Consider the following 131993-nt stretch of genomic DNA (forward strand, 5'->3'; position numbering starts at 1 on the left):
TGCGTATAGCATAATCGCGGCCAGTTGCCGATTGACAGCCAATCAAACAGCTCACTTCTTGTAATGTCGATTTTTGCAAAGTGATCTATTGATTATTTATTGTGATTTATTTACAAGTGTCGTCTCGTCTCGTATTGTGATCTGGACCCGGGTTCCTGGAAGCAAGGAGGATTTGGACATGATGGTAGGCCTATGTTATTGTGCACTTAGCCATTTTAATTGTTCAACTTGCTACCCGATGCCAGACAAACCAAAAGTTCTCGATGTAATTGATACAGTCCACAAACCAGAGTGCTGTTTGAGCCAGCCTCTGTCGAATATACATTATCAGATTAGCTCATTCATTCCAGATTACCAGTTTACCAGAGATTGATAATGGTGTAACAAACGAAACCGGTATCTTGATTTTTTATTAATTTGTGGTTTGACAATATCTTTTCTTTCCATTTAATATAAATTACAAAATATGTTTATGTTTATGTAATATTCTAGGTTATGATAGTTGAAAATGATACTAATTCTTATTTGATTGATTGACCAAAGCATACATACTAGAAGGACTTATTTGAAGAGTGAGGGAAATGAAGAGAAAGAGAGTATGAGAGTCAGCTTCTCTTCATCAGACAAACCCATGAGTTTGTGAGCGGGCAAACGATGGAAGATAGCAAACGATAGGGATTCAGAGAGCTTGTACAAGAGAGCAAGAGAGTATTGTAGGGTGTATACAATCTCGGCAGTAACGGTCAAAGGAATTTCAGAATTTCAAGGGGCTTCAAAAAGTGCTATACAAACTTGTTAGTTTTCGTAAAGATTGAGCAGCAACTACAGCGTGCTTGCTTATACGGAAACCCTTTCCACTCATCAGCATGATCCTCCCCATGAAACGCACAGGACACCACTCAATCAAGTGATCTAACAAATAATTATTAATCCTGAATCGTCCTTTCCAGTTTTCAAGTAGATTTCAACAAAGGCGAATTAACATTTCAATATATACAGAACTCTTATACTGACAGATTACAATTTCTATGAGAGTTACAAGGTTCTGTTGAAATTCAACACAACAATAGGATATTACTCCATCATTTACAATGTATAATCTTATATTGTTAGTTACAAGATTGTTATTCTTAGTCTATCATTCATTAATTTCATAATATGGAAAACTGATATTATTTCATATGATCTTGTTGAAGAAATAATTATATATTATAGAAAATAATTACATGAGTGTGGCATATGAAGTAGGAAATTAAATACAAAGACCTCGATCAACATGTCACAGATAGGGCAAGAAATATTTTTCAAAATCAATTAGTTTGATGCAAGAAATACATTGTTTCTACATGGGAGATGGGAGTAGTAGTTTTAATTAAACACTGACTAAAATTCATCGCATACTGATTCCCGATCATGACTCTTTAGTAAGAGTCTTCAGATAATAATAATGGAATCATTGGCATTATATGGCATCATTTCATTTCCGTGAAACTTCTATGTCAATTGGGATAGTAATGAGGGTGAAATATAGATATGTGTAATTTTCATCTACATTATTCAATCTTTTATCTTTTTTTATTGACGTCCATTTACTTTGAATACCTTTATAATCGATTCTATCGATTTCTTTGAACCTTGAAGATTACTGAATAATTTTGTTTAGGCCTTTTTGAAATTCGGGAGATGAGTTATTAATGGAAAAACAAGTGGCAGCCGTATATGGCTGCCATAAGAAGGGGCTGCCACTTGTCAACGAAGATGTACATATATATGTTGTACAATATATGGCCTCATGGTGAAGAAAAACTATTGGAATTTCTACAGCAGCTAAATGAAATACACCCTAAAATCCAATTCACACTAGAAATAGAAAAAGAGTCATCTTTACCCTTTTTAGACGTTCTATTGATGAGACAAACCGATGGAAGTTTGAACTATTCAGTATACAGAAAGCCCACCCACACTAACAGGTACTTACATTTCCAATCACATCACCACCCGGCTCAATCCTCCTCAGTTATAAACAGCTTAATCTTCAGATCTCTTCATCTCACCAATGAAAAAAGGCGAGAAGAAGAAATAAAGACAGTGACTAGCATTCTCAAATCCAATGGCTACCCAACTACAATCATTCAAAAATCAATAGTAAATAATCTGTCTCCACTTAAAAAAGGGAATCAACAAGAAAAAGAAGAATATTTTGAAAAAACAGTACTCCTCCCATACATCAAGGGCACCACAGACAGAATTGGAAGAGTATTAAAAACCCACAAAATCAAACCATTATTCAAACCCCATCTACTCATTTCCTAAATCTTAAAAAAACCCATCAACAGACTGGAGCTAGAAAACCAAGGAGTCTACAGTATCCCCTGCCTGAACTGTGACAAGCAATATGTAGGCCAAAAAAATAGGAGAATCTCTGCTAGAATAGATGAACATAAATTAAGTATAAAAAATCAACAATCAACCTCAGCCCTATATAACCATGTGAAAAATACTGGTCATACAATAAATTTCGTGAATTCCAAACAAATAGCCAGCATTCGAGATTTTCAAGTCAGGATTGTGAGAGAGGCGTTGGAAATCGAAAAGCAAGGCTCTCTAAATAAAAGAGACGACAGCCTCAACGTGTCTCCCTTATGGAAGTTAATTTTGAATACCAAACGCCCAGTACCTGGTACAATGAAACCCGCTACAGAACCATTGTCACCAAAACAAGACAACATTCCTGGAATTTCACTCACCCAACAGCGCCAGAACAAGCAAGTGGTGGGAGGGGGTAGGAGGTATGCTCTTCGACCCAGAAAGAATACCTAGGACTCAGTGTGGATTTCGACGCCACCCTCAGAAGATGTCGTCTGCGATGGCGACGAAACGTCAGACTCAAGTAAGTCAAAACAAACGGATGTACCCGGTTAATTCTTTTACATATAATATATATATATATATATATATATATATATATATATATATTGTTGTTGTTTGGTACATCTTTGACAAAGGAGGCCCAGCCCCCGAAAATTCTCATTTAAATGTAAGTTTTTAAGTGTTTTTAATCTATCTGTGTCATGTGTATCCTGTTTATATATATATTTTTTTTTTTGGTTCTGAACCTAAACTTTACTTCGTTCTTCCGGCTTGTTCCTGTCTCTTGTGCACTAACTTTTTGAAGTCCCAAATGTTTCTTCAAAACTTCAAGTATTTTTATGAAGTATGGTCACTGTTAGCATTGATTTCAACAAATCAATCTGCTCTATACATCTTGCCATTCAACAATTCAAAATTGATTCATTAGTATATATATTATATACATTATATATATATATATATATATTATATATATATATATATATATATATACATAAAAAAGTAAATTCGTATGGCTTTTGTTGGTGGAGAGTCCCTTGCGGGAAGGTCCCACCACCTGAATATATAATTTGAGCCATCAATGAGCTTTATGACTGTCATACTTCAGCTGGGACCGATAATTTACCGTGCCCATCCAATAACACAGGCATATATATATACATAGAAAATATACTTCCTGTTTGATATACAAGGGTGCGCAGCTCCCGAAAATTTTTGTTTAAATGTAAGTTTTCAAGTGTTTTTAATCTATCTGTGTCATGTGTATCCTGTTTATATATATATATATATATTATATATATATATATATATATAATATGGTTATATGGGTATATATTTATGTTCAATGGATCTCGAAAATGACTCTAACGATTTTTATGAAATTTGGAACATAGAAAGTTTATTTATTATTTTTTTTCTTGATTTTAATAGCACCTAGTTAAAGACTAATAAGCTATTTTATTTTGACATAAATTGATAAGAATATTGTTTGGGAAGGTAAAATCCATTGGTTAAGCCTTCTATATTGGTCAAGTATTGAATAAAGATTATTTTTAGCATAAAAGGATACAGTATTCTGCCTTTGCACTCCCAATTGAACACTTTAGCACTAAACTAGTTCGTGTGGCTTTCTGCATTGTAGTCTTCTTACTCCATGCACGTTGAGCAGCGGGATTGCTTCCATGTTCACATGTTGATTAAGTCTTTTCTCATGTTTTTCTGCAAATCTTTGGATTTCACTGATGACTTTCGCCACTCCCAGGTCGCGGTGGAGATCAGAGTTCCTGATGTACCAAGGAGCGTCCACACAACTTCTGAGTACTTTATTCTGGAAGCGCTGGATGATGTCGATATTGGATGGTCGGGTGCAGCCCCAGAGTTGAATTCCGTAGGTCCACACTGGCTTGAGAATCTGCTTGTAGAGAAGCAATTTGTTATAATTTGACAACTTTAATGTCCTCCCAAGTAGCCAGTACATTTTCTTGAATTTAAGGACAAGTTGTTCTCTTTTCTCCTTCACATGCTCCTTCCATCTAAGCTTGGCATCTAGCGTCATGCCTAGATACTTTGCAGTGTTGGAGTAGGGTACAATATCCCCATTGAGTGTTAAGGGGATATATTGAACTCTTCTGTTTGTAAAGTTGACTTGAACTGATTTTTCTTCATTCAATTTTATAAGTCAGTGTTTTGTCCAAACATTGATTCTGTTGACTGCCACCTGCAATTTCTCTGTAGAAACTTCAACAGTTTCACCAACTGATAAAACTGCTGTGTCATCAGCAAATGTTGCTACTGTTACGTTTTTGGGTTGAGGTATATCAGATGTGTATAGGAGGTACAAAAGGGAACCCAGCACACTTCCTTGAGGAGCTCCAGCCCTGATTTCTCTGAAAGATGAAAAAGCATCATCTTGTTTTATCCTGAAATAACGGTCTTGAAGATATGATTTCAGTATTAGACTGTATTCTGTTGGTAAGAACTGGTTCATTCTGTATCACACAACCTTGAATGCCATACTCTGTCGAAAGCCTGTGCTACATCGAGGAAAATTGCAGAGCTAACTTTCTTTTCCTCCATTGTATTTTCAATAATATTTGTAATTTTGTGCACCTGATCTATTGAACTATGTTTATCTCGAAATCCGAATTGATGGGTTGGTATTAATTCATTTTCGTCCAGATAAGGCTTTAATCTTTTCAGTAGAAGTTTCTCAAATAATTTTGATATTACTGGCAGTAGTGAAATTGGCCTATACGAGGTTACATCATGTGGTGGCTTTCCAGGTTTTGGTATCATGATGACATCGGCTACCTACCAGAAACTTGGCACATATTTCAATTGGAATGAAGCGTTAAAGAGATGGCCTAGCTTCACAATTGCTTTTCTTGGGAGCTCCTGTAGAATCTCTCCAGTTATTAAGTCGAAACCTGGCGTTTTCTTTCTGCTCAAATTTTTAATCTCATATTCTACCTCCCTTGGCAATGTTGGAGTGATAACTCCTGCTCCAAGATGTGAGGATTCTCATCTATAATTGTTTCCTCATGAGGTGAGAAAACCTTTTCCAGATGATCAGCAAACAAATCGGCTTTCTCTTTATTGCTCCTTTCCCAGCAATCTTGATTCTTCCTTATCGGTGTAACTTGTTCAAGAGGTCTCTTCAGTTTCCTGGTTGATCTCCATAATGAAAAATTTTTAGTAGACTCATTGGTTAACTCTTCTAAGTATTTTTTGATATCATGTTGTTTTACATCCTGTATCATCTTTCACAGTTCATTAGTAATTCTATTAAGTTCTGTTTCAATTTTTGGATTTCTTGTTGATTGCCATGATCTTCTTGTTCTTCCTCTTTTTTTCTATCAACTCTCTTACCGCTACAGGATAGCAATTACCTTTGAAAATCCTGCTTTGAAGTAGTGGTGTATTTTCCCAGGCACATTGTTGGATATTGATTACAAACTCCTGGACTTCACTTTCTAGTTAATCTATAGTTTGCAGAGATGTGTTCAATTTTACTTTAGATTCTATCATATTTTTAAAAGTTTCTAAATCTGTGTACCTGTTGATGAGTCTAGGTGGCATTTCTTTTTTAACAGCTGCAATGTGCATTGTCAAAACTATTGGCGAATGGTCAGAGTTGAGATCAAATTTTTCTTCAACTTCAACACAGTTTGGTGAAATATTTTTTGTGATGAAAAAATCTATCAGGTCTGGTCTTTCTCCCTTATTTTGGGGTATTTTCAGAAATCAAGATAAATAACCTACCAAATTTCCTACACGAATACAGTGTAAGTTGTATTATAATAGCTAGAGTACTTACATACTGTATAGTACAGTACCTGTTCGTTTTTACCGTATAATTATATGATAATAGAAAGCTTTATTAAAAACAGCCATAACTTCCTTGTTTTCGGATATTTCCGAAAACGGGACTTATGCTTTAAAGAATTTGGGGTCGCTGAATCCAAATTCGAAATCAGAAATCTTCTATCTATATTTTTAAGGAAGTTAGACTTTGAGAAAAAAGTGATGAGTCATACTTTGACCAAACGTTGGCATAGTTGTTAGATCTTGCCTCTGCTTGCCTCGAGGGGAAAAGACGTGACAAAATGAGGTTCCTGGATAGGAGTCACCATGTGGAAGACACGATTTGACTCAATGTACTTCGACAAAAAAACATGAACACTGTTCAGTGTTCAAGTTGCACGTCTCCTATCGTGTGAAAGAGGCCTTAGGCTACTTTCACACGATAGGAGACGTGCAACTTGAACACTGAACAGTGTTCATGTTTTTTTGTCAAGCTATCAAGCTTTTCATAAATTTATTTGTCTCCTCATGGCAGAAGGTTTGGCCCAACGTTTTCACTTAAACATTTCTATGATTAAATTGTGATAGAGAACATTATCGTATTGATCTTCTAAATCCAGTTACATGTACATCGATTTTCGTAAAATTGATTTTTTTACCGTTCCTATGAATTCTAAGAATTCTATGAATTGTTTATACAGGTTCATCACAGGCCAGGTTGGTCTGAGCTATTCATGACTTTTTCTCAGTATGCATTATCAACTCAGCAGTTCTAATACACAGACATCACTACTTGGAATGCCATGACATTTACTATTCTTTCAATTCCTATTATTACCATAGATCGATTCAGATCAGCACATTGTTTATACTGTATGTTCATAATAGATTTTTCTGATTGTAAAAAGAAATAGTCAATAATTGCTGGGAATTTAAAGTGATATTCAACGATTTGAACCTGATAAATTGGATTGTTGAATGACAATTGAAATTCAGTGAATTTTACTGTACAACATTCCTTTTCCTCCTATTTTATTGGGTGATGAGTGGAGATGATTTATGATTTCATATTTGGATTCATCTTTTCATAGTTCAATTTTTTTTTGGAAAACTAGAACTTTGAAAAATTGAAAATGTTTATGTTTAAACTTCTCAGGTGTTCAAAAACTTCTTAAAACCTTTTCCTGTCCCTTTGTGAGGCAGGAGTATTATTATCTTAGTACGTACTATATAATCATATGATAATGGAAAGCTATATTAAAAACAGCTATAACTCCCTTGTTTTCGGGTATTTTTGAAAATGGGACTTACGCTTTAGAGAATTTGGGGTCACTGAATCCAAATCCGAAATCAGAAATCTTCCATCTATATTTTTAAGGAAGTTAGACTTTGAGAAAAAGTGATGAGTCATACTTTGAGCAAACGTCGGCCTAGTTGTTAGATCTGTCTGCTTATTCGTAAGATCCCCATGTGAAAGTACAGGAGAGCTGCAAAATATGAAATATGATCTTCTGTAATATGATATTCCAGGAGCGAGGTCTCTGCCGTGTGAAACTGGCCTTAGGCCTCTTTCACACGATAGGAGACGTGCAACTTGAACACTGAACAGTGTTCTCGTTTTTTTGTCGAAGTACATTGAGTCAAATCGTGTCTTCCACATGGTGACTCCTATCCAGGAACCTCATTTTGTCACGTCTTTTCCCCTCGAGGCAAGCAGAGGCAAGATCTAACAACTATGCCAACGTTTGGTCAAAGTATGACTCATCACTTTTTTCTCAAAGTCTAACTTCCTTAAAAATATAGATAGAAGATTTCTGATTTCGAATTTGGATTCAGCGACCCCAAATTCTTTAAAGCGTAAGTCCCGTTTTCGAAAATATCCGAAAACATGGAAGTTATGGCTGTTTTTAATAAAGCTTTCTATTATCATATAATTATACGGTAAAAACGAACAGGTACTGTACTATACAGTACGTAAGTACTCTAGCTATTATAATACAACTTACACTGTATTCGTGTAGGAAATTTGGTAGGTTATTTATCTTGATTTCTGAAAATACCCCAAAATAAGGGAGTAAGATAACTTTGAAAAACCAAAGTTTTCCTGCCGATTGAAGAAACATTAAAAATTAGTCTAAGACATATTATGTCTTAGAATAAAAACGTGTAACAAATATCAGATCACTATTCAAGCTATCAAGCTTTTCATAAATTTCATAAGTTTGTGTCGACGGTATATGACATAAAAGGCAAATGCTCGCGCTTGGTCCATAGTTCTACGACTGAGGAATGAGGATTTAGGTCAGCAACTAAAATCGACAAGCCATGATTGTCAATCTTACTCATGATACAAAGCTTTGTACTATGATACATGGTTTTCATTCCGTATCATTCTTTAATAAAAATAAAACAAGATTCTGGTTTCAAAAGCATCAAAGTCGCCAGGCTGGTCTGAGCTATTCATGACTTTTTTTCAGTATGCATTATCAACTCAGCAGTTCTAATACACAGACATCACTACTTGGAATGCCATGACATTTTCTATTCTCTCAATTCCTATTATTACCATAGATCGATTCAGATCAGCACAATGTTTATACTGTATGTTCATAATAGATTTTTCTGATTGTAAAAAGAAATAGTCAATAATTGCTGGGAATTTAAAGTGATATTCAAAGATTTGAACCTGATAAATTGGATTGTTGAATGACAATTGAAATTCAGTGAATTTTACTGTACAACATTCCTTTTCCTCCTATTTTATTGGGTGATGAGTGGAGATGATTTATGATTTCATATTTGGATTCATCTTTTCATAGTTCAATTTTTTTTTGGAAAACTAGAATTTTTAAAAATTAAAAATGTTTATGTATAAACTTCTCAGGTGTTCAAAAACTTCTTAAAACCTTTGCCTGTCCCTTTGTGAGGCAGGAGTATTATTATCTTAGTATGTACTATATAATCATATGATAATGGAAAGCTATATTAAAAACAGCTATAACTCCCTTGTTTTCGGGTATTTTTGAAAATGGGACTTACGCTTTAAAGAATTTGAGGTCGCTGAATCCAAATCCGAAATCAGAAATCTTCTATCTATATTTTTAAGGAAGTTAGACTTTGAGAAAAAGTGATGAGTCATAGGTTTGAGCAAACGTCGGCATAGTTGTTGGATCTGTCGGCTTATTCGTAAGATCCCCATGTGAAAGTACAGGAGAGCTGCAAAATATGAAATATGATCTTCCGTAATATGATATTCCAGGAGCGAGGTCTCTGCCGTGTGAAACTGGCCTTACGGTAGTTTTCAGTTCTCACAATACAATTACTGATTCAGCACTTACCGAAGCAGCAATATCCGAACTCGGCTACAGTCATAGTTGCTGACAACGCGCGCGCGCACGCACACACACACACACACTCACAATTCGGCAATGCCATTTTCACTGACACAACAGTTCGATGGTATACTTTTAGAATAATTACATGAATTTCACAAAACACGTCTACTCGCTTCGGCTTCTGAAAGCTGACTGATAGAAGGTTTATGATATGAAAATTCGATTGCACTAGGTCTCATTCCTGGGAAAACTCGCTGAAGGACTAGGATAACTCATCCTTGGCTGAAACAGCTGAGACTTTCGTCGTCTGTGGATATTGAAAAGCGAGCAAGTGATTCTGTGGAAAATCAAAATATCGCATCCCCGAAATTCATAAACTGACGTATGGCTGGCTTGTAAAATATAAACACGATCATTTTAGAGAATTGTGTTCTGTTTATCAATAAATTAAAATAACGAGCGAGGCTCGGTGCCCCGATATTGTTGTTTTTAAACCAGCTAAAATCATGTGTCAGCGCATAGAGGACTGTCTGTGTGCACCAATAAAAAGCCTCAGCTGATGTTGTGAATGAATGAATGGAAAAACTGTAGTAATTGCATGCAATGAATATCTTCAGCTGACTAAAAAGATAAATCACAACAAATTTCTGTCTTATGTACTTTCAATTTTATTTGTTATATCCTGAAAAAAGGACGAAAGAGCCAGTAAATTTGGTTGTCCAACGAACTTGATGTGTAAAGAGGATCGAAGAATATGTGTTCACAATTTAAAGCTGATTGATCAATACTTTCTAAAGTTATTGCATTACATACAAACAAACCCACAGACGTACAACGACTTTCAAAACAAAAGTAAGATCTCGCTAACGCTTGTTCAAAAACAGAATTACTTCTAAAACAGAATTTCAAGAGAAAATGAATGAGGAAAACCGCACATTGTTATCTCAAACAGTTTCAATGTTATTTAGATTCAAAGATACTAATAAATCGTACAAGAATGGAATACACGAGTGGCCTACATTAAAAATCTGACAGATCAGAAGTTTTGGATTAAATTTAACAAAATGGGAATCATATTCAGGTCGATAACTTGTTCAGAATCTGATATATCAACAATCTACGAAACCCTTGCGGAGTGAAATTTTGTAGGGGTACCTAGTCTACATTAGTGGTAACAAGAGGGATAGAAGAGGTGAGGACTTTTGCCAAAAAACCTGTATAAATTTATAGTTATCGACGAGAGAAAAATAGGCCTTATCCGAATTTGTCCTCCCGAAAAACCATCATTGATAGACAATAACATAAACATTTAGATAGGCTAGTCTAGTAATTAAATCTTGAAAGAAATGAGAAAAAACTTGATTTCATCGTTTCAAGTAGATTCAATAATAGACCTACTTTTGAGAATTCCTGAAAGTAAATCTTTCTTTTAAAACCAGATCAGAATGCATCAGGCGGCCTAGAATGCCCACATCGTAACAGTATATTATCATCAAGGTAAAAACAATTATTGGGATTTGACGACCGGCTGGATAATACACAAGGTCAAATCTGGTTCAACTTTTTGCTAAGGCCGACTGTATAACAAGTTATTCGGTATCTGAGCAGTTCTCTCAGCACTCAACACTGGCCAAGTGTTCCACAATCCGTTATTCCAACTTTAAAAGTTTAGCAAAAATGTGGCTTCGAAGGATTCTCAAGTTTGTATTGTGTGGCTGAATACTTTTTTCACTGTCCCTTTAAAAGGTAAGAAGATTTGTTAAGCTTACTATCATACACATTAGTATGATACTATCATTGATCAGTGATGAAAATTAAATAATAGATAATATAATTGAATAAGATGGCCGCCAAAATTTTCAGAGTTTTGCTATATCGATTGTATTTCAATAACCGTTGAAGATATTTAACCATTTTTGAGACGAAAATATTTCCAAAATCCTCCTCTACAATTTTTGTTCTACAAAATATTCCTCTAAATCACGCATATTTTTTTAGTTATAACCTTCAAAAGCCCAAAAAACTGTTTTTCTAAATTTGTTCAAATTTCATTCCATTATAACTTTTTTTTTGTGCAAGAGATACAGAGAAATTTTAAATCTATGGAATTTAGAGCTTTTTTCAACTTTAGAACGATATTTCTTCATGCGCTGTACGTCAAAAAATAAGTTCTCCAGCGCCCTCCAAAGAAAACCCTGCATGATTTCTGGTGCGTTTTTCCATAAGCATGAGGTAACAAGCTAGAACTATAAAATCGATTTTTTCATGACTATTCTAAGATAGAGATTTACTAATGGTCTCAATCTCTTCGTTACAACAAGACAAATAAGAATATTGATGATGGAAACAATGAAAATATTCACTCCATGATGATGGAAACAATGAAAATATTCGACATAATTGAAAAATACAAGATGGCGGTCATTATTGACAGACATTTTTTATATCGCTTGTTATTCAGTTATTGTGAGAGATATCGGATTGGTTTTACCACCAAAGTGTTTAGAATTGACCAAACAATGATGTTCGAGAGAATTATATCATTTTGACCACTCTTTTCATTATTTAGTCAACTTCAAAAACTTAAAACATGTATTTTTCGGGGACAATATTTCACTTTTCACTCTGTATATGTATTCGCAGTGGACAAACACTAGTATTATTTGCACAGTGTTGTAAAATATTTCCAAAGCTTCAAAATTGCATCTGGTTGTAGGCTGTAAGTCCATATTTTACTGCTGGAGCGACATCGGAAAAAGAGTAAAAATCTGGTGTGGCGCACTCACACAACTTTCCTTGCCGTTAAGAAAATTGATTACCTGACGCTAGTGTTCACGCACATCTCAAGTCTACTTATAAACAAAGATCTAAGCCAGCTGGTTACAGGACAATAACGCTGGAGACATACGAGGTCTGCTATCTCTTTATAGTGAATGATTTAATAGAATCAACAGTTTCCAACAGTTTGCAATCGAATAATCACATTTTCTCGAATTTCAAGCTTATTTTCGATTTTAGGTGAAAATGTTACAAAACATTAATTGTAGAGATTTTCATGCTAAATCTTTTACACTTGGAATAAATTGTATCTGAAGCCTGATAATTGGAGATCCAAAATCGAACTTTAAAAAGATGGGGTGGAGCACCTGAAATTTTTACAGATATGGGACTTGTGGCAGTTGATAGAGCTTATCGATGACAATTTAAGGTATGAATTTGATCAAAATCGTTGGAGCCGTTTTCGAGAAAATCGTGAAAAACCCTGTTTTGACAACATTTTCTCCATTTTAGCCGCCATCTTGAATTGCATTTGATCGAAATTGTTCGTGTCGGATCCTTATAGTGTAAGGACCTTAACCCATTTGACCCCAAATAAATTTTTTCCTAAAATTCCTTGATATTTCTATGAATTCTAACTCATTTTGATGCATATAATAAGACAATATCAATAAAAAATGAAAAATAATCCTCCATATTATTTTAAATAATTGATGTTCCCAATTGGGTATAGTGGGTGCAAGTGGGTAGGGGGTTTTGGAAAAATGAAACCTCATAATAAAATCCAAGAATTGAGTTTATTAAAATAATAAGATTAGCAATACATCAGAAAAATTATGAAAATTGATCATACTTATTTCTGAAATTGAAAAAGAATGATAATTCAACATTATATTGTGGTAAAATATTGTTTTAGTCTCACATTTTATCATGGAATGCATCAAAACAATGAGTGTGTATATGGCTATATTAGGTACACTTTTTGCACTTCATTCGGGCATTTTTTTGCAAAATGCACATCTGGTTTGTTTTTAGCCTCTTATTATTGAACAATTACATGACAAGTCCCATCAAATCGAACATTTTCTGTCACTCGTGACTCAACAGGTGCAACAAGTTGTTGTTGTCTTCCAACGCGCAATCGCTGTGCATATTTTTGAAAGTAGCTCAAACTTATTGTGCGGGTGAAGTTGAGGAGATCAAGCTGCTCTGGTTTGGTTTTTACATTCCAACGATACAGCTGCCAAGCATTGTTCTCTGGAATATTTAGTAGAAATGATAGAAGCTGCCAATACCATTTCTTACCTCGTATATTCACTCTCATTTTTGCAATTTTTTCGTCTATTCTGTCAACTCCTCCCATGTAATTATTATAAAGAACCACTGATACTGGTTGATTCACAAATATGTGCTTTTTCAGTGCTTGACTAAAGCGCTTCACTTTAGACATCGGTGAAATACCCCCCTTTGTTGACCCCATGGTCACAACATTGTTATCCATATACCGAACAAGAGTTACACCCGAATTGGTATCTGTTATCATCTCACACGATCCTCTCTCTTTTTTTGCAAATCTGTGATTAGACAAATTATTGTTGTCACAAACATGTAAAAACTTCATTATTTGTGTGAATCGATTATGTGACATAGCATCAGAAATAGGCTTATTATTGGTATCAGGCTATTCTTCCCAATACATACGTAACCTTGGCACTTGACTGTATCCACTAGTTAGTAATATAGCAAGGAAAACACGCATCTCAATTTTGAATTAGGCTGGCCACTTTGGAGGGCATATAAGTTGGTAAAATCACAAATCAAATCAAGAACTTCAACATCATAAAAAAGTTCAAAATATTGTACAGGATCATTGCTCTCAAAATCCTGGAGCCATTCTGGAAGTTCAAACTCTATTTCAGGCACCAATTTTACATCTTTAGCTATCCAATCTCGCACTTCAAGTTTTTTCTTTTTCAAAGAGTCATTAGAGTGAATTATTTTACTTGCCTGGCACTTTCTGTTTGATTTATGACTAATAATTTCGTTACTCTGAGTCTGAGAATTAGTATTACCACTGATTTCAACTGAAGAATCGGCCTGGTCCGGGATGGTTGCTGAGCTGGTGTTACTCACATTTTCACTAGTAGTCACAGCTATCACATCTTTTATTATTTCTCCATTCACGAGATGTTTTACAGTCGCTTCTGCTTCAGAAAGAAGAATGTTACGAGGGAGGTAGTCCGAATTATCATCATCTTCTTCACCACTATCTTCATCAGATTGATCCCCAGTAGGTAGAATAGTTATGAAGCCGTCCAAGTAGTCATCATCTTCCATCAAAATACTCGCAATTTCATCCAAAGTCAATCTAGAACAAAGAAAAGTCAAGTTTAAAACCCCTACCCATTCGTGCCTGCTGCTTCCAAATGGGAACAATCATTTTGTGAATATAATAACTTTTTTGTATTGAAGATACATAACTTATTGAACATTGATGAGAAAGGACAGTTTTTCTAGATGTGATATAATGACTTTCATAATAATATTTAATAAATTTACATAAGATAGCACTCACCTTTCTTGTGAAGCCATGGTGCTGTAAACATAACCTCCGGAAATCAATAATTGTAGTGCGAAAAGCTGATTTATGAAGTGAAAATTGTTTGCTATTACGTCAGGATGACCGACCTAACTCTTATTGACCAAAAGTAGAAACACATTATTCCCCCTCCATTTCCTACAGGTGATTAAAAATTACCTGTTTTGGAATAGTGTATTTCAATGATCTTTTTCCGTACAAATTATTATAGGCTATCTAGGAATTGAATATACACTGAATGCTCTAAGATTATATTGAGGTATAGGTGCAAATTGTCGGTAAGAATAATTATTTCTGTACATTAATACTAACTTATATAGATAGGATTTTTTTGGAGTGAGTGTGTGAAAAAATCGTTGAATTGTGAAATTTAATCGGTTAGATACGGACATTATACATTTGAGGGTTCTGAATTGGATACGCTCTACCCTGTCTAATAGGTAGTTTGCAGCACATCCCCAAGCCTCGATGCCATACCTAATTAAGGATTCTGATAATGATTTATAAATTAGATAAAGACAATCTGGTGGTATATTTCTATGTAAAAAGAAGATTTGAGCACTGATTGCACGTAACTTTTTCGAAATATGATCCATATGTAATTCCCATTTTAGTTTATCATCCAAGATTACACCAAGGTAACCAAGGTAACGGGTGTTATTTGTAACTTTCAAAGGGGTACATGTGCAGGGATCACCATTATTCAAATAAAGACACTTACAATCATGATTTTTTATAACTGGGGGATTAAGAACTTTAGTATGGGGTGTTTTGAAGTGTAGGACCACTGTCTTAGATTTATTAATAATCAAGTTCCTATCATGTGACCATCGAAGAATATTATTATAGTCATCTTGAATCAATTTTTCGGCCTATTTGTGTATTGGTTTGACTAAGGCTTTCTTTAATGGCTCTGGAAAAATGCCTTTTCTTATACTAAAATTAATCAGATTGGAAGTTGAATTACATATTTTTTCTTTTATCGTCTGCACATCGAGAACCCTTATATTATCAATACCAGGAGATTTGTTCAAGTTATTGATTATTTTCAAAACATCATCTGAGTTTGCTTTTTTAATATAAAGACTTTGATTTGTAGGAGTATGTATATTTTGCATTAGAATATGGGGGCATTTGTGTACAATATTGTTTACGTTCCTCCTGAATGATTCCGCTAATTCATCACAGATATTTTCCTTACATATAGTTTACATAGTTTAAATACACACAAATACAAAATAAATAAAGAGTACAAAAGAATGTGTAGCTCGCAAGACTTTCGTCTGTTCGCGAGCATGAGTAAGAGAATATAAAGGTTGAGAAACGTAGAAAAGAAAAAATATTTATAAAATAGAATATAATAAATGACTAAGAATAGCCTAATGGTAAAATAAATTTGAAATACAGAGTGAAATGAAGAACAGTTTTTTTTTACAATATAAGAGGGAAAACCTGAGAAAGAGAAGAAGCACAGTGAATGCACAAGTCAACTGGTGATGAGAAGAGGTGAGTGGAGAAACGTAAATTTAGAATTTGTTATAAGCTACTGCCTTTGATTACTGAAAACGTCAGGTGATGTTTTGATCCATGATAAGATTTCTTTTCTCTTATAGCAATTTTGATTGTCTGATATGAAGTCTTGTGGTATAATATTTACTAGTTTGTCACATCTATACGGAAATTGCATTCTACATACTGTTAGATTAGTTTCAGGTAAGTCAGATCTCCTGTAAGTTTGGCGCGTGTTATATGGAGTAATTCGGGTATTGAAAAGATTTTTGTTTTTTAATAAATATGAAATTAAATTTTTCAAGTAGAGCTGTTTGATTGTAAGTATGTTAGATTCCTGGAAGAGAATTCTAGTAGGATACAGCCTTGGTTTGCTTAGTGCCACTTTTATTATATGTTTTTGAACATTGAAGATCTTGTTTATATGACATTCAGCAGTACCCCCCCATACCCTAATTCCATATTGCAACACAGATTGTGCGTAAGCAAAGTAGGCCATTCTAGTAATTTGTTGCATTTTCAACTGGCTCATTTTGTAAAATTTATTTGTTAGATACTTGACCTTGTGACATAGAGATTGGATCTGGGAATCCCATCTCAGATGACGGTCAACAATTATTCCCAGGTATTTAACGGTTTTAGAGTCCTCTAGTTTAGGACAGTCACTATCATTCAAACCTATTTTATTACATTTGATATTATGAATTTTCAAGTTTATTCGGTTTACAGGTTGAGTAGCAGCATTTGGTGTGAAGGTCATGAATGAAGATTTTTTATGATTCAGAGTCAGGGTATGATAGTCAAGCCAGTTCTTGACCCTGGAAATACCCTTCTCAGCTGATATTTTAGTACTCTCCCAGTTATCACCCGAAAAAACTAAAGTGGTGTCGTCGGCAAATGAGATTGTTTGACCATTTTGCAAGTCGAGATTCAGGAGGTCATTAATGTATAGTATGAATAAAATTGGTGAGAGTACAGTCCCCTGCGGTAAGCCGTAATCTAAAAGATTTTCAGTACTGGATTCATTTTCAATTGATAATATTTGAGAGCGACCTTCAAGGTAGCTTGTGAAAAGTTTCAGGGGCAAACCTCGAATTCCAATTCTATTGAGCTTTTCCAACAGTTTGGTGTGTGGGACAGTATCGAATGCTTTTTTCAAGTCAATAAAAATTGCAATAGATTTTTTATTATTACTAAAATTTTCAGTTAAATTTTTTACTAATAACGAAATAGCGTCTTCTGTGTTTTTTCCTTCTTGAAATCCAAACTGGTTAGGGTGAATCACCTTTCTCACAACCATGTATTGTACTAGCCGCTTTTTAATAAGCTTTTCCATGATCTTTGAAAATCCACTTAGCAAGCTTATTGGGCGGTAGTTATTGGGATCGTCAACATCTCCCGATTTATGTAAAGGTATGACTTTAGCCACCTTGAACTCCTCCGGAAAGAAACCTTCTTCAAAGCATTTATTAATTATAATTTTTAAAGGTTTAGCAATATAGTGGGCAATGATTTTTAGACAGCTATTATTTATGTTATTAATTCCTGGTGCTGAGCTGGATTTGAGGTCTTTAATTGTTTTGATAATTTATTCCTCATTTGTCGGGAAAAGGAAAAAGGAATTTGGGAAACCTATTCGTGAAAAACGGGAATTTTGACCAGTTGGAGGAGGGATGTTTTTATTTTCTTTATTCAGTTCTTCTGCGAGTACTCTCCCGATAGACAAAAAATGTTTATTTAAAATTTCAGGATCAATATCAGTCTTTGAATTTTTCTTTTCTACATCAAGTATTTCATTTATGGTATTCCATGTCTTCCTGGAGTTACCTCTACTTTGCTCCAATTTATTTCTGTAATACCTAATCTTGGTTTCTTTCAGTAATTTGTTTAGGACGTTTCTATAGCATTGTTTCATTTCGTTATTATGTGGTTGCTTCTGTAGTTTTTTGTGCATTTTATTTCTGGTTTGAATAGCTCTTATTAGTCCGGTGGTGATCCAGTTCTTTAGTGGTTTATTTCTGTGTACGTGATGTCTTTATTTTGATAGTTGCATTTTCAATATGGGTTGAAAGTTTTTGTTCAAAAGAGTGTACTAGTGTATGGATGTTATTATTATTTATTACCTCCTTCCAATCTTAATTTTCAAGATTTGAAATTAATTTATTGAAAACAATTTTTTCAGTAATAGTGTTTGCTAAATTAGGCCTATCAGAACCACCGTCTGCGGTTTTAATATGGATACTGGTGCTGTAATGGTCAGTTATATCGGTCTTGAAAATAGCACCTATCAAATCTTCAGCTTTGAAGGAACTATTTTTGAAAAAGATATGATCAATGCACGATTCCGATTGATTTTGGACTCGAGTAGGTTTATTTATATAGGAGACGAAACCGTTTGAAGACAATATGTTGAAATAATCAATAGAAATAGCGGTAGTCTGTTTTAGATTGATATTGATATCACCAATTAGAATTATATTTTTATGTGCGAGCAGTCTTTCCAAAGTACTTTCCAAAGCATTCAAAAAAAGATTTGCTGATAGAGAGGGTGATCTGTATATTGCAATTAAATTGATCTCATTTTTAGTGATAGGATTTTTAATATTGAGTATCAATGAGTCTGATTCCATAATTTCAATGTTTAATTTGTTAAAAGACAGTTCATTACTGATGAAAACACAGATACCATTCTTTCTATTTCTCTTACCTGGCTGATTTATTGACGAGTAACCATTCAAAACATAGTTGAAAGGCTCGTCTTCGCTCATCCACGTCTCAGACAATACTATAATATTAAATTTTAAGGAACAGTTTTCAATTGTGTAGGCGAATTCATCGAAATTCTTGTTTAGGCTTCGTATGTTCATGTGAAGAACACTCATTGAACTCCTCTCCACATCATTAACAAAATTAATTGGTAGGGGTGGAAGAATATTATCTAACTCAATTGTATCGTAGCATTCCTGTGCAGCTTCATTGTCAAAATTATCAATTATAACCATGAAAGGTTATTAAAAATTTAATTCAAGATTAAAAAGGAAAGAGAAAAAATAGACAAGAGAAAGTAGAAAAGATATAAGCTACTAATTTCTTTGAAAAACTATGTGATAAAAGAAAAATTAACGTTAAATGAAAATTTGTTAGTTTTTAATTTTAAAAGTTACTTAAATTAGGTATAGAGAAGAAGTGGTATAGGCACATTCAAGCCATGCCTCAAACGAAATTTTATCAGGTAAACTTGATCATCTTTCTGTACGGCATTTCTATATTTTGTTTACCTCGAAAAAGAAAGGATAATCCAGTCGACTGAGATAGTAGGCTACTATCGATGAACGAAAATAAAAACAAGAATAAAAATAAAAACAAAGTGCTTAATGTAAGAGAGAGATACCGCCGTGAGCGAGAGGAGAAACTGCATCACTTCTGCTCTATTGCAAACTGTTACTACGATAAGAACAGAAGTAGATGAAGGAATCTTGCTGTATTTTTGAAAGAGAACTGTAACTAGAGAAGTTGGTGATCAGGGTCGACAATGCTACCCGGACTAGGCACTCTAATGATAAGATTGCTTGGAAAGTTTTACCGAGGAACAAAATCATGAAAAGAACAAGAATCAAACATTGAATTGACAAGTAAGCCGTTGCAGCCTAGAATGCAATTTATCAATTTTTATATTTTATTTACTTATTTATATTCTTTTTTTACTAGTTAACACAGTCCCTCCGTTCACCCCAAGGCAATAATCCCCTCCAAAAATAACTAAGACCTATGAACATCTCATAAAAAATACATATGTACATTAATAAAGTGAAATAAAAATCGAATATAAAATAAAAGTCATCTCAGCGTTCTCACTTCATTCACATAATTCACACATTTGGAATAAGCACAATTGAGAATTCTCCCCATTACATCCCCCTCCGTTATAAGGCACAATACGAAGATACAAATCACTTGTTACAGAAAAGCAAGGATGGATAGGGGAAAAGAAAAGAAATACGCTTTTCTCGTTCATTGCAATACATTTGAATCATTAAATAGAAATCGCATGATATTGAGATGTGGGAAAAAAATAATATTCAAATTAAGTTAAAAATATAACTGGAAATAATTAAACGAAAGTAATGGGAAAAGAAACAAAAGCTTAAATATGTAAGTTGTAGAATTAAAAAAAATAATCAGCCAACCGAATCAATCCTTGGGGAACAAGAGAACTATTTTGAAAAAATCAATTTGGATGATACAGCTTTATAGCTATATAAATATTGATATTCATCTATCGTTCATTTGATATTTGAATTTATAGTTATCATAATCAATTATTATTAGAATTATTCTTATTTGGGAAAAAATCTACATTATCAAATAAAAATAGGTACCATCAGTCAGTCAAGTTGGACTCTTCCTTCGAAAAATTAAGGAGTCAAGTACAGGTGGCCATAAGAGCGTTTAGATCATTATGATGAAATCTCTTTTTTTATTTTTTATTAATTTATTCACTCTATTTCTGAACGCACAGTATTGTATTTTGAAAGTTAAATTATTTCTATTATTTTTCCAACGTCTAAACAATCTATCCCTCTCTTTAAGCTGATTATATAAGTCGATTGTCATCCATTCATTCTTAAGAATAGGGTCATCATTTGAACGTTTATCTTGATATTTACTAGTTGTAGCTAATTGATAAGCTTTAGCAAAGTTTGATGTAATAAAATCATATATTAGATTTGGAGAGTGTAATAGGTCTGTTATATTCCAATCTACATGATCTAGTAGCACAGACAATAGCAATCTATCTGTATATTTACCCAGAATTCTATCAGAATTATCTGTATCATTGCAGAGTGGAACTATTAGATGAAGATTACATGCGATAATGTAGTGGTCTGAAATTTTTACGTTGGTGTCCACATCAACATCATCATAAGTCCTGACAAAAATATGGTCGATGCATGATTTAGTTATTATGTTTAACCTAGGCTCTTCACGAGTAACAATGGAGATACCTCTAATACAACCAAATGAATTTAGCATAGATTCATATAAATTAATATTATGATCATTCTTTTTAAAAAGATCTAGGTTTGTATCTCCCGCTATAACAAGGTTAGACCCATTATCAAATTCCAGAATCAAGTTCTCCAGATCTGAAATAAAATCAATCTTTCTAACACAATGAGGTCTATATAAAGCTATTATATTAAATTTATATCCGCTTATGGAAAGGTTAAGGCTTAAATATTCGAAATTTGTTATAACAGTTTGAGGGTTGAAAATATTGTAAGAGATTTCTTTTTTTAAAAAAATAGCCAATCCATGTTCATTATTTTTAGAATTGAATTTAAAGATAGATTTATAGCCTCGTATTCTAAAAGTACTGCTTATAGAACTGTCAATGTTTATCTCAGAGAGAATTATGATATCTATTGGTGCATTTTTTATATTGAGCGAAAAAGTATCAAAATTTTGTCGCATGGATCGTATATTAAGGTGAATGATTCTAATTGTTTGGTTTATAGTGAAATTCGTTAGGTTTTGATTGATAACGCGATTATCGTTGAGCCAGCTATCTATAGAGAGATAGGATTCACAGGGTTAAATTTTCTGTGAAATCACATCATCATTATCAAAATTCATTGGAAGAGTTTGTTGCAGAGAGAATAATATTTAGAATTATTTACTATATGAATTAAATTAATTTATCCAAGTCCTCGGAGGTTCTAATATTAATTATATGAGTGTTTTCTGCTTTTCGTGCTAGGATCCTACCATTGTTGGTCCACACAAACTTATAGTTCATTGTTTTGGCTCTACTTTTCGCTAGCGACAATAGTTTTTTATTGTATGAGGTCAAGTTCTCATTGAAGTACACTTTCTTATCACTTTGGCCACCAAGCGATTTATCAGTTAGTCTTGCTGCCTTTCCTTTCTTCAACCAGGTTTTTCTAACGTCTCTGGAAACGAACTGCACGATTAATGCTGGCGGACGATTTTTTTCACGCACTGGTAGAGGGTGAGCGGCACTTATGTCATAATCGTCCTTTAATTTTATTTCAATTTTATCTGCAATTTTCTTCAGCAGCTCCCTAGGCTCCTTTTTCGAGGAATCTTCCAACCCATGAATTTCCAAGTTCCAACCTCTACCATATTGATCGAGATCGTTTAATTGTAGCCTCAAATCTTCGATTACACAGTCCTTGGAACGTGATTGTTTTTTAACTTCATGAATCTCTTTGGAGAGTTTGTTATTTTCTTCCCTAATTGATTTAATTTCTTCAAGAAGGCTATCATATTTTTCGGAAATAAACTCCTGACTTCCTTGTATTGTGGTACAAACAGATTCAATGTTGGTTATTTTATCATTCAGCAAAGTTAGAATTGATTTAATTTCGGAAAGTTCAGTATTAGAGTTTATTGTATTACCTGCAGATCCCTGTCCAGATTTTGCACTCTTACACACATGCATACAACGCCATTTCTTCTTTTCGTCGGAAGACATTCTATTGTAGGCCGCTTCCTTCAAACTGCATCCAAAGTGGTAGCTATTCTTGCAACCATCACATGTCACAAATCCTGATGCTGGTAGATTGCTATCACAATAATTACACCAAGCCATTATACTTGAACTATTATATAATTATTTGAAATAAAATGATAACTCAACGTACTGAAAGTAGCGGAGTTGAAAAACACTTGTTATCTGAGAGATTATACCGTCCGTCCGCCTCGAGCGACTGATTGCGACGCATACAGACCAATACCGTACCCAAAAACCACTTTTTTGGACTCAGGGGACCTTGAAACGTATAGAAATTTAGAAATTGGGGTACCTTAATTTTTTTCGGAAAGCAATACTTTCCTTACCTATGGTAATAGGACAAGGAAAGTAAAAACTACTGTTTGCAGCGGAAAACAAGCTTTTTCCACCTAATGTCAATCCCAACAATTGGAAAACCGTGTAACTCATGACTCCTTGAAGGTACAGACTTGGGAATGGTATCAATCTCTTTATAATGATTGATGAGCAAAGGAAGACAGAGCATAGAAAACATTATTTCAAACAACAACTAACCACCTAATGACTTACTAAACACTAACTAATTAATAATACGCACAAAAAAAACTAACAAAACCTACTCTAGGAAATGATACGCCATAGTGGAGTAGGTCAATTTCCACACAGAAAAATCTAAACAAGTAGATGACACATAAGATTTTTTGTAACTAACTATTGTATGTAATATTGTAATTTATCTAATATTTTGTGTTATTGATGTTGTAGTTTTAGTTTTTTTTGGGAAATAAACATTTTATCATTTATTTATTCATTTATTCATATAATGATGTGTAGAAATGATGGCAATCTCAAAAATATTTGTCATCATGAAGAAAACAAGATGGCGGCAAAAATATGCCGATTTTCAAGAAATCGTCTGTAATTCTAATAATGTCGAGGATTGAATGAAAAAGACTAAGAAATTGTCAAAAAACCACAGATTTATTGATACTTAGAAAGACCGGTTTCGGTTATTACACCATTGTCAATCTCTGATTAACTAAAACTAAATACAAGAGCAGCAGAATTCATACTAGTAGGCGAGTACTGCTATTGGTCAAGGGCATGAACGCCTGCCATTGGCCCAGCTAGACAGTTTCCTCCCACTCAACGGTGTGACAAAATGGCGGCTTAAGCAACAGAATCGCCATGATAACAAAATTTACTTTCAGTACAGAATAAGAACCAAGAAAACAAGTGTTAATAAAACAAATATGTGAATGGAAAAACTATTGACTAATGTATGCTTACAATTTTATGATAAAACTAAATTTGTAGTGTTGTATTGGTTGAAATTAATCTGGTCATTTAAACTATACTGGGAATTCTCCTTAATTACTCTTGTTATTTCTATTGCCTCTAGAATATTCAAAGATCTGCCTTTGTTATTAACATGCAGAAACTCAACATTCTTCTTAACTGTGAACTTGTGATTATCACAGTCACTGTGAACTTCTCAAAGATCAACATCCGACACTAAATAATAGGTCTATCATTCAACATCAACACAAGTTTGCTGATAGGGTAGCCAATTTCTCACAAGTCCAATTTTCATCTACAGAGAGAGTTACTAGGACGAGGTAACAAATACAGTAGTCATACCTAGCTATTTGGATAACCAACAACTTGAACGACTAGCATGCAGCATTGATAGTAATTGGGAAGCCTCAAAGAACAAAATACTAACTAACAGATGTGCTGACATAATTCTTCAAGAGAAGACAAGGGAACTTCGACCAGAGATCACAAAAACGGCAGACATCATGAAGAATTTAAAGAAGATGAAAACCAATGACCTGATTATTTTGAAAGCTGACAAAGGATGCACTACAGTAATAATGGATAAGGATGAATATCTAAGTAAGGTAAACCATTTCATTGAAGATAACAATTTTATTGAGATTAACTCCAATCCCACCACCAAAATCAATAGCTTCATTAGAAATAAGTTGACTACCACCACCAAATTTTTTAATAAGAAAGAAACTAAGTATCTAACAGTTATGAATCCATATCCACCTAGACTTTTCGGTCAACCTAAATTACACAAAACTAATGTTCCTATAAGACCAGTGGTATCTTTTGTTAATTCCACCTGCTCTAAATTAGCTCACAAACTGAATAGCACCTTTCGGTCATTAATGGGTTTTCAACCAAAATTTAGTATTAAAAATTCATTGGAGTTGGTCAACAATATAAAGCATATTCCTATTCTATCATCTCATAAACTTGTGTCATTTGATGTTACTAATTTATTCACTAACATTCCGGTGGGAGAAAGTCTTGAAAGAGCTGAGGAAATAATGAAAGCCTCTATCAATGAACATACACTCAGAGAAGAACTGATAGGATTGATGAAGTTATGCACTCAGCATAATTATTTCAAATTTAACAATAGATTTTTTGAACAATGAGAGGGGTTGGCAATGGGGTCACCCCTCTCACCACTCCTTGCTGAATTATTCATGGATAAGTTAGAAAATAGAATTATTGAAAATAGTCATTTCAAAGATAAAATTGTTCACTGGTTTCGATATGTAGATGATATTATTTGCTTATGGAAAGGAAGTAACAGACAACTAGACAATTTTCTCTCCTATCTGAATGGATTACATCAGAGTATAAAATTCACTGTAGAGGTAGAACAGGATTGTGTATTGAATTTTCTAGATTTAAGAATAGATCATAGTACTGGTTTTCACAAGTTTTCTATTTTAAGAACACCAACCCATACTGATGTTATCATTCCTCTTCATTCTTGTCATCCTATTTCTCACGAACTTGCTGCTTTCAATAGCATGGTCTATAGAGCACTAACAATACCTATGAGCTATCATGATTTTGATATTGATATCACTGAAATTAAACACATAGCTGTTACAAATGGGTATGAAGAAAGTATGGTGGACAGATTAATGAGTAAAATTAATAGACAAATTTCAATCAATTCTAGCTTTGTAGGCTCAAACTGTGAGGAGAAGACTTGGATAACAATCCCATATTTAGGCCTTGTATCTGATAAGATAGGTAGGGAATTGAAGAGGAATGGATTTCATATTGCTTTCAAGACCAAACCTATTTCAAATAGTCTATTTAGCTGGAGTAAAGACAAAATTGATATTTGGGATAAAAGTGGAGTGTACAAACTTAAATGTGGTGATTGTAATGCTTGTTATGTGAGCCAAACTGGTAGAAGTTTCAAAAGTAGAATTAAAGAACATCAGAGATTGGAATAAACAAAATGGGGAATCTAACTTTGCAGAACATTAGATAACAAGTAATCACAAGTTCACAGTTAAGGAGAATGTTGAGTTTCTGCATGTTAATAATATAGGCAGATCTTTGAATATTCTAGAGGCTTTAGAAATAACAAGAGTAATCAAGGAAAATCCCAGTATAGTTTAAATGACCAGATTCATTTCAACCAATACAACACTACAAATTTAGTTTTATCATAAAATTGTAAGCATACATTAGTCAATAGTTTTTCCATTTACATATTTGTTTTATTAACACTTGTTTTCTTGGTTCTTATTCTGTACTGAAAGTAAATTTTGTTATCATGGCGATTCTGTTGCTTAAGCCGCCATTTTGTCACACCGTTGAGTGGGAGGAGACTGTTTAGCTGGGCCAATGGCAGGCGTTCATGCCCTTGACCAATAGCAGTACTCGCCTACTAGTATAAATTCTGCTGCTCTTGTATTTAGTTTTAGTTTATCAGAGATTGACAAAGGTATAATAACCGAAACCGATCTTTCTAAGTATCAATAAATCTGTGGTCTTTTGACAATTTCTTAGTCTTTTTCATTCAATATGAATAATTACCATAATATCTCAGGTACTCAACTACACAAAAAGTGAATGTCGAGGATACCGCATCAATTCAGCCATTTGGGAGCTCCAGAATAATCATACTACAAAATCCGAAAATTTATCCAATTCCACCAACTTTTACTATGGTGAATATAACTTCAAACTCTTGAAATAAGATTTTTGGCCGCCATCTTGGATTTTTCTATGACTAACTTTTTTGAGATTGCCATCATGGATAATCTATTTCCACACACCTTTACGAAGAGATTGATACCATTTTCAGGTCTGTACCTTCAAGGGGTCATGAGTTACATGGTTTTCCAATTTTTCAGGTTTGGCATATGATGAAAAAGTGTGTTTTCCACTACAAACAGTAGTTTTTCTCTTTTTCTAATGACGCACCAGCAGTGAATGGTGGAGTTACAGCCTACAACCATATGTCATTTTGAAGCTTTGGAAATATTCTATGGATTATCATGGATAATCTCTGTATATGTATTCGCAGTGGACAAACACTAGTATTATTTGCAGTGTTGTGTCTCTTTCTTCACATTATTATAAAGAGATTGATACCATTACCAAGTCTGTACCTTCAAGGAGTCATGAGTTAAACGGTTTTCAATTGTTGGGATTGACATTTCGTGGAAAAAGCTTGTTTTCCGCTGCAAACAGTACTTTTTACTCTTTTTCCGATGTCACTCCAGCAGTAAAATATGGACTTACAGCCTACAACCAGATGTCATTTTGAAGCTCTGGAAATATTCTACAACACTGTGCAAATAATACTCGTTTTTGTCCACTGCGAATACATATACAGGGTGAAAAGTGGAATATTGTCACCGAAAAATGTATGTTTCAAGTTTTTGAAGTTGAATAAATAATGGAAAGAGTGGTCAAAATGATATAATTCTCTCGAACATCATCGTTTGGTCAATTCTAAACACTTTGGTGGTAAAACCAATCTGATATCTCTCACAATAACTGAATAACAAGCGATATAAAAAATGTCTGTCAATAATGACCGCCATCTTGTATTTTTCAATGATGTCAAATATTTTCATTGTTTCCATCATCAATATTCTTATTTGCCTTGTTGTAACGAAGAGATGAAGACCATTAGCAAGTCTCTATCTTAGAATAGTCATGAAAAATAGATTTTTTAGTTCTAGCTTGTTCATTACCTCATGCTTATGGAAAAACGCACCAGAAATCATGCAGGGTTTTCTTTGGAGGGCGCTGAAGAACTCATTTTTTGACGTACAGCGCATGAAGATATATATTGAAGTTGATGATACATACTCAAGTTGTAAAAACGCTCTGAATTTCATAGATTTAAAATTTCTCTGTATCTCTTGCACAAAAAAAAGTAATAATGGAATGAAATTTGAACAAATTTAGAAAAAGTTTTTTTGGGCTTTTGAAGGTTATAACTAAAAAAATATGCGTTTTAGAGGAAAATTTTATAGAACAAAAATTGAAGAGGAAGATTTTGAAAATATTTTCGTCTAAAGAACGGTTTTCAACGGTTATTGAAATACAAGCCATATAGTAAAACTCTGAAAATTTTGGCGGCCATCTTGTTTCCGAGGTGTTTGCCTGTGATTTCGATTTATCATCATCACGATCCTTATTTTTCTAGACCTAACGAAGAAATTGATACATCTTCCACGGCTGTTACTCAAAAATGACCACGTTGTGCTTTATTCATGACATTTGCACCCGGACTATAAGAATTTTGTTGTTATCAAGTGAAATTAATAGCAAAGATACTCAGATATTCGCTTATCTCTGCTAATAGTATCATCATAGACTATACACTATTTGAAATAGACTTAAAATTATATTATTTGTGGAGCTGAAATCATAATTTTGAAATTTGTCCACAATTTATTGAAATGAATTCAGTTAATTCCACCGTTGTGCACGGTTACCATCCAAGAGTAAAATTGCAGCGTTACTGATGATAAGAGATTTGTTCCATGTAACTTCATTTTCTTCTATAAACATGAAATATATTTTCTTTTTATTTACCATAGGCTATATGCAATAAAAAAGTGGAAATATGCATCATGCAGAGAAATTATATTATAAGATTTTTTCATGGAAACTGATTTTTTTATCACAATACCTAATATAACTAAGAAAATACTCGTATAATTGAAAGATTCTGCATACTAATTAAGCAACATTTTATAAAAAAAACCAGAACAGTTTTTTAATACAGATAGTTCAATTAATACTAGTAAAGAAATTAGTGGAAAGAATTGATATAGCCTAAAGTGTATACGAACTTGATAGTTTTTTTCAATTTCAATACCGGAATTTATGATGAAATGCAAGAATCAGCTCGTTAGATGATCGTTCCTGTTATTAAACGTAGCTCATAATAAGAGTAATTAAGTATATTTCAAAATATCAAAACATTTTAATTATATTTTTTTCCATTGGTATTCGACAGTCTGCTTGACTGGTTCTAAAAATTGGATAATTCGAAAAGCTAACTACTGATACTCACTAAAAGGAATGAATTAATTATATACTCAGGCGAGGTGGTACTTTCGTCACGGACTTCCCTCCAATAGAAGCCATAAGGATATTTTCATCATCATAGTGCATTGAAATAATAATTTACGAACTGCATCAAATATGAAAGGCTAACTGAGAGCCAACAAAAAACGTTGACCTAAACTGCATTTGCTGTATTCAGTTTTTCAAGGGAAACAACTTTTAGTGTTCAATTTTTGTATCAGTATTTGAAATTTAGCGACTGGAGCAACCAATAAAAATAATATATTCAAGACCAAGTTTCCTGATGACATTCAAGTTTATTTCTGACCACGTTTGAAATAATTCGTAGAAATAATTATTATTAATTCAAACTTCATTCTAATGGTAGATAACATACTTATGGTCTGGATTTTTTAATGACAAGCTACTGTAGATCTACTCAATTTATTCTGAGAATCCGGTTGACATTTGAGTTTATTTTTGAGCCAATTCCTTAAAATAATAAACAGAAAAAACTTATAAATTATTCGGGTTCAAATCCGAGCCCGGGCAAGATATTTTTCTCGGGCCACTCCCATGTTTCGGATGGACACGATAAACCCTTGGTCCCGGCTGCCTGGAAAGCAGTTGTTAGGTCATGTCAGAGGTCCTGAAATTGATCAGTTGCGACCTGAAAACTCTGAAACCAGATCTGAGCCAGCCAGGTTACTCGATAATATTATAAATTATTCATTCCTCACACCCGTCACTCATGCTCTGCTTTTCATGTTGACAAAATAAATGCTACTGTGCACTATTTATTTTTTGTACGGTAATCTTTGTTACAAGCAGTATGAAAATTATAGAAATGAAGATTGATGATTATGAATATTAGGTACATTTATAGCCCTAATCTCATGTTGTATGTGTTTTGTTTCAGGACTAAATACAAAGGAATAATCAAGATCTCAGTTTGATGAGTTACAAGCATAGAATGATAAAGCAATTTGAATTAAAAATATAACATAAATTATAGCATTAGTTAAACCAAAAATGTAGTTGAAGTCGTTTAATTTATCTGCACCCACTTATTCCTTTATACATATTTTGGGTTTGTTCTGAGATGATATAAGTTAGATATATCTTAGGATTCATAAGGAGTACCTAGAATGAATAAAAATTTAACATAATTTCATAACATAAATTTAAATTCAGGACCATGGTCCTGTTATCCAGATTTTAATTGAATTCATGATACGGAAATTCAGCTGCAATAAGAATATATAGTTGTAAAAATGTAAAAAATATACCGAAATATTTTACACGACTCTTCTTTCTCTTATACAGATTTAAGGATGTATAGTATAATGTTGAATATGCATATTATAAGGATGGGTTGATAAACTTAAAACGCATGAAATTCTATTAATGTATTTATTACAAAACCAGTGAATACAGTTCTTCATCTTTTCGTATACAAAAGTATCATCATAAAAATTATAATGAACACCTTTTCTTAATAATACAGTAATAATAATAGTATTTGTACTCAATATTTTTAAAAGCTGCTTTATCATAATCAAATATTTACATGGTTATTAAGTATAAAAATATAAAATGTATTATGATTTCAAAGTATTGACTATTTAAATTTTTTTTAATATAATTCGAGATCTTTTTTACATATGGTAAGTTAATTCTTAAAGCACTTGTTTGGTTATTTGAGCAAGTAGTGTGACGTTTCAACGAATATTAACTTATACTCAAGTATCTGATCATACTAGGGTAGATTGAAAACTTTCCGACCTAACAATGAAGATAACAACCTTACAGTTTAGATAACAACTAATAATATGAGTTTTGGCATGATACTTGGATACATTACCACCCATTCAGAACTAAAAAATTCAATCAACTGTGAAGAGGAGTCGCCTTGAAATAATCAAGAACATTCTCCCTGGAGAGTGTTTCCGTGGCACCCTGTTTTGGGAAAATTTTAATCAATTGCCTTCAAAAATCAACTCATGATTACACTATGCATTATTACTCATCAGTTTAAAGGTAGCAATCATTAAGAACGGTTGTATTTGCAGAAAAAGGTATCATAAACGCATCGCTCTGCCACACACTATCTCACACAGCGGTACCATATAATAAATAATTTCGAGACCATCTACAATCAGTATTCCATCAAAAAAGGGTACCACGAAAACAGTTTCCAGGGAAAATGTTTTCGATTCTCAAAGACGGCTCCTCCTCAACAGTTGACAGATTTTTTAGTTCTGGATGAGTAGTAATGTACGGTATCCCATTCTTTCATTATCATGTATTATTCTCATATTATTTTATTATTAATATATTATTATTATTTTTATATTATGCACATGTATTTCGGACATGTGCCGAAACTTATATTTTTAGCTCCTTAAGTGCGATTACAGAGTTAATCTAATTGAAAAGCTATTTGTGAGCAGACGCAGCACTCAACATTCGACCTAGACTTTCCTACTAAAGCGATTCTAAACTTAAAAATCACCAATAAAAATGGCTGAAATTTTAGTGAGTAGCCATTGAAATATAACAAAAAATTCTCCAGGTCTTATTGATGATATTTTTCCTCTCCGTGGTTAGGCCAGAAAATGTTCAATCTACCCTCGTACTTCTCACTCATATAATCACATACAATACTATATTATTCTAATGATTTTAGTCTCTTGAAAAATTTAAACAGTAACCGGGTAGATAATTTGGCTAAGGATAGGAATAGTGAATATAATAAAGAACCATTAGCCAAAACAATCATAATCAAGTTCCTGGATGAAAGATCCTTTGGAAATAATATTACTATGAGAAAGGTGTGGAAAATGAGGAAATCTCATAGCAGATTATCTACTCACAAAATACTCAAGTTTATGAAAATGTGCTAACATTTTCCAGTAAAAGTAATTTATATGTTGAAGTAACAACATAGTAATATTCTTCCCTTGGCCTACCTCACTAATTGATATCCTATTTGAAAAACAAATTGATATTGGAGCTGCTGCAGCTCCAAAGACAGAAAATTTTTGGATAAAATCATAAAATAAGAATAGAGATATTCTTCTCTATGATAAACTGCATGTTGTGGACTTGTGGACCTGAAGGAGAGCATTTATAATGCATTTTCATAAACTCTATTTTGTGAGTAGTTTAGTATGTTAGTTATTGTCACAAGCCCTTTTTATTATGATTAATTATTCTATTAGAAATTGGACCATTAACGTAGAAGGACTTTTTATACACATAAGATTGAATAATAACTAAATTCCATGAATATTAATACAATAGGTATAATAGCACCTCAAAAAAATAATAAAAAATACAAAAATCATCGTGACACACTTCCAGGAAAGAAATCATTATTCCAATATTAATAGAAAATATATAGTAATTTGTACTAAATACTCATCTGATAAGAAATTAATAATTTGGTATCTTACATAAAAAAAAATACTATACTTCTAGAATATGATTATTAAATCAATATACTTTACCAATATTCTAAAATAATATACTGAAAATTGTACCTTAACAATTTTTCCGTATGAAACCGTGATATGAGCTTACAAATGATTGAGCATGATCCCAATGTTATAATGTTGTGTTTTAATGAATGATAAAAGATTATTTGTAACTTATCGCTTTAAATAATATGGTGTATCTAAACTTCATAATGAATAAGTAATTGAATAATAAAATGAATAAAGATGAATATTATATTAAGAATTATTACAATCAACAGTCTAAATAAATGATTCTAATGAAATATTCGTACCTAAAGACTATTCAATGAATATGAATAAATAAATACAAGGCGTTTGAAATCGTTATGTCCGAATTTATATGTTGTTTTAATACGTTTTTGTCTGTACCTATATGAATTTATAATGTTGGTTTGTATCTACATGGGATATGGGAGCAAGAGAAGATGCCTGAAGAGTGGACAAGTGGTGTGATATGCCCCATACTAAAAAAAGGTGATAACATGAATTGCAATAATTACAGAGGTATTACGCTACTCTGCACGTCATACAAACTTTTTTCTGCCCTGGTGTTGAGGCGACTAGGGGTGTATGCTGAAGAAATAATTGGCGATCATCAGTGCGGCTTCAGGCAAGGGAGAGGTACAACAGATCAGATATTTAAAATGAAGCAGATTATGGAGAAGTGTTTTGAGTTTAACACAGATCTGCATATGCTGTTTGTGGACTTTCGCCAAGCTTTTGATAGTGTTAAGAGAGGCAGCATGATGAGAATCCTTCTTGAGTTTGGAATCCCTAGAAAGTTGATCAATCTCATAAACTTGACAATGGATGGCACAACGGCTCAAGTTAAAATCGGTACCAAGATGAGTCGGACGTTTAATGTTACAACCGGTGTTAGGCAAGGAGACGCACTTTCAGCTACACTCTTCAATCTGGTGTTGGAAACAGTAATTCGGAAGCTGGGACTGAGAGGCACAATAGTAAATAGAATGTGTCAGGTTCTGACCTATGCGGACGATGTTGTGTTAGTTGCAAGAAATAAAGAGAATCTAAAAGAACTTTTCTGTACAGTGAGGGATGAGGCTGGAAGTGTGGGTCTGGAAATAAACATTGAAAAAACAAAGTACATGAGAATGTCAGCAAATGAGCAGAGGAGACATGTAAATAACTTGAAAATATCAGATGGTTGTGAAATAGAAGGCGTTAGTGAGTTCAAATACCTTGGGGTAATGCTATCTGGTGATAATAGAACGAGTAATGAAATATATGACAGGATCGTGATGCGCAACCGTGCATATTATGAAAACCAAAAAATTTTCAAGAGCAGACTCATTTCGAAAAAAAAAAGAAAAAATGTACAGGACGTTAATAAAGCCGGTTGTGACATACGGATCGGAGACATGGACAATTTTGAGCAAGGATGAGAGAGCACTGAGCTCATTTGAAAGAAAAATGTTCAGAAGGATTCGGGGACCAAAATGGGATGATGGAAATTGGAGAGCCAGGTATAATAGTGAGATTGATGGAGCCATTGGGCAAGAAAACATTGTACGGTCCATAAAGGCAAAACGTATAGAATGTCTGGGTCATGTGGCAAGGATGGGTGAAGAGAGAGTCCCATTGAAGATAAGATTGAAGATAAGATGATGAATGAGATAATGATGGGGACAAGGAGAAGAGGAAGACCAAGGAGGAGATGGCTGAATGACGTCCTGGGCGATCTTCGGGTGCTAGGAGTGGCAGACTGGCGACGAAGAGCCCAGGAGAGAGAAGTTTGGAGGCATTATGTAGAGGAGGCCAAAGTCCACCCAGGACTGTAGAGCCACATGAAGTAAAGTAAGTTGTATCTACAAATATCAATTTAGTCAATTCAGCTGAACTCGGATTAGGCCCTGAACACATGACGACGTTAAACGCAGCGTTTAACGCTCGGTTGTCAAACGCGCATTTGACACAAACATAGGAACAATGGGATCGTACACATGCAACGCGCACGTTTTGAATAAACGTCGGAAAAACGCGGCGCTTGTAGTTTCCAAATCAAGCGCCGCGTTTGTAGCGTGCTTCGTATTACTATATTGGTCATTGGAACATATATACATGCACTCAGCCGAACGCGCGCTTTTGTAGTGAATTGATCTGAGCCCTGATAAGTGATCTTAAGAATCTAATGATTCCTTAACATTACTTTTTCAACATTACCTGTTTTAAAACATTACTTTGTCAATAAGGCTGATTTTTTCGAAAAGATTTAGTAAAAAATATTGTCATTTTTATATTTGAATGACGGTAATATGAATTGTAATAAATAATATTGTAATACAATACCTAATTCTACAACGAGTTTTTCTACTGGTGAAGTTGCATCCCTCACAACATATTCATAAGATAATATGTCATGAGTGACTAAAGATAATAGTTCATCAAATGCACTTATACTCATACGGAAGTAGTTGAAAAATTTTTGGGTATTCCCTTAATTTTGGATATAGCGTCACAAATGAACCCACCATTGTCTTTGTCTTCTTCGCCTAGCCTTGTATCTACGGTATCTAGGATGCCTGCTGTAAGTCAACGCGCGGTTAACGCACTCATGTGTACGGTATCACAATTTGCCAACGCGCGTTCAACGCGGCGTCTAACGCCTTCATGTCCTGACCTCGCATTACGGTTACTGCAACCCATACATCTATATTAATAGTACCTCCTATTACTACCTCCTATAGACTAGGTATGTAAGAGGTCCTGCTGCAACCAATAAAAAGCGGATTTTTGTTTTTAAGAAGAAATCTAATTTAATGATCTAGAAATAAATGATGTAATGGATTATGATCCATAGAAAATGAGAAAATAATAAGGTCATGAAAATTTATTAATTAAGTAAATAAAGTAAGTAAGTAAGTAAAGTAAACATATTCAAGGAATACCGGTATCATCAAGAATGAAAAGTTTAGTAATTTCAGAATTACCAATCAACCAATTTTATAATAAAGGGTTGGTAAAAATTATGGATACTGCTTTCATTTTTCATTTACAAGAATAATTTGACAGTGGGTTTCATAGGGGATCCTTCTCGAATTGAAAAAACATATTTTCTGTCGCTTCAAAACTTTGATCCTCCATCTTCAAACCACCATTTTGAATTAAACTTAATTTTTTAAATGAGAATGTGGCCATATGATACATGATTTCGATACAGAATTTCAAAAGAAAATGAATGGCGAAATCCGCACACCGATTTCTCTAACCGTTTCAAAGATATACAAATTAGAATATACTAATAGAGCACACAAAAAAGGAGTACATAACTTGATTAAAAATCTGACAGATCAAACTTTTCTGTTAAATTCTTATAAAAAGTTAAATCTGATACTTTAGATTTTCAATGTAGGTAATCATTTATTTCATTTTTGTATGGTTTATTAGTATCTCTGAATGTGAATAACTTTTAAATGGTTTGAAATACCGATATGTGGTTTTCGCCATTCATTTTTTCTTGAAATTCTGTATCGAATTAATGTATTATAATTATGACCATGACTACCTTCCTATTAAACAAATAGATTTGGATTCAAAATGGAGGACCAAATTTTTGAAACTAAAATAAGATTCCCAATGGTACCGTACCTACAGTCAAAATATCATTGAAAAAGAAATATTAAAATGTTACCATAATTTTCTGTAAGTTATATAAAGAGTTGTGGAAATGATGGAAACACTAAATATTATTTTAAAAGGGGTATTTGACGATAGGTCTGATTGGGGATCCTATTCGATTTTTCAAACAGAAAAACTACTTTGCTGTCACATCAAAATTTTGGTCCGCCATTTTGAATCCAGCTTCATTTTTTTAAATGGGAAGGTGGCCCTATGATACATGATTTCTAAACAGAATTTCAAGAATGGCGAAAACCACACATCGATATCTCATACCGTTTCAAAGTTATTCAAATTTGAAAGATACCATTAAATCATACAAAAATGAAATAAATGATTACATTAAAAATCTGACAGATCTTTCTTTTCTATACAAAGTAAGTAGATGCTACTGTAAGTGTTAACTAATACTTGAAAAATTTGTTTTTTTTTTAATTAGGCATAAATTAATAGTTTGAATTTTCTTAGATTTTTTTTGCACTCATATATCTGCATTTTTGTACGATTTATTAGTATCTTTTAAAGTCAATAACTTTAAAAAAGTTCGAGGTATGGATGTGCGGTTTTCGTTTTCTCTTGATATTCTGTATTGAAATTATGTATTATATGGCACCTTCCCATTTGAAAAAATGAAGTTAGATTAAAAATGGTGTTTCCAAGATGGCGTAGGAAAATTTTGATTTGACAGAAAGTAGATTTTCTTATTCAAATAGGATCCCCAATTAGACCTACTTCAAAGTTCCCTTGTGAAACAAATATTCAGCTGTTTCCATTCTTTTCATCAACCCTATAACATTCAGGATAGCCAATCAATTTTTACTCTATAAAGTGCTTAAATTCAAACAAACTTCCATAAGTTTTTGCTTTGGGTGTTTAGTTATTACTGTTGGCCTACACAAAAAGGTTTTATATATTATTTAATCAAGAGATCCTGCATTTTTAAAATGTTTGAGTACTAGGAGCATTCTTAAACTTCGAACAATTAAATGATTTAAGAATATACTATTATTTATTTCTAATGTGTTTTAGAACCGATTGACGTACGTTTATTCAATTCAAGAGTCGTGAAACGTCGTCATCAAACGAAATTCATGCTACGAGAACAATAAACGAAACGGAAAATACGATGAGTATTTTACAGCGGTTAAATTTAATGAATCACGATTATTAAATCTCAACTTGGACTTAGAACTAAAGACTTGTTCTACACTTAGTGTTTAGAATTAATCAATCTTAGAGCAAAGGTAATCAGCAGATATACCATACATCATTCATTATACAGAGTTATAATAAAAATAATAGTACGGTTTCAGTAATTCGTAGGAAGATTGAAGGAAAATTTTAAATGTAATATTCGTATCTCTGAAAGCCTCCAACCCAAAATTTTATTTATAAGCTGTTCTATAGTGAGGCTCACGTTATAATGGCAGTCGAGAAAGATAGAACAGCGATGCCGATTCTCTGCCTTGCCACTGCCTTCTATAGAGGATAGCTGACACCGGTATATCTGATGTTCATTTTTTATAAGAAAAATGAATTTATATTATATAATTCATGAAAAATATTCTTCAATGATTAAATATATAATACATTTTTATAATATAATTGAGATTAAATATTTTCTTAATAAATTATATTTCTACATTGTTAAATAGGCTTCTGCTTTGTCGAATGATAGAAAGGATAGCAATACCAATGTGAAAACGTTATTATGTCAGTATTTGATTAATACTACAGTATAGTGAAAGAATAATAGCCATATAATGGCAGTATTTAATTGACATTAGTGTCTCTATCCTTGTCTATCATCCGGCAAAGCAGATTGCGCTAACCTTTTCTACCTCCGCAACGTTGTCAGTTCGTTTTTCAACAATGTAGAAATATAATTAATTGACAAAATATCCAAGCATAATTATAAAAGTGTATTATTAAATCATTGAGAAATATATTTTCTTGACGAATAAAATCGAAATTGATCATTTTCATCAAGAATGAACAGTTAATATTTCATCAGATATAGGCCTACCGGTATCAGCTATATTCTATAAAAGGCAATGACAAGGCAGAGAATCGGCAACAATATTCTCCTACATTTCTTCACTGCCATTATATCATGGACCTCACTATTATAACCTCAACATAAGTTTTTGTACTATGTTCTCTAAGATAAAGCAAAGTGTGGTTTGTGATGGCTGAATCCGTAATCTTAGTTCAACGTGCGTTCCGACGTGAATTTGGAAGAGATCCATCGCACAATAAAAACATAAAACGCTGGTAACAATTTGAAGGAACTGAAACAGTTTAGAAACGGAAATCAACCGACAGACCAAGTGTACCAGCCGAAACAATTCAACTAATTGGACAATCGGCAATTACAGTCCTGGTCCATCCCTCGTCGAAGTGTTTAATTAGGCATTCCAAAAACAGCGGTTCACAAAGATTTACATAAAGAACACAAATTACACGCTAATAAAAACCAGATACTGTAAGATTAAAACTCGATGATGGTGTAAGCCGTTACAATTTTGCTGTTGAAATGTTGGACAGGATAAGTGAAAACTAATCATTTTTAGATGATATAATTTTTACAGACTTAGCTACTTTTCATGTGAGTGGATTTGCTAACAGACACAATTCACGAATATGGGGCTCTGAAAAACCAAATTGTTGACAAACAACGTAATTCGCCCAAAGTAAATGTTTGGTGTGGTATGATGAATATTCCCGTGAAAGGGCCTTCCTTCTTTGCTAAAACATCAATAGAGTTGTGTATCTCGACATGCTAATCTATTATTGCTTTCCTCAGCTAGATGGACTCGAAAACATTAATAGGTTCAATGAACTCGAACTTCATTTCCAACAGGATGGTGTTCCCCCACAATTCAGTGAATTGGTCACGGACGCTTTGAACGAGAAATTTGTAGATCAATGGATAGGCCGGCCAGGATCTATGCTGTGGGCTCCAAGGAGTACACATCTTGTGGTATTACATCGAAGCCATTGTTCGTTGCGACCTGAACTACTTAAAAAACAGGATCAAAGAAGCAATGACAACCATAACCGAAGGAATGTTAGAGAGAAGTTGATTATCTTTTGGACATTTGTCAAGCAACTAAAGACGCCCATATTCAGATATATTAACTATGTAAAAAATGTTTTAGACGACAGATTAGATAAATAAACTACATTAACTGTAAGAAATTCTGTTTTTCTTACAAAGGTCGAAACCGCATCATTCTTTTATGATAAGCCTGTATATTTATTACATGAATATAATTGTAAAAAAAACGAATGCCAACATAATTTTCTCGGAACCGAGAAAAAAGCATACGAATATAAAAGTGACATAAGAACTAGTTTCAACAATCTTAATTAAAAAATGGTAGATAAAAAAATAAACGATTCATAACAACGAATAAAATCTAATAAAAACACAAAACGAGAGATCAAAGTGCCGCAGCTTTATAAATGTGAAGAATTTCATAATAAATAAGAACTGAAATCAACTGATAGAGACTAAATCATTGATAAAAATTGAGTAATAATTACTTTCAATAATAATCAGATATTACAGAACACTTTAGCACCGTATCAACGAAGCACCATAGAAATTATAATGTGAATACTTTTTCAAGAATTCAGAGTACGAATATGAAGTTACGCCCATCAGAATATATACGCAATCATTGGTAAATCAAAAATAATTCACTTCGATACTAAAAACACGATATGGATAAAAAAATGATGAAAGATAATCAGCTTCTGAGTAAATAATTTTTGAATATGAGAGATAGTTCAATCCGTACATAGTCATATTTCATCCAGTAATCCTTGACAGAGTTCCTACAAAAGATATCCATTTATTAATTATTTATCTATCAGAACAGAAAACAATATTATCAACTGAATTTATTTTAAAAAACAAGACACAAAAGTTATCTTTCTCCTCGTACACCAAATCCATGAAATGATTTTTCAAAACTGGCGTTATTGAGAAGCAAATATTAATAACTTTATTGAGATCTTGTAGTGAGGGCTCTTATTAGCTGCAAATAAATAATAAGGATGTCATTAAACTATTACAACTGCAAATAATTTCACTGAATTTCATTCAGTTGAAAATTTATTGAATGCAAAATTGAATTATCTTCATGAAACACTTTTTTTACTATTTAGTCCAGTCAATATAGTGATATGAAAAAGGGGTGTGATTGCAATAAATATTGTAGTTCTGATTTTTTATATATTATTTGGATACATAAAAGAAGTCCAGAACCATTTCTCCATGCAAAATTTCCAGGTACTTTCTGCTGGAAAAAACTCCGAATACCCTATTTTTTCGTGCAATTATTCTGTGGTATTGGACAGATTGATTAGAAAAAGTTCAACATCCAGCCCTGAAGCTTTTTACAGAGTGTCCCAGAAACCTAAGATTCTTGGTTCCTTTTCCAGTTTTCTGCAATTTTCGGCAAATCGAGCCATCAGATGGAAAAAATCACAAACGCCTTTTTTAGATGATAAACATTCGAATAAAATGAAAACTCAGCTCGCTATCTCCATTGACTCATAAGTTCAATTTTTTTAAACGAGCCAAATTTTCGGAAAAAATAAATTTATGAGAATTCTCGTTTTTAATTGACTATATCTTCCAATTTAAATTACACAATTTGAATTTATGATTGAAAATTCCTCTGGGCGTTCGTAATTTTGTGCTCTATAACCTGAGACCAAGTAAACTGTTTTTGTCAGATAGATTTCCAGATACACCTGATAACAATGTTCCTTGTATTTCGAAAAAAACAATTTTTAGCTTCAACCACCATCATCAACTTCACTGTCCTCACATTGAGATTTTGCACAATGATATAGGTTTCTGAGATCATGTTCGATCAGAATCACCCGTTAGATGCACTTGATTTCAGCATTTCCTAGTGGATAGGCATGCATAAGCACACCTCAGGGATAAAAGATGTAAAAACTCATAACTTTTGACACGATGATCTGATCTCGTTCTACAACTCTTTCTTCTCGACTCATCAAGGCGGTTCGGAAAAATCTTAACTGTCCAATATTTTCCTAATAGCCCAATCTATCAAGACAAAAAAAAACAGGATTTTGCACAACTGATTAAGGGAAAGCTGAATTTTCGCAGGGTGTTAGTATACATAGTACATAGCCTGGAATCACAAACTACTCATTACATAGTTACATTTTATTTGAAGGTTTATTATCTAAATAAGGCGTTAGTGATTTTCTCTGCCCGATGACTTGATTCAGCAAAAATAGCAGAAAACTGGAAAAGGAACAGAAAATCCGAGGTTTTTGGGTTACCCTGTAAAAAGCTCTAAGATTAGAAAGCCAACTTTTTGTATTCAAGCTGACCAATACTCCAGAATTGGAAGACAAACTTAGCATTTTCAGAATTGAACATGTCCCAAACTGTCCTTTTTTACTAGTGACTGGTGACTGGACTATCAAGATCCTAGCACGCAGTAAATTTTTAATTATGCAAGGTGGGGTAGTCAAACTATCTTAGGTATGAAAATAAAATTCACCGAAAATATTTTCAAATCTATTCCAACAAATTGTAAGAGCACAAATGAAAGTTTTGGTTTCATACAGATAAATTGTGATCATTTGCACACATTGTTTGAGCTTCTCACTGAAATTCTCACTAATACGTGAGTAGACAACATTTTCGGTTTTGGGCTATTCAAAATCCTCAAGAACCCTATGAAAGGCCTCTCTATTCAGCCAAAGAGACTGTTTGGTGTGCGATGTCAGAGCAGTATCATCAGCTAGCTATGTTCAAATGCTGAACAACTTTCTCACTCCTGAACTTTGACGATTTCATGAGAATGAAAACACTTATTTTTACCAAGATGACAAGGGCAACTAGTTATACAGCCAGAGTATGAATACTGACCTATTAGAGATCATTTTCTGAACAGCTTGATGAGTAGGAATGGGGGGGGCTACTCATTCATCACCCCATAAGCTTGAGTCATCTATTATTATGGGAATACCGCAAGTCAAAGGTTTCTGAGACTCATCCAGCAACAATACAGGACTTCAAAATGCAGATAACACAAGAACTTCGCCCAATAACACCAGAGGTATTACGGCGTGTTAGTGAGAATTTCAGTGTGGGACTTGAAAAATGATGGTCGTCACCTTACTGGAGTATAATATTAAAAAAACAGCATCTGCATCTGTAAAAGTATCTGTATGAAACCAAAATTTTCATTTGTTTTTACAATTTGTTGGAATATATGGTTTGTAAATATTTTCTGTGAATTTTATTTTAATACATAAAATAGAGCAGTTCGACTGCCTCACCTAGTAGTAATAGGCCTACAGCAGTCAGGCATGCGCAGTTGGCTTGTTTCAACTTCCACCTGCCACCCTACCGAAAAACTAAGCATCTCCTCATTAAACCATATCTGTAACTTTCAAATTAGGCCTACACTGCTTAATGCTATTTTTTATAATTTTTATCCAACCAATGAACCAGTTATTAAATATAGGCCTACGTAGAATGACAATAGTTTTCTTTGCTACGACTTGAATACGAGAAACATGCCCTACTATCTACAGTATCTATGTACAGATTTACAATGCAAACATATAGTATTCATTCATAATGCAAATACTCGCTTGAGTAAAAATGTATGAAGCAGAAATATAACATGAATTGAAACTTTAACTCACCGAGTGAGGAAGTCTTGCAAACATTAAAGACGCATTTGGATTTTTTGAGGCGAGAGAACGATTCGGCATTGCATTCATGCCATTCTTCAGTTTCTGAAAATATTATTGAGTCAGAAATGATTTATCGTGAATCTCTCATGAGATTCTTATATTATCTATAGATTGAACTTTTCTAAAAGGCCTGATTTCATACACTCCATTATTCTAGCCTTATTTCGGACAGTGATATTTTATCTGCATTCTGGAGAGAAAAAGTTTAAGATTCGCTAAATTTTTCAATGATGTGTTTGTACAAACAAAGAATGAAGAGTCTAAGACAAGATAATTTTTTTCTAGAATAGAAATTTTCAAGTAGAATTGTAATATTTTCTATTATTTAAAAATATAAATTTGCATGATAATTTTTTGATGTATTCTTTTTCTGAAAGTTTCTGAATTATTTACTGTTTGTATTGTTGAGCTTGGACTGAGGTTAATAAAATACACATTCGAAATCGTGATAACTTTAGATAAATAGTTGACTAGAGTATAAATCATGAAAGAAACTTTGAAATTCTTATTCCAACATTTAAAATAGAGAAAACATTGGGCGAACGTTTGATGAATCTTTCAACGTTGTGAAAACAATTACAACGAATGATATATATCTAAAACTGATACATTAATCATTATTATTATTATTTAATCCATACCCACCTGTATACTGTTTATCACTAAAACTTTTGATAGTAACTAATTAGAATACACAAAATAGGCTAGGTGGCATTTAAGATCAACCTTCATACTATTGTTGAAAACGCTACAGCTTCATCCACGAGATTCAACAAACTTGTTAATACTTCGATTGAATTTTCACGTCTTTTGCGATAGAACGATGCAAGAAAAGGAAAATATTGCATAATATAAATGAGCTAACAAGATAAGAAATGAATCTACGAAATTCCAAATAAATGCTATAGAATATTCTGAAGACTTCTGCATACATCAAAATTTGATGTGGTGACAAAATATAATACAGAGTGCGGCATCGTAACTTGCTTTTTTCAAAACTTTATAAAACGCATTGTAAGAGTCAGAAAAGTTTTATTCTATTTTCAAAATGTAACTATGTATTTAAAGTTTTGTTTCATGTCATTTTGAAGAGTATATAATAGAGGTGACGTTCCTCACACCAGTATCTTTCTAATATTTGATATCACCTTCTCAAGTATTGCAGGCATAATTCTATTAATTACCAACTGTATGTTGTCGTTCTACAAATCTTGGATTGTCTTCGGATGGTTCATATAGACATGGGATTCCCAAAAAAAAAACATGAGGGCAAATCAGGAGATCGAGCCGGCCATTGGAAAACGTCTCTAATTGAGTTTTGATTGAGATGAGGCATTCTGAGAAGTATTCCTTAAAAACAGCCATTTTAAAAATTATATCCATCTTGTATGAATGGAAATGAAGGTCTTCGTGTCAGCCTCACAGACCGATCAGAAAGTCCAAGGGCTGACGCATTTTTGCGTGCTGAACACCTTGGAGATTGCAAAATTGAAGCTCTCACTGTCTCGATGTTTTCACACGATCTAATGGGCCGTGGAACTTTAGATCTTCGTTTTTTTACTTCCTATCCTATAATATTAAGCGAGCAATTTTTGTTTATATGTCTGTAACGGCTTTAACGATTCTTACGGAATTTCAAAATTTGGAACAAAGTAGGTTTATGATAAATTCGATTGCACTAGGTCTCATTCCTGGGATAACTCGCTGAAGGACATTGAAAGGATAATTCATCCTTGAAAAATCAACTGAAAATTTTGTCGTCTGTCGATAATGGATGTGAGTGAGCGAGTGCGTGTGTGGGAGCGAGACAAAATTATGCCTCAGCTGTTGAACTATTGCATTCAATCCGCTGATCTCACGAGAAATATTATCCGGCAAGAAATGGATCGACATGAATGAATGAAGTTTTATTCTTCTTCTATATAATAAGAGAGAGTAGGGTTGTGTTTGTTCGCATCAAAACATGTCAACTTGTGGATTGCATACTGGAAAAACGGGAATGATTTAGATCTCCAAATTTTGCACATAGATTCTAAAAATATCAATCTCGTGCACCTGGAAGTCCAAATTTCAATTTTCCTTCTAGATTTTTCAAAATTAATGTTCAAATTTCATCAATGGTACATACGATTTCATAAAAAATCACAAAATCATATGGTCGAAATTAAAAAAGGAACATCTGTTTCTATTATTGCTTTCTACCTGATACCACTTAACCCCATTAATATTGTTTTGTTAATTGATAAATATTTTAAATAATAATGATAATATTTTTATTATAACAATAGTATTGTTTTGATAATTAATATTTTCATTTTCACAAACTCTGTATAACAATATGGTGCATGTGAAACAGCTGCATCAAAGAAATTATCTCAAAAACATCTGTTTAGAAAAAACTTTCCCACAGTTGCACATACATTGGTTAACGTTTAATCGCGATAAAATGCTATACAGTACTTTTATTGAGATTAGCACTAACCGATACATTTTGGTTGCACAAAATAGAAATTTCAATTGATAACACTGATTAAACTAATTGAAATAAAAAATTTTAATAGGCCATTCACGGGGAATTAAATCCAACTAACGCCAATTAGGTACCTACTGATAGCTGTCTTCCAAAATTAGTTTTTGGTAAAAAAACTACAGAATTCAAAGTATGAGCTAAATATATGAATGAATTTCATCCGTTAATAAGAAATAGTTATTTGTATATCTAGAGTGAAAAGTACGACTTTTTCTCCCTGAGGGAAAAAGTTTGAAGCCCGAGGCGAAGCCGAGGGCAACAATTTTCCTGAGGGAGAAAAAGTATTTTTCGCTCGTGATGTACACAACATTTTTCCTCCATCTACATTTTTTTATAGAAACTGCAAATTAAATCATTCTAATAACTTACGTATTGATGACAATGTTTCCTAACAACATAACCTAAAAACTAAAACCTAAAAACCGGTCGTCTGATAGGCACTGCTGATTGCGCTATCTATCGGCCAAAGTTGTAACAATCATATCAGCTGAGCTACCAAAAATGGCTGTCTCCAGATCACGCGGTTCAGATTTGAATTGCAGAATGCAGATCAAAAATATTTGTTGGCTGGTATTTTGAATAGAATAAAATATTTTAAAATTGTATAAAATTTTTATCGTCTACCAATATTAAGAATATAATATCATACAAACATATATTTCATGAGTTGATCAAATTTCTGGTTGTGGTATTGAATTCAGTTGACTCAATGACAGACACCTCTATTACGCTTTCTCATCTGAGCTTAGACCTTCTAACCTATTACCATGTAAGTTTTTTAAATAGAGATGCTTCCCATGTTATTTAAATGGAGTCACTTTTACTCCCTAGGGAGTTTTTCTGTTTTTTACTACCTAGAGCGAAAAAGTGACACTTTAGTATTATGTTTCAGGGAGTAAAGTAAGTACTTTAGACAGTAGGTGGAGGAAAAGAGTATTTGGTTGATATTAGCATTCGAAATTAGATTCTGATTTTTGAGGTTAGTTTTCAATCTTGTTTGTTTGCAGATAGCACGACACTGGCGACAGACAGAACATTTTTATGGCGCATGCGTAATGAATAGTCACCGCTTCAATAACATAGCCTTACATTTTTGCCATTTGTTTAGAATAATAATTTTAATAACACCACTGTCGGATAAATGACAGTGTTGCCGGATTGTGAAACCGTTAAAATCTTGGTTAGTTAACCGGAAAACTTAATCGGAATTAAAAACTAACCAATCTTTGTGGAACAGAAATGAATTCGTAAAACTAATGCTGATTTGTTAATCGGCGTTAATGTCCATATTTAACAGACGTACGTGCAACTAACCCATAGTTTTGAAACTTCGTTTTCCTGATGCAATGCTTAGACCTACACGTGGCATGCATTATTAATTTTTCAGCTAGAACAGCTTTTTGAGATAAAGTGCTAAAATAACTTCTACAGTTTCATCAATGCTGTATCGGCAATATGAAAACGCATGCAGTTAATATGTCTTTCAATAAAGGTGTTGATATTTACATAAAGAAATTATTCTCTTCCATTTTTATTCAATTAGAATTTCAAAATTATTCGAGCCCTGATAGAATGACTGACTCACTGTACAATCAGTCGAGAATTTTAATATTGGAATGTGGGGTATATTGGCAAGCTGAGCAAAAAGATAAGGTCATATTTATGCACCTTTTCGTTATATCTTCAAATGAAAAATGAGTTTTATGGGTTGTCAAAACTCTCTCTGAAAGGGAAACTATTTAAATTATTCTATCTTTTAGTAAAATAACAATTATGATCAACATCCATCTATTATCTTCTATACTATAATAAAGGAAAGAACTGGATTATACCAATACCTACTATTACTTCAGGCCCCACAACTAATTAATGACGTCATAACATGTAGATTGATTCTTCCTAGATCGTAGTAGTTTCTACTAGCTTATCAATGTAAATTTTGTTACTGTATCGATTTTTATTGGATGGAATACTATCTAAATTTCAAATTAAAGACACTTGTATTTTAATAAATAGAAATTTTATTGAAATAAAAACACTTTATTCCACAAATGCAATAATTTATCCATATTTTCAGATTGATAGACATAGGCCTACTCGATTCAGTGATAGAGCTATTGATAAATTCATCTTAACCAAAAATACTTAATAATAGCCTGTATCAGAGTCGAAGGAGAGGTAAATCAAAGATAAACCAAATTTCCTAACTCTTTTTTAGGAAAGAGGCTCCCACAAACTTGATCACAATTGATCTGTAGTACAAAGAAACCCATCAGGAGATGTTTTTCAGTTAGGTAAAACCTTTAATATTATGATGTTATGGGCAGTTCCAACACTTTGCATTCACTTTTTAATTTATTAATTCAAAAGTTCTTTCACGCACTTTATTCACACTGTTCTTCCACACTCTAATTACACTGTTATTTCACATTTTATTTACACTGTTCTTTCACACTTTAATTAAATTTCCCACTCACACTTTATTTACACTGTTCTTCTACACTTCATGTAAACCGTTGTTTTGTAGAATTGAAGCTCTTTCTTCTTATCGCTCGTATCCATTTTCGTTTCAAAGTATCATCTTTCGAAAAAGTAAAAAACTGTTTTAAACTTTAAAACCGTACGGAAACTTTTAGAATCTTGTTATAATTCCCGCAACAATTAGGTACACAGCAGTATCCCAATGATTTAAAACCCCAAATTCATTATTACTTTTCACAAACAAATATTAGAAGAATGATAAACAAACCATATTCATTGAAATGGAACACCGTGAAAATTGAATTTGTAATTCCAATTTTGTTGATTACCATATCAGATGTGATAACAAGCATCAGCGCCCTTATTTCGCTTGCTTACCGCCAGTAGATCATCGATGATCTACATGTGATGACGTCATAGTTTATTAGAGATCAGTTGTGGGGCCTGAAGTAATAGTAGGTATTGATTATACACGTATACAGGTGTAAAGTATAGGCAAATTATGTTTGACGCATCATCACGTCTGAACTACTGGACTGATTAACTTGAAATTTTGCATATAGATTCTTGCTTTACCGAGGATGATAAACCTATTTTAAATTCTTCAATATTTGATTACATCAAGTTTTCAATTATTTGTCATGCTTTCAGTTGTTGTAAGGAAGCAGCAGAACATTTCTCTTAAAAAGGAAATTAGAAGATAGGTATGATTGGGAATCCTTTTGGAATGATAAAAACAGGTTTTCCGTCGCACCCAAGTTTCTTTCGCCATTTTGGAACCGCCATTTTGAATCCAACTTTTTTTTAATTGATAGGTGGTCATATGATCAAACCTTTCAAAATGTATTCTCATTCATTTCCTTTATTATAGTATAGAGGATGATAGATAGATGGATTATATATCAATCTATCTATCATCCTCTATACTATAATAAAGGAAAGAACTGGCTTAAACACGTATATACGTGTAGAGGATAGGAAAATTATGTTTGACACATCATCACGTCTGAACTACTGGACTGATTTACTTGAAATGCTGCTTTTAGATTCTTAATCAACCGAGGATTCTTATAGGCCTATTTTCAATTCTTCTAGATTCCATTGAGAAAAAATACAAACCAGCATGTAAGATGCAACTTACGGACCGCTGGAGGGAGCCTAACACACTATTTTACTAAAGCAATAGAATGGACTGAAAAAAAGAGAAAAGAATAAAGAGAGATAAAAAATAAAAACATTTTTGGGCTGTAATCAAAATAGGAAATTAGTATATGATGCAAATTATAGAAAGCAAAAGAAAATCATTAAAAAACAAAATAGAGATTCAAATTCTGTGAAAAGATTAATTTATTGATTTATATTGTAAAGAAAAACGGTGAGAAGAGCAGGGAAAATACAAAAAAATAATAAAGAGGAGAAAAAAGAAAGCAAGATAACAGAATGCAAAGTTAATAGAATGGAAAGAAAAATAGACGGATCAAACAATAATTTAGGAACAAAAACTTTAGAACTCCGGGAGTGAGCGACGAAAGCCATATTTTAATTAATCTCTTAATCTTATTTCCACAATTACAAGCAGCAATGGCATTCTTGACCTCAAGCGGCAAAGCATTATAAAATCTAGGTGCCAGGAAAATGAGCGTTTTACGAAAAAGAGTGCAATTGGGGACATGTCACCAGGATGGAGGAATGTAGAGGAGTAAAGCAAGTGGTGGAGGCCAGGAGAGAGGGAAAAAGAAGGAAAGGTAGACCGAGAATGAATTGGGAGAGTTATCTTGAAAGTCTGGGTCGCGAGAGAGGGAGTTCCATGAGGGAAATGAGGAGAATGGCTGAGGACCGGGAGGTGTGGAAGAGGTGGACCGAGGCTGGGACCCCTACGCTGTAGCGGCAGAAGGGGAAAAGAAAAAGAAGAAGAAGAAGAAGAAGAAGAAGAAGAAGTGCAATTGGGTTTAGGACATCTGACTTGGGAAACCGCAGTCCGCCTGGTCTGTCGAAGTGCGGTAACAGGCTTACAGTAGTCAATTGTCACGTCTCTATTTCCACTTATATTGAAGAACAATGACAAAACCTTAAATACATTTAGGAACCTAACAGGCAAAATTCTAAGATGAAAGAACAGTGGAAATGTATGATCATCAGACTTACTGCCCGTTATCAATCTTATAAAAGCTTTTTGAAGTTTAATAATTGGATCCTGATTAGCATAATAGGAGCTTCCCCAACATGTGATTCCATATTCAATTTTGGAATGTACAAATGAAAAATAAAGTTCCTTCATTAAAATCGCACAGATATTTAATGCGATGGAAAATCATCAAATAGAACCTTAAAGACTTCTTTAAAGTTTCAATTTGATGCCTCCAATTAAGATTTTCATCTAGTGAAAGACCCAAATATTTGATAGTCTTTGCTGGACTGATACTGGGACAGTCACAGTTAGAATAGGAACAAACCGGAGAGTGAAAGCGCAGTGGAGCAAGCAAGGCAGCACTTCCAGAAAGACTAAACATTATATACGGTAATTAGTTTTGACTACATTAATTTTAAGTTTGTTACATGTAAACCATAGAGATATTTTGTTCAAGTCAGACTGCATTTTCTGATGTAAATATTGAAGGTTATTACTTTTATATTAAAGAGCAGTGTCGTCCGCTAAAGCAGTTATCCGTCCATTCAATTCACCATTATACAAATCATTTACAAAAATTAAGAAGAGAATAGGACCAAGAACCGAACCCTGCGACACACCACAAGTTATGGGTAATACTTTACTTGCAACGTTTCTGATTCTTACATACTGTTTCCTACCTTGTAGGAAGGACTTAAACCAATCTAGTGGAATTCCCCTTACACCAGCTCTCTACTCTACTACCCTCGTCCCTATATCTATTAACTGCTGCATACCATTTCCATTAAGACAATTTAGATACGAATCACTATAAACATCCGAAACACTAACATTCAGGTTAACATCCCCTAGACAATATAAATCTGAGCTCCTGGTGGTAGCCAAGAGTAGAATGAATTAGCCGATTGAAAGGAACTTTTTTACGACTTTCCCCCCCTCCCCCATCCTATGTACCCCCCACCTCCCCCGCTCCTTAGAAGGAGAAGAACCTCTCTCCCTCCCCAGGCCCTTAGAATGAACCTCTCTCTCTCTCTCTCTCCAAGAAGACGAAGAAGAAGAAGAAGAAGAAGAAGGAGAGGAAGAAGGAGAGGAAGAAGGAGAGGAAGAAGAAGATGATAACGATGATGCTCTCTCTCTCTCTCCCTCTCTCTTTCTCTAGCCATGCTCCATTTAATTTATAGATAGTCACGGTCTATTTCAATGAGTCTGTTACTGACAGATTTAAGTGAAATGACCTTGGAAGTAGAAGATGGAGAGGAATGGAGAAGAAGAAGAATGAGAAATCCAATGACTCTAGTGCTGACAGATTAAAGTGAATCGAGTTTGGATGTAGAAGAATGAAGAAGAAGAATGAGAAATTCAATGACTCTACTGCTGACAGATTAAAGTGAATCGAGTTTGGAAGGTGAAGAAGGAGAGGAATGGAGAATGAGAAATTCAATGGCTCTACTGCTGACAGATTATAGTGAATCGAGTTTGGAAGGTGAAGAAGGAATCCCAGGTCCTGCGTCGATAGATTACGCTTAACCTTTCTCCTCGCCACCACCGAGAACTTGTCCTCTCTCCTGACAAATTTCACGATAATACCACCAGGCCATTGTCTCCCTTAGGTTTTCCCAGTCGATGGCATACGAGATACAATGTTTTTTCTTGTTATATTAACATCAAGAGCATACACACTCTCTGTACATACAGTTTTATACACATCCTCGTTTTTTGTCTCTGGTACTCCATAGATTTCAAGTGTATTGGAGCGTGTGTACTGTTCAGCATCTTCGAGCCGTGTCTCCAAGTCACAAACTTTCCTCTTAAGGCTTGTATTTTCTTTTTTCAAATCCTCAATTAATCTAAGGCACCCGTTTATTTTCAAAGTCTGAATTGTATTAGTCTGGTCGTGAATCTTACTGTTTGCAAACTCGAAAGAAGCATTAAATTCACTCTCCATTCGCTTCCTATCCTCTCTGGCCTCCTCTAGCATAAATATCACTTGTGATATTCTGGCATTGCCATCCTCAGCAGAAGACACCGCTCTCATACTTTGCCTCCTCAACTTGGAACAAGGTGGACATCTCCAAATCTGACCCTCGTTGACAATACAGTCCGCGTCTGCTTGGTTATGTTAACACATTGAGGATGACTTAGTTTTTTAGAATCACTACAAGCAAGTTTGCTTCTAGTCGCTGGAATTGCTACCTGGCATATTGTGCATGCAGATTCAATTCAATTCAAAAAGTTATTTATTTCATAAGTCGTACAAGCAATTACAGTGGTAGCCTACATCATAAAATAAGACAATGTCAGCACCACAGAAATGACAGCAGATATACAAATATATATATATATTAAGAAATATTCAATCTCGCAGAGGCATTACTGCCTGTGTGCGAGAATGAGTATAAGGTAGGAATAGGCCTATATATATTTCGCAGTACTTGCATAGATCGGTTAAGCTTGTTGACATTTCATTAATAGTGACACTAACTCCCCCCCCCTAACAAAGAAACTACATTTCTCCCCCCTATCCCTATGCCACCCCCTAGAAACCCAAGAAACCCCTTCCCGCCCCCCATAAGTGACGTTCCACCCATCCAAACCCAACAAACAGACGAAGAAACAGATCACCCACTAAGGCGTGAAAACGCCAACACCCGCACATACACACACACACACACACCTCAAAAAGAGAGAATTAGAAGATTCAGAAAAATAGCCAGTATAATGAATAAAATTTGTAATAGTGACCGGTGATAGAATGTGTGAAGTCTTATGATTTTATTAGTGTTTTAGCTCATTTGAATCCAGCCCTAGAATCTAAACTCTGAAGTGATCAATCTTTCAAAACTCTCGCCTCTACCGATACCCCGAATCCACCTTTTAATTTCTATTTTGAATGCAGATATTGTTAATGAAGTCTGTTACAGCTATAGGTAAGTTTTTTAACAGAACATGGGCTATGTAGTATGAATTAGTAGTGAAGATGGTTTTATTTAGGCTACCCTCGGCATTTGGATATTGTTATGTATTACTCTTGTTGTTGTATAATTATGAGTAATAGTATTAAATATGTCAGAATAGTTTTTGAATATGTATGTTGCCAAAGTTCTAATGTATTATTGCCTGACATCAAGCACCTCAATCTCCGCGAAAACCGCCTCAGCCGAGTAGTCCCAACGCCTCCCAAGTGCAGCCTTTAGAATCAGTTTTTGTGTAATGAATAGAGGATTCAAAATAGATCTGAATCCTACTCCATAAGCTAGGATCCCTCCTTCAATAATTGATTAAACAAATGCGTAATAAATTGTTAGGATTTCGTTCTTGTTCAAATATTCTCTAAGTTTCCTAAAAACATAAATCATTTTTCTTAGTCTGCTGTTCTGATAAGCAACATGTGCAGACCAGTTGAATCTATTATCAATAATCACACCTAGGTATTTATTTCATAAGTCGTACAAGCAATTACAGTGGTAGCCTACATCATAAAATAAGACAATGTCAGCACCACAGAAATGACCCCATATTCTACTTGTTTCAGCTGGCTATTTCCTCCATTTACAACAGTAAACTGTTTACGGTTACTGAAATACGATTTAAACCAATTAAATGAGTCTCCCTCTATCCCAATCAGTTCCATTTTCTTGAGCAACTTTTCCCTATCCACAGCCTTGGCCAGATCCAAGAATATCAATGCACATTTTTCATTACTTCCCAAGGCAAAATTCACATCTCTGGTTATAGCGAAGAGGGCATCTGAAATATTTTTTTATTTTCTAAAACCATATAGAGAATTAGTTAGTAATCTATTATTTTCAAGGTATGTTGTTAATTGGTCTTTTATTACTTTTTCAAGGATTTTGGAAAATACGCTAAGTAGGCTGATTGGACGAAAGTTTGAACTCTCAGTTATGTCTCCTGATTTGAACAATGGAATCACCTTTGCAATTTTGAGGGCGTCAGGAAACTCGCCCGAAGCGATGCTCAAGTTGATGATATGCAGAAGTGGATCAGATAGGCTTTGAAAGTGGGATTTCAGAATATCAGCAGAAATACAATCATGTCCAGGAGCCGAACCGCCGCGCAGGGAATTCACATAAGTAAGCAACTCTGTCTTGTCGATAGTGTGTAGGATCAATCTAGAGTCTACTGCGTATTCTGAGACATTTACTACCGGTGGGCCTATAGGGTTTATTTTATCAGCTAAGTTACTTCCCACATTGGAAAAATATTCATTGAATTCTTCAGCTACATGCATTCTTTTATCCCCCGGATATGTCTTTCTTGCCGTGTACTGGTCCAGTGGAAAGGGGTCTTTGTTTTTTCTTTTACCAGACAATTCATTCAGTCTGCCAGAATAGTTTTGGATTATTTTTAGAATCGAACATTTTTTTGTAGTAGTGGGTCTTGGTTCTCCGTATCAATGGATTCAGTTTATTTCTGTAATTTATATAATAGTTTTTAAGTTGTTGATTGAAGGGCTGGTTCCTAAGCTGTTTACTTATATTGTCCCGTTTTCTAATTGAACGTATTAAACCTTCCGTCATCCAGGGCTTCAGTTTTACCTCCCTATTGCTGAATTTCTTGATTTTTGTAGATTTTTCTATAAAGTTTTTTAAAATGGAGAAGAAAATGTTACAGGATGAATTTAATTCTTGTTCATTAGTGACAGCCCTCCAATCACAATTGCTTATAAATTCATGTAAAGATTTTTTGTCAATGTATTCTTCGTATTTTTTTACTAAATTGATTATTATTGGTTTCGAAATTTCTAGTACAATATTTTTTCCATGATACGTTAATTCTATACTCAAACCATACACGTCGGCCAGCTCCATCTGTCTACATTCACTCATACTCACTCCCTCCCTCACATACACCAACACTCCGTCATTCTTGTTTCTCCATCTGTTCGTTTTATAGAAGCCCTATAACCCTCCAATTGAATATCCGCAGTATCGTCTCCCAACCAAGTTTCCCCCAGCATGATTACATCCCATATCACATTACTTCCATGCAAATAAGTTATGTAATTATCGAAATTTTTATTGAAGCTTCTGATATTCAAATATATGAACTTTAGGTCATTTTCACCATTGGAGAAAAATTTGTTAACCTCAAAAGCCTCAACACTCTTACATTCAATATGTCTGTAATCATCCAGATGAGCATCCCTAAATGACATCAAATCTACTATAAGTAAATAAGGTTTTTATTTATAAGAAGCAATGGGAAGAAATTTGTAATTAAAAAAAATAAAGAAAAAACTTTGCTCGTAAAACGCGGCCGCCCTTACCCCCCAACCCGCCCATGAAGCCCCATCCAAATACAAGTCCCATCTAAGTTGAAATATACATATATATAACCCGGATAAGCAAAAAAAATAAAAAATAAATACACTTTCCGTGAAGATAACACAGGAAGCACCTAGAGTTCCTCCCTAGACCAACTCTCGCATTGATAGAAAATAAATAAATAACACAGAAGACGACCGAGATAAATAGATGTTTACAAAATGATGAAAGTTCAATAATGGGTGATAGTGACAGACTAAGGGCGCCGAGTAGAAGACTCAGTTATTGCAGTTATCAATTTAACTTGTTATCTACACATTAATCAGATAAGTCGCAGCAGATCAGATGGGAACAGCCTGACTCCGATAGTACGAATGTAACAATGAGTACGACTGCTTAAAACGACCTTGTAGAGGAATAAGATATGATAAATTATATTCCTACTGTACTCATAGTGATTATGCTTATTATTATATGTTTAAAAACATTTTTTTAGTATTATGAGACAAATTATAATAAAAATGACAGGACAAAACAACAGGATCCACTCTCCCCATCTGGTCGCTTACGACATAGGACATACAATATTGTTACATTTTACAGATGACATGAAGAGCAATCCAAACGGAATAGATATCAGAATCCATTTTTAGGAATAAGTAATCCATAAATAGTGAACCAATCCATTATTTTCAGTTTATCAGTTTTTAGTTTTAAACATTCAATAATTTAAATTTAGGTAAGTAGCCTAATATTCAATAACTATGTGGCATGTCTTATAAGCATATAGGTAATCAATTTTCATGTAACTGTCTGTGCTTGAGTCAACCTAAGAAAATTTCATCGATATTATTATGCCAGGATAAAAATAATGTAAGCTAGCAAGATAATCTGTTTATCAATCGAACTTTCAAACAAACTTCACTTATACAAAGATCTAGGTTGCTGCCCGTGTAGTTCGAACAACAACCATGCAATACTGATTATATGATTGCAGAATAGTGAATTGCATGATAAATAATGTAATGATAAACGTGGATATATTTAATATGGTTAAAAACTAAGCAGTCCATTTCAATGGGCCTCATAATGATAATGTTTATTATTTTCAAACACAGGCCATGGCAAAGATTGGGAACACTAATCAATAACTTACTTATCGCTTATCGGCTGCTGAACAAAATATACCAAAATATAGACTAGAGATATACATTTTTAAATCTCATCATAATTGCCTATGACATATCAGATTGATTTCGAAAACTTGATTCATACATAATTTTAACTCCATGTCTGCTAGACTATCCTAAGTGTTAATTAGTTATATGTTTGTGGATTGTTCAATATGGAAAACGTTATATAATTATCATTTTTAGAATACACACTCATTTCTGCCAGACAAATTAATTTTTAGTGTCGATAAATCTCTTGTCTGAAAACATGAGGTGATATAAGGAAACTAGAATCAACTACTGAAATTTATAAAAAAGTGATCATGATTTTAAAATATAAATAAATATAGAGCAGCTTAGTATCCCATATTATATCATGAGCCTATTTATGGTATAAAAAAACAATGCTTCACAATCTGTTTCATTGTATCAAAAAATACATTTCGCATTCAATAATATTAATAATACTTCTGTGAATGATAATAATAATGTCAATAATACTCTGTGGATGGTCCATTGAACTAAATTAGAACAAAATTAATTAGATTTATCAGCCATATCAAACAATGTTATGAAAGAACACGGTTTAATGCGCCGAAAAAGCGAAAAACTATGGAAAATAAATTTGAAATTAGTTATACGGAATTCAGGGTAAATATGACAATAGAAGGTAGTTGAAAGGAAAATTGCGTCAAGAGGGCTATCGTGACGTCTTTCTACGGATATTGAAATGGGAAGCCCCTGAAACTGGAAGAGGAATACGACAGACAAAAGAAAGAAGGAAAGTGGATGCAAAGAATAGAAAAATTACGTGAATTATTGCGCTATAGAGAGTAAATAATGGAAAATAGCTTGAATAACTTTACGTGTAGAAGCTATCTCCTGCCGACCTGTAGAGTAGCTCAGCAACAGATAACAGAGCACTTGAAAAACAACGTCCTATCGCTTCGGAATCCAGAACTCGACTGAATAAATTACATGATCAACATATAATAATTTCCTCTATCGTTATACATTTTCTATGCTTGTACTCAAGAGTGAAGCTCGGCCCGAAGATATTTTTTCTAAACGTAGTAGCCCACGAAACAATTGAGTTCCGGTCTGGAACACGGGCCTATGGGGCTAAATTGTTCAGCTTTTGCACGGAAAGGCGCGCTGTGGTGCAAAAGCTGAACAGCCACTCGAAAAGTAGGCCTCAACGGCGAACGTATGTATGCTACGTGCTGTTCCAATGCATAATGGCGACTGACCTGTACAAGAAAAAACTTTAAAACCACGCCACTCGAATGTGACTAGTAGCACTCTGCTATGTCATCAACTAACTATATTCGGTTTTTAATCAAATCAAATTCAAAATTTCAAATCAATTCAAGTGGATAGCATAACCTATAAATTTTATTCATTCATAACTCTAACTTCATTGTATTATCATTCATCCCATCATCATCACCTAGGCTTAAAATACTTCTCGCCTTAAGTCGCCTTTGAAAAAAAACTGAATAGTAAGCGTTACAAAAAAGGAAAGTATGATGCCGCACTCTGTAGCTATAGAACATACGATTGAAAAGTACTGAACAAAAGTATTTGCCTCATCTGGGACTCGAACCCGGGATCTCTGTTTCCGGTCGAGTAAAAAACAACTACACTACCAGGTAATCCTGTGTAGTAGCATTCATTTCAAGCCAAGCATGGCATTTATTTACAATTGAATAACATGAATTATTCCCATCTGCAATAATTTTTTATTGGCTAGTTGTAAGATACTGTACTATAGATTCAAAGAAATTCTTACGTTTGTAATAAATGCAGTCAAAAAACAGTCACTACTAGTATGCTGCTAATTTATAAGATAGTAAACTGTAGATTAGAAATAAGCGATTTCCAAGTGATTACTCAAATCAAGTATTAAGTATTAGACCAAGTATTAGACCAACTACTATGACTACAATGAATCAAACAGTCTTGTATTAAAACTTACTCAATGAGATAGACTGCCATTGTTTAGTTTTATTTTAAGTTTATTGTGCTTCGGGAACACTCAAGATGTACTCTCAGGAATTAGAGTAAACTTGTTAATTACTAGGTGATGGATTGGTATTGAGTGCAAAAAATGATTTGTTTGTTCATCTACGGGTCCTACTCAACCAATCATACATCAATTTATAAATTATTTGTACTAACTTCAAATAAAGTATGTACAAAATTTAAATAATTTACTTCCTGAATAAAAATTGCCCTTTTTTGGCTAAGCATGTTGTTCTCTGCGAACACATAGAGCTTGAGTTTGATTCGGGATCATCAAAGTAACAAGTAGATATAATTAGCTGATTCAACAATGTAGGTTCTTGTAGATTAATAGGTTAACCCATCCCCATATACGGCCAGCAGTTGTAACAAAATTGCTGTCCAACTTAAAGCAGTTGGTTTTTTGGTGGGGTGCTCACAATATTGAGTTGCAAATAACAATTAAGCATGTTGAAGACAAAAAATAATGAATTCCCTTGAAGATAGTTTTCACTAACGCGACTGTGCAAATTCTAGTTCTAGTCAAAATCGGAGCCATTTGAAACTAGAAACACTAATATACAAATATAGGAACCATTTAGATTGTTAATAATATAATAATAAATGGAGTGACGTTATGGTTTCGGTACGGTAAGTATCATATTTTGTGACAAAAAACTGTTTTATTAATAAGTGATAAATAATTTCTCAACTTACAGATAATTTAAATTCGGCCAAGACGATTTCAAACTTGCAAAGATCTCAATACTGGTCTTTCATTTTCTTGCTCTGAAAAAGAAGAAACTTTAGGTTTAGTGTAGAACAAAAATTTCAAGATAAGTCAATTCTGTAATTATAGGAATATGAGAGAGCAATATTTAGTTTCAATTGTAATTTATGAGAAACTGTACTTAAAAAAATCATTCATTATTTATCAAGCAATATTGAGTCAATAAATATCAATTTAAATTAATAATAAATATTCAAAAACTGAAATAGGTCCGAAATCACAGGTGAATTCAGTAGAAAAAAACAATACTTCAAGTCTACAACTTTCACTTAAAATATTTCTATTGTCAATTGCAGCTTGTTTATGCACAAAATTTCCACCAATTTAATTTATCCACAGTAGAATGGCGCCATTGCTATGAAGTAATAATAGTTCATTAGTTTATGGTGCATGTCATGTTTAATATCGGGGCACCGAGCTTCGCTCGTTATTTATTTATAAACTATTTATAAACAGAACACAATTCTTTAAAATGATTGGGGAAGGACTAACAGGCACAGCCCAAATCTGTTTTTTCCCCGAATTTCGATTTATACACTAACATCGGGTAGTCCAGTCACTATATACATTGGTGCATGCAATTTATATTTTGATTCTGAATTTTTAATATATCATTTGGGTACATAAGAGAAGTCCAGAACCAATTTCTTCATGCAAAATTTCCTTGTGCTAGATACAGGATGGCCCAAAAACCTCGTATTTTCGGCTCATTTTCCAGTTTTCAGCTATTTCCGCCAAATCTCGTGATCGGACAGAAAAATTTGCTCCCGCTTTTTTTAGATTATGAAATTCTTAATAAAATGAGATCATTCGAAACTCTCTATCTTCAATGAGTACTGAGTTATGATTTTTCAAAAATGAGTGAAATTTGAAGAAAAAATAAATTCTGATGAATTTCAGTTTTGATCAACAATATTTTCCAATTGTTACCATTTAGATGTATAATTCAAAATCCCTCTGGGCTTATTTTTGTGCTCTACAATCTGTGATCAGGTAGAACGCGCTATCTCATATTTCCAGGTACACCTGACAACAATGCTACTTGTATTGTGAAAAACGCCTAATTTTTATCTTCAACTATCATTACCAACTACATAGTCTTCACATTGATATTTCGCGCAATGAAATAAGTTCATGAGATTATGTTCTTTGAGAATCACCTGTTAGATGCACTTCATTTCATTATTTCCTAGTGGAGAGGCGCGCTTAAGGTCACCTAAAGGATCAAAATTTCAAACACTTATAACTTCTGACACACTGCTCAGGTTTCATCGTTGTACACTTCTTCATTTTCGAAACTCATACGAAAATACTTGGAAAATTTCACTGGGTCGCTTTTAAGACGCGAAAATATTGTGTGGAATTCTCCGTCTTCATCTCTTGCTTTCCACAGCTGGTGCACCCAAGATTTTGGCCTCTTTGTTTCTTCTTCTTCTTGTAATACAATAAACGCATCAACCGCTATATGACATCCTCTTCGTCGGAATCCATCTCTGTGACTGAAGTAAAGAAGTGATTGCAGTGGAATGACGTAATACAGAGCAAAACAGCAACAGCACGGCCGCAGCACAGTCCCCTATGTGTGAATGATAGCGACCCAAAACGACCGCAGTCCCATCGCAAACGCAACGCAGCACAGTACCAGCGCAGTCCCATATGTCTGAATAAACCTTTAACGTTTGGTGTTTTAAGGTGGAGGGGTGGAGGGGGTGTTGAGGAGGGACTCTGCTGTTTCATCCTCAACAGGACTATTTTTATGAATCTACTCTAGTGAATAATTTATGATTTTTACACTATAACACTGTATAACGTGCACTTTTTATTTCCAATAATGACCGTTGGTCACGTTGGTACTCTAATTACGATAAAAAAATACCACATACCACTTTATAAGAAGTGAAAAGGAAAAAAATATGGATTTAGCGATTTAGCGACACTTAGAGAATGAAAATTGTAGAGAATTTAATTTTCTTCAAAAAAGAATAGAGCAAAAATATTGATTGAACAATTGGTTTTGAAGATATCGTGAAAAAACTGAAAAAAGTACCAAAATCTATTGGTTTTTTTCAGGCTGCCAAAAGTTATGCCTTCAGACATTTTGGTGGGAAACCATAGATTACTCTAATATATATATATATATATATATATATATATACATATATACATATTAATTGAAACAGGAGACACAAGTAGCCCAGTCAAATAGTCATTTTAATGCGGCCCGACCAAACAAAAATTAAGGTAATTGATTTTATTGTTTTAATCGGTCCATTAGGGTATTAGTAAGAGTAATCTATGGTTTTCCACCAAAATTTCTGAAGGCATAACTTTTGGCAGCCTGAAAACCAATAGATTTTGGTACTTTTTTCAGTTTTTTCACGATATCTCCAAAACCAATTGTTCAATCAATATTTCTGCTCTATTCTTTTTTGAAGAAAATTAAATTCTCTACAATTTTCATTCCCTAAGTGTTTTTCTATCTCCAATAGGAAGCGAGTTATAGCTCGTTGAAAATTGTTAATTTTTTTCAACTTGGCGAAAAATCGCTAAATCCATATTTTTTTCCTTTTCACTTCTTATAAAGTGGTATGTGGTATTTTTTTATCGTAATTAGAGTACCAACGTGACCAACGGTCATTGTTGGAAATAAAAAGTGCACGTTATACAGTGTTATAGTGTGAAAATTATAAAGTATTCACTAGAGTAGATTTCATAAAAATAGTCATGTTGAGGATGAAACAGCAGAGTGCCTGCTGTATATATATATATATATACACAATCACTCACTGACTGACTGACTGACTGACTCACTTACTCGCAGAACTAGAAATCTACAGAACCAAAAACGTTCAAATTTGGTAGGTATGTTCAGTTGGCCCTTTAGAGGCGCACTAAGAACGGATTTGGAAAAAATTTCAAAGATACGCCCAAAATCTGCGTTTTTCCAGCGTTTTTTCAGCTTTATCGAGAACAAATGAACAGAAAATGTTCAAATTTACTACAGAAGCTCAGCTGGGGTGTAATAATGTTACATTTATTTGACGGATAGTGCTAAAATAAACTTGCAAATCATTCATTTTGAATTTAGATGGATTAATCCAAATAATTTACGTATTCCGTGACAGCTATTAGACTATACTTATGTTGTGTAAGGAGGAATTCAAAGATACACCCAAAATCAGCGTTTTTCTCAGCTTTTCTGCGTTTTCCCACCTTTTTCAATAATTGATGGAAATATATTTGAAAAAATCAGTACTCAGGTTTAGCTGAGGTGGAAGAATTTTGTTCGCCGATAAAGTAACAGGTGTTTTTACCAGCGTTTTTCTACGTTTTCTCAAATTTTCGAGATCAAATTGATATAAAACGTTCAAATTCGGTACAGAGGTTCCGCTAAGGTCTACAAATTGAGAGCTCTTCAATATTTCGCCTTTGATATGCTCAAAACTGGCATTTTTCAACGTTCTTCTAGATTATTAGCTTTCTCATTATCTTATCGACCGAAATTGTTAAAATTTGTTACACAAATCCGTCTGATTTTTCAGGTTTGGAGTAAGTAATGGCGGTGATAAATTGGAGGGTTTCTTTTCTCTAGTTTTTCATTGAGTTTTCAACGCATATTTCTTCATTTCTCAGGAAAATTTCAGACTCGAGAGAGTTGGAGAATGAATGATTTGTAAGTTCTTCACGTCATTCCTATCTCAAATTTAAAAGGCTAGACTGGAGTACAATAATTCTGATATCCTAACGAAGTTTTCCACCCTGCACTAAATAATTGAAAATCGGTGATTGAATCGAGCGAGGAAGTACTTTGACTTTCTGATGGAATGAAGCATGCTCAAATGAAAAATGCAGGCGAGCGATGCGAGCCCGCTGATACAGTCGGGGGTCCAGGGGGCGGAGATCCCTGGCTAGACGGATATGGCAAACAAAGCGAGCCTGACGGCTAGTGCTAAAATAAACTTGCAAATCATTCATTTTGAATTAAGATGGATTAATCCAAATAATTTACGTATTCCGTGACAGCTATTAGACTATACTTATGAACTCCAAAACAATAACTGATATGTCTGGAACTTAAAAATTTCAATCCTACCCTCGTCGAGGGTTTAAAATCACATTTTTTTATATTTTGGAATTAACCATTTTTGATAAATCCTTTACTCGTAAAGAAGCGAGAATCTAATTCAAGCCCTGGACTTCAAGTCCTCTACTCAGAAAGCGAAATTATAAACTTTAGAGTCTAACATGATTTCTAAACTCCAGAGTCTAGTTGAGCCCTCGAATACGTTAACGCACTGACTCGGAAAGCCAATTTTCTGACTCGAGTTTCAAGCCGGTTAAAGTCAAGAACTTAGCTGAGTCCCGAGCCACTACCTCCGTAAACAAAGCCTTAGTGCATTCGTCTGACTTCAGCACAGGTAGGGCTCCTACACCAATAAAAACACTAGCTGTTATAGATCAGCTGAAATCAACAATTTTTTATTGGTGTAGGAGCCCTACCTGTGCTGACGACACACGAATGCACTACGGCTTTGTTTACGGAGGTAGTGCCGAGCTCGGAAAACGGCCCTTAATGAGCTTTCCATACACAGCTTTGAATATAAAAATACTTTTTTTTTGTCTATGGAAATATGGATTGAAGTACCCTTAAGAATGAAATTTCCATTTTTTGATAATTTATGATACATGATTTTTAACCGCCTTGACGAACTGAGAAGAATAAGCATTCTAGTACAAGATCCGATCATTGCGTCAAACGTTATCATTGTTTTAAATTTTGATCCCTGATGTGTCCTTATGAGCGCCTCCCCACTAAAAAATACTGAAATGCAGTGCATCTAATGGGTGATTCTGATAGAACATAAACCTTGTAAGTTATAACAATATGATCAAAAATATTGATTTGATTGGTTAGGAAGTAATGTGATTTTCAACATCACTTTATGAAGTTGTATAAGTTGAATAGAGTGAAAGTGTTTCCAGAATTTTTAGAAAAACCTTGAAAATACCCTTTTTTGAAAATCGGTACCTCAAAAACCAGGAATCGTAGAATCCTGCGTGACTACGCACTTTAACTGAAAATTGTATTGTCTTTGTAGAAAATGCTTTTCTCAAAAAACGCGAAGTTTTAGAAATAAAATGAAAAAATTGAGAAAAGTCCCAAAATTTGGAATTTTTAGGGGTGAAGCCGGGGTGTCAGCAAATTTCAGATCCAAATTCAGCGCCCCAAAATAATTCAACGTTCCACCTTTCTGATTAACCCAGATACAATTGTTTTAGTATAATGTATACCTAGACTGTAGACTTGCGATTATTATAATAAGTGCATACATAACCACATTTATATTATTTTATTTTCATAATCAGGGAGAGAAAAAGTTTTGCGTTTATCCTGTTGATCTTCTCTCAATCATTAATTTGATGTGATTGTGAAGTGGAATAAGTAAATAAATAAAAATACATATAAATCCAACGAGACAAATTCGTTAGGAGCTGTTTCCTGAAAAATACCATTTGACTGGACTATTGTGGGAAAGTGTTAAATGAGATTCAGCTCAATGAATTTGTTTATAAAAATTGAATAAATTAAGTGTTAAGTAGGATTTACCTTAGGCATAATGCCTTACTTGGTGGATTTGATCTTCGGACGTTAGAGAGCATACTGTTGAACTGGAACCAGTGTTCGGCCTCTTTAGCGACAAAGTTCCTAGTGCCTTTCCAGGAAACCCTGAAAATAACACCGACCTGTTTTTCATCATGGAAAGATGTCGAAAGCCATTGAATTTTGAGATATATGATTCGATGGAAAAATATGGATAAAATCGAAGGCATAAGAGAAATGGTAGCACTACAACAAGCAGGAACCAACAAATAGCAAATAAGGTATTAAAAAGAGAAAAATGAATACATCAGTTTTCACATTGGCTTACCCAAGCACATTCTGAACACATCAACTGTATCTTTGTAAATTTTTTTTGCATTACAAGTACATTGTACACTAATGGTTTTTAACCCCTTAAAATAGTTTTGTAGTTCTCAACTATACTGGTTGTGATCGTATGTGGTATAGTTTCTTCTTCCTCACACGAATTAGTTGAGCCATTATACTATGAGTGTTATATTATGTAGATGGCAGTGGCCACTGAAAATAATTAGAAGGTTTAAGGTTATGTTTAAAAATATGTAATGTTGATTATGTTGTAATGTATGGAGTTTCAATAAATGAAATCAAAGAAAAACAATGACTTTTACTATAAAATATGGCGACGAGGAAAATAATTTGACAAAGTGAAAAACAGTTATTTTTAGCGTCGGTAACCGTCCGTAAAGTTTTTTGGGTTAAAATGGAAGTGCCAGCACCGCTCACATTGGAGGGTGACGTGGTTTCAAACTGGAAAAGATTTAAACAAAATTTTGAAATTTATTTACTTGCTAGTGGAAGAGTGCGGAAAAGGAACCAGTGAAAGTTGCAGATTTTTTTAAATATAATCGGCGATGAGGGCCTGGACAAATACAACAACTTCAAAATCAGTGATGATGAAAAACAAAAATTGGATTCTATGCTGAAAGAAATTAAAAATCATTTAGTTCCTAAACGGAATGAAATTTATGAACGTTTTCTGTTTTATAAACGAATATACAAGGGGAAACTGAACCTATTCACATATTCATTGAAGATCTAAAAAAACTTGTCAAGACTTGCAATTTTGGGGATCAAAGTGAGAAGATGATCAGAGACAGAATAGTGTTGGGGGTGCATAGGAGTGAAGTGCAAGAAAAACTTTTAAATATTCCGGACTTGACTTTGGATAAGGCAGCTGAAATCTGTAAGACTTTTGAGGTGACGTCCTAAAGACTCCAGTCATGGAGTATAAGACAAGTCATGTTATTACATAATAATTCTAACACTAAGTAGTTCAACCTAGTTTAGGTTTGAAAGGAATTCTTGTACACTATAAAAAGCTTTATCAACTAAATATTTTTTCATTTGTTTTTTGAAAATCTTCAAATCATCATTACTTTTCAAGATTTGAGGTAGCTTGTTATAAAATTTCCTACCAATATAATCTGGTTTTTGTTCAAATAACCTACTATTGTGACCCATTATATGATAATCTGCTCTGTTTCGCGTATTATACTCATGAACATCTGAATTCTGGATCACACCACTCTTTTTCACATGCATTACAACTTCATATACATACAAAGATGGCACAGTTAATAGACCAAGCTTTTTAAATAAAGGCCTACAAGAGTCTAACCTATTCACTTTCTCTATACATCTGAGTGCCTTCTTTTGAATCTTAAACACTCTGTCCATATTTTGTTGAGATGAATTACCCCATACTAAAATAGCATACCTAATATGAGATAGTATAAGTCCATGGTAAGCAGTTAACAGTAGTTTTTTATCATTCAGCCTAGCAAGCTGCCGCAGGACAAATACCCCAGATGATATCTTATTACATATCCTCTCAATGTAAGGATGCCATGTTAATTTCCTGTCCAATAAAATTCCCAAGAATGCTACTTTCTCTTCTTGGTCTAATTCATTTTCCTCTACAAACACATTTATTTCTCTATCCTCTACTGAATTATATTTACTTTTGAATTGTAGGAATTGACATTTCTTACTATTTATTGTTAATTGCCTTTGCTTCAAGAATTGGACAATTGACTGTACTCCAGTAAAAGCATTTATTTCTAGACTATCTAATAAATAATTGTTAAAGATAAGCGATGTGTCATCAGCAAACAACAGAGCTCTGTGATCTTTTAACTCTTTTGGTAATTGGTTCACATACAACAGAAACAGTAAGGGACCCAGAATTGAGCCTTGAGGTACTCCAGCCTGGACCTCCAGTTTTTGAGATTTAATTTTTACTATTTCATTCCCATCCACCTTGGTAAGCTCAACACACTGGTTTCTACCTATGAGATATGATTCAAACCATTTTAGTTCTATACCATTCACACCTACAGTTTTTAGTATTTCCAATAATATTCTATGGTTCACACAATCAAAAGCTTTGGATAAATCAAGAAATATTGCGGCTGCCTTCTCACCTGAATCTATTATATCTATTAGTCTTTCAACAAGGGATACTATTGCAGTCTTAGTAGATTTCCCTTTCTGGAACCCATGCTGTTCATCACATATGAAATTAATTTCTTCCAGGTGCATCAATAACCTATTTAAAACTACTCTTTCAAAAATTTTACTTATTACATTTAGAATACTAATGGGTCTATAATTTTCAACTCTTTCAGAATCACCGCTCTTGAAAATTGGCAAAATTTTTCCTTGTTTCAGATCATCAGGGAAAATACCCTGCTCTAGTGAAGTATTAAGGAGATGCAATAAAGGGTCCAGTAATTCATTTTCACATTCTTTTAAAATTTTGCTTGAGACCCCATCCAATCCTACTGTTTTTTTGTTATTCAAATTTTTTATTATTCTTGACAACTCATCTCTTGATAATGGATGAAATTTAAATACCTTTTCAATTGGCTCAGCATTTAATGTAGTTGTATTATAAGTATTAGTGTTCAGTGACTTTTGGAGATTATATGCAACCTGTTGATAATATTTATTGAAAAAGTTACAAATGTCTATACTATCATCCATATAATTTCCATGTTCATCGATTATCCTAGGGACATTAGTAACTGTATCCTTTTGAGCTGCTCTCCTATTTCTATTAATTACCTCCCAAACAGCAGAGTTAAAATTGGTACTAGTTGTTAATATTTCAGCTGTTTTCTTACACTTAGCTTTCCTCACTTCTTTTGCATAGTTTTTCTTTAGACATTTGTATTTGACCTCACTCGGAACATCCCTCACTAATTTAAATTCCTCATAAGCTTCCCTAACAATATTTCTTTGAGTAAGGATATCTTCAGTTATCCATTCATCTACTTTGTTTAATTTACTTTTTACTTTGACTTTTTTTATCGGACAGCATACACTAATGTGAAATCTTAGAGTATCAATGAATTGCTTATATTTGTAATTTAGGTTACAACTGTTATAAACACTACTCCAATTTTCTTGAAGCAGTTTCTGCTTCAAACAATTTATATTTCCTAGCTCATATTGCTGAATTTCTTTCACAAAAGTTTTTTTTCTGCTTGGATTCTGGCCCTGCAACTTAACATCTAAAATTTGATAGTTATGATCTGATAGATCTGAGCTACCTAACCTGACATTACAACCTTCTATATTTGTGAGGATATTATCAATAATTGTCTGTGAAGTTCGAGTTACTCTTGTATATTCGTGGACCTTAATTTCTAAATTATTCATATTAATAATATCTCTAATATCCTCTGTCATTTTATCCTGCCTGGCAAAATCGGTATTGAAATCTCCTACTACTATAACATTTGTGAAACGAGCGGTTGTAATTTCCAAAAGTGTATGGAGCAGCTCACAAAATTTTTGCCAGTCTCCATTTGGTGACCTATAGATACCTAACACTACTACCTCAAATCGATCATCAATTTTTAACCTTAGTCCCGTCACCTCTAAATCCATCTCAACAGAAAATCTCTTAACAAAATCCAGTTCATAAGTTTGGGTATGTTTAGCATTGCTAGTGAATATACATACACCACCACTTCTATGAGCTATTCTACAAAATTCTGATCTCAGTGAATAGCCTGGAATCCTAACTTGATTTATTTCCTTTATTTTTAAGCCATGCTCTGTGAAAATAACAATGTCAGGATCCTCCTGTTTAAGAAATACTTCTAATCTGTCAATTTTGTTGCGAAGATACTGAATATTTTGATGATAAATACTAAAAACCTTACCATCTTGTGCTACTCTATCTCTAGCATTTGTAGCTATTTCCCTTTCCCTGTTTTGAGCCAATTTACTAAAAAATCGTTATTTGTTTTTTTGACTGTTTTTAAACCAGAGGATTGCAAACGGCTTTCAATCAGCTCTGCCAATCTATTACAAAAGATTACTTTGCCAGATCGATTTAGATGCAACCCATGATTAGTGAAGTTATGTCTTTTCAGCCTTTCATTTAGAAAACAAATCCCCAGTTGTTTAGAATTCTTATTTTTTAGGCTGTTGATTGTATTATGGATTGATTTGTTTGTCGAATTGATTGCTTCATTTAATTCTGGCCTATCAAACCTATTAGGAATAGTACTTATTATTAAGTTTGTTTTTTTGCTGAGTGGCACAATTTCCTTGATTTTTTCTGTTACTTGAGGAAGATGATTCAAGTTAGGTTCATTTATATTATTTGAGCCACCCAGTACAATTAGATAGTCATTTTCATCAAAGTCTTTAGTTTGTTCCCTAGCTGACTCTACAACTGCATTAATTGATGCACTTGGCTTGAAAAAACATTGGACATCAAATTTATTTTTTAATCTTTTATCAAGGAGATCACTGCAATCACGTCCATGACTGGACGTCAGTAGCAGAACTCTCCCTTTCCTATCTTTATTTCCCTCAGCTATATTTTTGGTTGCTGTCTTCAAAACCTCACTGTACGTTTTATTTCGACCATTTTCAGAGCATTTCCCATCATTTAGGTTAGATTCTATTTTTTTGCATTTGGACGGAGGTTCTATCATACATTTAGTATTATCAAATTTAGATTTTAGTTTCTTTATTTCCTCCGACATTAGACTACATTGATTTTTTAGATTTAGTATTTCTTTTTTATGGTCTTCATCTTGTAATTTTATAATCAGTTCCAAAGATTTAATTTCTTCTACCATCCCTAACCTTTCTTCCTCAGACGTTTTTAAAGTTACTTCTAATTGGTTTTTTAAATTAGTGTGGCTACTTTGTAGTTGAGCAACTTTTTCGGCTAAAGTAGTTTGAAGAACTGGGGTTTTTGGTTTTGGCGTTTTTGAATTTTGGTTTTGGGAACGCGTAAGTACTCCCGCAATGTTTACATTTCTATTATTAACCTTCGGTGTTTTACTTGAGCTCATCTTCCTATCTAAGAAATTATATTACTTGCAATAATAATAAATGATTTATAAATGATAGGATTTTAATCTGGTTATAATTTTAGTCAAGTAAACTATCTATGTTTATTTTTAAATCTCGAAAACCTAACCTCAAACTAACCTCTAAACGGTGTTTGGCTTTTTAAAATAGAATTAAGAATTAAAATCTAGAACAAAATGATAACACATGATCAAGAAACAATTAATAATGAAATAAACACAAAATTTGTACTTATCCGTGACTATTTATAACACAAAATCTTCCAAAACCCAGGAGCGAAATTATGTAGTAATTTCATTCACAACCTCTCAAGGTCAATTATTACAGTGGGCTTTTTCAGTTTAAAATATCAATGGGTCGAGCTCAGCTCGAAAGTAAAGATACGGTACTCTTTAAAGGCCGGGACACACTTAACCGCACCGAGCCCGCGACACGGTGATGGTGTTATCCAGTAATATAATATGAGTAGCATTGGATCTGCGAGGCTTCAAAGAATGAAATTAAAACTGTTGAAATATAATTTAGATGTATCATACATGCCAGGAAAACAATTGCTTGTTGCAGACACTTTGTCACGAGCATACTTGAATGATCCTGTACAGGAGGATGATACTATGCTTGAAGCTGTTCATGGAATTACACAGTGTATTTGTATAAATGATTTGGATTCAAAACATTTCAGATCAACGACAAATAATGATCCTATCTTATCTATTGTAAAGAAAATGTTTGTGAGGGTTGGCCAGTCAGTAACAGACAGCTGAATGCCAATGTGATTTTTTTCATAAGATTAGGAATGAACTTAGTGTGATAGATGACTTATTATTATTCAACAGTAGGTTAGTTGTACCAACAAAATTGCAAACCAAAATTCTTCAACTATTGCATGAGAGTCATATGGGTGTAACAAAAACTATTGCTCTGGCACGTCAAAGTTATTATTGGCCTAATATGGCGAGTGATATTGAGAATTTTGTATTGAAATGTAAGATATGTGAGAAATACAGACCTGCTAATGTTGAAGAGCCTATGATGCTAAGAGATATTCCAGATAATCCTTTCAGTATAGTAGCTGCTGACATTTGTGAATTTAATAATTTATCTTATTTAGTACTAAGTGATTATTTCTCCAAGTGAAACAAATTAAATATAAATCTGCTTTTGCTGTTATTTCTGTTTTAAAAGAAATTTTCTCTACTCATGGAATTCCGAACCAGTTTGTTTCAGATAATATGCCATTTTTATCGAGTGAATTTAAATGTTTTGCTAGTGATTGGGGTTTTGTTGTTAAAACATCTAGTCCATACCATCCCAAATCAAATGGGAGGGCTGCAGCTGGAGTAAAGTAGCTAGAAATCTTTTGAGGAAGAATGCTGATATTAATTTAGCATTGCTTGCATACAGAAACACACCTATTGAAGGTATTGGCTTGTCATCTGCACAAATATTAATGAGTAGGAGGGTAAAAACAAAATTGCCTGCTTTGTATAAAGATTTGCATGTTACTGATGTTAACTACAATTCAATTCAAAACATATTGAAGGACAAACAACAAACAATGAAACACTATTATGACAGAACTGCTAGAGTAAGAAATGATTTTAGGCAAGGGGATAATGTAATTTTCAGAAGTGGTGGAAGTAGTTGGAGACCTGGTAGAGTGATTAGTAAGGTTAATGATTTCAGGTCATATAAATTAGAAGATGGTAATGTTTATAGGCGAAACTCATATCATATCAGAAATTCCGGTAATGAACCACAGCAAAGCATCAAAGGTGTTATTGGTGAGGATGAGATGTGTAGAGTAGAGGAATAGGGAGTGGAAAGGAACAATGAAGTAAATGAACCAATAGTAAGAGGGAATAATAATTTAAGAGGTCATAATAATGTAAGAGAACGTAGGAGACCAAGACGGTCTGATGAGTATGATGTGGTGTATGCTACATAATTATGTATTTATATTGTCTTTAATTTTTTTTATATTGATGTTTAATTATAATACTGAATTTTAATTGAGTTCAGTAGTTGTTAATGATTAATTATGACATTATATTATTTTATATACATATAGCAAGTCAATTTTTATTTTATTCTAATAAGCTTTTCTTTGAGGGGAAGATGTTGTATTATGTAGATGGCAGTGGCCACTGAAAAGAATTAGAAGGTTTAAGGTTATGTTTAAAAAGATTTAATGTTGATTATGTTGTAATGTATGGAGTTTCAATAAATGAAATCAAAGAAAAACAATGACTTTTGTTATAAAACAAATGAGCAAAGGGTGAAAAACTGCTCTTGACTAGATTCACCTTTTATGAAGCATTTGCTATAAAATTTGAGCAAAAGCTCTAGTCTAGTCATACAATTTTGAGCATAAGCTTTACTTTTGAGCAAATAATTTTTTTTTGATGAGCATGAGCAAAAGGTTTTGCTCACGTTTATTCAAAGAAAATGAAGCATATGCTTAATACATTGGAAGTATAAGCAAATGCTCTACTTTATTCATTATGTCTGCAACTAGTTCCTTGTAACTTTCTACTGGAACAGGGACAGTACCTAACTAACCACAAATTTACAAATGTTTGAAAGTTTCGAGTGAGGCGGCCAACAAATGTCGACAGACTGCAGTGAAAGCGATACTCTGTAGTCGACAACCTGGGACACTGTCGTCAAAAACAGTTATTCATTCAGGTAGGATAATGGAATGCCAGATGATTTTACCTTTCCCAATACCTACCGGTCTTTTTGTCGTTTTGCGAAAAAGAAAGGTCGCAATATTTACGGGGCATCATGTTTCTAAAAACTGAATAGGGCAGCTCTTCTTTATGGCCTGGAACTGAAAACGAAGACGAATTTCAGTCGATATGCATTACGATCATTACGATTATGCATTACGATATTAACGATTACATAGTACAGGTTAAATTAAAACTTGATAATAGTTATACACAATATATGAGTATGGGTGTACGAAAAACTAATTGCAAGATTAGATTCATGGGACTAAATAATAGAACTGAATCTTTTATATAGATTTATTACAAGTTAGTAAGGGGTGGTATTGAAGGAAGCAACTTATTTTATTACTCATATAAATCAACTGCCTTCTTCAACATTCAATATTGGTGTTATAATTATGTAACATATCTGTTAGCAGTGGGCCTTAAATGATTCACTATTATGTTTAGAGTGAGGGGAAAATAAGATTTATATAATTAATCAAGTATTCATTGACGTTCTTTATATACAGAGTAAAACATATATGTATGGGAACTGAGAAGAGGAATTTAATATTAATGATAATAGAAGAGAGGGGAAACATTATCATTTCTCTTACAAGGATAATTTGAAAATGGGGTTGGTTGAGGATCCTATTGAATAAAAAACTACTTTTCTCCGGCTTAAAAATTCTGATTTGCCTTCTTGGATCCGCCATTTTGAATCCAATTTCATTTTTCTAATGGGAAGGTGATAATATCATACATGATTTCGAAACGGAATTTCAAGAGAAAATGAATGACAAGATCCGCACATAAATAAATATGTAAACCGTTTTTAAAGTTATTTACATAATGATAGGTACTAATAAAAAATAAATCGGTGCATTAAAAATCTGACAGATCAGACTTGTTTGTTGAAATTGTTAAATGTGTGAGTAGATGTACTATAAGTGTTTACTAACGTGTTAAAAAAGGAAAAATTGATAGTTTGGAATATTTTCAGATTTTCGATGTATTTATTTATTTCATTTTTGTACGATTCATTAATATCTTTGAATGTGGATAGTTTTGAAACGGTTTGAGATACCTTACGGTTTTCGTTATTCATTTTCTCTTGAAATTCTGTATCACATGACCACTTTCCCATAATTGAAAAATGAAGTTGGGTTCGAAATGGCGGATCCAAGATAGATAGATGATACATGATTTTGAACCACCTTGACGAGCTGAGAAGAATGAGCTATAGTATCCTGTGCAACCACTCAATTTATTGGAAATTTTATTCTCTTTAATTTGTCGAGAATGATTTTTCTTGAGAAACTCAAGGTTCACAAGATAAATGGGAAATTGAAAAAAGTCCGAAATTTTGTTTTTTTTGGGGGGTTTTGGGGTGAAGCCGCCCTCTGGCGTGTCAGCAAATTTCAGATTCGAATTCAGCGCCCCAAAATACATATTGAACCGTCGAGAAAAATTCTTTCAGGGCTGTTTCCTGAAAAACGACCATTTGACTGGACTAAATGGAAATACTTTCACTGAGGGCTGTTCTTTTGTTTGGCGATGATTTATGTATAGAGCAACTTCCTGATAAGTGAGAACAAAACTTAATCGATCTGAATTAGATAATACAAATAATTGATAAGAAACAATTATTGATAAAATAATTATTGAAATCATTGATACAAATAATTTCAAGATAATACAAATAATTGAAAGATTCAATTCAACTAACTTCAAAAAATGAATTAACTCAATTAAAAATTATTTTTAAGATGAAAAATTAATAAATGCAATATTCAAAAGTATTTATTATTATTATATTTTTATATATTATATTATTAATATCTAATGATTCATATAATAAATATATTTTTCATCAATATTAAATATATATTGAAATTACATACAATAACAATTATTGTAAGAAGCAGTTCTGTCAAGAAGTTACAGTGAGTTACAGTTGAGTTGAATAAATTCTTAGTAAAAGCTTGCAATATATACTGAGCTTTTATTTTTGATTTATTACATAACATTTCTGTTTCGAAAAAGTTTAATTTTTCTTCAGATAGATCAACTTTCACGATAAACTATCGTGACTGGCAATATTTGAAAAGGAAACCGTGAAAAATTTACTACCCAGCTCATGACCAATAATATTATTCCATTTTGGATGTAACAAAGTATCGTTTTTGAAAACGATTCTCAAGAACAAACTTACAAATGTTTGAAAGTTTCGAGTGAGGCGGCCAACAAATGTCGACAGACTGCAGTGAAAGCGATACTCTGTAGTCGACAACCTGGGACACTGTCGTCAAAAACAGTTATTCATTCAGGTAGGATAATGGAATGCCAGATGATTTTACCTTTCCCAATACCTACCGGTCTTTTTGTCGTTTTGCGAAAAAGAAAGGTCGCAATATTTACGGGGCATCATGTTTCTAAAAACTGAATAGGGCAGCTCTTCTTTATGGCCTGGAACTGAAAACGAAGACGAATTTCAGTCGATATGCATTACGATATTAACGATTACATAGTACAGGTTAAATTAAAACTTGATAATAATTATACACAATATATGAGTATGGGTGTACGAAAAACTAATTGCAAGATTAGATTCATGGGACTAAATAATAGAACTGAATCTTTTATATAGATTTATTACAAGTTAGTAAGGGGTGGTATTGAAGGAAGCAACTTATTTTATTACTCATATAAATCAACTGCCTTCTTCAACATTCAATATTGGTGTTATAATTATGTAACATATCTGTTAGCAGTGGGCCTTAAATGATTCACTATTATGTTTAGAGTGAGGGGAAAATAAGATTTATATAATTTAATCAAGTATTCATTGACGTTCTTTATATACAGAGTAAAACATATATGTATGGGAACTGAGAAGAGGAATTTAATATTAATGATAATAGAAGAGAGGGGAAACATTATCATTTCTCTTACAAGGATAATTTGAAAATGGGGTTGGTTGAGGATCCTATTTGAATAAAAAACTACTTTTCTACGGCTTAAAAATTCTGATTTGCCTTCTTGGATCCGCCATTTTGAATCCAATTTCATTTTTTCTAATGGGAAGGTGATAATATCATACATGATTTCGAAACGGAATTTCAAGAGAAAATGAATGACAAGATCCGCACATAAATAAATATGTAAAACCGTTTTTAAAGTTATTTACATAAATGATAGGTACTAATAAAAAATAAATCGGTGCATTAAAAATCTGACAGATCAGACTTGTTTGTTGAAATTGTTAAATGTGTGAGTAGATGTTACTATAAGTGTTTACTAACGTGTTAAAAAAGGAAAAAATTGATAGTTTGGAATATTTTCAGATTTTCGATGTATTTATTTATTTCATTTTTGTACGATTCATTAATATCTTTGAATGTGGATAGTTTTGAAACGGTTTGAGATACCTTACGGTTTTCGTTATTCATTTTCTCTTGAAATTCTGTATCACATGACCACTTTCCCATAATTTGAAAAATGAAGTTGGGTTCGAAATGGCGGATCCAAGATAGATAGATGATACATGATTTTGAACCACCTTGACGAGCTGAGAAGAATGAGCTATAGTATCCTGTGCAACCACTCAATTTATTGGAAATTTTATTCTCTTTAATTTTGTCGAGAATGATTTTTCTTGAGAAACTCAAGGTTCACAAGATAAAATGGGAAAATTGAAAAAAGTCCGAAATTTTGGTTTTTTTGGGGGGGTTTTGGGGTGAAGCCGCCCTCTGGCGTGTCAGCAAATTTCAGATTCGAATTCAGCGCCCCAAAATACATATTGAACCGTCGAGAAAAATTCTTTCAGGGCTGTTTCCTGAAAAACGACCATTTGACTGGACTAAATGGAAATACTTTCACTGAGGGCTGTTCTTTTGTTTGGCGATGATTTATGTATAGAGCAACTTCCTGATAAGTGAGAACAAAACTTAATCGATCTGAATTAGATAATACAAATAATTGATAAGAAACAATTATTGATAAAATAATTATTGAAATCATTGATACAAATAATTTCAAGATAATACAAATAATTGAAAGATTCAATTCAACTAACTTCAAAAAATGAATTAACTCAATTAAAAATTATTTTTAAGATGAAAAATTAATAAATGCAATATTCAAAAGTATTTATTATTATTTATATTTTTATATTATATTATTAAATATCTAATGATTCATATAATAAATATATTTTTTCATCAATATTAAATATATATTGAAATTACATACAATAACAATTATTGTAAGAAGCAGTTCTGTCAAGAAGTTACAGTGAGTTACAGTTGAGTTGAATAAATTCTTAGTAAAAGCTTGCAATATATACTGAGCTTTTATTTTTGATTTATTACATAACATTTCTGTTTCGAAAAAGTTTAGTTTTTCTTCAGATAGATCAACTTTCACGATAAACTATCGTGACTGGCAATATTTGAAAAGGAAACCGTGAAAAATTTACTACCCAGCTCATGACCAATAATATTATTCCATTTTTGGATGTAACAAAGTATCGTTTTTGAAAACGATTCTCAAGAACAAACTTAGCCAGAAAATGTTGTCTACAGAGCCAATCTTACCGATTCTAGTAGCAGATTACAAAGAGCCAGATCTCACCCGGCTAAGATCATTCATAAGAATATTTTTCATAAATAAGGCTTGGAAATATTTACCTGAAAATGGGCCACCTTCATTGTATGCTGTTCTTTCTGTTAGTGGAAATATTTATGTGGATAGCCACTTGGGTTAGAGATGGGTCTAGTTACAACATAATAAAGTAATGTAACTACATAAATCGGCGGTGTTTCAACAAATAATTGTCGACTCTCTTAGAAGGAGATAAACTAGTGACCCCTTGGGTTGGACAACTCGCTCATAAACTGTTGTATTGTAATCTTTGAAACCCGCAGCTATTAGTTATACATAGTTGGTTAAAATCATGGAAACAGCTAAATATTTCTTTTACAAGAATAATTTGACAGTAGGTTCAACATCTTTCAACATCTTTGTTCCTCATATGAATCTAAATTTAATTTTTTTAAATGAGAAGGTGGTCATGTGATACATGATTTCGATACAGTAGAGTTCCAGGAGAAAATGAATGGTGATAACCGCACATTGATATCTCAACCCGTATCAATTTGTTGATGTAAAAGTTGTAAATTATGTTGTGTAAGCTGAAATCATGTATCAGCGTATGAAGGTCTGTCTGTGTGATAGCTTCCAAATAGCCTCAGTTGATGTTAAAGTTGTAAATTATGTTGTATATTAACCAGCTGAAATTATGAGTCAAGCAATTAATTCCAGCTGTCTAAATGATAAATCAAAACAATTTTTTCCTTATGCACTTTCTACGTTATTTTTATATCCTGAAGAAGGATGAAGGAGTGAGTCGATTTTGTAGTCCGAAGAGCTTGACCTGTAAGAAGGTTCGAAGAATACGTGTTAAAAATATGAAGCTGATTTATCAATTCTTTCTAAAGTTATTGTAGAACTTACAAACAGACGGACAACAACTTTAGCCTACAGTAAGTCAAAAGTGAGAACTCGCTAGCGCTCGTTCAAAAATATCCTTCCCAACAACACACCGGACAGAGATAGAGAGCAGAAAATTATTTTTCAATTTGTTATTGATTACAACTATTTACATGTTAAAAAATAATATATACTGAAGATTAAATACTGTGATGAGAAGTTATTTTCCATTAATTGCAATTTATTTAGTAAACTCTACAACTTGGTACAGTGTAACTTGTAGTAGGGTTACGTATTTATTTCGTGGGCAAGTTCGTGAAGATGGAAACAGACCCAAATATTCTGATTGTAGGGTATCTCAGTATATCCGAGCCACTTGACGCGCCAATGGGGGTCGCGACTGGGCCGCGTAATGGCCGATTCAAAATGGCGGATTTAGCGTTTGTTAATTAACCTGTAGTTAACGGGTCTCGAATCACAATGAGCTGTTCTATAATGGCTGTTTTTAAACATTTCCTCCTAAAACATAATTTTAACCAACAAAAATGCACTTTTTCAAAAAGAGTGATTTTTCTCTAAATATCTATTTTCAGAGACGTTTTTTCAATAATAGGTACGATACTATTTTTTCAAAACGTAATTTATGATTTAGTCGCGATCATTTCAAGCTTTTTATAATAATTTGTTATGGAGTTATGATTTTTTCTGATGTCATTATAGCAGCTGAGCCAAGTAACACTGTCATTGAAGCTGTACTTTTAAATCGATTTTTTCACGACGACTTCATGATAAAGACTTGCAAATGGGCTCAATCTCTTCGTCACAACAAGGCGAATAAGAATGTTTATGATGGAAGCAACGAAAATATTCTTCATCATTGAAAAATTCAGGATGGCGGCAAAAAATTCTCAATTTACAAAAAAATCGCCTGTAGTCTAATTCTTTTAATATTGATGATATAAAATACATTCTGCCATATTATAGTTCCAAAACAACCATTCTACAATATTCGGAAGTCATATATCATTTAAACTACCTAGTTCATTTTTAATACTACTAAAAAGCTTGGAATCTGATTTTTGGGGACTTGATATTACTCCCCACCCTATAAATGGGGTGAACAAACACTAATATTATTGAAATGGTGTTAAAGACTATTCCATAAGCTTTGAAATGACGTCTAGTTGAAGATTGTAGGTCATTTTTTGACGGCTGGATTGGCATGAGAAAGAGAGAACAAATATGTAAATATTTCCTATTTTAGTTATAAGTGTGAAATATTTTTCTATGTTTGGTTTTGAATCATCTAAATTTGAAAATCTACTTTGTGAAAATATTTAGAGAGTGGAATGAAGAACTACAAGACAATGTGTAACCTTATCTAAATTTGGGAGAGGAATAGCACAAGTTACCTTATTTTTGCTCTCCCAATCATTTCGATGATGTACTTATTGTATAAATGAATGAATAATAAAGAAAAAAGTAAAGCTTCCAGCGGAAAATCACGCTTTTTCCACCATACGCCAAACCTAACAAGTGAAAAACGTGTATCTCATGACTTGAAGATACAGACTTGGATATGGTATCAATCTCTTAGTAATCACGTGTAGAGAAAGAATATCTCTATGATCAGGATCGCAAAAGTATTTGGAATCATTAAAAAACGAGTTGGCAGCTGCAGAAATTTGTAAACTTTACAATTTCGAGCTCAGTAGCTCAAGTTATATATGATATAAACCAGATTGATTTACCCAATTCTATAGTCGATTCTATTCTGTGGGAAAAAGTTCTGATATTCTCAACATTTTCTTAATTACAGGCAGTATTATAAAAATCTACAAAGTTTTCTGCCGCCATCTTGTTTTTCCATGATGACAAATATTTTTGAGATTTTCATCATGGATATTCCCTTTCTAAACATGATAACGAGTAGATTGATCATTTCAAAGTCTGCACCTTCAAGGTTTCTTGAGATACACGGTTTTCTGATTGTTAGGTTTGGAATAGGCCTAATATGAAGGAAAAAAGGTGATTTCCGCTGCAAACCGTACTTTTCTCTCTTTTTCCAATGACACTCCTGCCGTGAAAAATGGACTTACAGCCCTCAAATAGATGTAATTTTGAACACAGTCTCAGTAATAGTAGGTTATGGTTGAAGTTATATTAATCATGGTAAGAGCACTTTAAATAAGATGAATATCTCGAACATTATAGTATGGGTAGTTATAAATACTTCGGTGCTAGAATCGAAAACTAAAAAGCAATCGATATAAAGAATTCTGTCAGTCATGACCGCCATCTTGAATTTTTCAATGATTAAGAATATTTTCTATGCTTGGATCACCAATATTCTTATTTGGCTTGTAACGAAGAGATTGAGCCCATTTAGTCCAGTCACAAGGTATTGGGGAATTCCGAACACGCTAAAATTTCGTGCAATGATTTTAGAGTATTGGACTGCTCGAATACAAAAATTTGACCTTCTAGCCCTGTAGCTTTTTACAGAATCCCCAAAAACACGGTTTTCCGGTTCCTTTTCCAGTTATTTGAGATTGCCGCCAAATCAGTCATTGATTAACACCCTGCGGTTCCTCAGGGAAGTAGCTTGGGACCGCTCCTTTTCTTGCTAGTAATCTATGAACTAAAAATGCTGAAAAAATTACAATATTTTTGATTGAAGAAAATTAATTTTCCAATATTTGAGAAATATTTTCATCGGATGGAAAGATTATCACCGAACTGGATGAATTATCATATTATGGAATACAAATTCAAACGTGAACTGAATTTATTAACATTTCAAATAGGTGACATCAGATACTTGTGGATGAGGAAACTGCGTGAGGTCTACTGTTCACAGAGCTACTAGTATCACATACACAAAGGTAATTTGACGATTGGTGTGACTGGGGATGCTACTCAAATTGAAAATGCTACTTTACTATGACATTAAAAATCTGGTCCGCCATCTTGAATGCAACTTTATTTTTCTAAATAGGAAGATGGTCATGCGATACATGATTTCGATACAGAATTTCAAGACAAAATGAATGTCGAGAACCGCACATTGATATCTCAAACAGTTTCGAAGATATTCACATTATTATTAATCAATACCATACAAATCAGAAAAGGAACACATAAGTGGTATTGATTAATAATGATAATATCTTCTAAACGGTTTGAGATATCGATGTGCGGTTTCATTCATTTTGTCATGAAATTCCGTATTGAAATATGTATCGCATGACCAACTTCTTGTTTAAAAAATTGAGTCAAATTCAAAATGACGGACCATATTTGACCGAACGTTTTGAGGTCTATGTTTTAACTCGGATTTTCTTTTGTCTGTCCGTATGTAACGCGATTATTGATAGAATTCAATGAGGTTTGGCAGGAGTATTCCTTTTTCAACTGCGCTTCGATGTATACACAAGGTTTTTTTTGGATAATATGAAAAGAAAAGGAATTCCTCCATACTCTGATATCACTGAATATTATATCATCTACCTTGAAGATAGGATCAATGAGACTATATAATTATTCATAATCGATAAATTATATTAAAAATGTAATACTTTGGGAAAAAGAATGCCGATGCGATGCAAAATATTTGCATTTAATGTAGAGTCTGTTACTTCCAAACCAAAATTAACAGTTACTTCCAATACTAAATAAATATTTGAGAAGATGCATTACAATTGAATGAATCAGTACATACCCTTTTTCAGGAGTGTTCCTACGCAACTATTATTCTTTTCAATACCTGGAAGACTTTTTTGGTTTCTATTGGAAAGCTTCGGAATGAATTCAATTTTTGTGTAAGCCTCGATATTATGGGCACTTGCTTTATTGCAAAGGTTTAGATCATCAGTGAGTAATATCTGGAAAGTTACCAAAAGGAAGGAGAATGAAAATTACTACACAAAGATGCACATAATGTAAATTGAACAAATAAATAAACAGAAGAATGTATACAATTTCCTAGTTTTAAAATTATACTGAAAGTGGAGTGTTGATTATCCGATCAAACTGAGGATATTAACATAGTTTAGAGTAGTTGGAAAGTGTGCCATACCGTTTTCCGATCGATTCCGATGATTTGCAAACAGCAAGCTAATATGTTGTCGTCAGGCACTACAATCTTTATCAACTCGCTGCAAAGCTTTTCCGAAACAGAATTTTGGACTATCATGTTGCTCGACTTATTGCTGAAACAACTACGAATAAATCGGATCGCATTTCTGCAGTGGGTTGCTGGTAGGCCTTTCAGTTTATGCTTTAGATGATCCAACTCTTGTAGTACTTGCCAAGGCACAATTACATTGATTTTACTCCCACCTGCAACAGATAATTTTATTATTTTTCTCAAATGTTGTGAAGAATGGATAGAAAACAGTTTAAGACAAAAACATTACAACAATCCTCTTTGTATTGTGAAAAACACCAAATTTTAGCAAATTATAACTATAAAATAATGTTACACAATCAAAATCAATTTATTATATTTGCAAAGAATTAAATACTCCCTAGTACATTTTTAGTACAAGATGCTATTAAATGGACTTTTGTATCTTGCGAGTGGTGTGATTAGTTGCTGTCAACACCTTTTTCATAATAAATATTGCAAATACATATTTTGAAATTGGGCCATTAATTTGCAAATATTCTCCATAATAAACTAATACTCTATAACCACTGTTTTATTCCTTTTGTTTCAATAACAATCGACTAGCAATGTTGAATTAACCTGCAGGGAATTTCCCATTAACTAAAACGACACCTTGATGCCTACTAAAAATAAAAATTCTCTCTCAGTAAAACGGTACATAATTTGATAAGATTAAACATTTTTAATTAGAGTGAGCTTACCAGCTAACTCGAAATGGGTCAAAGATTCGAGCAAAGCCGAGTCCCGAATGATTATGTTGGTGTCGATTACAACGAACGTATCATCCAGTGTGGCTTCATCAATTTCCATAGGGATAACTTCATTTTCCAAATGTTGCCATTCGGTATTCACCGATTTCGACTGAATTTCTTCAAATTCGTTCTGAAAAAAAATGCATTCCCATACAATCCGTGTTGTTGAATGAAGAGCTATTTACAAGCCATTATAGATCATACTTTTAACAATCTGACTTACTAATTGAAAAAGCGTTGCAAGTCCTTACTGATGACTAGAGCCTGCGCCATTGTCCATTTGTTTGTTTGTTCGTTTAGCCTACTTTTGATTGCTTTTATCGAATTGAAATAGTGATTAAATAGGGATAAATTAAGTTCTAGTCGAGACGCCGATGAGTGAACATCGTTATCGGTTCGCTCTAGCCTAGGTCTCCAGCCTGGCGTGCCGGTCGTTGTAATACGTTATCATGTACTCATATAACGAGTGTTTATACTAAAAGTTGAATCGTTTTTTTTTATTATTATAAAGAATTCTTTCGTGAAGTCTAGTGTGACAGCGTGTATAGTGGTCAGTGACTATCAGAATATACAAACAACTTCTACGATGGGGTCTTGTTCCAAGTGTGCAAACAAAATCAAACATCAAAAAGATAGGCTTACGTGCTCAACCTGTAAATCAACTTTCCATATAAAATGTGTAAAGCTGCGTACACATATTCGCGCTTCCAACCCGCACCGAGCACGCTCCTCCCTCGTACCGCCATCGAACCACAGTCGCTCCGCCCACGCACCCATCATGAACGTTACGGAAGATGTTAGATCTTCTCGCGTTCCCCGGTCGAACCACTCTTGCTCGCCGGTCGATCATCAATCGCTCTGCTGGAGTGACGTTCGGTTGCGGAGCAGAGCGAAAGTCTGTACGCACCTTTAGAGTTGACTTCACGAAACTCGATAAGGATACGTGGAAATGCAACTCTTGTTTGGGTGAAAACTCGTCTGATTCACAGTGATTCGTCGTTGTCACCATCTAAAGACGCAATCCTTGCGTCCATAGCCAGTATGCAGACAAACATGGAAAAGCAGATAGGTGCAGTGGCCACTAATGTAATTGACATTAAGAATGAACTAGTAGGTGTCAATAGCACTATCACCAAAATGCAGGACACTCTTGCACTGCTTGCATCCTGATAATGAATCGCATAAGTCGGAGTTTTTGAAAATTAGGGAAGAAAATGACAAGCTGAAAAACACTGTTCATCTTCTTGATGACAAAATCAAAGATATGGAACAGTTTAGCAGGAAAGACAACATAGAAATTACAGGTGTTCCGTACAACCGAGGGGAAAATTTATATGGTTTGTTGGACAAAATCGCTGCCTTTATTGATGTCAACTACAACATAAACTTTATTTCAACCGAGCACCGCTAACGCGTGACTAACGAACGTCCCAATCCACCTATAATTGTCAAGTTCATATCTAGAGACTACAAGTCATCGTGGATAGGAGCTGCACGGGCCAATCGCAAGAAACTGACAGCAGCTGCTTTCTACCTGATTCCACTTAACCTCAATAATATTGTTCTGATACTTGATAAATATGTTTTGATAATTGATTATTATTATTATTATTAATTATTATTATTATTATTAGCGTATGGCTTTCAATGGTGGGGAGACCCAAGGGTATTTCCACCTCGCCGTATTATAGTCCAAAGTTCCCTAATGGGAAACCGGACACTAAGGTTATAGTCAGCACAATACTATAATTATATTAATATAATAATAGTATTGTTTTGGTAATCAATATTGTTTTCACAAACTCTGTATAATAATATGGCAAATGTGAAACAGCTGCATCAAAGAAATTATCTAAAAAACATATGTTTAGGAAAACCATAGTTTTGAACTTCGTTTTCTTGATGCAATGTATAGGCCTACACGTGGCATAAATTATTAATTTTTCAGCTAGAACAGTTTTTTGAGACTGCTAAATAAACGTCTACAGTTTTGCAGTCTTACAGTCAATGCTGTATCGGCAATATGAAAACGCATGCAGTTAATATGTCTTTAAATAAAGGTATTGATATTCACATGAATTAATTATTCTCTACCATTTTTATTTAATCACAATTTGAAAATTATTCTTTCATTCTTCAGTAATTGATAAATGCAATATGAACAACTCTCTTTCATGAGGTGGATTATAAACAACTCTCTTTCGCAGGTGAATATTTTTTTCAACATTTTCCAGTTTCTCAATGATAGGGGAGTGATAATTGTTTGTATAGGTCTTCTGAGGAACTATTATCTAGACCTACAGCTGGAACCAATCAACTACACTTCAACTCCAAACTATCGTTTTAATACCATAGGATACACAGGATAGGATACCAATTTATCACAGGGTGACGTGTTTATTACAGCTGGTAACTTTAGATGCTAAATCATATTATCACAATATGATCTTGAATCATGATCATCTTTCCGTTCTTCGGTAGCCGCTCGGCCGACAATTTTGAAAATATAGGTCTGTAAAATGGATTAATAAATAATTATTATTAGCCTCCCTTTTAAAATTTCTGTTCAGAAACCATCCCCAATATTCACACAAAATATTCCCAATGTTTGATGCCGTTATGTCAAGTAGTTTTCAAGTCTATAGGGAACAAACAAACAAACACATAAACAGACATTAATTTTTATATACTAAAACAAAAGCCTCTCTAAATGGAGGTAGAATGATAAGGTTGACAACTTTCAGTTCTGTTCTTTTAACATTTTTGTTTTCAAATCACTTTCAAAAAGTTCATGTAGTACCTACTATTGTGTTTGAGACACTTCTGGTGCTATCATAGTTTCACCACTATTCTGTTCCACAGTCATATCTCTTGCAGTCGTTAACTATACCGTATCGATAATAAATTAAAGAGTTGGCTTATACACGTACGGGATAGGAAAATTATGTTTGATGCATCATCACGTCTGAACTACTGGACTAATTAACTTGAAATTTTGCATATAGATTCCAAGGATGGTTATAGGCCTATTTCTAATTCTTCAAAATTGCATTACGTCAAGTTTTCAGTTTGTCAACTTTAACAATAGATCCTTGCGGAGCACGGGTTTCTGCTTGTTATTTATAAAGTGGAACTCCCCCCCCCCCTACACACCTAGGGGGATTCCAAAATATGTTGTATATTGTATTTCTTATTTGTGTACTATGTTTTTTGGAAATAAACTGAATTGAATTGAATTGAAAAAAAAAATTTCAACACATATTCTTTGAATGTACTGATCGAGTTCGTTGGACAACGAAATTTCTTCTTTGTACTTTTTGAGTAAATCACAGGAAAACATTGAAAGTGCATAAATAATGTGTCGTAGTTTATCAATACACGTTACAAATCAGATTTCAGCTAGATTCTAAAATTGCATGAATTAAGGCTGTGCGAGCAGCTAAAATTCCTTTTTACTGGTGATAATTTTTCAATTTCCTATATAACATAAAGATTTCAAAATGAAAAAATCCCATGACAATGTTTTTCATCCAATTATTACTTTTTGAGATATGAGCGCACAAAATTTAAATTTTTGAGACAGATCCCTTCAAATACGATAGAAGATAAATATTCATGAAACTTTGAGGATACATTATTCTTCATATTATTGATGAAATGGAGAATTTTTTTATAGAATATCAACTTTTGAAAATAGAATAATTTCTACACTGTCTGCAAATAAACATGCTATAGAATAGAATCATCGGTCTTAGGAGAGAAAAGTAGACTCAAGTTTTTCAACACCACCATAGAAATGTCAGTGATGAGTGGCATGTAGGGGAAGGCCAGGGATCTCAACTTATCTCGCGGTTTCTACAATCTACATGACCTCATTCAATAAAGAAAAATTCCTTCGACACATAGTCTAGTAGCTCACACACATCCGCGTCTGCGGCGGAATTTTTTGTAATTTAATTCGTCACTTGGGTCACAATTTTACACGGGGAATTCATGTATCATACGGACCACTTTCTCTTTTAAAAAAATTAAGTTGGATTCAAAATGACGGATCTAAGATGGAGGAAAAACTTTTGAAGCGACATAGAAGTAGTTTTTCAATTCGAAATTATCATTTAAAAGTAATATGAAGCTGTTTTCCATAATTTTCACCAATCCTGTAAAGTGTATATTATAGCATAAAGCTGGATTTCGCACACAACAGTGACAGTAAACAGTAAAAATATGATTCCCACCAGAAGTTAGAATTTCTAATTTGACTATTCCCACTCATCCCGGCCGAGTGAGTATGAATAATACCATGACAACTTATGGGAAATTCAGTTCTATAGGTATAGGAAATGTTGGGAGACTGACTTAATCATAATCAAACCATAAGGGGATAGTTGACTGTTGGGCTTATACAGTGGGAGGGTATAAGTTACCATATAAGTTGAAGAGTTTAAGTTGGGGTATAAGTTCAAGATTACAGTTGGTAGCACTGTGGAACGAGCAGTTCTTTGACATTTTTCACAATATTACTGGCTTGGTAGGTACATCATGAATAATTATTTATGGATATTTATTTATTAATTTACATGGGCTTGTCACTGTGAAGGCAAGGTGTTCCGTACATCCATGAACCGAAGGAAACACTTGGAAAAGTAATCACTGCCTTTCCCCAAGATTTGCTACATTGTCATTCCAGAGTTAACATAACAGGCTGTGAACGCAAAATTGAATAACTTCTTCCCAATGTCACTTTCAATCAATCAATAATTTTATTCAATTCAACACAATATACATAGAAGAAATAAAAATACAAAAACACAAACAAAAATAAATTTCTAATAAAATACAAATAGCCTATAGGCTTCATGTTGGGGTGTGCTGGAAAAAAGAAAGGAGGAAAATACCTAGCCAACTATGGTTTCCCATGTAATAGGTGGGTAGAGGCTATAAAAATAAGGAATTAATGGTGAAGAGGAGCGGAAAAGGGAAGAATTGGAAAAGATTGGAAAAAAGAGAGAAAAAATATGAGCAAAAATTGTAAGCGAGTCCACTTTCAACAAATGCATCTAAAAGAAATGGCCATGCAAACAGTAGTTAGAGCAGAAATCTCGAGACGCTCAGGTTTTTATTTCTAGTTTAGTTCTTCCACTAATCTTAGTGTCTATGAGGAAGTGGTCCGGAATAAGGTTTATTATTTTAGTGCTTATATAAATCAACTGTTTCCTTAAACATTCAATATTGGTATGATATGTGACATATCTATTTGCAGTGGTCCTTAAATGATAATTATTGACAATTGAATTTAAAGTGCGAGGAAAATGGGATTTATATTTCATCAAGTATTTAATTACGGTTTTTATATATAATTGGCGTATTTTCATTACCTTAAAGTCACTAAAAACCACCATCTCGGTAGGATACAGTCTATAAGACCATACGAAGTCAAGTCTGTGACACTAGAATGATCATTAATGGTTAAAGACCTCGTTCTATTAATCAGGTAGCTTTTAAATAAGTCGAGGGGGCCCCCCCTAAACCCATAGGACTCAAGTTTGTCGAATAAAGTATTATGTTAGAAAGTAAAGAGGCACTTTATTTTGGATATTTTGATTGTACATTCTACAATCATAAAACAGCATGCTGGATTGTTTCATTTGTTAAACATCTCTTTTATGAATTATTCGTGAGGATTAACTCTTTTTTCCAGTGATCCTGTGCCACTCTTTAAATAGGACTGGTCAGATCTATTTGTATTGGATTATGACAGCGAATAAGTAAAAAATGAAACATACTTCAGTTGAAGGTGTCCAGTCCATAGGTTCGAGCTCCTCGTTGAGCTTAAATAGTATACCACCGATTCGCCTTGCATCAAAGACTGGCACTTTGCTATCTTCAAACTTCTCTCCCGATTGTAATTTATTAGCTTCATTGTCAGTTGTGTTGCCTCTGCTCACTGTACTTGGCTGGTCATCTTCTGAGTCAGTGTAGTCAGGGAGTTCAGGCTCGGGTTTATCTAAAACAAACAAATAATATTAATTTTGTTTTGCTGATGATGGCAACTCAAGTATACAGAGTTGGTGAAAATTATGAAAGCAGCTTAATATTAATTTTAGAATGATAATTTGACAGTATGATTCATTGTGGACCAATTCGATTAAAAAACTAATTTTCTGTCGCTTCACAATTTTGGTCCACCATGTTGGAACCACCATTTTAAAAGCAACTCCATTTTTATAGAAATGTGGTAATATGATACATGATTTCGATACAAGAGAAAATAAATGGCAAAACCCGCACATCGATATCTCAAACTGTTTCAAAGTTATTCACATTTAAAAATACTAATAAATCATACAAAAATGGAATAAATGAGTATATGAAAATCAATAAAATCCCAACTATCAAATTTCACTTTTTCAAGTATTAGTGAACACATCTAGTAACATTTACTCACATTTTTATTCAACACTTTCAACAGAAAAGTTTGATCTGTCAGATTTAGGGCTTATAACTTTTGACACAATGCTCGGATCACATCGTACTACACTTCATTCTTCTCGGCTCGTCAAGGCGGTTCAAAATCAAGCATCACAAGTCAAATTCGGTCGAAAAATGGAAAATTAATTTTTGAGAGTACCTATTTCAACCGGCATTTCAATACACAGAAGAGAAATGACAAATTTCTATGTTCAAAGCTATGTTTCTCGCTAACCCGTTATTATAAAAAGCATTACTTGATCTTTAAATGTACAATAGAATCTTCTCTTTCATTTGCTGTAAACTAGACATGAAAAAAATGCTCGTAAAGTTAGATTATATTATTAAAAATATCCGGTAATTGAAGATATTTTCCTCATATTAACGGTCTTGGCAGTTCTATGATGGGAAAAAGTTATTAAAGATGAATCATAGGCAGCCGAGCATGTAGAGTATGAAATTATCTACAATTTGAAATCAATCGTAAGTTTCTATGATGTATCAGACTCGTTCTAGAAACTCTTGGTTACTACTGTTAACCACCAAAAAAATGAAAGAGCAAAAATCGCCATTTTTAAAATCTTCTGTCAGGTTCGAATGGTATTGGAATCAAAAGTATTATTCATTGAAGTGGGAAGAGGGAGAACACTTTCACATCCTCACAAGATTTAGGAATTTTATCTGAAGTAGTTCACAATATATGCAGCTATGAATATAGAAATTGGTCATTTTTTGTGTATGGGAATATGGGCTTAAGTACACTGAACAATAAATTATCAATTTTACGATCAAATGTGACTTATGATGCATGATTTTGGGCCGCCTTGACGAGACGAGAAGAATGAAGTATAGTACGATGAGATCCGAGCATTGTGTCAAACGTTATAGGTGTTTAAAATTTTGATCCTTGAGGTGTCCTTAAGCGCGCCTTTCCACTAGGAAATACTGAAATGAAGTGCATCTAACAGTGCATCACTGTGCGAAATATCAATGTGACGACAATTTAGTTGGTGATGATGGTTGAAGCTAAAAACTAGGTGTTTTTCACAATACAAAGAGCATTGTTGTCAGGTGTACCTGGAAATTTATACGAGATAGAGCGCTCTACCTGATCTCTCATTGTAGAGCACAAAAATACGCTCAAAGATAATAGAGCAAAAATACAATAAAAATATATAATTATTGAATTAAACATCTAAATGATAACAATCGGAAGATATTGATGATCAAAAACTAAATACATCAAAGTTGATTTTTTCTTTAAATATTAGTAATTTTTGAAAAATAATAACTCAGTAGGCCTACTCATTGGAGATAGACAGTTCTGATTGATCTCATTTTATTCAAAATTTTATAATCTGAAAAAAATGCGAGAGCAAATTTTTCTGTACGTTTACTGGATTTGGCGAAAATAGCTAAAACTGGAAAATTAACCGAAAATACGAGGTTTTTGGGCCATTCTGTATGAAACACAAGGAATTTTTGCATGAAAAAATTGGTTCTGGATTTCTCTCAGGTATCCAAATAATATATTTTAAAAAATCAGAACTACAATATATATTGCGAACACTAATGTATATAGTGACTGGATTATAAGGCTAGTTTCATACATATTCGGTTCGGTTTGGTTTGCTTTCTGTTCGCTTTCGGCTGATTCCGATAAGTGTAAAACGGTGATTTGGTACGGAATAGAAACCGTTAGAACCGAACGCCCACTTGACACTAATAGTAAATTCCTAACTTTGTTATGAAACAAAGTTATGAATGAAAGCCCAAATGAAATTTCACAATTTATTTGTAACATGAATTAATAACTAATAATAAAATTCGTTTTAAATTCGTTACTAGCGAGGGGCTACTTTCACACTCATACGGTTCTGTTCGGTTTGGTTTCTGTTCGTTTTCGGTCGATGCCGATAAGTGAGAAACGGTAATACGGTTTGGATTCGGTTCCGAATATCAACCTCATAGCACCGAACGCCCCTCGACACGAATAGGTTTCATCATAATTAGAATTCGTTGTTAGGAAACAGCGGACAAAAACAAAAGTCTTTCACACACGCTAGGCTTTTTGTTTTTATTTTAACCTGATATCGTGATTATCTGTTCCAAAATCTTCTATATCAAAACCATTAAGGTCAATAATTCATTTCATTCAGTTTACTGGAGTATTTTTTCTCCATGAATAGTTTGCTAAAAAATATAAAGATAAGTTAAAACTGGGAAATATTTTTTTATTTTTCTCATGTACCATGTGTCAAAACAAGAAACAGATTTTCATTTAACAAAAATAATCACTGAATGTCCAAAATTAACATGATCAAAAAGAAACTATTTAAACAATATTTTGAATTAACTTGGGAATTTTGGAGTTCAAGAAATCACATCTTACTCACTATTTGAACACCAGCTGTTATTTTTTGATACCAGCATGAATATTGTTAAAATCCAAACACAGCTGTGTTCGAGAAGAAAATACCTTATAAGAACGGTACGTATTAGAACCTGATATGTATAAAAGTATTATTCCTTTTCGGCAACGAACAGAAAACAAACCGAACCGAATGTGTGTGAAACTAGCCTATGTAGTAAGACAAATGTGCCAAATCTAAAGGTTGTAGCAATTTTTTCTTCCTGAAATGACCACTATAGAAACATTGCTTGTCCAAACGTAAACGAATTTCACCAAGCTGTTCCAACGAACATGTTGAAACAAAAGTCGAACTTTTGCTAAGTTGTGACTCAACCTAACATTTTTTCATTAAATGAATTTTGGTTATAAATTAAATTATGTATGAGGTAATCCTGCTTCATGATAACCTTTAGACAGCATTTCCTTGTTTTTCTTCCTAGCCTCATGACTTAGCTGCCTGGCTGACTTAGAAGATTTGCATTGTTCAGCTGAGTCCTCAGAATCCTTTGGCAAGATTGCAGTAACTTTTTTTCTTTGTTTTCCTCCTGTAAATGTTATCAAGCATATAATAAAGTATAATAAAATCAGTTTATAAGATAAAAGAAGACCGTAATGAATTCTTAAATAATTACAATTATCATTTATTAGCATATTCAGCTTTGGGCTTTTATTTTGTCAGCACAGGTGTTTCACAAAGTACATTGACTTGTCCAAGCAATGAATGCTAAAAAAGGCATAAGGGAAAAATTTGAAAGACAATTTTTGACCCCACGGCTTTGTTTAGGGAGGTGAAAATATCAATGTCCCCACTACTACCCCCTGTGCTAAGGGGGTGGGGTGGTTTAAAGGTACCATTTTTCAAGTTTCACATCAATCTCGAAAGCTAAGCGTAGTAAGTTATGTCAAAACCTTTATTTGGACAATTTATTTTATGAAATTGAGATGAAAAGAAGTTTTGGACTTAAGTCTGTTTCTTTGTCCTCAAGTTGATAGTAGATAAATAAATAAAAGTCAAAAATTGTTTTCAAAATATTAAATATTACCTCAAAATTCCTTTGTCAATAATAATTGTTCTATTGTAGCAAAACTAAATATTTCACACTCAAAACTGAAACTGCTTCAACAGTCATTTAAGCACGTGAAATAGTGAGAATATACATTATGTTGAAGATAATTCAATACTTGATGAGCTTATAATCAGCATGATTTTTTCATCAATAGTTGGAAAGTTATAAGCCAATAAAAAGCAAAACGAAAAATTTCAAAAACGAATAAACTTTTCGAAAAAATCTAAATTTTGAGGAATTTCCGGTTTTAATCAACTAAATCAACTAAATCCCTCTTGGTGTAATTTTTTGCTCTACAACCTGAGACGCGTAGACCGTTCCATCGTAAATATATTTACAGGTACACCCGATAACAAATTGCCATTATTTGACCAGTTGGTTTCCATTAACCTGTTGGTAGTAGTATTACTTGAATGGCCATCTAGTGCAGAAAAACGTGAGTTGTGCAGCTGGATAATTAAGATTATATGACATTAGCCGTCAGGCTCGCTTCGCTCGTCATATCCGTCTAGCCTGGACCCCCGACTGGATCGTCCGAGAATGAGATCAGCGGGCTCGCTTCGCTCGCCTGCATGTAGACCTCAGCGGAACCTCTGTACCGAGTTTGAACGTATTATATGTCAATTTGATCTCGAAAAACACCTGTTACTATATCGGCGTATCTTTGGCGAACAAAATTCTTCCACCTCAGCTAAACCTGTGTACTGAATTTTTTTTAATATATTTCCATCAATTATTGAAAAAGGGCAGGAAACGCAGAGAAGCTGAGAAAACGCTAATTTTGGCTAACTGGATAAATTAGTATTTAGGAGGTCCTGGATAAATGCATTTCAATCTTCAACTTGGTGCCAACCTAACAAAGTCAACTCAACTTAATGCCAACCTGACAACATTTTTAATTTAGTTACCAGAACAACTGTTTCGAAGAGGTACTCTCTCTAGATTATAGTTCTATATTAACATATGGTATGGACATTTTTCAATTATAATTTCAAGATATTGGAATAAGAAGAATATACATGCTAAAAGAACTTTAAACCCTTAAAAACCACCCTTAGATTTAAAATATCGCCAAGGATTTCTTAGTGCGCCTCTAAAGGGCCAACTGAACATACCTACCAAATTTGAACGTCTTGGTCCGGTAGATTTTTAGTTCTGCGAGTGAGTGAGTCAGTCAGTCAGTGAGTGAGTGCCATTTCGCTTTTATATTATATGACATCAAAAAAGTATGACTTATTACAGGTGTTATTGTGCCTTATGACTTATGATTTTAGAGGTCTTAAAGCGTACTGTAACTTTCATACGAAATATTTTTCTCGAAAAACGGAAGCGTAACTTTTATTAGACAAAATATAAAATTATGAGGTGAAACTTCCTGTTTTTCTGCCTCTGTATTGGAATATTTTTCTGAACAATAAATATACTATAAAATATTATATGAGATCAATATTGTAGATCTATTCGTTCTTGAAACGATGAAAGTGAGCTTGATATCTTGATTTGATACCGATATATAATAATTGAATAGATATAATCTATGAAACCAATGCAGTTTCGAACTTTGGGGTCATCTAGGGGGTAGAGCAAGCGGAGAGAAGATAAGTATTTTGTGATTCCAGGCTATTTATACTAAAATCCTGCGGGAATTCAGCTTTCCCTCAATCAGTTGCGCAAACCCCCGTTCTTTGTCTTCATTGCCTGGGCTAATATTATAGTCCAGGCAATGAATGCTCAAAAAAGGGTAGGCTATAGAAGGAAAAGTTTGGAAGACAATTTTTGACCCCGCAGTTCTGTTTAGGGTAGTGAGGAGGTAAACATATCAAAAATCCCCACTTAATATTTTCTTTCTATTGTTATAGCAGATTCAACGTGGGTGGTGAAATTTTAATTTCGTAACATTTGATCACTTGACAATGGAATTTGAGTCTGGAACATCTGGTACACAGTTTTTACGTTGTAGCTTAATGAAGACTAGTTTGGAGGTAAACATAGCCAAAATACGCATCTCTAGCCCGTCTATTGAAGGTGTGGAACTGCTAAGTTGACACTTGTTGCAGGGTTGGAAATCGTTCACCCCCCCCCCCACGTTAAATCTGCTATAAAATGTTTTAGAGCGTAGGCTATATCTCGAAAAGTGAAAGAGATATAGAAAAAGTTGCTGAATTAATATTGTAGGAAATTATGTAAGCTTCAATTTCTTACAGAATAGTCCTGTCTGTAAAATGCATAATTTTCGAGTTATATGCGAGAAACCAAAAAATTGTACCTTTGAACCACCCCCACCCCCTTAGCACAGGGGGTAGGGGTGGGGACTTTGATATGTTTACCTCCTCACTACCCTAAACAGAACTGCGGGGTCAAAAATTGTCTTCCAAACTTTTCCCTCTATAACACTTAGTTGACTGGGCTATTAGGGAAATATTAGACAACTACGGTTCTTCGATCATGCATAGTTATTGTTAAATCATTCTTCCTCGTGGACTCGATATGAAGAATTGGAATACTAGTCAAGGTTGTAGAGTTCCTTCTATTTTTATTCTAATTAACGTTTCTATCCATAGAATCACACATAAAAGTTACGGCTTAATAAAGAAATAGCAAATTTCATTTTTCAAGATTCTATTAATAATCAACAGCCTCTAAATTGATACTGATACATGAAGGGAACTTGCGATTGGTCTCAAATTGTAGGTAATTTGATACTCCACAGGCCTAGTTGCCTAGAATCAATCTTGAACCATTTTTCTTCATCAATAGAAAAGCTCATGTGGGCATCATCCGCAATAAAAAAATAGATTACCGAGAACGTGAAAATGAGAAAAAAAACTTCATTCTCTTGATTTTTGAAACGAGCGAATCGAACATTACAAATATATTTTTCATGAATATTCAAGTGAAATTGAAGAAAATATTCTGTTCTACACTTCAAGACCAAGTAAATTGTTTATCATTATGGGTTTCCAAAAAAAGCTACGTGAATATTGAAGTTAGCAATTTTTTGTGTATGGAAATATAGGTTGAAGTACTATCAAGGATAAATTTTCCATTTCTGGATCGATTTCGACTTATGATACGTGATCTTGAACCGCTTGGTGAGTTGAGAAGAATAGGTTGTAGTACAAGAAGATCAGATCATCGTGTCAATAGTTATGAGTGCTTGAAATGTTGAGGACACCTTGAGGTGTCCTTATGAGCGCCTATCCACGAGGAAATGCTGAATTCAAGAGCATAAAACGGGTGATTCTGATCGAACATGATCAGAGATACCTATATCATTGAGCACAATTTTAATGTGAGAACAATAAAGTTAATGATGGTGGTTAAAGCTAAAAATAGTGTTTTTCAAAATACAAGGAAGATTGGTATAAATATATGGTGATCAATCTGAGATAGAACGGGCTACCTGCTCTTAGGTTATAGAGCAAAAAATTACGCCAAGAGGAATTTGGTGGAATCATAGATTTAAATTGTGGAAATCGGAATATACAGTATAATCGATTAAAAACGAAAATTTCTCCAAATTTCGTTTTTTCCAAAAAATGACCTATTTTTGAAAATTTGTAACTTTAAAGTCAATGGAGATAGAGAGCCGTGAATTATTTCATTCTATGCGAATGTTCATTATCTGATGAAACGGCGGGAGTGATTTTTCCCGTCCGATGACTTGATTTGGTGAAAATCACAGAAATATTATTTGAATAAAATAGAGTCTAAAAATCTAAATATTTCTTTGAATACAAGAAATCATCACTTACGTATATTTTTGATTCGTTTCACGGTTTTCTTTGGATTTATGTTTTTTTCTACTGTTTTCTCATGATTCACATTATTTGGAGGATCCTCAACCGGTTTAGTGGAATTATTTATTGTTTGACACACATCATCAAGTACTAAGGGCAACCCTTCCTGTAAAGAATTGTGAACAAAAAGAATGTAGTACATAAGTGATGTTAATAAAAAAAGGAAAGATAAAATTTTTGAAAAGGTAACTCTCACTTGCCAATCATAGACATTCCAATCATTCCATCAACGTGAATCCTTTGTCAATGTAATGAGGTCCCTGAATTTATACTGGACTATGAGACAACCCACAAGATAGGGAGTTTGTCATGACAATGTGAGGCAAATTACAACAAATTCTTCAAATCAAATCAAATTCTTTATTTACACATTGTTGTACAAAAAGTTAATTTCATGAAATAGTGTATCGTCAAAAATAAAATCAAAACATAAAAAATAGAACTGTATATGCCATACAGTAGACCACTACATCAATCATGTATGAGTAATTTCTTATATTATTGTAAGGCTCCATTATCAAAAAACTTATCAACACTATACTAGTAGTTCTGTGAACAGTACACCTCACGCAGTATACTCATCCACAAGAACCTGATTGAAACTCTATAGACCTTATGGAAATACAGCAATAGACTGGCTTCTCCACACATCTGTGTAATCACTTGTCAGCTGATTTATGATGAATAATTCTATAGTCTGATTTTTTACCTTACCTATGGTAATAGGGCAAGGAAAGTATTGCTTTACGGAAAAAATTAAGGTACCCCAATTTCTAAATTTCTATACGTTTCAAGGTCCCCTGAGTCCAAAAAAGTGGTTTTTGGGTATTGGTGTGTTTGTGTGTGTATGTGTGTGTGGCGGCTAAAATGGCGAAAATGTTGTCAAAAACAGGGGTTTTCGCGATTTTCTCGAAAACGGCTCCAACGATTTTGATTAAAGTTACACCTTAAATGGTCATCGATAAGCTCTATCAACTGCCACAAGTCCCATACCTGTAAAAATTCCAGGAGCTCCGCCCCATCTATGCAAAGTTTGATTTTAGATTCTCAATTATAAGGCTTCAGATACAATTTAAACAAAAAAATTCTAGTGGAATAGATTGAGCATGAGAATCTCTACAATTAATGTTCAGTAACATTTTCACCTAAAATTAAAAATAATCTCGCAATTCGAGGAAATGTGATTATCTAATTGCAAACTGTTGACAAATGTTGATTCTATTAAATGATTCACTATGAAGAGATAGCAGACCTCGTGTGTCTCCAGCGTTAAAGGTTGATTCAGACAAGTGGGACTGTGCTGCGTTGTGTTTGCGTTGGGACTGCGGCCAGTCGATTTTAGATGGATTCGCCAAAACGGTCTCTCCATTTGAAATGCATGGCTACAGCCTAGAGTCATTCACACATGGGGGACTGTGCTGGTACCGTACTGCGTTGGTGTTGCGACTGTGTCATTTGAGAGCTCTTCAAGACCACGGTCTCATGCCCTGTGGGTCGCCGAAGCGGCTTCGGCTGTTTCCGTACAGCCTCGGCATGCTCGGAAATGCTTCATCACCAACAATCACGTATGAATAGGCTTCCACTGAATTTGGAAATTGTCTAGGACCTGAAATATTTAGGCGATCTTCATCCAAACGTTTACCGAGAATTGATTTTGATAGAATTCCACCATCACTAGATTTTCCATAACTACCAACATCAATTATCACGAATTTATAGTTACGCTAATATAACGCTAATTATACAACCGAAAATGTCTTTTTATAGTTGTAGTAGAGTGACCCACTATTTTTTGGAGCTTGAATTTCAATATGCTTCCCATCAATTGCACTTATACAATTGGGGAACTGCCATGTTGAACCAAACTTTTCAGCTATTTTCCCCCACATTTCCTCTGTTGATTCTAGCATTTCTTTAGCAACCATACACTTCCATATATAGCTTCCAATGTTGGAAAAATAATAGAGTTCACTGTCGAAGGAGCCAATCTGTAGCTGAAGCTGATAGACAGTTGTGAATTGCCTGAACCCAGGTATTTTAATTTTAATATCAATGCCAACCTTTCATCTGGAACTGGCCGCCTCCACCTCGAGTGCTGTTTTGTTAAATTATTCTCAAGTATTTTCAAAAGGTTCTCGAACTTCAGTAAACTCATACGAGAATACTTGAAAAATTTCACTGTGTCGCTTTTAAGACGCGAAAATATTGTATGGAATTCTCCGTCTTCATCTCTTGCTTTCCACAGCTGGTGCACCCAATTCCGCTATAATGACATCCTCTGTGACTGAAGTAAAGAAGTGATTGCACTGGAATGACGTAACACAGAGCAAAACAGCAACAGCACGGCCACAGCACAGTCCCCTATGTGTGAATGATAGCGACCCAACACTACCACAGTCCCATCGCAAACGCAACGCAGCACAGTACCAGCACAGTCCCATATGTCTGAATCAACCTTATTTCCCTGTCACCAGCTGGCTCAAATCTTTGAATAGTAGACTTGAGATGCGCGGGAACACTAGCGTCAGGTGATCAATTTTCATAACGGCAAGGAAAGTTGTGTGAGTGCGCCACACCAGATTTTTACTCTAATATTGGCATATGAAGGAGGCTCCTTTTTCCTTTTATATTATCCTTGAAATGCAAAATTTCCAAAAACCTTGTATATACGTCGACGCGCAATTAAAAAAGGAACATACTCTTTTTTCAGGATTTGATTTATTCTCTCCTATTTATACAGTCCACTCTTTTCTAAGACTAAATTTCACAAATTGCATGAAAATCTATTACCGCGTTTCGCAGTAAATGCGCAACATATAAACATTTAAGCATTAAGAGAAATGCCAAACCGTCAACTTGAATCTTAGACCTCACTTCGCTCGGTCAAAAATCCCCCTTTTACCTAAAAAGAAAAGACATTTTTTTTTTAAATTTCTGCGATTTCTACTCTTAATTGCAGATGGCAGGGGATTAAAGAGCTTGACTCCCATGTAACTAGGCTTCTTCTCAACAAGCCTTAACCTATGTGAGACAACACACAAATTACCCTTGCCTCTAGTAATTGTGTTGATGAACCTGTGGGTTTATTGAAGACTTTTCTTTACTATCATATGAAACAAGAGTGATTGATAAATATAGATGCACGGCACAGTCAGAATACCCTAAGTTACGAAAGCTCCTCTACAAGACTGACCAAATTCGAGTCCAGCAAGGCATCTAACAGCTTTTTTCTGTTAAGAGAAAAATTTTTATCTAAATTTGTTTTACTGGCGCTACCCCAGAGTTCAATGCCCTAAACCAAATACGAGTACATTAGTTAGTAGTATAAAGTTTTTCCAGTACCAGGTGGAGTAATTTTGATTTGGCCCTCCATCTAAAGAAATTACAGGGTTGCCAAATCGTGTAAAATTGCAACTTTCTCAAATTTCCAATTCAACGTCAGAGTTGGATGTAGAATATCATCCCCGATAACCTAGTAGTGCTAGAAAAGATCCAGGGTTGAAGGATTAAAAGGAAATTGAACTCTTATGATAAAATTGAAAACATCACTGAAATTCGTTTTTCTTCTGAATATAACTTCTCTCAGAAGCATGTGGCGTCGTAATGCGTGATAATTTTATATCTAATTAACAGGGAGAATGTGTACTTTCTATTGGTGTATGGATAATTTTTATCCGACCTATCTATAGTTATTTTTTAATCAATGATCATGTTCGTCAATGTCAAGACATTTCAAGCAGAAAACATGAAATTTTCGACATGCTGGAAATCTTTTAGTTTAAAAAAAGTGGGTGGTGAAAGCGAGAAAGTTTTTTTCATAAATAATTGAAATTATTTTTCCAATTGTCAAACGTACTTGGAAGAACGTACTTTGGCCTTTCAGGAGTTTCAAAGTCAAGGATAGCGGCTGAATGGTGTGCCACCATATGCTATCAATAGCTGGGATAAACAAAATAAAATACAGAAAAATAAAATACAGAAAAACAAAATACAGAAAAATTCAGCAACTGCAAGCCACATGTTGATTATGAATAGTGAAAATGACAACCTCGCCTCGAATAATCGAAGCAGTGTTTCATTGCAGCCTTTCTAGAGGCAATCAGCTGCTTACGTTTGAAATAAAATTCAGTCAAATCTTAAACTATTAAATGAGCAACTAATGTTTAAATGTTTATATGTTCAGATGTTTAGATGTTTGGATGTTTAGATGTTTATATATTTGTATTTCACCGGATCTCGAAAACGGCTCTAACAATTCTCACGAAATTCAGAACATAGTAGGTTTATTATATAAAGATTCGATTGCACTAGGTCTCATCCATGGGAAAACTCGCTGAAGGACATTAAAAGGATAATTATCATTCATCCTTGGGAAAACAGCTGATAATAATTATTTCGTTGTCTGATGGAAGTGAGTGAGCGAGTTCATGTGTGTGGGACTGTGTCAAAATTATGACTCAGTTGTTGAACTTTTGTAATCGATTGAATCAGGTACTTAGTGCCGGTTGCAAAAAAGCCGGGTTATTTTCAATCTTGATTAATTCCAGTAGATCCAACTTTTTGAAATGGTCTTCTCTGATTTGGATCACGTGAAGTTAATCAGGATTAAAATTTTATCGGCCTTTGTGAGGGAAATTTTTGCATTCCTCTGGGAATTAATCTCAATTTACTGAGATTAGATAGAACATATGCATGTTATGAATGTTATTATAAATTCTTCTCTCGTAATAAATTGTTTATGCTTTTGTACTCCAGAGCGAAGCTCGGTCCCCGATATCAAATAACTATCACTCTCCTATCATTGAGAAACTGTAAAATGTTGGAAAAAATTATTCACCTCATGAAAGAGAGTTCTTCATATTGCATTCATTAAATACTGAAGAATGACAGAATAATCTACAATTATTTTAAATTTAGCCTATCCTATATTCATCCTGAAATGGAAGATCAAAAGAATATGGAATTCTGTGTGATTCATCATATATCACATATTTCCTGGACCATCTATTGACAATCAACAACTATGAATGCATTAAATTCATCTTTGAAACACTGATTTAACCTATCTATTTTTTTTTAATTCAACACTTTATTGATAAATATTACTACCAATTTATTGATTGAGATGAATATGTTTTCAGAATAATAAATGCTGCATGACTAAGCAAATAGGAAGTCCGTACTGAGATGTGAATGAAAATATTGATTGTTAGATAAATTTCATGATTCACAGAATAAAGTTAAGTGTGACATGAGATACATTGACATTTTGGCGGTACAAAGTTCGCCGGGTAAGCTAGTTCTTATATAATAATACAATAGTTATAACTTTAGTATTATCTCCTCAGATTTATTTTATTGATAATATTGTTATATTGAAAGTATAAAGATGAGATTTTAAATATTGTATGACAAAATATTTTTATGGTATATATATTTTGGCGGCTCCGTCAGACGACAATCTCACTTACCTTCCGCCAAGAAACTTAGAAACTGTCCCCGTTTCGAACGTTGGCGATCATATTGGCTATGATGACTTTGTTAGTTGTGCTCCGGAACAATTGAATGGAGGTTTTTCCAAACCAGGCTCTCAGGTTGGCCAGATAGGATATTCTTCTTCGACCTGGGGCTCTCCTGCCTTCTATTTTGCCCTGCAGTATGCTTTGCAATATCTCATATCTGCCCTTATTGCGCATTATGTGGCCCAAGTATTGCAACTTCCTGAATTTTATGATATTAACCAGTTCTGGGGCCATATACATCCTCCTCAACACCTCCTGATTGGTAATCCTATCAGTCCATGGTATCCTCAGGATTCTCCTATACAGCCATAACTCAAATGCTTGGAGCTTTGCTACTGTGTTTTGCTTTAGAGTCCATGATTCAACACCATACAACAGTACTGAGTACACATAGCACTTCAGTAATTGAATCTTTGTATGCAAGGTGAGGTTATGGCTCTTTAAAACAGACCCCATTGATATGAAAGCACTTTTGGCTTTTGCAATCTGACACCGGATCTCCTGAGAATTATCCCTATGTGAGACCCTATCAATTTTCGTCTGATCAATGTACACCTCCGCTCCTTGGATGCCATCTTTACTAATGATCATGAGCTTTGTTTTGACTGAGTTCATATCAAGTCCATAGGTTTTACTCGTTTCTGCAATCCTATACATCAGCTTTTGCAGGCCCTCTATGGAATCAAAGAACACAATGGTATCATCAGCATAGTGTAAATTGTTTAGCTTCTCTCCATTGATTGAGATACCATCATTCATATATTCAAGTGCTTCTCTGAAAATGTGCTTCGAATATAGGTTGAAAATGATTTGTGATAGTATGCAACCTTGTCTAACTCCTCACAGGATCTTCACCTGTTCTGTATGTTCTCCATCTACTCGGAGAACGGCTGATTGATTCCAATATAAGTTGACTATAATTGTTAGGTCTTTTCCATCAATCCCAGTTCTTCTCAAGACATCCATCATTTTCTCATGTTGAACACGGTCGAAGGCTTTCTTGTAATCAATCAGACATGCAAAAACATTACAACCCACATCTCTGCATCTTTGAAACAGAACCTGCACATCAAACAGAGCTTCCCTTGTCCTCACAGCCTTTACAAAATCATTATTAAATACGATAGTAATGATAATAGTGAAAAAAATATGGATAACCAACAACGGATTACTTTGTTTATAAGTTATTCAGTTTGTATTCAACTATATAATAAAATGGATGTTAATTGAATATATAATATTAATTACTTTAGAATATAACATTGGAAACAAAGAATTGGATGAATTGATAATTCTGAAGAGAAATACTACGTTGCCGATGAGGCACAAGGAAGGAAATGATACGGAATATCCTACAGCTGAAAGGGATCAGAATCACTTGAGAAAGACTTTTGAAATTTTTTTGCAGGTTACTGGAACGAAGCCTGGATACCAAATAATGATGCTGACAAATTTTCTATCAGCTGCACTATACGAAATAGTGGAAAACTATTCAACGTACAAGGAGATGATGTCCATGTTGGAAGAAATGTTTGTTAAACCCAGAAATGAAATTTATTCTCGATACTGTCTTGCTACAGCAGAACAACAAAATGGTGAGTCAATCGATCATTTTTACACTGAGTAAAAAAGGCTCAGCTTAGCATGTAATTACTGTGGTTTCAACTCACACTTCAGAAATGAATGCCCTGCTCGCAATATATTCTGTAGGAAATGTGGAATAAAAGGGCATAATGCAAAAGTTTGCAGATCAAATCAGACACAAAAGAATGATGAACTAGTATCAGCAGCAGAAATCTGTAATTCATCACCTCCAGGACTCAGTAAAGCCACTGTACCGGCTTTGTTGAATGATTTTAGAGTAGCTGCCCTAATTGACACTGGCAGTTCCAGTAGTTTTGTTAATAAACAACTTGCAAAAGATCTTTAATTGAAAATTTACCCCTCTAATGAACAAATTTGTATGGCTACTACCTCTTTCCGATCATCAGTTGTTGGGCAATGATCGGTTAACCTCTCAATTCTTGGCCACAAGCACAAAAATTTAATTCTCCTTGTTCTCAAAGATCTCTGCTGTGATGTATTACTCGGTCATGATCTATTGTCTAATCATTCAGGTCTATATATGTCTTTTGATGAAACAAAAGAACCACTAAAAGTATGTGGTCTTGCTACTGCTCAAGTCAAACCTGCTTTGCTGTTTCAGCACATTGCTCCAAACACCAAACCGATTGCTGTAAAATCAAGATGTTACAATCAAACTGACATGGAATTCATTACTCAAGAGGTAGATAAACTGATAAGGTATCATAGAGCCAAGTGACTCTCCATGGAGAGCTCAAGTGCTTGTAACTTCCAATGACAATCATAAAAAGCATATGGTGATAGATTACTCCCAGACGATTAACAGATTTACTCCACTGGACGCATACCCCCTACCAAATATAGAAGAAGCAGTTGAAAAGCTTTCTAGATATTCTGTATTTAGTACTATTGATCTTCAAAGTGCTGATTACCAGATACCAATCAGGAATTGTGACAAATTGTGTACGGCTTTTGAAGCAGCTGGCAGTCTCTATCAGTTTAAATGTATACCTTTTGAAGTGACAAATGGGGTTGCTGCCTTCCAATGAGTGATTGATGATATCATTCAAAAGGAGAATCTCTCAAGTACGTTTGCCTATATTGATTACGTTACTATTTGTGGAACTACAACAGAAGAGCATGATAGAAGCTTAAAAACTTTATGCTTTTATCACTGGATAAAAAGTAAAAATCTGCCATTCTCCTCTCCCTTGATGAAGTATGACAGGCCTTAAATCAATGCAGAGTGTGTGCTGAAATAAAACCAAACAGCCACAAAGGAACTCTTATCAAAGCAAAATCACCATTTGAATGCCTCAACTTAGACTTCAAGGGCCCAATACCTTCAAAAACCATAAATCATTACATTCTGACAGTGATTGATGAATACTCTAGGTACCCTCTAGCTATACCTTGCCCTAATGTCTTCCACAACTGTTATAAAGGCCTTGGAAAGTATATTTTTTTATGTTTGGAACACCAGCTTATATTCATTCAGAGCAAGGACAATCTTTCATGTCTCAGGAACTCAAGAGCTACTCAACAATGAATGGGATTGCTTGCAGCAGAACAACACCCTATAATCCAAAAGGGAATGGGCAGGCTGAAAGATACAACGGGATAATATGAAAAACAGTTCAATTGACTCTAAAGTCTAGAAAACTGCCAATCACATACTGGGAGGACTGCCTACAAGAAGCACTCCATGCAATCAGGTCCCTACTATGTACATCCACCAATGAAACTCCACACGAAAGAATATTCTGGTTTCCTAGACAAACAGGAAATGGCTGATCAACTCCATCTTGACTCATCACACCAGGACCCGTATTACTCAGAAAGCACATGAGAGCATCGAAGTATGACCTGCTTGTTGAAGAGGTTACACTGCTTCAAGGAAATGGTGAATATGCTCACATACAATTTCCAGATGGGAGAGAAAAGACAGTGTCTACAAGGGATCTAGCTCTGACTGTGCCCATAGCAGTTTGGAAGAAGTAGAAAAACCACCATCATTCCCAGATCCTTCCAGAGTTCAAGAGCCAGAATCAAAGTCAGAAGGGTATTCCGGAATTGTATCCCCAGACATCCAAGGAACAGAGGATCTGCATTCAGTTCAAGAGCCTGACGTTAGTGAAGCTAATGGAAATCAAATAAGCACAAGGACAGAAAGACTTCCAACTTATTTAAAGGACGATGAACATTCATTCTCCTAGGTGGAGTGAATGTGATGATATTGATAATATGATCTATAATCATATGCTCTAGTTACTGAGAAAATCAATAGCATGTTTTATTTTAGTTGTCATTTATGTTTGATAACGCCTTGTTAATACATCAAAAGGTTTCTCTTTTGAATTAATTTAATTCAGTTGGTCACATAGCAAGTGTATGATTACAGAAGAAGTATCAATTAATAATGAACTACAAGCAATGTCAAAACAAAAATGAAGCAAATGAAGAGAGCAAAAACGACTATGTAATTAATGCTATGAATAACAAAAACAATGACAAAATAGTAATTAACATTGATATTGAAGGGAAAACAGTACCGATGGAATTCAATACGGGGGCAGCTCTCAGTACAATGTCTTATAGAGAGTTTAAAAAATTGTATAAATCAGAAAGAATTTTTTCCACTAATGTTGAACTTCGTACATATACAGGAGAGCCTATCAAAACGAGAGGTGTAACATTTGTCAATTCTATATATAGTCAAAGTATAATACTCAAGGATTTGTAAGAAAACTTTATTTAATTGACCAGGATGTTCATACCATATTTGGAAGAGAATGGCTGAGTGAAGTCAAATTAGATTGGGCTGAAATTAAAACTCTCCAAATAAATCATGCTTCAACTATAGAAAATGTGTCGAACGAATACAGTGATGTCTTTGATGGGAAAATTTGAGTTATTCCAGATTATTTAGGACACTTCAGAATCAGGGATGAGGCACAACCAATTTTCGTGAAACCAAGACAGCTACCATTTTCTTGTGAAACCAAGAAAGGTACCATTTTCTCTCAAAAGTAAAGTTAAAAGTGAACTCACAAGATTAGAAGATTATGGTATTCTAACCAAAGTTGATCACTTGGATTGGGGAACTCCAATTGTTCCAGTTGTTAAACCTAATGGACAAGTTCACATCTGTGCTGATTACAAGGTCACTGTAAACAAACTAATCAAAGATGAGAACTACCCAATTCCAAGGATAGAGAACATTTACTCACAAGTGACCAATTCCAAGGATAGAGAACATTTACTCACAAGTGAATGGAGGCAAACTTTTTGGCACTCTGGATATCTCTAATGCTTACCTCCATATGGAAATGGATTATGAAAGTGCTAATATGCAAACTCTAAGTACACATAAAGGCATGTATGGAGTTAACCGGTTAATGTTTGGAGTCAAAGTAGCACCTGCTCTTTGGCAGAATTTCATGAATAGAACTCTGCAAGGAATTCCTGGTGTACAATGTTTCTTTGACAATACAATTATTCAGGGTAAATCAGCGGGAGAGTTGATGGCTAGACTGTGTATGGTACTAGAAGGAATGCAATGTAAAAATTTGAAACTGAACAGAGATAAATGTAAATTTTTTGAAACAAATATAGAATACCTTGGACATATTATTGATGCTCTAGGATTTCACAAATCAGAAGACAACGTTTATCTGGCCAACAGTCAGATAATAGCTAAAAAGACTAAAGAAGACAAGTTCTTACAACCAGTACTGCATGCACTGAATGTGTTGAGAAATTGGATTTCCATGACAATGAACTGTCACTTCAGGATGGATGTATATTCAAAGGTTGTAGGGTACTAATACCAGAAACACTTCAATGTGATCTACTCAAAGAACTGCATGTTGGACACTTTGATATGGATAAGATGAGAGCTTTGGCTAGAAGTTATTGTACATGGAAGAACATAGACAAGGACATTGAAAATATGGTAAGGACTTGTAAACAATGTTGTTTGAAACAGAACCAACCAAAGAAAGAGCCAAATCATACATGACTTGCTCCTCAAGGACAATGGGAGAGGATAAATATCAACTTTGCAGGACTAACACAAGGACAGTACAATTTCATCATAGTAGATTCATTCACCAAAAGGGACTGAAGTAATTCCCACTAGAAACACTCTTCAGAAAGGTGTATCAAGGAACTACAAAAACTATTTGCCACATTTGGCCTACCCTTGGTTTTGATCTCAGACAATGGGAGTCAATTCACATCATTTACTTTCAATAAATTCTTATCTGCAAATGGAGTGATACACAAAACAACAGCACCTTACCACCCATCTTCCAAAAGCAAGCAGAAAGACATGTCCTGACAGTAAAGAATTCATTGAAGGCAATGGAAGATGAAGAAGGAGAACTGGAAATTAAACTCTTCAGGTTTCTTATGCAGCTTAGACAGTCACCCAATGCAACTGGATCAAACGCCTACAGCTTAATGTATGGGAGAGATATTAGGACACGCCTAGGACTGCTGCAGCCATGGTCTAATACAAGAGCAGGAGCACACAAAGGAGCTGGAAGAGCCAGGCGAGAGTTTAGGGTAGGAGGACAAAGTACAGGCATGAAATTATTCAAATCCACGACTGAAGTGGAGCTTTGGAGAAATAATTGTAAGAGAAAGTGAACTTTTATATAAAGTGAAAATGGAGGATGTTTCAATATGGAGAAGACATATTGACCAACTCCTCAAGTGTGCAATTTGAGTGGGGAGAAAAGTCACATGGTTACACTTTATATTTGCTATGGGCAACCAACTTAATGATAACCTTGTTTATAAGTTATTCAGTTTGTATTCAACTATATAATGAAATGGATGTTAATTGAACATAAAATATTCATTACTTTAGAACATAACAACATCAATGATGTATCATCTGCAAACAAGAGTGTTGAACCATCACTGTCAAGGTCATTTATCATAATTATGAATAAGATTGGTCCCAGGATTGATCCCTGAGGTAAACCGTGGCTCACTGGGAGTGGACAGGAAGAAGCTCCACCCAGAGACACCACCTGCTGCCTCCCAGCCAGATAGGACTCCAGAATGGATAGTCCTGGGTCGACTACACAATACTTGATACTTGATAATTGAGGTCGTTGCCAAGGACTGGGGTTTCCAGATCGATAGTGTCATTTCAGAAGAAATAATAACCACAAAGTGGTTATTCGTGTTGTGGAGGAGCAGCCACCCCGAAAAGAGGTACCTCATCCCACTCCTGTAGGGAATAAAGAGGCCTATCTAGCAGCCCATTTCTTAGTGCAGCACAGAACTCCATATATCACATGTCTTGCACCACGCATGGCCTGTTGAAAAGTTGAATGGCCTGAGCAGGAAAACTGTTGTAACTGTAATTCCAGTTTGGCAGCATGTCAAGTGTTGTGGCTGTGTATGTCACTCCACTTGAGTAGTTTGTCTTGATTTTTCTTGACATACAACAGCAAGCTCAGTAGCCTATGTATTGGCTGTGAATGGTGAGAACACCAAAACTCCTGAACATGGGATGACAATGATCTCTACAGCCTGAAAATGACATTAACCTCAATGCTCTCTTTTGCAGAAGTAGGATATTCTGTACAGCTGGAGCACCCCATATTTGAAATGGTGATTTTGAAATAGCACATGGTATGACATCACCGAACATTTCCGGTCAACCACATGTCTCAACTTTCTCAGGAGGTAGCTCACTCTGGACAGCTTCTCACAAACCTGGTTCACATGGTAATTCCAGCTAAGTTTTCCATCTATCCAGAACCCTTTCATACTAGCACAGTTTCTCAATCAGGATGCAATGGTCAACACAATCAAAGGCTCTGTTCAAGTCACACAGGGTCAGCAACAGAGACTCTCCATCCTCAAACACCAGACCAATATGTTCAGCCACTTTATTTACTGCATCCACAGTAGACCTCCCTCTTCGAAAACTGAACTGCATACTCGAAAGAAGGTTTTGTCTTTCAAAGAAGTTCTCAAGTTGGGGCTTGATGACCGCTTCAACCACTTTTCCAAACACTGGAGTCATTGAAATTGGCCTGAAGCTGTTAAGGCTCTGGTGGTCGCCCTTCTTGTAGACAGGAACGGTTCTTGAGGTCTTCAGGAAATCTGGAGAAACACCAGTTCTCAGGCAGTCATTGACAGCTGCTGCCAGGGGGTCTGAAATGGAATCAATCACCTCCCGAAGCATATAAGCAGACATAGGCCTACCATATATATCTGGACTCCTGGATTGTTTGAAAGACCGGATCATCCTCCTAAGGGCCATTGGAGAGACTGGATCGAATACAGAAAGACGAGTGCATGTGGGTGGTACTCTTGCAGCCAGAAGCTCAACTGGATCCTCAGGAGCAACATGCATTGCACTCACTATGTCCTTTACCGACTCTATGAAGAAACTGTTGAAAGAGTCAGGGCTTGCAAAATCAAGTTGTCTCCTCGGCATTGATCTATGTGAGTTTATCACATCCCATACGGTTTGATGTAATATCAATGTGCTGTTTTGCCAATTAGTAGGACTCAAGTACTCAACTGATTACTCAGTTAAGTCTAGAACTTAAATTTTAGTCCTACCCTCGTCAAGGGTTTAATATTTCACTGTTTTAAGTTCTCGACTTGAAGATTTTTGATAAACCCTCGGCTCAGAATAAGACGAGAATCTAATTTTCTAGATATTAACTAAATACCCAGCTTGGAAACAGTCTCTTCAGACTCACATTCCTCCAGGTTCACATGTTTGTGATTTGATATTTTGATGTATCGATATTAGGCCATCAGTTTTGATGATAGGCACACTAGATTTAACTGTAGCCTACTCTAGTTTCTACTTGTAAGCTACATTTATAGAACTAGTCAATTAAAAAAAAGTTGAACAACAATCAACATACCGTAACAAATGGCATCATAAAAAAATTACAAAACTTAGGCCTATTTATCTTACCGGAAAATTGATTTCATCATCTTTGAGATCCTTTGGACGTTCCCAGAATGATTTCCCAGTTATAATATTATAATAATAGTATTTATTCCGAGTACTAGATTTATGAAGAGCCCAAATTTTTGTCTTGGGTAAACAAAAACTTTTTTCGTTATTTTTGATCGACATGTGGATATAATGATTGTGATATAATAATTATATAAATCATAAAATATTATCACTGTTACTGCTTGAAATTGATCATTCACGGCCACAATAAATTAATAATACAAGATATAGCTTGAACAAACTAAAACATGATTACGTGACGCATACAAGTTACAATATAAATTACATAAACTAAAAATGAAAACATAAACTTTTCAAAACACAACACAACCTTGCAAGTTTCAACTTCAAGTTCCAATTATTATTCCAAAACAAACCACTCTCGGTCACAGCCAGTACCGTATCGCGCATGCGTTAGTAACGGTTTTTTTCCCCCGTTCCATTCAGTCAGTTCTTTGAATGTAACGTTCTTTGTGATGATGGTTACCGAGCACTGTAACTGGAGCCAATCGTCATTCTATTTGATGATGATATTATTATCCAATGATGATTTATCATTGAATTCATTATATTTTAATTTTATTTAATAAAATAAAGAGTACTTTTGAGAAATATAATCAATAAAATATAACGGTTGTTTTTAAACTGATGTTAAAAAACACTATAACTAAGTCAGCATATTCTCATTTCAAAGCAAAAACCTTACCCCCTAACCACCCCTTTCACATTTAAAACATCAATAATCATAACTTTTGGTAAAAACCTCTAATCCCTTCCTCTAACCCCCTGACCTGTCTTTCCACCTTTGAAATATCAAAAAGCATAATTCTACCTGGACCCTAGTCCTTTCTAGCATATTGCAATTTTAAAACAAAAACCAAACCTTACCTTATGGAACATTATTAAATATAACCCAAAAAACCTAACAACTAACCCCTAACCCTTTTGCATTCAATAATTCAGATTTCAAAGCAAAATCCTAACCCCCTAACCTATCCTTTCACCTTTGAAACATCAAAAAACATAACTTCCCTTCCAGCATAATGCAATTCCAAAGCCAAAACCTAACCTATCCTAATGAAACATTATTGAATATAACCTAAAAAAAACCTAACCCCTGACCCTTTCACATTCAATACTTTAGATTTATTTGTCATCTTCAGAACAGAACATAGTCATGATTTGATTCATTTCATGAAAATGTTCACAAACATGTGGTTCATTTCATGAAAATGTTCACAAACATGTGGTTCAAAGCAGAATCTCAACTCCCTAACCTATCCTATCACCTTTGAAACATCAAAAAACATAACTCTACCTAGACCATAGCCCCTCCTAACATATTGCAATCTCAATGCAAAAACCTAACCTATCCTAATAAAACATAATAAATTTTACCTCAATAGAACCTAACCCCCAACCCTTTTACATTTAATACTTTAGATTTATTCATCATCTTAAGAACAAAACATAAACATGTTGTTCATTTTCTAGAGCTAAACATATCCATTTTATGATGCGCAAGTCGAATCTTGCACAGAGAAGAGGATGTTCTCCCACTTTGAGAATCTTGCCAACACACAATTAGCTGGTATAGTGAGGTCCACGTTGTAATGGAAGTGTAGGAAGATAGGAGAAAAGGGTTGCCAGTTCTCAGCCTTGCGACCAAAACAGCTGATACTGGTATATCTGATGGATTTAACTGTTGATTATTTTTGAAAATAGTTAATCATATTTTATTTGTCAAATATATTTCTTTAAGATGTGATAATAAATTTTCATGATTGAGATGAAATATTTTGTCAATTGGTTGAATTTCCACATTGTTGATAAATGATGTGGCAACATCGCAATGCGTGAAAGAGATAGCGCCATCTGCTTTGTTGAACGATAGCAATACCATTGCAAATCATACACTACCATTATAACGTGGACCTCACTATAGATACTCAAAGAATACTTTTGAATAACTATGTGATAACTGTGACTGTTGCTGGCCGTTACTCTGTTTCTGAGACAAAGCAACGAGCTATTATAGTAAACTATAGAGCGGCTGAGTGGCCTCTATTCCGAATGATCTTAACGAAAGAGAAAACGCAAATAGACCAAACGTAACCAGCTTGACCAACATAACGGTTTAAAACTTCTACTGATCATTTTTCAGGTTATGTTTAGCATGATTGTAAGAAGGAGATTAGGTTATGTTTTATCAACAAAGAACAAACTGAACAGTCAGGTTAAGATGTAACAAAGTACAGTAGATACAAAATTATTCATAACTTGGTAGGTTTATTCTTATAAATAAGCCCTTCTTTAGCAGAAGACTTATCAAACACAAAGACATAATATTGATGAATTCGTTTAAAACAGAAAGTTGAAACGATTAATAGTATGATTAGGCTATTCATCACTGTACCAGGTAAGATTAAAATAATATTGCCTAGGCCCTATTTGAAATAATTTTTAAATTTTAACATCTGAAATGTACCTTCAAAGCAAGTATTGCTAATTATACAGAACAGTCACTTTTAATTTTAATAAAACCAAACGATTCCCCGATCTATGGACCGTGGCGAATAACTTACACTGGATAAGTAATAACGTAAATGCTTGTCACTTAAAATGTTTGCCTATCCATACTCAGATAGGCTACAACATATCGGGACCTGATTAGAAAACTTAGATACTGTTATCTTGAATATTGAATAATTGGATGCTAAAAATTTTTAACAGACTGTCAATTTGTGTTCGTGAGCTGGAGTATGGGAAGTTTTGTAGGCTGGTTCGAGAAAAACTTATCAACTACCCTCTCTACTCATTGAGAGATGATGAGACCAGTGGACTTGTAGACCAGTTTGAGATTGTTTAATGAGTTACTATGGCAGTCCATCTACAGAGCCACACGAAACAACCTATCTGCGGCCATCTCTTTATTTGTGTTTTGATTGTTTTATATTTTGACGAAGTCTGTCTGGCGACTGCCGGTCATGGACTGAATATACTGAATAGGCTACCTACCCACTGAAAAATATTGATAAAACATGTAAATAATAAAATTAGGATTATTATAATCTGCTGTATCTTTCAGCCTACAGAAATAAAGTAGGCTAGGAATACAGTAGTTATTAGTCAATCTAAAGATAAACAAAATTAATACAAACATATTTAATAGCCATTGAACAAAATCAAAATGTAATCTATAGGCTATGCATCTTCTATTTTTTCAATAGAGTTTATTGAAGTAGGGCAAGTAGCCTATTGCATTTTAGAAGTTGATGGAGGAGTAGAATTTGTCAGAATATTGAACAATACAAGTTACCTATTATCTTGTAGTGAACAACTACAAGACTTAACCTATTTTGGACTATGTGTCTAACCTTAACTAAATCTGGGAGAGGAATAGCACAATGTTAACTTATATTTTCTTTTCCTACCATTTTGATGATGTACTTAGTGTATCAATCAATAAAGAATCAATCTTTTCTTTTTTGCTCTTTATAGGCTTTGCATTATATAGCATGCTTTAGGTTGCATATAAAGCTTCACGTTATAACACCTGACTCCTGTCTCACTCAGGATTGAACACCTCAAAACCAAATCCAAAAAATAGGTTTTGAGAACGGATTTTATAAAAGAATCATTGAATACGTATGATACAGGTAGCCTACTGTATTGTCATATAAACTCTTAGCAGGTCTAGAAACAGTTATTTTTCTTTTTTCAGAGAATAACAGGCTGATTGAGCTATGGATGAAACTTTCTGCTGGGTCTATCTTGCTAGTTTATTGCTGGTGATCACCGTATCAATTATCAGGTGAGCTTTCTTGTAATTATCAACCTATCAAATCATGTTTGTTTTCCTGTCGATGCTGTATGCAAATTACAAATTGCTTTCAATACCAATAATAATAGAGTTTCGCATTATCGTTTTATCAGATGGGCACGCTAAATTGTTGAAGTATTGGCTGAAGTAAGCTACAGTCGTAAGGCCCATTGACGGCTTAAATATATTCAGGCGGTGAGACCTTCCCGCAAGAGACTCCCCACCAACAAAAGCCACACGAATTTACTTTTTTAGAGTTTTGCATTCTAACATTAGAATACTTCCTTGATCTCCTATTGGAGGCCGCCTGGAACATTCATAATTATTGTTGGTGTCTCCAAAACAAATTTTTGAGACAGGACCGTTCTCCATTGGTTGGGTTTTGTAGATGTTCCCTACTAATTGTTTGTTAGCCTGGGTACACACGGGCCGGTAGACCATTAATTTCGATTTGTTCAACGACTTCCATTTCGTGGAGTCAATATTAGAAACCACACCTAACAACTAAGAAGACATTAATCAGCTATAGACTAAAAAAACCGTTTATTGTACAACTACTAACAAAGCTGGTCGCGCTCAAATTCAAATTTTAGGCCTATTCATTGCCCAAGACACATTATATAAAATATTGTACAGGCACTGTAAATTTACTTAAAAATCACATCTTTTCACTTTATATGAGAAATTATCACATCATTCAATGCTGTTCAACCTAATGCTAAAATACTGTTCAAGACTATAAAAACATTTCTTCAATAGGAACTTTTTAATTTTTCTCTAGTATTCCTTCTCAAGTAATTCCCTAACGGTAGGTGATTGTAAAATATGCTTACTCAGGCCTTAAAACTAGTATGACTAGATCTATAATAGTAAAATTCATTTCAGATCTTTAATCAATTCAGTGTGTAATGAGAGTGGACATTATTATGACTGGAAAATACATTTAAATTAGACTTCACAAACAACAAGCATGTGTATATGAAAATACATGGTAAATTCATAATTCCCAGTCTTATGAATAAAAGCTTGCAATGAGTGAGAGGTAATTCATTTCAAATTGTTCTACCTGCTATTTTTAGCAATAAAAGATAGAAATTGGCCATATTTTGTGTATTGGAATATGGGCTAAGTACACTCAACAACAATTTTTCCATTTCTCAACCGAATTTGACTTATGATGCATGATGTTGGACCGCCTTGACGAGTCGAGAAGAATGAAGTGTAGTAAGATGAAATCTGAGCATTGTGTCAAAAGTTATAAATTTATTTTTATTTACAATGCAAATGACACTAATTTAATAACATTGATAGATAAAATAATAAGGTACAGTAGTCCTTGTGCTATTTTTCTTCCAAATTTAAAGGTGACAAAGAGTTTGAAATTTTGATCCTTGAGTTGTCCTTATGCGCGCCTCTCCAATAGGGAATGAAATTAAGTGCATCTAACAGATGATTCTCATAGAACATAATATCATTAACTTCTGTCATTGTGCTGGACAATGTAGTTGGTGATGATGGTTGAAGCTGAAAATTAGGTGTTTTTCACAATACAATGAGCATTGTTGTCCGGTGTACCTGGAAATCTATATGAGATGAAGCGCTCTACCTGATCTTAGATTGTAAAGCACAAAAATACTCCCAGAGGAATTTTGAATTATATATGTAAATGGTAACAATCGGAAGATATTGTTGATCAAAACCTAAAATTCATCAGAATTGATTTTTTCTTTCAATTTTACACATTTTTGATAAATTATTACTCATTGGAGATGGAGAGTTCTGCATGATCCCATTTTATCTGTAAAAGGGCGAGAACCAATTTTTCTGTCTGATTACTGGATTTGGCAGAAATAGCTGAAAACTGGAAAATGAACCCAAAATACGATGTTCTGTATCTATCACAAGGAAATTAATGAAATTTCCTTTGCTTGAAGAAATTGGTTATGGACTTCTCTCATGTATCCAAAAGATATATTAAAAAATCAGAACTACAATATTAATTGCAAGCACCAATGTATATGTGACTGGACTATTGTGTGACAACATTTTTGTATAACTCATTACTTCTGTTATTCCTTGTGGTATTCCTTTCATTCCAATCAATTGGAGTTTTTGAAAATAATTTATTTTTATTTCATTTCAGGCACGAAAATATGTCACAAAGACCGCAGGGACAGTTCATCGTGTGTGTTGTTCCTCATTCTGCAAAGACAGTAGTGAACATGTTATCCTATAGTTTGACACCGTACACATCGTTTTACCATTACCATAGTTTATCCCACTTCCATTGTATAATTTTGTACATTACAAAACATGTGTTCTTTCATGAATAATAATGTATTTATGTAGATTAACAATTTATTGTTACTTTCGCAATTTTTCATGTTTTGAAAAAAAATTAAAAAGTATTATATACGGTACTTCATTGGATAATTATTTTATATTATGTCATTCTATCAATATTTTGCAGTTGCAGAAATTTCACAACCATTTATTTTAATTTATTTGAAATAAGTAGGTAGTTGTGATAATTTCTAGTATTTTTATTTTATATGAATATCATCTACCACAATATCACCTCCACTACTACACACAAAATTTCATCTGTCTCTGTCTTCTTGCGTTTTGAGATGCAAATAATTTGATCAGTCTGGTGGCACGTAGCCAGGATTTGATTTCGGGTGGGGCGAATGAGATTTGAGATTTGACTGAATGAGGAGAAACTGAATGGGGAGAATGAGAGCGTGGAGATTCAACAAAAAAATCAACTTACACCTAAAATTAGCATTTTCTGCGTATTCTAAACTTTTTGGAGAACAGATAAACAGCAAATTTTCGAATTTGGTTGAGAAGTTCAGCTGAGGTGTAGAAATATTGTATTAAAAGGGTTTTGAACTAATACCAATGATACGACCCAAAAAAGGCGGGTTTCAGCGTTTTTCATGAGTTATCAAGCATTTTTCTGCGTTTCCTCAGCATTCTGCATTTTCCATTTGGCTTGCACTTCCTTCGATCCAAGCCAAGCCTTCCTTCGATTCATTGTTTGATAGCATTGATAGAGTGGAGTAGATAATGGAAAAGAATCCAATAATCGTGTGTGATTAGGTTGAGTTACAAGTTTCTGGAAGGACTGGAACTCCCTGCCACTCAGATACTTACTTATTTCACAGATAATATGATCTTATTCTAAATGAAAGATCTGATTTGAAATATTTTCAAATAATTTTTATTGAAAAGTAGTATAGATTTATTTCTATGAAGCATTAAATTGCTCATTTTATATTGGAATTGTCATATTGTACGTATTTTTTGTCGCTTTTCTGCTTTTTCTTTGTTTTCTGTCCCCAGGAATGAAACTGGCAAAGGCAGATATAGACACTGCTAAACATGCAGTGTGTTTTCTACACCTACACCTTATACGGGAATAGTTCTGGCATCTTGAATTATAATTAATCTAGTAGTACAATCAATTTAAAAAATCACTTATGTGGTAAGATATATCATCTCCTATATAGATTTACTTGAAGAACTATCTGAATGAATATCGTAATTTTATCCATAGGTTTTATTACATGATCTAAAACACGAGAAAAGTATGCTATTCAAGTGGGAAAATTGAAGTAAATTCATTTCAATATCGAAATAACTGATTTTATAAAACAATGCCACTTCTCTATAAATGAGCAGCACTTTTATTATTTTCTCCTTAGAATGTACTTGAACCCCAAGTGTATCACAATGCTATAATATAGGTTTATAGTAATATATTTTATAATAATATAAGTTTAATAATTGAATCATGTCAAATTTCCAATCCATATCACCATTCATACAATCTATCATACCTTTACTTCCATCATCATACATCTCTCACACTAAGGACAAAGACACACTTGAAATGATTTACTCAAAATAGAGATGATTTCAATTTTTCCACTTGAATAACATACTTTTCTCGTGTTGTAATAAATGATGTAATAAAACCTATAGATAAAATTACAATATTCATTCAGATCTATAGTCCTTCAAGTAAATCTATCAAGGTATGATGATAGATTGTATCAATGGTAAACCACCACCATTGAGCTTGATCATCGTAGACAAGTTCATTAGTGCCGGTCCAAAGTCCGATTAAACCCCGATTGAAATGTCTGGGTCAAATTGTTTTCTTTTATATGAATATATCATCTCTGGTTTACTAATAAGTCTGCTAACACGAATTTCGTAATTCGCTAGCCGGCAGTTTGTTCCGTATTGAGTGGCAATAAAGTTTTATAAATCATTAATATTACAGGAAATTTGTATAGCTTTTTCTTAAAAACATTTTTTGACGACTGAAAATCCACACAAGCAGTTGATTGAAGCAGTTCTACTAAACAAATAGTGTGTAATTCGTCTGTATAACGTCTAATAAGATTTTATTCACGTTTTAGAGAAAACTAAATTACTAACTTATCTTTTTTGTAAATCATTTCAAGTGTGTTCTCCTTAGTGTGAGAGATGTATGTTGATGGAAGTAGGTATGATAGATTGTATGAATGGTAAACCACCACCATTGAGCTTGATCATTGTAGACAAGTTCAATAGTGCCGGTCCAAAGTCCGATTGAAACCGCTTTCACATTAACAAACAATCTGTAAGGTTTTCTCACAATTGTATCATATTTCAAATTCATTACCACGTTTTTCATGGATTTTAATTTATTTTATGATTCAATGAGAAAACTAGAATCATGGTTAGCTAATGTGTAAAGAGGCATAAAAGCGTGATGGCCATTCAGCAAAGTATAAAAATAAGCTTGTATTTTCTTAAAATGTATGTATTCAGGGATAGGTACTTATTTTTATTCATAAAATCTGAAAAATAGATTTTTCTATCTTGCATTTCCATGGTAGGTTTGGCAATGGGATTACCACTTTCAGGTTATTTTGCAAATTTATACATTAATGAACTCGAAGGATCTAAATAATTGATAATATTAGCCCACTAAAACAAAATGTTATTATATTAGTACAGATATGTAAACAATATAATAATGTATTTATGAAGATTATGTAAAACATTGAAACTAGTAGTTGTGGTTTGTGTTTTTTATCTATTATTTTATGTTAAAATATAAAAATATAAAAACTTTTCAAAGAAAGGGTAACTTACTATAATGTCATTTTATAAAATGAGCTTTTATATTTGGTTTTGAATAAACAAGATATATACTTACTAATGTAATCAATCATTGATAAAGTGAGTTTCATTTGTAAATAAATATAAATTAAGTTTATTGATGTTGTTTCATAGAGAGCATTTGCAATAAATTTTAGTTATTCAATAACTGAGCTGTTTTATTTACAGTTACCAATAATCTATATGAATAAAAATCGAGCCTCAAATTTTGACATTCAATAACTTTTATTATAGAATTTTACAATAACTTTTTGTAGGTATAGAATTCACTGAGGATTTAAATTAGAACTCTTATTAAATATGATTTAATTAAATAATAATTGAGTTCTAAAAACCACATTACTCTTATTGACCAAGGTATGAAGAGTCTATCGCAATAAACCTTGCATATTGACTAGCCTTCGTAGGTAGCCTACTGCTGTACTTGATTGTTTATAATGTCGTTTTCACAGTAATATTTTGCATAGCGCACTTGGTGTAGATAAGGCTTATTACGATGTACAGTTAATACAAAGGGCAACCTCATCCAATAATATATCAAAATTTCAATTCAAATACATTTTATTATTATATATCACACATGTAAACTTTAAAGAAGAAATATTTTTAAAACTCATGTTAGTGACGACCGTTTCGTTGTGTGCTGCATCATCAAACTAAATTATGTTCAAACAGTAAACTCTCAAAATTTGAGGGTTGTGGTGGAGGAATTGAACTTAGCCATATTAATGAGTTTTAAAAATACGGAATTTATACTTTAAAGTTTACATTTGTGATATATTCAACAAGTAAAAAAATAATGGATATTCAATAAAGAAAAAAATAATTTATTAAAATAGAAACAAATAAATAGGCTACCGGTACGAATAAAATTGTGAACTGAATGAATCATACAATAATCAAGAATTATTTGAATCATACAAGGATTCAAATAAAAATCTGATGAAATTATTGGTATTTAACGAGTCGCATCAACACTAAAAGCAGCGGTCAAAGATAAGTTCTTTTTTTACTTCATTTCAATTCAATCAAGAGTTTCAAAAAACAATGAAAATATTATTATTGCATGCTGTAAAAAATCTGGTGTGGCGCACTCACACAACTTTCCTTGCCGTTATGAAAATTTATCACCTGACGCTAGTGTTCACGCGCATCTAAAGTCTACTCTTCAAAGATCCAAGCCAGCTGGTGACAGGACAATAACGCTGGAGACACGAAGTCTGCTATCTCTTCATAGTGAATGATTTAATAGAATCAACAGTTGCCAACAGTTTGCAATTGAAATAATAACATTTTCTCGAATTTCGAGCTTATTATAAATTTTAGGTGAAAATGTTACTGGACATTAATTGTAGAAATTTTCATGCTCAATCTTTCCCATGGAATTTTTTGTTTAAATTGTATCTGAAGCCTGATAATTGGGAATCTATAATCAATCTTTGCATAGATGGGGCGGAGCTCCTGGAATTTTTACAGATATGGTACTTATGGCAGTTGATAGAGCTTATCAATGACTAATTTAGGTATGAATTTGATCAAAATCGTTGGAGCTGTTTTCGAGAAAATCGCGAAAAACCCTTTTTTGACAACATTTTCGCCATTTTAGCCGCCATCTTGAATTGCATTGGATCGAAATTGTTCGTGTCGGATCCTTATATTGTAAGGACCTTAAGTTCCAAATTTCAAGTCATTCCGTTTATTGGGAGATGAGATATCGTGTACACAGTCGCACATACACTCATACACACACACATACAGACCAGCAATACCCAAAAACCACTTTTTTGGACTCAGGGGACCTTGAAACGTATAGAAATTTAGAAATTGGGGTACCTTATTTTTTCGAAAAGCAATACTTCCCTTACCTATGGTAATAGGACAAGGAAAGTAAAAAATATATGACCAACCTATGTAACACTATTTATAGCATTATGTGTTATATATCAAAGTGTTATATATAGCACTTTATAAGTGTTATATATATAATAACACTATATAACACTATTTATAGCATTATTGTCTCTTTTAAACTTTTATTTAAAAATGTTTTTACATTCAAACTTCGTTGTGAACCTAGTAGGTAGTTTAATAGATTTTTTTTTATGAAAATCTCTGATTGTGTTGAAAAAAGGTGTGTGAATGACCATTGCCAATATAGCCTAAGCCGGGACTGCCTAAAACCTTGACCAGCATAAAAAGTGATTGACCGGGTATTTCTAATTGTCCGATTCGTTTCAAATTTGGCATACAGAATAATATACACATGTCAAACATACTGTTGAAGTTTCATCAAAATATAATGATGTTTAGGGGTGGTTAGGGGTAAAAAACCCTATTGACCAGCATAAAAAGTGATTGACCAGGTATTTCTAATTGTCCGATTCGTTTCAAATTTGGCATACAGAATAATATACACATGTCAAACATACTGTTGAAGTTTCATCAAAATATAATGATGTTTAGGGGTGGTTAGGGGTAAAAAACCCTATTGACCAGCATAAAAAGTGATTGACCGGGTATTTCTAATTGTCCGATTCGTTTCAAATTTGGCATACAGAATAATATACACATGTCAAACATACTGTTGAAGTTTCATCAAAATATAATGATGTTTAGGGGTGGTTAGGGGTAAAAAACCCTATTGACCAGCATAAAAAGTGATTGACCGGGTATTTCTAATTGTCCGATTCGTTTCAAAATTGGCATACAGAATAATATACACATATTAAACATACTGTTGAAGTTTCATTAAAACATAATGATGTTTAGGGGTGGTAGGGGTAAAAAACCTATTGACCAGCATAAAAAGTGATTGACCGGGAATTTCTAATTGTCCGATTCGATTCAAATTTGGCATACAGGATGATATACACATGTCAAACATACTGTTTTTTTGTTATTCAAATTTTTTATTATTCTTGACAACTCATCTCTTGATAATGGATGAAATTTAAATACCTTTTCAATTGGCTCAGCATTTAATGTAGTTGTATTATAAGTATTAGTGTTCAGTGACTTTTGGAGATTATATGCAACCTGTTGATAATACTTATTGAAAAAGTTACAAATGTCTATACTATCATCCATATAATTTCCATGTTCATCGATTATCCTAGGGACATTAGTAACTGTATCTTTTTGAGCTGCTCTCCTATTTCTATTAATTACCTCCCAAACAGCAGAGTTAAAATTGGTACTAGTTGTTAATATTTCAGCTGTTTTCTTACACTTAGCTTTCCTCACTTCTTTTGCATAGTTTTTCTTTAGACATTTGTATTTGACTTCACTCGGAACATCCCTCACTAATTTAAATTCCTCATAAGCTTCCCTAACAATATTTCTTTGAGTAAGAATATCTTCAGTTATCCATTCATCTACTTTGTTTAATTTACTTTTTACTTTGACTTTTTTTATTTTGATTTTTTTATGGATTTGACTTTTTTTATGAATATTATTATTGCATGCTGTAAAAAATCTGGTGTGGCGCACTCACACAACTTTCCTTGCCGTTATGAAAATTTATCATCTGACGCTAGTGTTCACGCGCATCTAAAGTCTACTCTTCAAAGATCCAAGCCAGCTGGTGACAGGACAATAACGCTGGAGACACGAAGTCTGCTATCTCTTCATAGTGAATGATTTAATAGAATCAACAGTTGCCAACAGTTTGCAATTGAAATAATAACATTTTCTCGAATTTCGAGCTTATTATAAATTTTAGGTGAAAATGTTACTGGACATTAATTGTAGAAATTTTCATGCTCAATCTTTCCCATGGAATTTTTTGTTTAAATTGTATCTGAAGCCTGATAATTGGGAATCTATAATTGTCCGATTCGTTTCAAATTTGGCATACAGGATGATATACACATATTAAACATAGTGTTAAAGTTTCGTTGAAATATAATGATGTTTAGGGGTGGTTAGGGGCGAAAAACCCTATTGACCAGCATAAAAAGTGATTGACCGGGTATTTCTAATTGTCCAATTCGTTTCAAATTTGGCATACAGGATGATATACACATAAAAAACATACTGTTGAAGTTTCATCAAAATATAATGATGTTTAGGGGTGGTAGGGGTAAAAAACCCTATTGACCAGCATAAAAAGTGATTGACCAGCGTAAAAAGTGATTGACCGGGTATTTCTAATTGTCCGATTCGTTTCAAATTTGGCATACAAGATGATATACACATATTTAACATACTGTTAAAGTTTCATCGAAATATAATGATGTTTAGGGGTGGTTAGGGGTAAAAAACCCTATTGACCAGCATAAAAAGTGATTGACCGGGTATTTCTAATTGTCCGATTCGTTTCAAATTTGGCATACAGGATGATATACACATATTTAACATAGTGTTAGAGTTTCATTGAAATATAAAGATGTTTAGGGGTGGTTAGGGGTGAAAAACCCTATTGACCAGCATATAAAGTGATTGACCAGGTATTTCTAATTGTCCAATTCGTTTCAAATTTGGCATACAGGATGATATACACATATTAAACATACTGTAAAAGAATCATCAAAATATAATGATGTTTAGGGGTGGTAGGGGTAAAAAACCCTATTGACCAGCATAAAAAGTGATTGACCAGCGTAAAAAGTGATTGACCAGGTATTTCTAATTGTCCGATTCGTTTCAAATTTGGCATACAGGATGATATACACATAAAAAACATACTGTTGAAGTTTCATCAAAATATAATGATGTTTAGGGGTGGTAGGGGTGAAAAACCCTATTGACCAGCATAAAAAGTGATTGACCAGCATAAAAAGTGATTGACCGGGTATTTCTAATTGTCCGATTCGTTTCAAATTTGACATACAGAATAATATACACATTTCAAACATACTGTTGAAGTTTCATCAAAATATAATGATGTTTAGGGGTGGTTAGGGGTAAAAAACCCTATTGACCAGCATAAAAAGTGATTGACCAGGTATTTCTAATTGTCCAATTCGTTTCAAATTTGGCATACAGGATGATATACACATATTAAACATACTGTAAAAGAATCATCAAAATAAAATGATGTTTAGGGGTGGTAGGGGTAAAAAACCCTATTGACCAGCATAAAAAGTGATTGACCAGCATAGAAAGTGATTGACCGGGTATTTCTAATTGTCCGATTCGTTTCAAATTTGGCATACAGGATGATATACTTATATTAAACATAGTGTTGAAGTTTCGTCAAAATATAATGATGTTTAGGGGTGGTTAGGGGCGAAAAACCCTATTGACCAGCATAAAAAGTGATTGACCGGGTATTTCTAATTGTCCGATTCGTTTCAAATTTGGCATACAGGATGATATACTTATATTAAACATAGTGTTAAAGTTTCGTCAAAATATAATGATGTTTAGGGGTGGTTAGGGGCGAAAAACCCTATTGACCAGCATAAAAAGTGATTGACCGGGTATTTCTAATTGTCCAATTCGTTTCAAATTTGGCATACAGGATGATATACACATAAAAAACATACTGTTGAAGTTTCATCAAAATATAATGATGTTTAGGGGTGGTAGGGGTAAAAAACCCTATTGACCAGCATAAAAAGTGATTGACCAGCATGAAAAGTGATTGACCGGGTATTTCTAATTGTCCGATTCGTTTCAAATTTGGCATAAAAGATGATATACACATATTTAACATACTGTTGAAGTTTCATCGAAATATAATGATGTTTAGGGGTGGTTAGGGGTAAAAAACCCTATTGACCAGCATAAAAAGTGATTGACCGGGTATTTCTAATTGTCCGATTCGTTTCAAATTTGGCATACAGGATGATATACACATATTAAACATAGTGTTAAAGTTTCATTGAAATATAAAGATGTTTAGGGGTGGTTAGGGGCAAAAAACCCTATTGACCAGCAAAAAAAGTGATTGACCAGGTATTTCTAATTGTCCGATTCGTTTCAAATTTGGCATACAGGATGATATACACATAAAAAACATAGTGTTAAAGTTTCATTGTAATATAAAGATGTTTAGGGGTGGTTAGGGGCAAAAAACCCTATTGACCAGCAAAAAAAGTGATTGACCAGGTATTTCTAATTGTCCGATTCGTTTCAAATTTGGCATACAGGATGATATACACATAAAAAACATACTGTTGAAGTTTCATCAAAATATAATGATGTTTAGGGGTGGTAGGGGTAAAAAACCCTATTGACCAGCATAAAAAGTGATTGACCGGGTATTTCTAATTGTCCGATTCGATTCAAATTTGGCATACAGGATGATATACACATGTCAAACATACTGTTTAAGTTTCATCAAAATATAATGATGTTTAGGGGTGGTAGGGGTAAAAAACCCTATTGACCAGCATAAAAAGTGATTGACCGGGTATTTCTAATTGTTCGATTCATTTCAAATTTGGCATACAGAATGATATACACATGTCAAACATACTGTTGAAGTTTCATCAAAATATAATGATATTTAGGGGTGGTAGGGGTAAAAAACCCTATTGACCAGCATAAAAAGTGATTTACCGGGTATTTCTTATTGTCCGATTCGTTTCAAATTTGGCATACAGGATGATATACACATATTAAACATACTGTTGAAGTTTCATCGAAATATAATGATGTTTAGGGGTGGTAGGGGTAAAAAACCCTATTGACCAGCATAAAAAGTGATTGACCAGCATGAAAAGTGATTGACCGGGTATTTCTAATTGTCCGATTCGTTTCAAATTTGGCATACAGGATGTTTAGGGGTGGTTAGGGGTAAAAAACCCTATTGACCAGCATAAAAAGTGATTGACCAGGTATTTCTAATTGTCCGATTCGTTTCAAATTTGGCATACAGGATGATATACACATATTAAACATACTGTAGAAGAATCATCGGAATGAAATGATGTTTAGGGGTGGTAGGGGTAAAAAACCCTATTGACAAGCATAAAAAGTGATTGACCAGCGTAAAAAGTGGTTGACCGGGTATTTCTAATTGTCCGATTCGTTTCAAATTTGGCATACAGGATGATATACACATATTTAACATACTGTTAAAGTTTCATCGAAATATAATGATGTTTAGGGGTGGTTAGGGGAAAAAACCCTATTGACCAGCATAAAAAGTGATTGACCGGGTATTTCTAATTGTCCGATTCGTTTCAAATTTGGCATACAGGATGATATACACATATTAAACATAGTGTTAAAGTTTCGTCAAAATATAATGATGTTTAGGGGTGGTTAGGGGCGAAAAACCCTATTGACCAGCATAAAAAGTGATTGACCGGGTATTTCTAATTGTCCAATTTGTTTCAAATTTGGCATACAGGATGATATACACATAAAAAACATACTGTTGAAGTTTCATCAAAATATAATGATGTTTGCGGTGGTAGGGGTAAAAAACCCTATTGACCAGCATAAAAAGTGATTGACCAGCGTAAAAAGTGATTGACCGGGTATTTCTAATTGTCCGATTCGTTTCAAATTTGGCATACAAGATGATATACACATATTTAACATACTGTTAAAGTTTCATCGAAATATAATGATGTTTAGGGGTGGTTAGGGGTAAAAAACCCTATTGACCAGCATAAAAAGTGATTGACCGGGTATTTCTAATTGTCCGATTCGTTTCAAATTTGGCATACAGGATGATATACACATATTAAACATACTGTTAAAGTTTCATCAAAATATAATGATGTTTAGGGGTGGTTAGGGGTAAAAAACCCTATTGACCAGCATAAAAAGTGATTGACCGGGTATTTCTAATTGTCCGATTCGTTTCAAATTTGGCATACAGGATGATATACACATATTAAACATAGTGTTAAAGTTTCATTGAAATATAAAGATGTTTAGGGGTGGTTAGGGGCAAAAAACCCTATTGACCAGCAAAAAAAGTGATTGACCAGGTATTTCTAATTGTCCGATTCGTTTCAAATTTGGCATACAGGATGATATACACATAAAAAACATACTGTTGAAGTTTCATCAAAATATAATGATGTTTAGGGGTGGTAGGGGTAAAAAACCCTATTGACCAGCATAAAAAGTGATTGACCGGGTATTTCTAATTGTCAGATTCGTTTCAAATTGGCATACAGGATGATATACACATATCAAACATACTGTTAAGTTTCATCAAAATATAATGATGTTTGGGGGTGGTAGGGGTGAAAAACCCTATTGACCAGCATAAAAAGTGATTGACCGGGTATTTCTAATTGTCCGATTCGTTTCAAATTTGGCATACAGAATGATATACACATGTCAAACATACTGTTGAAGTTTCATCAAAATATAATGATGTTAAGGGGTGGTTAGGGGTAAAAAACCCTATTGACCAGCATAAAAAGTGATTGACCGGGTATTTCTAATTGTCCGATTCGTTTCAAATTGGCATACAGGATGATATACACATGTCAAACATACTGTTGAAGTTTCATCAAAATATAATGATGTTTAGGGGTGGTAGGGGTAAAAAACCCTATTGACCAGCATAAAAAGTGATTGACCGGGTATTTCTAATTGTCCGATTCGTTTCAAATTTGGCATACAGGATGATATACACATAAAAAACATACTGTTGAAGTTTCATCAAAATATAATGATGTTTGGGGGTGGTAGGGGTAAAAAACCCTATTGACCAGCATAAAATGATTGACCGGGTATTTCTAATTGTCCGATTCGTTCAAATTTGGCATACAGGATGATATACACATATTAAACATACTGTTGAAGTTTCATCAAAATATATGATGTTTAGGGGTGGTAGGGGTAAAAAACCCTATTGACCAGCATAAAAAGTGATTGACCGGTATTTCTAATTGTCCGATTCGTTTCAATTTGGCATACAGGATGATATACACATATTAAACATACTGTTGAAGTTTCATCGAAATATAATGATGTTTAGGGGTGGTTAGGGGTAAAAAACCCTATTGACCAGCATAAAAAGTGATTGACCAGGTATTTCTAATTGTCCAATTCGTTTCAAATTTGGCATACAGGATGATATACACATAAAAAACATACTGTTGAAGTTTCATCAAAATATAATGATGTTTAGGGGTGGTAGGGGTAAAAAACCCTATTGACCAGCATAAAAAGTGATTGACCAGCGTAAAAAGTGATTGACCGGGTATTTCTAATTGTCCGATTCGTTTCAAATTTGGCATACAGGATGATATACACATATTTAACATACTGTTGAAGTTTCATCGAAATATAATGATGTTTAGGGGTGTTAGGGGTAAAAAACCCTATTGACCAGCAAAAAAAGTGATTGACCAGCATAAAAAGTGATTGACCGGGTATTTCTAATTGTCCGATTCGTTTCAAATTTGGCATACAGGATGATATACACATATTAAACATACTGTTAAAGTTTCATCGAAATATAATGATGTTTAGGGGGGTAGGGGTAAAAAACCCTATTGACCAGCATAAAAAGTGATTGACCGGGTATTTCTAATTGTCCATTCGTTTCAAATTTGGCATACAGGATGATATACACATATTAACATACTGTTAAGTTTCATCAAAATATAATGATGTTTAGGGGTGGTTAGGGGTAAAAACCCTATTGACCAGCATAAAAAGTGATTGACCGGGTATTTCTAATTGTCCATTCGTTTCAAATTGGCATACAGGATGATATACACATAAAAACATACTGTTGAAGTTTCATCAAAATATAATGATGTTTAGGGGTGGTAGGGGTAAAAAACCCTATTGACCAGCATAAAAAGTGATTGACCAGCGTAAAAAGTGATTGACCAGGTATTTCTAATTGTCCGATTCGTTTCAAATTTGGCATACAGGATGATATACACATATTAAACATACTGTTAAGTTTCATCGAAATATAATGATGTTTAGGGGTGGTTAGGGGTAAAAAACCCTATTGACCAGCAAAAAAAGTGATTGACCAGGTATTTCTAATTGTCCGATTCGTTTCAAATTTGGCATACAGGATGATATACACATAAAAAACATAGTGTTAAAGTTTCGTCAAAATATAATGATGTTTAGGGGTGTTAGGGGTAAAAAACCCTATTGACCAGCATAAAAAGTGATTGACCGGTATTTCTAATTGTCCAATTCGTTTCAAATTTGGCATACAGGATGATATACACATAAAAACATACTGTTGAAGTTTCATCAAAATATAATGATGTTTGCGGTGGTAGGGGTAAAAAACCCTATTGACCAGCATAAAAAGTGATTGACCAGCGTAAAAGTGATTGACCGGGTATTTCTAATTGTCCGATTCGTTTCAAATTTGGCATACAAGATGATATACACATATTTAACATACTGTTAAAGTTTCATCGAAATATAATGATGTTTAGGTGTGGTTAGGGGTAAAAAACCCTATTGACCAGCATAAAAAGTGATTGACCGGTATTTCTAATTGTCCGATTCGTTTCAAATTTGGCATACAGGATGATATACACATATAAAACATAGTGTTGAAGTTTCATCAAAATATAATGATGTTTAGGGTTGGTAGGGGTAAAAAACCCTATTGACCAGCATAAAAAGTGATTGACCCGATTCGTTTCAAATTTGGCATACAGATGATATACACATATTAACATACTGTTGAAGTTTTATCGAAATATAATGATGTTTAGGGTGGTTAGGGGTAAAAAACCCTATTGACCAGCATAAAAAGTGATTGACCGGGTATTTCTAATTGTCCGATTCGTTTCAAATTTGGCATACAGGATGATATACACATATTAAACATAGTGTTAAAGTTTCATTGAAATATAAAGATGTTTAGGGGTAGTTAGGGGCAAAAAACCCTATTGACCAGCAAAAAAAGTGATTGACCAGGTATTTCTAAATGTCCGATTCGTTTCAAATTTGGTATACAGGATGATATACACATAAAAAACATACTGTTGAAGTTTCATCAAAATATAATGATGTTTAGGGGTGGTAGGGGTAAAAAACCCTATTGACCAGCATAAAAAGTGATTGACCGGGTATTTCTAATTGTCCGATTCGTTTCAAATTTGGCATACAGGATGATATACACATATTAAACATACTGTAAAAGAATCATCAAAATATAATGATATTTAGGGGTGGTAGGGGTAAAAAACCCTATTGACCAGCATAAAAAGTGATTTACCGGGTATTTCTAATTGTCCGATTCGTTTCAAATTTGGCATACAGGATGATATACACATATTAAACATACTGTTGAAGTTTCATCGAAATATAATGATGTTTAGGGGTGGTTAGGGGTAAAAACCCTATTGACCAGCATAAAAAGTGATTGACCAGGTATTTCTAATTGTCCGATTCGTTTCAAATTTGGCATACAGGATGATATACACATATTAAACATACTGTAAAAGAATCATCAAAATATAATGATGTTTAGGGGTGGTAGGGGTAAAAAACCCTATTGACCAGCATAAAAGTGATTGAA

General features: G+C 33.8%; 1 protein-coding gene and 1 long non-coding RNA gene across 5 annotated transcripts; one reads left to right on the forward strand and one right to left on the reverse strand.

The window, feature by feature from the left end:
• Positions 1 to 38576: 38576 nt before the first annotated feature.
• On the reverse strand, positions 38577 to 111920 carry LOC111054399 (transcriptional protein SWT1). Of its 4 annotated transcripts, none has more exons than XR_005571611.1 (12): positions 111517 to 111920; positions 97405 to 97555; positions 92990 to 93127; positions 89485 to 89705; positions 83651 to 83831; positions 82857 to 83119; positions 82500 to 82662; positions 75662 to 75760; positions 65193 to 65312; positions 59512 to 59583; positions 43144 to 43236; positions 38577 to 40275 (listed from the first exon to the last, which is right to left on the reverse strand). XR_005571611.1 is itself a non-coding variant. In XM_039430674.1 (11 exons), exons 1-10 carry the CDS (start codon positions 111679 to 111681, stop codon positions 59557 to 59559), a joined length of 1509 nt encoding a protein of 502 aa, XP_039286608.1. In that variant the 5' UTR covers positions 111682 to 111920; the 3' UTR covers positions 57333 to 58040; positions 59512 to 59556. The 4 variants fall into 4 exon arrangements, 1 of the variants encoding a protein (XP_039286608.1); XR_005571610.1 differs by having other exon boundaries at positions 65212 to 65312; positions 111517 to 111919; XR_005571612.1 differs by lacking the exon at positions 97405 to 97555 and having other exon boundaries at positions 65212 to 65312.
• A 1731-nt stretch (positions 111921 to 113651) lies between these two features.
• Positions 113652 to 119101, forward strand: LOC120351899. The gene is made up of 3 exons (XR_005571613.1): positions 113652 to 113980; positions 115286 to 115375; positions 117528 to 119101. It is a non-coding gene; the product is annotated as an uncharacterized LOC120351899 (long non-coding RNA).
• The last annotated feature ends 12892 nt before the right edge of the window (positions 119102 to 131993 follow it).

This window comes from Nilaparvata lugens, chromosome 6, assembly GCF_014356525.2.
Source record: "Nilaparvata lugens isolate BPH chromosome 6, ASM1435652v1, whole genome shotgun sequence".
NCBI classification, from domain to species: domain Eukaryota; kingdom Metazoa; phylum Arthropoda; class Insecta; order Hemiptera; family Delphacidae; genus Nilaparvata; species Nilaparvata lugens.

Excerpts from the sequence above, each read along its gene's own strand:
- LOC111054399 (XM_039430674.1), bottom strand. The coding sequence starts at position 111,681 with ATGTCGATCAAAAATAACGAAAAAAGTTTTTGTTTACCCAAGACAAAA. Across the intron at positions 97,556-111,516 it reads ATGATGAAATCAATTTTCCG|GAAGGGTTGCCCTTAGTACT; the intron begins GTAAGATAAATA and ends AATTCTTTACAG. Across the intron at positions 93,128-97,404 it reads GAAACGAATCAAAAATATAC|GAGGAAAACAAAGAAAAAAA; the intron begins GTAAGTGATGAT and ends TAACATTTACAG.